This window comes from Accipiter gentilis, chromosome 10 (genome assembly GCF_929443795.1).
Source record: "Accipiter gentilis chromosome 10, bAccGen1.1, whole genome shotgun sequence".
Taxonomy (NCBI): domain Eukaryota; kingdom Metazoa; phylum Chordata; class Aves; order Accipitriformes; family Accipitridae; genus Astur; species Astur gentilis.
Genome location: NC_064889.1, coordinates 14,279,372 through 14,389,945, shown reverse-complemented (window position 1 = coordinate 14,389,945; position 110,574 = coordinate 14,279,372). Strand labels below are relative to the sequence as shown.

Sequence of the window (110,574 nt, the reverse complement as noted above, 5' to 3'; positions counted from 1 at the left end):
ACTGTTATGTGAAGCTGGAATGCAGAACACTTGCAGCGGGGAGTTAGGACTAAAGGATCTGTGTGTTGTTCCCTTCTCCCCCATGGCAGACAACTTTGTAATCCTATAAAAGAGGAGGGAAAACTTGGTTCCCTGATAGGAATTTGAAGTGGTAACTTCTCCTTATTAGCTTTCTATGATACTGGGTTGAATGCATCTGCAGCATCTGTCTAGTCTGTACCTCTTGCATCTCTGTTGGCTGTGCCATACTTGACAGTGTGTTACTGCAAGAGACCTTTTCTGTAGTAGAAAACTTTTTTTGACCTGACTTTGTCAGCAGACTGTATGAATACAACCCTTTTGCTTCAAGGACTTAAATGGTACAGGTTACCTTGTCCTGTGCATCACGGATGAGAAACTGTAGCATGTGTGTGAAAAACAAGTTTGAGGAATAGCAGTTCCTAAGAATGTTAGTTATTCACTTAGGCAGTAGAATTAATTTTATTTTGGAGGCTATTGACCACAAATAGCAAGTCCATAAAACAATTCATAAATAACCAATACCCTGAAAATTGCTTTTCATATCTATTCCGTAAATATACATTCACCAGGTTGATTTTCCCAGATACTTTCTAAATAAACCAAAACAAAATAAAAACAAAACCTCAACCTCCCCCCCTGCCCCCCTCCCCCCCCCCCCAGAAGCAAAAGGTTTTGTGAAAACCTTTTTCACGGTGAATAGGTGTATCAGCTCCAGTGCTGAAGTTACTGTGCTGAACTACATCATGGTGAGGTACAGATGTGACAGTCCCTTGACATGGCAGTCAACTGAACAAGTTGGGGTTTTTTCAATCCAATTGACTGAAAAATGCAGAATAAGAAGATATAAATGTTTAAGAAAAGTTACTGAAAAGCTTTTTTTTTAAAGAATTTTGACAAGCAGTTTTTTGCTAGTTAACCACATTTCAATAAAATTCCTCTCTGAAGATCATGCCGTTGTTTATTTGTTTCATAGCATTGTTAGACAGGAACAATACTTTGGCAGTGCCTGGTGTGAATTCTTGGTCTCTAAAAAGTCTCTGGTGAATAGTTTATCAAATTTAACATGTATTCTATAATCTTGGGTTACAGATTAGTTTTTCTGCTTGAGTAAATGGGCTGTGGCCTTCCCGATTGTTCCTGTTGGTGACTAAAACTTTTTATATCTCTTCTTCTTGATTGAGAAGCCTAGGGAAAAAAAGCCAGTTGTCTTAAAGTATCCTAAAACCTGGGGGCTTGTTACAATTCTTAGACTCTTCTATGAGGACTGTGAGGTTTTAGCAGTAATCCCCACCACCATGATTTTGATAGCCATTACTTCAACAGCAATAAGATGATATCTTTTATAGGAGTCTTTAGTTGTACACCTGTGGAAAAAAAATGTGATAATGAAAAGAAAGATCACCTTTATACACAGAAAAGTTGAAGTAAGGTTACATGAACAATATTAATTCTGGTACTTCCCTAATTCAGGGTGCTTGACTTTGCAATATTAATTTTCTTCTGATATTGGAGTAGTTGATAGTTATAATTGTTGATTTACACAGTTTGTAGTGTGAGGAGGAGGAATTTTACTTAACACTCTTTTAACCATCCCTGTAATAGTTATAGGCACTGGTATCTCAAACGTAGCAGAAGATGTCTCAAAGAATGGAACTTTGATCCAATACCAGTCTTTCAACATCCACAAATACTGCTTCTCATGCAGGTTATTGTCTGAGTACGCAAGCTTGGTAAACTTTTGCGTGAGGGCAGTGGTGGGTGTCCTCAAGTATCCCAAGGGGCCTGTTAATGTACAAACAGGTGCTGGCATGTGGAAGAGAATTGAGACCCAGCTATAAGAAGAGGGAAATTAGGAGCATTAAAAACAGTGGAAGAGAAGAAATAATGGAACAAAACTCGGGGAACTCCCAGAAAGAGGGAGAAAGATGTGAGACCTGGGAAGGAGCAGAGGAAAAGTACTGTGGTCCCAGCGTATGCAGTATGTCAGAAGAAATAGGAGCTAGAAAATAGGGAACCCCTGGAGGTAAACTTTAGTGTGCTGGGGTCATTTTAAGAAGGTGTGGGGAGAGATCAAGGAATTTCTCATATAAATCCCCTCTTCTTCTGTTTGATGCTTTTTCAAAATGTATCTAAGAGAAATAGCATCATTTGGCAAGTCAAATGTCTATTAGGCTGTACTGCATGGAATCTTTCCTTTGTAAGTTTTGTGTAAATATATTTAATATTCAATGTATTTTGGCTGTGGTAATCTGCAGTGATAGACTTGCAGGGATGGACTAATTACTGTACCACATGGTGGCAAAACTTTTTTCACACAAAAAATAAGATACTGATACCCAAAAGTGTTTGTTCATGAAAACTGAAAATAAGTTATCTCTTCTGCCTTTATATGGTGTGCTACTTCAAGCCAAATTTTGCAGGCCTGATTGTGTGGCCTCTGCTTTTCCTGCTGGAAGCGACTCTCAGCTGCAGCAAAATGATCTGGTGCAACTGGGATGGTAGTCATTAGAGTTGATGCTGAGCAGGGCCTGGTCTCTCTTCTAGCTCTTCTGAAATTAAGGTAGATAAGTGAGACAGACATTCTTTTTATTTATTAATTTATTTTTGAAAAATTTTTCTTTTTTTTCCTACCCAAGCGAAGAAATCCGTTCTTCTCCATGCTTGTCAAAGGGCACTGCCACTCTCTTCAGTGGTGTCTGGTTCCTGGCCTAGATGTAAAGGCGCAGGGGGAAAAAAAACATGGCTTCAGTAGGGCCACACTGATATCTACAGTAGAAGCTGTGGCATTGATGAGATTGGTCCTGTAATTTCCTTTGTGATTTGTGATCCCTGTTCCTTTCTGAAGGGAAATGTTGCTCTTTTCTAATGCATGTGAAGGAACAGCTGGTCTACTCTGCAAAACAGCACCATTAAGTCATACTCTGTCTTCAAGATTGCAGGTACTGGCCTGCATTTAGCACAGAAAGAGCTCCCATCAAGATTGGCATGAAGGCTTCCATTTAGTGGCTCTCTGGAGTTGAAGATAATTTTTTTGGAACCTTTGTCTCATACTTACAGGCCAGTAAACTAAAGTGGTATTCCTGTAAAACACTGAGGTTTAAATGTAAATTAGTCTTTTTTTTCCTATGAGCTTTATTTCTTGTGGATTTATGACCAAAACTGAAAATACTGATTTTTCTTTGTTTTAGTGTTGGCTGGTGCACCCAATTTTAAGATAATGGTGCACTGGAGTAATCAAAATAGGTGTCTGAAGAACTAGATTGTTTCATGTTTCTTAGGGATTTTTTTTTGTGAAAGAGGAGAGTTCTGGTTTTGAATGTTTTTCAGTTCCTACCCCACCCTTCTAAAAGATACATACGCTCTCCCTCTTCAGTTTTGAGAAACACCCCCAGGGCATCCTTTTTATTTGAATTGATTTTCTGGTTGTTTATCTTTTTCAATCTGGTCATGAAAAGCACATCTGGTTCCTATTTTAATCAGTATTCCAGTGGGAGCAACATCATATTATAGAAGGCTAACAATGCTAAAATAATAATCCATAATGATGCAACTTCTGGTAATTTAAAACTGTTTTATCCACTGTTTGTAGAAGTGTGTTAATGATGTCGGCCAACTGATCTCTTTGTAGATTAAATTCACCCCGGGTCCTAATAACAGAGAAATATCTGACATCCACATAGACGAACCCTTCAAACTGTCAGGAATTCCTGTTTTCTCTGAAGTGTCTGAGCATTTTGGTACTTATGGAAAGTGCAAAACTGACAGTTGTGGAAACGAAAGCAATCAGTTGACAAAGAGATTGGGTAAAGCAGCACCAGTAGTTTACATGTAAAGTTGTCCTGCCTTTTTTTTTTTTTTTTTTTTTTTTTGATGCACTTCTGTGTCTAGAGGTGATAGGGTTGGAGGTCTTTGTCTTGTTTTTCTTTACTTTGTTAGTTTATTCAGTACTTGGCATTTATGGTAAGACCGCCAGAAAGCGACAGTGGTTATTTTACTACAAAACTCTGTGCTAGCAGCTAAACTGAGACCTGCTGTTTCAAATAGGTTGCCAAACAACCTTCAAGTGGTAGGAGTTGTTTTCTATATTTCTTATCTTGGTTTGAGCCAGCAACAAAGAGGAGAGACTGCTATCGTTTCTCTGACTAATGCATACATACGTACTTTAGCAATTATGTAAAACTGAAACATGATATCTCTGCAATTTTCACATGAGTTTGCAATAGTCCAGCAAAGCAGCAGACTCCAATACCTTATGTGACAAGGCAAGGCTTAGTTGAAGGGTGGACCTATCTCAGTTACATTCATATTTGCATTGCTGCTTTAAAGTATATCCATTCTGATACCATCTCCAGACTAGGTTTCCACAAAATTGCAGAATAATCTGAAGAAGGTCTCCTTTAGAAATAATTTTGAGAGGTGGGGAGAACATACTCTTATTTATTGAGAAAGCTCTGATAACAGCGTACTCTATCTAAACCTTTCCTTCAGCCTTCAAATTATTTCTTGGAACTGTCACTAATATATACCTGCTTCTCCCTTGACTCTGGTTCAGCAAAGTTTCTCACTGAAGCAGGGTGTAGCATATTTTAAGTTGGAAGGTCAAATTTAATACCAGTATGATCAAATCAGGAGTGACATTCTTGGCAGGATGACAGTGTTATACATTAATTATTTTAGAGAATAAACTTCCAAATGAAAGTTGAAGTTCATGACCTCTACTTCTTTCTGCTCTAACCTGGTTTTAGGAAAAGCTAAAGCCTGAAGTAAAAAGAAAAATTAAAATTTTGCAAATTCAGTTTTTAGACAGGAGTGGTTATGCTTTAGAGCACTGTAACTGCAGTCACCATTAGTGGAATTCTCCTAAAGGTCTGTGTTCTTGGTAGTAGAGCAAGAGGGAGGTATAGAAATTAAACTCAGCAGTAGTTTTCTCTAGTTCTCTAAGCAGCACTGCTCTTAATTTGTTTTATCAGCTCACTTTCCTATCTTGAGACAACTGATTAATGGATTAATATCTTAGCACTTCCATGATTTCATTCTTTGGAGCAAAATAAGCTATTTTTTCTTGCAGTTCTAAAAGAGTGAATTATGTAAAACATCAGAGGAAAGCAACGCAAATTTTAGAGGAGCTAAGCTTTTGAAATGCTGTGTCTGAACTCCTGTAAATAATCTGTGCTGGAGGTCAGAATATCAGGTCAGGGATATCCAATGATACACATTAAAGCAGGGGAGCCACAATATCTCTCATCACTGAAGTTTTTGGTTTGCATTTTTAAATAAACCAGGAACAAGTGCAGGGTATATATAGTATCACAGCGCTATGTTGGCAGAGGAAATGTCTTGAACAGTTTCGTTCCATCATCTCAAAACACAGAGTCAGTTAAACTGGTGAAATGTTAAATTTTCAACTACCCATTTACAAGAGAGAATCTCTATAAGATAGTCAAGTGCTAGTCATAGCTCTCATTTGAACTGATGCTATGTTCCTGGTAGACACTGATGCATTTCAGCGGTAGATAAATGGAAATATTACTACCTACTACGTGCAAAAGTGCTTTGGAACCCTCATCATATTGTGGAGCTATTGTATTTCTCTGCCAAATGTTATAAAAATCTTTAAGAAATACTTTGCTTAGGGGGGGGAATTATAGAATTGAAAAGAATGGAAAGATGGAAGATTCTCTGAAATGTTACATTGGTGAACTGGATTTTATTATTTGTTTGACTTTTATTCCTGTTTTGACACTATATAATTTCAGAATTTCAGCTGTACTTTATAAACTATTCTCATCTTTAGAATGTTCCATTTTGAAATGACTTTCATGAGTCAAAAAACATTTTTGTTTCTACTGAAGAAGGGAGAATCACTCTGCTGTCTGTTTGGCACTTTTAGATTTCCCTAGTAGCCAATTTCAAGCTGTGGGTACTGCAACAAGTTTCCAACCTGGGATGCTTTTCAAGTCATAGATGGTGTGCATTGGCTAATGTTTCTGGTCTTCAGATTATACCCTGAATACAAACCAGATTTGTCTTTCCAGATCTGTGGTTTAATTTCTATATCCTTGTGGTCTAACTTCAAGTGCCTTCCTCTAGTATTTTTCTTGTATGTATCACAATTTAACTTCTACATGAGTTGCATAAATGCTTTCAGGATACTTGGGCCTAACTGTGTAAATATTAAAAAGGAAAAAAAGCTTCCCAATATGTAAATGTATGGTTTCTGAAACCTGGCAGTTTTCTTCAGAGAAAAGTTTACAAACTCCATACTAAGAGGCATAGGCCAACAGCAGTCATTCTGAGGAAATAATAACGTTCTTGTAATTTGGGATTATAGCTGGGGAAAGTGAGATATAAAGAAGAGATGTACATTTTCCACGGCTATGAAATGAGGTAGCCATAGATCATGGAGTTAAGTTCAGGTGGCCTCACTGCAGGAGCTTTCAGAATGAGACCAAACACTTAGGCTGTATCTTGGAGTGTGCATTTTACTTCTAGTTTTCACCTCTTGTCATTATATTTTTCCTTTTTTTTTTTTTTGTGCTATCTACAAAAGAATAAAGATGTTCACAGTTTTGTGTGTACATGTATTTAGGAACAGTATATATGTTGTCAAACAAAACACATTCCCAGAATGGGATAAACGCTTAGTAAATGATGAGAAGTCATGGAACTTCTGTGACTTGAGAACTACTTTTCACTGCCCCACCCCCACCCCCCAACATATTGCTCAGCTAGTTGCGGCACAAGAATGTAGTTTTTCACAACTGTCTCCTTGACTTCAGTACCAGAACAGATGCTCTTTTTGCCAAATTTTATCAGAACACTTCCCCTGCCTCTCTCCCCACTAAAGCTCATTAGCTCCACCTTCTATTTTGGAAGATGCTACTGTCTTGTTTATGGAAGCCAGTTGAATTTTCCCTTTGGCTCAAGAAACAGCTGGTTTGCTAAAAATGTTCTTTCTGTGTGCCTAATGCCCACTGGGAATTTTGCTGAATAAGTGAGTAAATAAGATGCAGGGTGGGTAGGAGAGAGGCTGATGATAGAAATATTTGACATGAACCTCACTTTCTCCAAGTAGTTAGTCAAGCAAGTTAATAAATTTTAAGAAATCTACAATAAAATGAAATATAAATTTAGATATAGCTGATGATAGAAATATTTGACGTGAAGCTCTCACTTTCTCCAAGTAGTTAGTCAAGCAAGTTAATAAATTTTAAGAAATCTACAATAGAATGAAATATAAATTTAGATATAGTTTATGAAGTAAAATTTCTCATTTTTTCAATGGGCGAAGTATTTATAAATCAGTGGCAGGCTTTTCTGTTTCGTTTTATACAGTTATGCATCATGAATTTTCTTTCACTTTCTCACTACAAGTAAGATGATACTGGGTCATATCATTCCTCTGTTCTGGAACAGAAAACCCACCTGACTTCAATGATTTTGCTTAAAAACTGATGGCGTGATAAAGTCATTCTGTTTAACATCCAATATTATAAGATAAGAATATTAAGAGCAGCTTTATTGTACAAAATGAAAGCAGATAAATTATCTCTGCTCTATCAAAGCTTTACACATTCGAGAAACAGATGCCTTTTCAAACCAATACAAAATTCCTAGATATTAACTTTTCAAACAATAACAGCTGTCAGAAATCAGTCCCTTCTGATTAACTACTCTTGGAGTAGGCCAGATTTGTTTTAAAATTAAACACTATCACAGAATGAGTTTCTACAATCAATATATTGTTTTCATGCTTGGTCCCAGGAAATTCAAGTTAATTCAGAATTCATTGTATATTTCATCCCATATTTTATAATATGGGAAATCTTTTGTAACCTATGTTAAAATGTTACTTTTGTCTTTGCTCATGGTGTAAAAACTATGCAATGCAGCTTTTCTATTTAATTTTTTCTGGTTCTTTTAATTCAGTCACAAGAGTCACAAATGAATTAGGGCTGGTATGAGTTCAGTCAAGTTATATTGCTTGCCAGGATAAATTATTCTGGCACCTTCTTGAAGAGATGAGTCAGGTCAGGAGTTTGACCTAGTCTCTTTTTCTTAATTGCAAACAGATAAATGTGTAAGTTAAATATTTGGAGATAAAGTTTCAAATTGTAGGAGAGTGCCTGATGTCATAGAGCTGGACTCCTGCTAGATCCTCTGCCACATGCCTGTGTACACATGCAATTCCCTGCCCGACTGCACCTGTTCAAGCTTTTTGCTATTCTGAGAATACATTTGTGTGTGTGGCAACTAGTCTGCTTTTTAAATGGAGATGCATTTCTAGTGCCTTCTGGGCAACAGTAACCAGTGTATTCAGAGACTCAGATAGCATGGTGCTTTCCCAGTCATGATTAAATAAAAAACCCAAAATAATAATAATAAAAATATCTCTTTCACTGCTGTTACTGCAATTTTAGACTAAAAGGTTTTGGGAATTCAGATGTTCTAATCTATAAATTGATGGTACAGTTTAGTGAGCAGTACTAGAGATAAGAAGCAAAGTTCAAATGATTTCTCATTCATACCCCTCATTTGATACATTAATTTTTATTAACCAAAACCAACTTTGTGTATTTTATGTGATTAAAAGCAAGATGCAGTTTTACATGAAAAAAAAAGGTGATCTGTCTATCTTTGGAAGGATTGTAGTTCCAAATTTCCACTCAATTTAGAAGCAGCAATAACTGCATAACTGCACTAATGAAGCTGCTAATTGTCACAGCCAGAGATACTATCATTTCCAGGAATGTAAATCTTTGCTGATTAACTTTATCACAATGCTTTTCCTCTACTTTGACACTGAAGACAAGTACAATCAATATTTTATTTAACACCTAATGCTATTTTCAAGCATGAGACCCAGTAATGTAGGTACAGAAGTACATGTTATCTTTGCTTAAATGTTGATGTCTGTATTCAAAAATTAATTACATATGAACTTAAGTTTCAGACACTCAAAATAATATGAGTGAATTTGTAGTGTTCGACTTGGATGCATCCTAAGAGTGCATATTTTTAATAAACTCTTCCTCTGATGGTGATCATCTAAAGCACTCAGATTGCTGTATAAGTGGCAATAATTAATTAATGAGGGATTAGGAATTGTAAGCTATCTTTCAAGCAGACAGGGACAAAAAAAAGAGCAGGCTTTCCATTACTGTGAAAGAGAAAATGATATATAGGACCAAATTTTCTAGATATTTATAAACACTTTCAGGCAAGAAACAGTTTAAGTATTTACACTGACTAAGAAAAATAGACCTTACAGAGTTCCACCTATGGCACCAGTTCTTTTCTGCTTCCACCTTTGAAAATCAGGGAACATATTAAAGTGCTACGAGGTCCTCATCGCCTGATAGTTGTTCATTCAAAATTACCATAATAATTAGAACCAGAACCTTAGCTCCTTCCTCTTTTGAAGCCTCAAATAGCTTCAGAGAATAGAAAGGCCTTGCAATGTTTCATCATTTATTGAAAAAATGGAAGCAGGCTGTATTCCTAAAGCCTCTTAGAAGTTGCTCTTTCAATCAAAAGTATCTTAAAATCTGCATGGCAATAATGGGGAACAGAATTTCTGTACCTGTTTTTTGGGGTGGTGTTTTTTGCATGCATGCATATTTGAATGAACAAGATACCTCTAACCATTTTCCAAGATTCATGTATAAAAAAAGTTTGCCACCACGTTAAAAATGCATCAGCTTTTTGTTGCCAATACTGTTCCTACTGCTAGTCACAGGGTTACATGTAGTATTTAATCAGAAAGAAGGAATATACATATTTTCTAGCCCTCTTATTCTTCTACCATGCAAAAATACGCAGAACACTTTATATGGATTATTTGCTGGCTAATAAAAAAAAAAAAAAAAAGAGAGCAAATTTATTTTCATTGTGGACTGAGTCCGCTTCTGTGCCTTAAAATCTGCTGCTCTAGATTGTTGAAATATTTGCTAGTATCTCCCTAGCTGAAAATAAAGAGAGTTTTTTTTCTTCCAGCATGCAAATACTGCTCAAAAAGGTTCTGGAAGCATTCATCCACCATGTAATCTCTCTGACAGTGCACATACTACTAGTGGAATTTCCTAAATATGCATGCAACAGTTATTTGCCTCATCTCACAAAATAGGGGTGGGGGTAGGACCCACCAAAATTATGTCTTACTTTTTTGACTAGGTACTTATAAATAAAGCCTCACTCTCAGTTGTTAATAGTTCTTAATTTCTTACTTTCTTTTGTGGGTATTTTATGGCATGCTATGATAGCTAATTACAGTCTAGATACTCTGGGTTTTAAATCAAAATAATCAAAAACATTTTTTAAGAGTTAAATGCGTTAATTTAAGCTGGAAAAAAACCATCAGAATAAAAGCTTATATAGTACAATTTGTGCATAATACTAGAGCAGGCTTGGAGTTAGACATTCTAAGTTTCTGCATGCTAAGCATCTACCGAAATCCATGGCAGCTGCACATGAAGAGGTATTGCAGAACCTATTCACAGCCTAATGATTACTAAAGAGTAGATATGAGATAATCTGACTCTAATTCATTTTAATTGAGAAAATTTGGATTCAGAGTTTGGGATAAAATTGTACCTGGACTTCCATATGAGTTTATAAGGTGTCAATTTACTTCTGAATATGTGTGTATAACCTGATTAGGTACTGATCTTGAGCAGTTTGCTCATGTGGCTTTTCCTCTACACACCTTCAATTTCTAAGTCTACTTTCTAAATCAGCTCTTTGTAGATATGAGATATTTTCAGCAAATTCCTCTGAAAATTTATTGTAGAAAATGTGATATTGTTTCCAGCTGTTTCTACCCAGAACTGATATTAAATACTGCAAGATAACGCAACCAGATCACTTTCTCTATCAGACTTTGACACTAGGTCATGGGAATTAATAATGTTCAAAATGTATCTCAGATTGAAGCTGGAAAAGCCAGTCAGAGATCTCAACCAGCAGCAGATGTTACAGACAAACTCTGATCCAATTATTACCTTGCACTGCAAAAGACGAAAAATATTCTGGAGGCCAGTCATGACATTTGGTCTTTCTGGGTGGCCTGCTTGTCTTTTCTTCAACTGATCTATTCTGAATATTACTCAAGACACTTTCAGATCATTCAGCTAGCAAGACAACATTTCATTCCTTCCCACTGCAAATAAAGATATTGGTGAGATAAGATGTGGGTGAGATATCAAGAAAGGCAGTATTTGAGCTAATACAATCAGATTTGTTTGAAGTTTTTACTGTTACTGCCGCATTTTGTTAGGTCATAATATAGCTGTTTGACAAGTTTCCATACTATTTCCTGTGTATGGGAGATAACACTAAAGGTGATATAAAAGTATAATAATATTGAAAGTGCAGGCACCCCCAATCGCTTGTTCACAAGAAGCAGCTAATTCAAAATACTAGATGCTAACTACAAACTTTATATGGACTTCTAGTTATTGCTGATATTTCTGGTGTGATGAAAGGATTGACAGCCACTGATATGTGGCTACTTAAACATTCATTCATGAGGTAAGGAGTATATATTGCTCATGTGATATAATTTGCTTATATGCAGCACATAATTTGCAGTGGTCTCTGAAGACTTTAGACTTAATGGAACCCTGTTCCTGAAACCACTCTCCACTTGGGAGCAGTGCAGTAGCTGTGCCACTATGATGTGGCATATCTAACATAACCTAGTGTGAAAGATTTCCCATACTTGCAGGGAGGCAGAATTTTTTTCAAGGATCAAGGGGATCACTTAACTGCAAGTCTTTTTATTAATTCATTATGTCTTGCATAGTAAAATTTGGCTTCTAAGAAACAAAGTAATCAAGAAAAAAAAAGGAAAAAGGGAATAAATCCCTCTACTGATAGCAACAATATTGGTTCTGTAGAAGCAGAAATCTGGGCAGCAGTGCTAGCAGCAAGTAGATAGTATAATGTGCTAGTTGGCTTGCACCAGAACATTCTAATGTTATTTGTTTGCTAGTTGATTTATCCTACCTGCATGCCAGGTAACACATTGATTATGTCTGTACACCTTGGGCAACAGACTAGTTTGTGACTCCATTAAGTGGCCTTTGTTTTCAGGACGATGCATTTCTGCATAATTTATTCTCTAGTTTTCCTAGACAGAATTGTGAATGTCCAACGTTTTGTTGATAGAACGTCTGCATAAAGCTAAAAATCCAAACAAAGGCATAGTTCTGCTAGGAACAGGTCTAGGTGAATGCTGAAAAATGATTGTGGTTCAGAGCTGCTCTGCTCTTCTGATCCAGTTTATTTGCTGTTTCTGCCTCTTTTCCTTCCACAAGGGCTACTGAGAAGAGTGGAATTTAAATTGCTGTATACTGACAGTGCCTCAGAGTGAATAGCTACTGAGAAAAGCTGTTTCCTTGAACCTCTAAGCTGTTTGTTTTGCTTAAGGACTGAGTTTAGTGAGGTGTGATTGCTTTATTTAAGGACGGAGATAATTGAGGTGCACTTTAACAATTGTGCACCTTGGTATCTTGGTCTGCAGACAAGCTCATTTTTACAGTGATTTATAAAAAGGTAGGCAGAACAGCTGATCTTCATCTGGCTAAATAGTGTTGTAAAATCGTCTCAGAAAAATATAGTCTAACATTAAAATATTTGACAAAACTGCCATTAAAAGTTTTTGGTTATAGTATAAGAACTTCAGAAAATACTGAATCCAGAAAAGAGAAATTCATATCCAGTAGTTTGGGGATATCACAAGAGCAGAATCAGGAAAAGGATCTCAGTTCCTTCTACCAGAGGACACTTTGGGAGAAGAGCTTCCTGTTTTCAAGTTGTCTTAATGTACAAAAGTCTTCAGCTGTCTATTGCAAGGTTTTATATGGTATGAGAAGTTCTCCGATTATTTCCTAATTTTAAAGCAAACAAGACTAGCAGAATATCAGATTAAACTAAAATAAAATAGAAATGGCTTTTCATACAATGTTGTTAAGCACCAAAGGACACAGTAGATACTAAATTTTTTAAAGTTTCAAAGATTACTGAACTAGTTAGAAAAAACTCGTACAGAGCTATTAAATAGAGTGACTACCTCTGGTTCCTGAGCCACAAAATGCTTGTGGCCAAGAGAGATTTCTGTGGAAATAATCACTATGTACTTGCCATGTTCTTAGTCTTCCTTAGGCATCTGATTTGGTCAGAACTGGAAATGGGATACTGCGCTCTATGTACCTTTGGTTTGACCAAGTACAGCTATTCTTGTATTCTTCTGTTATAACAGGAAACAATCCAGATATGTCTTATTTTTTTCTACTGAGAGAAGTCAGATTTTCAAGTATAGTAAAGCAGATGCAGCATTTAGCTCTCTGGTGACTTTTAGTCATACAAGCTTTCAACATCTTCATTTTGATTTTTAAAGTTTTCTCATCCAGTGATGAGCAGACAACCTAACCTATTGATTCTATATTTAAATAAGAAGGAACCAATAGCAAATATTCTTGATTTTTTTTAATTACCTAATTCCACTCTTACTCAGAGCCTGCACACCTTAGCTCCACAGGCTTGCTTAGAAAGCCATATTTTTTTCATTTATTTCCTCAAAATTTTGAGAAGATTCAGAGGAATTGAGTGGTATCTGATGGTTGTCAAAGTTGTTTTTTTGCATTGATGTTAGAATGATGTGTTGGCCACATTTTGAAATATCCTTCTATCATTGACCTCTTCTTGAACATACGATTTTGAATGTCCAGCCTCTCTCTGACATCTTGTTTTGTGGTTTACTTACCCGGCACTTAGTCCCTTCAGTACTGACCGTCTTTCCCTTTCATATTCCTTGGGTCACCAATCCTTATTTCGTTTAACAAATCCATTTTTTCTCCAAGGTTCGTAAGAGCAGTAATGTACGTAATTTAAAATTGGAGAAGCAGGTGACATGATGTTGCACCATGTCTAATTTTGAGTCCCTTACACAGTGAGGGAAGGAAGAGGATAAACTGTTCATCTCCCTTCGATGACAAAATAAAAGCTCGTAGATCTTAATGTGGTAAACCAGGTTCTCCTCCATTGAAACCTTACCCCATGTCTCTGGACCAGGATGGCAATAGCACTACTCCTATAAAGATCTCCTGTTTCTTTCCTTTTAAATTGAGGTCATGTTTTGAAAAGCATTTTTGTAATTCTTGTGTATCTGGAAAAGAAAACTTCAAAAGTTAGAAGTTGCAGCACGTTATACAGCAATGCTTTTGTCTGTTCAGGTAATTAGAGGCAGTGTTTCTCATTTTAATGACAAAGGTTGGTCTAGTTTTTCACGTGTTGCCATGGCTGTAAAGAATGTGTACAAATGTGAGATACTAAATTAGGTTTCTTGCAGCAGTTAACAGAATAATTATTTTTAATTATATATTTTTAAATTTCAGTATATTTATATGATATATTTAATTAGCCCACTAGTAGATACTGTTTTCAAACTATTTATTTCTATATTTGGAAAACAAGGAGTAAAAAAAAGTGCATCTCCAAGCCTATTCTGATGATAGTGCGTGGCTCACAAAATCTGTTGCCAGTCATGATCCAGAAAAACAGATTACAACTTGGTTTACAAAGCTGTCATGTAAAATAAGCCAGTGGCTTCTGAACACAAAAAGGATGCAAATACTTCATGTGACAACTATAGTTTAAAATCTCTAAAGCTACTTCTAAAGATTTCTTGAAGAAATGGTCTCTGGAGGAGTAGTGGCTGATCTCTTCACTTATCGTTGAGTCTATTAGATAATGCGCTAGCTATATTGGGTATCTGTGTGAGGCTGATTGTTGCAGCACACTTTAAAGTTGATCTGCTGTAATTTTTTGCTTTCTTTTCAGAATGGCTTTTGTCATCCTAAAGAGAATTTAGTAACATATTTCACTAACGAAGCCAACTTTTCCTTCTTTCACTCCACTTCTTTCTCCTTGTTAGTAACTGCATCCTGTTGAAGAGAAGGCACTAATTCCTTAGCAGTAAGGGAGAAATCAGTTAAAATGAAAGCCTGTGAGGCTCTTCTCTGTAGGATGACATGTTGTAAAAATACAACTGTATTCTGAAAAGTGACTGTAGAGAAGAGATGGCATCTTGGGAGTGAGCGGGGGAAGGTTATGTTTATTATCTGTTAATGACTTCCAGATCAAGTTTGTTCAGTTTGCAAGTAAAAAAAACAACCCTTTTTCAGCTGCCTTCTCTGCAGACACAATTTGGGATTTAAAAATCATGCTGTGCTAATTCTAATCCAAGTATTACTGTCAGCAATAAAAAGGTTCTTCAGGGTATATTGTGCCTTTAGTTAAACTGTCCATCAGTGGACTGTAAATGAATGTTAATTCTGCTGATGAGAAGCTTGTCAAAATCAGGATTTGTCTAGTCCTCGTTGTTTTTGATTAAGTCTTCCTTAATTAATTCTTATTAACTCTTTTTAAACTCTTATGTCTGTTTAAATGGTTTCCAGACTTACCTACTGTGGGGGAATGTAAGAAGAGGAATAAACCTCAGAGCTATTATTTTTGCATTGCTCATAAGGATCAATGGGTGAGGTTATAGGAGTTACAGAAGAAGTCATGTTGACATACTGACCATCCTGTTAAGTTTAAATTTCTCAAGGATTTGAGCATCTAGTGTTCATGTGTAACAAAAAAAATTGTGGAAAGAAGCAGTATTTTAATTAAACCAAACGATGTAATTTGGAAAACGTCAGCTTTCAGACATGCAGGTCCTTCTTTAGATCCATGTCATGGTTTAATCCCAGTCAGCAGCTAAGCACCATGCAGCTGCTCGCTCACTCCCCTCCAGTGGGATGGGGGAGAGAATCCAAAGGGTAAAAGCGAGAAAACTTGTGGGTTGAGATAAAGACAGTTTAATAGGTAAAGCAAAAGCTGCACATGCAGGCAAAGCCAAACAAGGAATTCATTTACCCCTTCCCATGGGCAGGCAGGTGTTCAGCCATCTCCAGGGAAGCAGGGCTCCATCACGTGTTAATGGTTACTTAGGAAGACAAATGCCATAACTCTGAAAGTTCCCCCCTTTCTCCTTCTTCCCCCAGCTTTATATGCTGAGCATGATGTCATATGGTCCGGGATATCCTTTTGGTTGGTTGGGGTCAGCTGTCCCAGCTGTGTCCCCTCCCAACTCCTTGTGCCCCCCCCAGCCTCCTCGCTGGTGGGGTGTGAAGCAGAAAAGACCTCAACTCTGTGCAAGCCCTGCTCAGCAGTAACGAAAACATCTCTGGGTTATCAACACTGTCCTCAGCACAAATCTAAAACATAGCCCCATACTAGCCACCATGAAGAAAATTAACTGTATCCCAGCTGAAACCAGCACAACACAGTTGTAATCACAATGTTATCAGAGACAAAGTCAGGGATTCAGGAAATGTTGAGATGCATTTAAGTATGGCCTCTAGCAGTGCCACTGAGCTCAGCCTAGGACATTGGGATCCTTTGGGGATCAAGGCAGGAGGATAAAGTGTTCGTGTTCTTTGGCATCCTTTTCTCCTTTTTTCCCTCTCTGATCACCTGGCATTGTCTTTGATGACAGTAGATTTCTTTAGCATCATCTTATTAGTTACCAATCCTGTTCCACTCTGTCCACTTTATTCTTTCCAGGGAGAACACTGCTGCATGGCAGGAGAGCACCGCAAAGGTTTGAGATCACTCCTGGTTTTAATAAGCAACGTAACTTCTGCCCTCAGTACTCCACCAGAGGAGCTCTCCATCTTCTCTGTTCCTGGTGTGAGGGTGTTTCCCCCTCAGAGGCACCCTGCACCAGTGACATCTAAATCAGTCACTTCTGTTGATCAGCCTTTCAGGCCCTTGTCTGCCTGCTTGCTGCTGCACCTTTCCATGGAGGTATTTTTTTCATGCCTGTCACTTCTGCATGCAGGGGAGGTATTCGTATAGCACACAGATGTTATTCCCAGGTAGTATGTCTCTGAACACCATGTTGTGAACAAGGTGAGATTATAATTCAGTTTGAGTCAGGACATTCCTTTATGCATTTTCTTTCCTAAATTCACATCTTAGGGCTAAAGTGTTTCTACACTCAGTGGTTTCAGAAAGTCCTGAGCTATGTCTGAAAAAAAAAAGCCTTTTCGATGATGTCTTCATTTGTTTTTATTGCCGAGGCATGCGACTACACACATCTCTGCAGAGGGAATGACCACTTAAATGATGGGCCATGGAAAGAATTGCTATGAGGCAATCAAAATTTTCTTCTTCACTGGTCATTAGACCTGCTCCAGGAAGAGTTTACTACAACAAGGATGTGGCCAAAGAAGCGTTCCACCTTACATCTCTGCAGTGCAGCTACCTGGAGCTGCAGTCATGCTTTTCTGAAGCTCTGTGCTTGAATACAATGTCTCATTCGCACTCCTTGAATCACTGCTTTGCTAAGAGAACTCTCAGACACACTTTGAAATTATTATTGAGCTTCTGGAGGGGAGTACTGCCTCCTCAGTTACAGCGCAGAAAACGACAAGTAAAAAAAGGGAAGACTACTTTCCAATAACTACAGATTTTATATATGTTGCCCAAATATATGATCACTGTCACAGATCTTTCTTTTTCTACAAGTCTCTCTTAAATGCTTCTGAAACTGTGAAGAACTGAGTATCCCTATGACTGTGCACACAGCAGTGCTTGAAAAAGGTGGATGGCTCTACTTAATCTGTGTGTACTGCTAAGGCAAAAAGAGAAGTTGTGAGATGCAAGCTCCTGGAGTAGATGTTTGCCCATGAACCAGCAGATCTCAGTATGAAGTAACCTTTCTTCCTATCTGTATTGTAACATCTTTCTAAGAATTCAGATTAACTGATCTGGAAGTGCTTGGTATCTCCTTTCCCCTTTTGCTAATTTTCAGCAGTCTGGAACATTATTCTCACACGCATTCTTCTTGTGAGTATATAAATTGTTTTGAAGCCCTATGGGATAATTGTCATTGCTGGAAAACTTTTTTTGAATGGTGTTTGTCTGCCAGCATTAGAACTTGAGGAGGTTATTTCATCCTGGCTTTCATTTCAGTTCTATTTTAGCAGTTCTTTGTCTTCAACTCCATCATCCTCTCTGTGCCCTGAGCTGCTGTGTTCAAAGACATTTTTTTGAAATAAAATTCTTCACTTTGTGGTTCTTATTCGATGATGTTATTCCTCATTTTAGGAGCTTTTGTATTTCTTTAAGGCAAATGAGGCATGTTAGTGGTTATTTCTAATTCTTTTTTGTTCAGTGGATTTCCTGTTATGCAAAAATGTAAAGCTTTTCTCGCTGTTCTTCCAAACTTTTGTTTTCCTGTCTTGATAGTTTTGTACATCTGTGTCTGCTTTATAACCTGTGGCTAAGATGTACTTGCCCAGTTAAGATCTGGCTTTGTCTTCATGGATGCCTGACAGCTTACTGTAAAACTGCAAGTTAGAACTCTCTTGCTTTTGTTTGAAGACCTTCAAGAAGTGAACAACTTTCTTTAACAGCTTTTCTGAATGGCCATGAGGGTACTGAAGATCCATCTAAAAAAATTCAGCACGTCATGCTTACATACTCCATTTGTCCAGTAATTGTTTTACTCATTTGTTACTCTAACAAAAAGTTACAGGAGGAGCTTTGTAGAACATAAGGCTTGCACTTGGACAACATGTGTGCATATGTGTGCACTGCATAACGTGTAATATTTCTGTACGGGGCACAGGCAAAATCCCACCAGCCTGCTTCCTGTTCAAACTGCACAAAGTTGAATACTCACATGCCTATGTTTTACAGCTTATTTTTCACTTCAGTAGGCAGACAGGTCGTGAACAGGTGGGCAGAAGAACATCAGTCTTGTGAGGCTGGATATTTACTCTCTACTTTCTACCACCTAGAAATCTAAGATTATTAATAGTAGTCTTCTAAAAACATCTGAGATAGATAGGCAGAGCTAAGGATCTGTGTTTTATCACTAGTATTAGTAAGATGTTGTCTAGTTTCTAGTGAATTGACAGATCAGTATATTCTCAAAAATGTAGTTCAATCTTTTAAGGTACAGAAAGTGGATTAAATAACCTTCTTAGCACCACTTTTCATTACTGATTCATTATCTGTAGTGAAATCTCCTTGCATAGCATTTTCGTCTGGAAAAAAATTGTGGAAAATGTACTAAGGGGAAATCTGGTCTATTAATGTTTCACTGAAAGTGTGGTGTATATCCTACAGTACCAAGCAAATGCTACATGATGAAAAGGGGTGTCAGAGAAATAGGAAGACAGCGATATTTATGTATTGTCAGTAAGTGAAGCTGTATGATCTTTATATTTTTGTTAGCAGAGGATATAATTTGCAAAGATCTACTTGAAGATAGGAAATACATGGCAGATGAAGAAATAAGTGAAGACTGTGAACATGTAAATGATACGCCAGAGGAATCCAAAACCGTAACAGAGGCTTGCTTTACATACTTCTGATGTTAAAAGGAGCATACTATGGGTAGCTCACAAACAAAAGCCATGTTTCTGTTAGTATTTATAAACTATGCTACTAAAATACAGAGCAAAGTTGTCTACACAGTGGCAATATAGGAATAGAGAGGATTATGGAGAGAAAACAACAATTGATGTAACTGGAGAAAATTAAACTGAAAAACAAGGGGATTTTTCTCTACTGATTTGCAGTTGCAGTAATTTTAGATGTGATTTGTTTTAAAAAAAAGTAGACAAAAAATCAGACACAAATGTGATCTTTAAGTTTGTTACATATATATTATACTGTCAGTGGTTTTGAATAGTGCTGCATTTATGTTGGACTTTTCCTTTTATAACCTGTACTTGTGCTGGGATGTTTTTACATTTTTATATGGTATTTCTTAACTCTCCTTTCTACCGTATTTTAATGCTTTCAATGTTCACAAAAAGAAAATGCTTTTAACCTTAGATAAGAATTAAGCAGTCAGATTAAGGTAAGAGTGTGATTGTAGTAAACTGCAGTTTAAAACGGGATTCACTAGGTTCTTTCTTGATAAAACTCTTATTTATCACATGCCTTGATTTTTTAAATATATTTTTTTTTAATTACTGTGCATAAAATACTGCCAGTATTCATCAATCAACTGTATTGATTTTAAGATATCTCAGACTTACTTGCAGGTGTTTATAGTCCATGCCAAGGACTTGGTCTTATGCCTATTGTAGTCTGCGTTTTTCCTGCTTGAAATGGAGAACGGTCTCCCATAATGTAAGATCATTGCCATCAGTCTTTGTCAGAAATTCTGATCCCTTCTTATACTGATACCACCATTATGTAGTATACTATGTTATGGGTTTTTTTAACTGAGATTTTTTTCACTGATACATTCTCAGCATAAATATTTTTTAATATGGATGTAGAAGTTCCTAGTCTTTTCTGTTACTATTTTCAGACAGTTAGTTTGATACTATCCTTTACTGACATTTCTCCCATTTTTACAGTCCTCTTGTATTGGTTCAGATCCAGAATGCAAGCATGTGCACTTCAGACTTCAGTGGCCAAAGTCCTTTGATGTCCTACTATTTTAAGACACATGAAATAGATAATGCTGTGTCATATTCCTTGACTTGCAGGACTAATTGTACTGAAGTTTACAAACAACCGTATCCTTTCTGACTCCCAACCTGTATTGTGTTTAAAAACCTCTCCTCAAAACTTTTTGCCAAGATGGTTTGAACCAGCTGGGGTGGGGAGGAGAAGAATGCATTACTAAAGTCTCACCCGTTTATTTTGTTTCCCTTTTTCTGCTATGATCCACAATAGCTGGGACAGTTTTCTCTTTTCTAGACTGAGACAGACCACAGTAATGCAGACAATCTCAGCAAGTGGTTTGCCTAAAAGAGAGAAACTTAGAAATACAGAAAAAAGATTTGATTGGTTCTTCATCTTGTTATCCTTTAAGCTAACCCATGATTCAAAATGTCTTAAGTGAGACTGTACTTCAGCTTGGTAACTTTATGTTATTTCTGTCAGATTTTGGGGGAATAAGGCTGAAAGAGAAATATAAATCAAACCTCACAAAATGTAATGAAACTCCCATCGTATCTGGATTCTAGCTTTATGCATTGACTTGGTTCTGTTATGGCCCGAACTATACTCTTTGGATCCAAACATCTATAAATCTTGAAGAAGTTTAGAGTCTTTCTGAATTTGGACATATTTTTGTCTGGCATATATCTTTCCAAATGGATAGAGCATTTATCTGTTGTGTAGTACAGATATTCAGAGCCCTTTGTGTTTATATCTTAAACTAAGAGGTTTCAGAAGCAAAGATTTCCTAATTAATTCTGTTCTTTTCCTGATGTATATAAAATTGTTCTAACTGGACTGGTTTTGGAAGATTTAATGAAGAATTACTTGAGTACCCCTGAAATATTTTCTGATGAGAATTCTTAGAATTTTTATCTTCTGTATATTGAAGTGTTTGTACACAACATATTAAAGAAAAACCAGTTTGCCACTGCTTTTCGGTGTAGAGTATTCAGCATAGGGAAGTCACAGCTTGCTTATAAAGAATACTGTCAAATCTCAGCAGCTTTTGTTACAACTGGGTAACTCTTATTCAGTGTTTTTAGATGTCAGATTCTGTGTTACAGTAGTTTAAATTAACTTCACTGGCTTCAACAAGTTTTTGCAACATCATATAGAAGAGTGGAAAACTCCCCCCCCCCCCCCCCCCAACATTCAGTGTGGTATTTTTATAGTTGTCATATTGTTTTTATGAACTTTACAAGGAAAAATTGTAAAACTTGTTATTAGGCTGACTAATGGGATGAAAAGAAAATTTTAGACTTCTTGTGAAACCGATTATGTTTTTCTCAGCAGATTTTAGGTGACTGTTCATATTATGAACAGAATTCTGTCTAAAAATAAGTTGTGTCCACTTTATGGGTTTATTGAGAACAGAAATTTCCACACCATTCTCCCTTTAATGTGACCACAATGGGCAGTCATAATTTGTCCATTTATATAAAAAGAATAAATTAGCAAATTAGCCACCATAAACTGTTAGTATATCCACTTTTGCTGACATGTTTATTGTAATTTGTAATATGCATGATGTTGATTTTCAAAAATGTTCCATTTTCTTTTTGAGAGTATGAATTATAAATTCACAAATCACAGAAAGCAAGGCTGTAATAAAACTTGAAAGTTGGAAACACTACGTAGCATTCATCTATGTCATCCTCAAAAAACTGGGATGTTGAAATTTTTTATAGTTTAATTAAAAGCCTAAAACCTTCTCTTCATATTGCAGCTTAGAGCAAGAGGGATGGTTTTTCATGCATTTATGTAGTGAGCAAAAGGCAGCTAATGAACACGTCAGGAAATGTCTAGAGAAAGCCTAAAAATGGGCAAATAACTAAATTTCAAGGTATCACTCACAACGTTACACAGCATAGAATCTCATAAAATAAACACATAAGTTTGTCTAAAGACTTAAAGTATTTTAAATGTGGGGTGGTTTTTTTAGTGGTATGTATTTCAAAGGAAAGGAACTTACCTCCAAAAAACACATCTAGGAATTAAAGATGGCCCTTAATGAACAGACAAAGGGAGAAAAAACGGAGAAGCCTTTGCAGCCATAAAAGTAGAGTTCAAAATATCATCCCTCTTACAAAATATTTCCTGAAAATAGGCTTGTGGAGCACAAAAGTCAATTCTGGAAACTCTAGAACTATGAAAGCAAGTCCAGTAGTCGGCACTTTCAAAAATAAATAAAACCATCAGGCAACAACTGTATGCTAATTGCATTTAAGAAATAAGAGACCACCTACATAGAAATAAAATAAATCTCATTAGTGGAGCTAAAGCAGATAGTTGAGATTCAGACTCTGTTAACTCAACCCCTTAGGCTCACTTGAAAGAGCTTACAAAGTCACTGCCATTTTCTTAGCGATGGAACAGAAGTATAAAATGTGCACCAACATCTCCAAGGCCCCTAACTCAAGTGTGCTGTAGTAGTTGATGTGCAGTTCTTGGCATAGTTGTGCCCTCACTTTCAGAGGATCCGACCAGATTTTTCTTGCTGAATGAGCACAGCTAAGACAGGGAGAAAGAAGGTCACCAAGAGTAGGTTGTGCGCAAGAGGCTGCTAGTTCAGTATCATACTAAGAAATGCCACAGATCATTACATTTTTCAGTTAATAAAATCTTAGTTGTTTAACCATTTAATTTGTTTTACCAAAAATCAGCTTTGTGAAGGCAAACCCCTGAAATCTTGTAATCAAGAAAATTAAAATTTTTATGAATTTCAGACAAGACAATAAATTCTGGAGTTTTTCAACAACAATAGCAAGAGGCCTGTAAGCCTGTCTCTTGAAGCAGCTTACACTAGCCATGCTATTCCCTCTAGAGGAAGTATTGAAAATCATTTGCAACAGTGTCCCCCTCTCTCCCCATTGGCCATCATCAGGTTATAGATCTTCAGAAACAAAAGCTGCCCAGGCCTCCTCTCACTCTCTCAAATGCTCTTCTGACAAAATAAAAAAAAATAAAAATCAAGGCTTTTGAAAGCTCATCATCTGTTCTGCTGCTGATATAGTTGGATTTGCTGCAGAAAGAACTGCACAGGAATTTAACTGGATTTATTCTTGGGGTCAAGGCCTGACCATAACTAACTTTAAAAACAGCACAATAGGTATTTTTTCCTTGATCTTTAACCCTTTGTCCCCAAATCGTTCTATTCATAGTTGCTATTTGGCTCTGATTAAGATTATGACTCAACTGTGGAGCTTTAACTTTATCTTACAGAAGTTCTATAAATCCTTGCTAGACTCTTTTGGTTATGATTTTAGCTCCTGTTTTCTGTTAGACTTTTTAATTCAGCTATGAAAGTTAGAGTTTTATGTTTCTAACATAAAATTAGGTTCAGACCTTCATAAAAAGATTATTATTCATGCAGCTGCTATTGCTGCTTAAAAGTGGCTCACTGAATTCTTTCTCAAGGATAGGGTCTTCTGGTGAAACTGTTGTCTTAATTCTTCTCTACACAGAAGCCTGGACAGGAAGGAAACAGTTAAAGGAGGTATGTTCACTGGGAGAAAGCCAACAGAAAACTCTTCAGCATGTAACCAGAAAAAATTTAATTCTGTTGATAATTGATCAATAGAAACACAACTAAAAAATCCTGCTCGAAGTCAGAACAGCTTAGCCAACAAAAATATATATAATTGTCACATGAGGGACAGATAAAAACCCAGAAAACGTAGAACAACATGAATAAACCCCTCCATTATATGAAATCTGGCAAAAAGTAAGGCCTTTAATAATCCTCGGGAACTGCTGTAAGAGCTTCATACAAACCTGCTTCAGTGTCCCTTGAAAAATTAATTTGGATTTAAAAAAAAAAAGCACACAACAACCCACACATCTGGCTTGATCATTGGCTAATAGAACATATTTTTATTCCCACCCCAAATCACACACAGCTTGTCTGGAAAGAAGACAGCTGCTTGGGCACTAGTGTGTTTCAGTTTGAAGTACATCTAATCTTTATTGAGTTATTTGAGCCTTGTGTGCCAAGTGCAGAAAGGCATGCTTTTGTGGCGAGAGGATTTTTTTTCTTCTCCTTTTAATATTAATGTGTAATTTTGGCCAACAAAGTAGTGCTTAGCAGACAATAGCAATTCTCTAAATGCATTAGACTTAAAATCCAATAAATATACCAAATGCTTTTGTGTAAATCCTCACCCAGTTTGTTACTTCTGCAGGAACCACTGCTGTTGGAAATCAATCTCAAACGTTTTATTGGTCAATTAAGTCTGAAAGCTCCTTAGTGCCTTCTCATCTGATTAGCTTCAACATTTTTTACTCCTCTGCAGATTTTCCATTCGTAAGTCTTACACATATGATGAATTTGGCGTGAGTGCCTTAACTACAAGTGAGATTTTGGGCACATCAGTTTTATGTACTAACTCTCACTAGATGTTATCCTACTGAGTGAACTGTTTGCTAGGGAGTATGGGCTGGGGTAGATCCACATTCTGCTGAACTCAGTGACCAAATCTGCAGAGTCTTCAGGGGCTCCAGAAGACGTTCATCTACAGGTTTTACTGGTAAAACAATTGTAGCTGACCTGAAGAAAAAAAGTCTGCCCAGGAAGCAGCAGTTCCCGATATATCAATTACAGTTTGGTCCTACTGCCTTAGTTAGACTGAGTACTGCAGTCCCGCCAAAGCATGAGACATGACCGAGGTTAGGTACTATCCACCATCAGCAGGTACTAGGAGATTCTGTCTCCCAGTAAACATGGTGCTGTTATCGGAGGCTGTGATGTGGTATCTTGCAGGATCTTGTAGTTAATTACTTTCGACACAAGTCCAAAAGCAGAGGGCAGAGTGTAAGAGATAAGATCAAGAACATAATTAATCTTTTGTCTCTATTTTATGGGATGTTGAATCTCAGAAGAGCATTCGATGAAAAGCTGGCTAAACTGAAGAGCTGAGGTAGTACAGAGGTGACCGCGATATTGCTTGGCAGCCTGTTCTCTGCCAATCCCATGTGCGCTGGGAGAATCTGTCAAACAAGGCTATATCACAGGGAGCAATTTTCAGGTACAGTTTTACATTCCTCATTGGACTCCTTTCTGCACTGTGAATTAGTCTCTTATCAGTACCCAGCCCTCCATCTCAAAATTAGCATTTAAGATAAAATTTAACAGGCTGCAGGATTCACAGGTTTTGTGACGTTAAGCCTTACCAGTCTGGTTTTCATGCTATTGTTACTTTGCAGTATAAATCCTTTTCTAGAGTTCGTTCTTCTTGATGAAGCATATAATGACAAGAACCAGAAAGTACTACTTCAATCCTGCCCGTAACAACTATGATTTGCAAAGCAACTTTTTTTTAGAACAAGACAGCTCTTGTGAATGTTGTTCTGGGTGTATCTTTAACTATATCTGATTGGGATTTAGCACACAAATAAACATTGTAGTTAGCTGAAAATATAAATCTTTCACTTGACTGAAACTGCAGCGCTGCAGTTGCTCCAACATATCAAGATGTTATTAAAGAGACACATGGACTCAGAGGAATTTCAGAAGGATTATACTGAGTAAGTACACAGCAGTTACTAAAATAAAAGTTGGCATTCACACCATATTGACTAGAAACCAATACTTCTGAAGATGTTATGTAAGTAATTACTATATACTAGGTTGCCATATGTACATATCTGTGCATGTATGTGTGCTGTGTCCAAGAGAGCAAATGTCAAATAAGCAGTCATGATCCCCTCCCATCAACTGAATGGTAAAATTACTCTCATTGTATTTTGGCGCGTGAGCGTGTTCCTACATACAAGATACACAGTCAGCAAATACCAGTGATGAAGATGTACATGTCAATGGGATTAAGATAATACAGAGTATTAATATGGCATCAGGCAATGTTGCTGCACTTAGATGTCTAACAGCATCTCTGTTCCAAAGCCTTTTTGGAAAGGTTTAGAACCCATTTACTGCACAGTAAGATTAAACTCATGATTGAATGAATTACAGTCAGACATCATAATACGGTAAAATCACACTCCATTGATAATCATAGCTTGTGCTAACAGGATGCATCACCTCTGCATGTATTCTGACATTTAATTTTGTTAGTTTTCCAAATATATATATATACACACACACTCTGATTAGCATTATTTTAGCTACAGAAGAGATTTTGAAAAGATAGTCAGAAAATGCTATTGAAAATACAGATCTGGAAAGACTTGCTTAGGAAATGGGCTTAGAAGTTGCTGCTTTATACACAGAAATTTTCATCCAAACCAAAATCTTCTTGCTTTATTGTTAGAAATACTACTAATACCCTTGCTGCTTACCTTACACATCATTGGTGTATCATTCTCATGCTCCAATTATCAGGGGTTTTTACCATTATGTAGAAAAAATGTCTTCAAAGGTTTAAAAAGCAAACAAAAACCCCAAAACACAGATTTATTCAATTATTTTTTAAAAAGAAACTTTTACTTCCTATTGGTAGTCACTACATAAAAATGCCTCAGTGCCATTTTTATGTATATAGTTTGAGTACTGTAGGTCTTTCATTGAAAGTTATATCCCAATTTTATTTGCAGATTTCAGCAAAAGTATGGGAAAGACATTGAAGCAATAAAAAAGGAAAAAATTAATCAGAAGTTTAGAATGTTTGGTTTTATCCTTTTATACTGTGCCAGTCTTCTGTTTTCCTTTTCTTTGTTATGAGAATATCATTTACAAAATTCATTGACAGAAAAAATTTGAAATGTACTGCAGCCCCAAAACTTGCCTGCATATTTTTGGTAAGATTGCGTGATTTTGTGTGTCATGCTTAACTTAAAGAGGAGGAGGAGGAAAAAAAACCCCACCTAATGTATCTTTATTCTGCTCATACACTGATTAGTGCTTCCATGAATCCAGCTGAACTAAAGTTCAGTACAGATATATTAATGAAAGGATTGGTATGTATTGTGTTGTACTCCATTTTTATGACAAGGTAAGAAACAGGAACTTGCTGAATTAAACTGAGGATTGTATTTAATAAGGCAGTTAGTAACAAAGCCATGGCATTATTTTCTTTAAAATCTCTAGGGTTGTCCTGGAGATTCTTGAAGATACTTACATACTGTTGTTTGATTTTTGGAGTCCTATGTTTAAAGGTTAACTTGAATGTACAGCGTATCTGCTGCACATTACAAATGGGTTACAAGATATTCAGTTTCCATAGATAATAATAGTGACTGTTTTGAGATTAAACCTTTCTATAATTCTGCCTCTTGTTCTTAACTGTCTCCCTTATCCCTTGCTTTCCCCTTCTCAAATGCAACCTTTTAACTGTCTCCCTCCAAATCCTGTCTCTTCATCTCTCCCCATCCTGCCCAGTCCCCATCCTTTTCCTCTCTTGCGTACTTGATTTGCTTCATCCACAGCACCCTCTGTTCCACTTTTCTGTTTTCTGACAACCAGGAAATCTTCTCTAGTGATAGTATTACCATTATATGTCCCCTCTGAGGTTCCTGAAAAGATCTGGCAGTTTGTGCTGGCTGTTGTTCATCTGCTCTGTTCAAATTTGGCAGAGTCCTCTCACAGAATTAGTAGCCTCTAAGAATTTGGTTTTGGCCTGAATTAACACAGGCAATGTACAGAGGATCTCTTCTGAGAGATCTCTAATTTGACGCAGACTTCTGGACGTTAACTTGTGCTTGATGTCACAAAAATGCGCACAGGGACAAATCTTGCTACGTCTTTTATGGCTCCAAGGGTTATGACACTAGCAAAACTTCTCTTGAGTTTTGAAGTGGAAGTCTGCGTGCAGTGAGAGGGAGGGCACAGGAACCTAATTTTCTGCTCAGAAGCAAGGTTAGGACATCTTTGGGGTATCTTGATGTATGGTCACCTTTCTGCAATCACAATCATTTCTCCTACTGAGGAGATGGGTTATGAATTGCGGATGCTGTAATTTCCAGTGCATTGCAGTTACAACCTTAAGATTGTTAGGAGTGTAAAGTGGGAGCGAGATAGGAGTTTGTCAATAATATATCAATGACATTTACTCTTGGTCTTACCTATTTACTTTTGCTTAGTACAACTGACTGAATTATCTCCTTAATTGTTCCTTATAGATTTTCATTGCTTTTTTACATGGTCAATGGATTATATTTAATCCTTTGTAATAGTTTTGTATAAAAATACAAATGTTCTACCTTTTAGAAGCACAGCTAGGATTCAACAATTAGAATATGGTGTTTGGATAACTCAAAACCAAACTTTACTTCACTATTTGTTCATTCACTCAGGGGAGTATGTTGTCATATTGTACAGCTCACAGAGAGCGTTCATTTTTGTTGAAGCTTTCAGAACAAGTCAACCTTACACAAAGATACATAAGAAACATAGCTAGAATGAAAGTTTTCCTGCTTAACATAATGTATTCCTAATGTTTTACTTGGCCTGCAGGTGCTCCTCCAATATTATCATTAACAGTAATAACCCTATTTGAGGAGAGTATAAAACTTCTCATGTTTAGCAAGGTCCTTCCAATTTTTTGAACGCTTCAGCTTAATCTTCCATTTTTATAGGACACTAAACAAAAGAATATTCAGCACCCAAAGAGAATAAGCACTGAACAGCCCTGCAAACATTGCAAGGTTCCTACCCTACAATGAAATACCTCATTGCTCCACCTGGTCTTACTTCTATGATAGTAAATGGACTAGAAGAGAGATCCACTTTAACAAAGTATCATCTTTATTTCAATTTCAGTTTTCCTTGTCAATAGGTTTTTGTAAAGCAATGTTTATACTGAAAGATATTTTTAGTATCGAAAAAAAAGACTTTATAATCGAAGAGTTTTCTTTTAATCGCTTCTTCAGAGATATATTTTGATAACAGCAACTGCTCATTACAATAAAAAACAGAAAAGGCATTCATTTTCTGTGGCATGGGAAGTACTGCCAGTTCTAAATGTCCTACATAGTTTCTTTAAAATTTTTACGTTCTTTAGGCCTCAACAAAAACCAAAGCTCCTCTTCCAGGTTTGGTAGCAAACAGACTATTATTCTCCAGTGCTAACCTTTGGACATCGGTTTGGTAATAAGCTTTTCTTACATTTTTTATGAAAGTGTTCAGCTTGTCAGTAGGCACCATTGACACAGTGCAGCCACCCCATCCAGCTCCAGTCAGACGCGACCCAATGGCCCCAAATTGCCTAAAATAAAATAACAGGAAAAAATCATGTAAAATAAACCAAAAAGGGGTAATTTGTCATATATAAAATTCCTATAGAAAACTAGTGAGTACTTAAAACACATGGATGTCATCTAATTTTTCTGAAGTTCACTTGGTTGTATGCGACATTACAGCAATTTTCAGTTATCATTTTGGACACACCACACCCCACACACACCCCCCCCGCTGATGCTTTAAACTGCAATATAGTAATTTCTGTCAATTCCAAAATTCACTCTCTTTCATAATGCTTCAGCATCAGCTGTTTTAAGGATCACAGCACAGCTGAGATGAAGAAAGCAGGAGGAAAGGAATTGTGTTAGCAACATTCATAAGACATCAGAAGTGAAAACAGAAATACATGACAAAAATAACAAAAGAGGGTTCATAAACTAATTGCACAGGATGTAGGCATGCAAGCCATTTTCTAATGTGGCAAAGACAAATAGCTCTATTCTTCCAGGACAGATCTAAAACATGCTGAAGATTCACAGGCTTCTGCAGGGCTGCTGAGTGTGCCAGTCAAGAAAAGGAGAGTTCGGAATCTCTTAAGAAGTCATACAGAGTCATTGCACTCAAACATCTGTTTATGCTGAATGGACAGAGTTGGGTATCTTTCTTTAGAGGAACCTCATGAATTTAACAGACTTACAGCAGTAGAGGTAAAATAAGAATTTAGTCCCAAAAGAAAAAAATGCTCTTAATAAGGAGGGTGAATAGAAAGAACAATGACAAATAAATGACATCCAAAATATAAACCATTCCCAGCTTCAAGATACTGGCCCGCTAGAAATGTCCTACAGCAAATCCCATGCTATTACCCTGCAAGATTCAGACTCCATCTTATTAGAATTGAGTAGAATTATTTTCATTAGTTTGCTTACCTGTGTTGCTGATATTTACTTAGATTCAGAAGAAGTAGGAAAATAGCATGTAATAAATTTCTTCGGGGCTTTTCTAACCTAGTCAGAACAGGATGTTTAGAAAACTCATTTGAAATCTTATTCTCATGAGAGATCTAATCTGATCTGCAAACAAATACTTTTGATATGTTTCCAATAGGCATGCATGGAGAGATTTACCAGTCCTAGTATGTGTTTGCAGGACAGACAGCATCATGTGAGTAACACTGGAAAATGACAGCTCATTCTGAGTAGGCTGTGGTAGTTTTTCATATATGCATTTTACGTTAAATGAATCTGGTGTACTGCTGGGTTAGCAGAGGTTTAGGTCATATTTCAAGCAAGTACTTACATATGTGTTTGATTCTAAACACACTTACATCTCTTCTTGAACAGAAACACTTTCTTCAGTGTGTCTGTGTGGTGCCACCCTTCATATTGACTCGATTTTATGATAATTCTTTATTTCCTGTTGGTGTTTTATTTTATTTATTCCTATTATTATTCCTGTAAGCCGCTCATTCTCTGATGCAATTTTTGTAGTTTCTGGTCCATGGAGCAGCCTCCTAAAATGAGCAGGATCCAATCCAGTCTCAATTGCAATCAATAGGGAAATTCCCATCGACTTTGTAAGGCCCAATACTTTTTTCAGTGTCTGCTAAATCAACTGTCTGTACTCATTTGGTCGGTTACCTCAGTCAGAACTTTGCATTTCAGATGGTGTCTGGCTTTTATTTTGGTACGCAACTGAAATCCCTTCAGAATTGTTCTGAACCTTTTATTGATTTCATAATTCTCTGTGGTCATGCTCATGCCTCATTTTTACTGAGTCATTTTAAAATACTTAGTTGAAATAAAGCATAATGTAGACAGAAAATATGCCTGTTTCAGAGCTGAAGTCACTGTGTTTCAAAATACTGTGGCTAACAGTTTCAAATGTGGTGATATGATTACACACTTGCGGCTTAATGCTAAGGAACTTGGTGTTTTGATGGGCAGTGCTGTAACATCTGGAAACTAGGTACCTGATATTCCACGAATTCAGAAGTGAGCACCTAATTCTGCATCTACTAGAGATGCGGTGCATGAGAGATATCTAGATCAAACACGAGAAAGTTAACTTCAGAACAGGTCTGAAACTGCCTTTTTCGAGTCCTAATCCATTCAGTCCTAAGCTAGACTCCTCTGGTAAAGTGCGATTCATAGCCAGACACTCTTCTTGTGCACTGGCACCTGAATCATGCATTTATGAAGAGGTGTATGAACAGACAATAATCTTGTGGAGGGAGCGCTCACCCACACAGTGGGCAACATGGATTCAACGTGTGCGAAAGTACCCTGTGCACCGCCTGGGCTATGCTGCAGCCACGAGGACAAGTAATAGAGGGAGAGACAGAGCACACAGGAGAGAGAACGTATCCGTAAGTCCAGTGTTTGGGGCACTTGGCTCCCAGTCCCAGGTTCTGGCCTTTGCTTCTTGAAGAGTTTATGTATCCTGTTCCAGTATTCACTCGATAAAAAGAGAATTATCTTATGAGGAAGGCTGTGTGTGTAAATGAGAATAAAAACATGAGTACTTCAGCAGAGAAAAGAAGAATAAAAATAGAAGTTTCCATAGGCTGGTGTATGGAAGCAATAGGTAAGACATTGCAGTACCTCATTTTAAAAATAATTGTGCTGTAAGAGGTGATAAAATCACAGCAATATTGTTAATTCCAAACACTCAAAATTATGAACTAGCTGCTCAGAAAGCACGGAGTTAACATGATGAGATTTAAAGATATAAATGGGGGAGGGGAAGATATTATTCTGTTTTGTAGCTTGGTGTGCATTTGAATAGCATCTTTAAACCTTTCTGGCTCTGGAGGAGCTGCAAACTTCTTTTTGTAGGGTAGTTTTCTGTTTGTTTTGTTGAATTTTCAAATTGTGCCATGACTCCAGGCTTTGCAGCCTAAAGAAAATCATCAGTGGTAAGAGTTTTGATAAAATGCAGAGTTGTCTTGGCTACCATAATGCACTTGGATGTAATGTAAAAAACATATCTTTTAAAAGTGATCAGAGAGGATTCAGCTATCTTCAACTGTAAGGGACATGGCTGGTAACACAAAAATTATCAGGTTTTATGCCATGGAAAGATGGAGAATAAGAGAATGAAAGAAAATTATTTACAACACTCAAGGATTCTGAGAGATTCTCAAAAGTACCCAATGAATTCAGGAGCTCAGATCCAATTTTTTGTTCCTTAATTGTTCAGTAAATCTTCTGTGTTACTCAATTTAAAAGGTAACTTTTAACAGGTAAAATAGCTACTAACAGCATGAGATGGGTTAGAGAAAGTACAAGTCTTCTGTCTTTGCAAAAATAAAAAAAAACCAACTGACCAGCTAGTGGTTACAGTTTTCAGCACTACAAACCACAGCAAGTATGGATCCCTTTCTTTCTTGGCAGCAGTTGTACAGTAAAACATAAAGATCTAGGCAAAACAGAAAACATCTGGATATGCAGATTATTCTTCACAGTTTAAACCTTGTAAGGAGAGAGCAGCAGTAGACTTGGGCAATTCTGTGGAATGTATTTTTGGAAAGGCTTTTTAAAGTTACAGGGCAGCTGTATATCATTGTAAGTAAAGAATGTAATTTATGTAGTTCCTGGCCATTTCTATAATCACATCAGCCAAGTTTTCCTAGAGTGACTAGTGATTTTATGTCCCTTAGTTTTTTAATGAACAACTTGAGAAGAATCAAGATGTTTTTCCAATCGTTTCCAAAAATTGATGCTGGCTTAAGCTGCATTCATCTAGAATGGCTATAAGCTTTTATAAAGCTAATCACATAATCAGAAAGACATTAAAGAATATCAAACTTCTATAGAAGACAGACACTTTTCTTAGGAAATACTCTTGATGGGACAACACTGTAAAGAATAATGAACAAATAATTTACTTGTTTCTGTGCAATGACTGAAATAAGAAAACCCAGATTAAATAATTTTAATATACCAATTAGAATCGCTTCACATGAATGACACTCCGCTATGGTGCTTAGCTATGCTCATCATACTAGTTGTGGGCTCTTCTGCTGGTAAGTTAGAAATCTGATGTAACATGGGCACACACATCACTTTTTTCCGTCACTATTTATATTTTGGTCCCTGGAACTGAAATGCTGTGATTAATTTTAATTTAATTTAGTAAAATCCTAACTGCATACTCCTTTCCTTTGGGTTCTGTGGCTGTGTCTGTGCTACTGCCTGCAAGTCAGTGTCACGATACCCAAACTAGCTCAGAGAGCAGCAGCTGTCTAGCCATGAAAGCACAGCGCTCAGCATAAATGAGAAACAGAGAATTTCCATCCCCACGCTGAGAGTCATGCTGCAATAGACTGTTGCTAGCATCCATGCTAGGTTATTTAAATGTAGCACAGGTAACTCCACGCTGTACTGCAGATCTTACCAGTTTATACCTTCTTGTTTTCCCCTACTTGAAACAGGAGAGTTTTCTCCCAGCATTTCTGAAAACAGGCCCTATCAGTATGATTCAAGCTAGACACCCTAGTGAAGACACTTAAAATGGCTAGTCACTTTTGCAAAGTTCAGTCATCAGATGCTATTGACTGAGGCATCAACACTGGGTAGTTACTGTACCTAAAAGTAAAGCAGATGTTAAGTTTTAAGGCTTTTCCTCTGTCAGTGGTGTCACAGAACAGGCAGTGCTGATACCTCGCACTGGATCAAGACCCTGTAGCCTAAGATTTTTGATAATTTAGTAGAGAATAGTTTCTGTCTTCAGCTGACTTTGGAGTCAGTTCTCCCTTGTCACACACACATCAGCAGTTCCCTTTGAGCAGCTGGGATAACCATGGTGAAATTGCCCCACTAAGTGACTGCCATAGCTTATTCTATTACGTGATCATTACGTGATACAATAAACTGAACATAGCCTGTGAGTTACGTACTGGATTGACTTCCAAGAGAAGGAACCAAAATTGTATTGCCAAATTACTATCAGACTGTCCAATGGCTCTCGGGGCTTCTCTGTGTTTTATCACAAAACAGCATGTGTATCCCATATGCAAAATAATCTGTGAATGTCCAAAAGTCTTCTGTTCAGTTTTTAAGTTTGTAGTTTTCTGGCTTAGAGGCCATTCCATCTCGTCTGCAAAAGAAATCAGACTATCCTAAATAATCATCTGTATCATACTCTATCAATTTACAAACCTGGTACATGGGTATTACAACTTACAAAATCTGGATGAGTATAGAAGTAAGAAAGCATATGGCAAATAGCATGTTTGTAAAATTTGTATTTTCATTATAAGACAAACTGATTTCCTAGCTAAAAAAAAAAAAAAAAAAAAAGCCAGTCGCTGGTAAATAAATATTTTTGTAACTTTCATTTTTAGGTGGTAAAGTATTCATTTTTTATACCTCCAAATTGAAACAGTTTCTGTTTTCTTCAAGACTGAAAGATGTAGAGAGAGGATGGGATATTTGCTTCTAAAAGAGTGAAACAACATTTCTTGACCTCAGGCCTGCAAAGACTTACGGCACCCTACATTTCCCTTCTGGCAGGGCAGTAATGCTCTGGCTTAGGGCAGAGTTTCCCAAACTAAGCACACCCTTCTCCAAGGCGAAGTAGGAACCGTAAGAGATGAGGAGAAGTATGAAGGTGGCATCACCAGGAGCCATGATGAAGTGTATGAGGGAAGCAGCTGGGAGAAGGTGGCTGGGGCAGAGACAGGGATGGAGTAGTGGTGGGAAAGCTCAGGTGGGCAGCTGTTTATTCCCCCAAGCCACTGTTAAAATGATCATCAACCACTGAATTTAGATCAATGTTAGCATAAAATGTCTGTCCCATGATTAAATGTACCAGAAAAATGGAAATTAAGAGGGACCGAAATGTGTACATCCTTTCATGTTCATCCTGTACTATGGATGAAATACTATGTAGAATGTGAGTACTAAGTATTCATTTTTACTTTCTGTATTAACACATGGTTATACCAGATCTCATCATCCACTGCAGCAGTTATGAAAATAACAGCCTGCTACACACAGCAACCTGTGATTGATTTCCAGCTCACTTCATGCCGTTTCTCAAACTCTGTTTATTCTGGCTAGAAGATATGAAACTGGGGAGGAATAAAGGGAGAAGAGAAGGGACAAAATGACACTCAGGGAATGTGTTTTGGAGTTGAGAGGTCTTGTTTTATTGCGGCCAAACTGAGTTAGGGAACCTAGCTAAAAGAATGAGGCTGGGGCAGATGGAGACTGAATAATGTGGGGAAAGCTCAGACATACAATGCAGAGAGGAGAAGCAGAGTGTTAGCCAGTTAACACACTCATCTTTTAAATGGTGAAATACTGTCCAACCTATCTGACACCCTAGACAACATATTTTTTAATTGAAAAAAATGCAATAGCATTTCACAATATACCATTATGATATCAAGGCAATCTAAGAGTGTAGAACAGCTTGTTTATGCCCTAGAACTCTCATAGCGCAGTTCTGAAATGGTTAAGAAATACACAAAAAGTAACAGAATTCAACTAGAACAACTAAGATGATGTTTTAAGAAAACCAGTTATGACTTCTTCTACAACTTAAAAAAAAGAATAGCCAACAGTCTAACGTAACACTTGTGATGATGAGTCAGTCCAAAAGCAAAGTCTGTAATAAAGCCATAAACTGCAGCTTTCATCTGAAAGTATTACACAGATGTCAGTAGGGAAACAATTGACCATGTAATGTCCCTGCAGGAGATTAATTTTGTAATAAGACACAAGAATACTTTCATTTTAAAATTGCAATAGCCAACGATGTCATATTTTCTCATCAATTCAAACAATATTCTCAACAGGCGATTACTCTTCCTTGTGGTCAAAACTTACAGGCAGATGTCTACCAGCCGATCCAGTTCAGGACAGCTGCATTCATACATTTCCCTGCAGCTGATATAGCTCTGGTTCATTAATTCTCCCAGCAGCTGGATTGCATTGGCAGGTGCTTTGTTGCATATCTTCTTAAATTCCAGCACTCTGGCAGCTTCACTATACACATGCTTTGCACGCTGGTATAACTTAAAGGTGGAAACTAAACAAAATGAAAATATTAAGTACTACAGTTGTCCATTAATATTCACTACAAAAGGAACATACAAAAATATAGTAGAATTATTTTATTTTAGTCATTCATACTTTATATTAGAACTCTGTCTGCTAAAAGTCTTCTGCAAAAGCTCGCCTACGTCTTCTTTAAAAGACCTAATAAGATTGTACTTTGACGAACTCTAAATACTATGTACTCATTTTTTCCATGTTGATAGCATCATGCACATGCTCTGGCTATTTGCTGTGTCACTGAACAGACCCAGTCTCTCCTTTTACTTTGTGGAGGCAAGCCACAAGTTCAAGAGTTAGCAGCGACATGCATTTGGGCATTAATCTAAAGCTTTCAGGTTTTCAAATACCAGCAAAACTGAGTCAGGAGAACACCAGAAAGGTACCCAGTGCCCTGCAGGCAGCCGTTGGCCAACATCTGCTGGCCCAGGGCATTGTGTGACTGCTGCAGGCCAAATCTGCATCAATTATGTAACTGTGTGGATGGACCTTTTCTTGGAAAAAACCCCACCACCAAACCACAAAAAAAAAAACCACTTCTTTTTTCTTTTTTTTTTAAACTGAGATTAACAAAAATGCTGTTATCCATGTTTCCTGGTGCATAGGTAAGGAAGCCCTCTCAAGTATTTTCACAATGATGCAGGTTTACCCTGACTGTAAATAATACTAGATTAAAGGTACAGCAAAGAGCACAGGTACTTTCAGTTTGATTTTCGGGGTTTATTTTTTGGTGTGTGTTACCAGCCAGAGTGTCAGTGCTGCCTGTGTGGGTGTGAAGAGATGTCAAGCCCAGACAAGTCCTGCTTAGTATTGACCTACTAAGATCAAGAGCTAGTGCAAGGATTTTGGCTAAAATTTTTCTATTGTGCCATGAAAAAGCAGTTCATGTGGGAAGGGGGCGTGTGTGTGCCCAAACATGCACGGCCATCCGGGTAGAGACCTCCACCAAGCCCGAACAGTGGGGCATAAAAAGGAAGGGGATGGCTGCAGTTAAAGGCTCCCCAAGCTACTCCTATTTACAGGAGGGTTTGGCTTGCAGCTAGTATCTGAGGACTGATCCTGCTGTTCCCAAGCTCATGTTGTAGTTCATTGTTTTACTCTCACAGTATAGTTCTGTTCGCTTTAATACCATGGCTGCTATTGCGGAAGTACTGTTCACCAGAAGCATGTGTGACAATTTAATTTACGATTAAATTGGTTTACTTGAGCTGTTTGGGTGGTAAATATTAGATAAGTGGAATTTATTCCCTATGTGGAGCACCTACTGCAGTATGTTTCCTTATTTCATCACAACTCAAGCACACTCTTGTTGGAGCACCTCAGAACATCAGAGCATCCCCCATTTTCTTTCTATGTGTAAATTCTCCTTTAGAGCACGGTCTCTCTCCTCATTTCACCTTCTGGTCTCTGTTGCTTTCTACAATGGCTGATGAAACACTCAAGTAGAGGTAAAAGGAGAAGAGAGACAAGCCCTGTATTCAAAACAGAACTTGCTATCTGACCCAGACACATGGAGTTCCTACTTGCCTGTTTCATGGAAACAGCCAAGTTCTGGAACCACTTCTGATGATTTCAGCAATCCACATTTGCAAGTATATGCAGAAATCTTCCTTGAAAGACTGGAAATAAAATTGTGTCCAGTATTAAATCTGTCATATGTATACTCCAGATTGCAACCCTCACAGACTAGGACTTCATCAGCACCTGTATAATCCCTTTTTATTTCTCCAGAGTAAGTGTAAATCACAACTGTAAATGCTGAAAATGCATTGCTGAGAGAGACACAAGGAGTCTAAAATGATAGGGAAACATTGAACATAGCAGTGTTCTGCTACTGGTGATACTGCTTCTGGTGATATTTATTTTGTAATTCAATACATCCTGCTACTGAGAAACCTTGTGTTGCTGTCTTTTGAACAGGCCTTCTGAATGCATTTCAAACTAGGACAGAAATGAGAAAATTGAGTGCCCCCAGAAACATCATCTTCTCCCAGAAAAAGCATATTTTGGTTTCCCATTTAGAAGTGTGTTTTACCCCACTGTATTTTGTTGCTGCTGTAGTTACTTGCACTGTGTTTTGCAGAGCGATGCCTCAGTATTTTTGAATGTTAAAAAAAGGCAGCTTGGCCTATTTTTAAGGATCGTTTCTCTTTAAATATTCTTTTCTTATAAGCCATTGTTTTAGAGCAAGGAGATTTCTAAATGTGCATTCGTTTAGGGAATATCTAAAGTTGCGTGAGAGATTGCCATAGCTCACACTCTCTTGTAAATCACCATTGAACAGTAGTAACCCAAAGAATGAACTGAAAACATGTCTGGTTTCAATTGTAAGGCAACAGACTTGCCAAAGGCTGTGATTGATTCGGAGACCACCCTTTGGTAGAGCAATGCTCTACTGGCCAGATTACCTTAGAAATCTCTGGGGTTGTGTTGTGCTCGTCATGTTATGAATTGGCAACCAGAATGGGTGCTCCAGCTACTGGCTGCCAGCCAAAAGATCTGAGCTGTGTCCTCGACAGCATTCATTTCCAGGAGAGCCACTCTGTGTAGGGGAGAACTCACTACCTTGACACTGGCTTTCTCTTGATGCAAAAGCAATCCTTTCAGGCAGTTCCCAAGTGCAAAAGAGTGGCTGTACCTTATTTTCAGGCTCCTTTGTGGACTTTTAGCCAATTAGTATCGGTTAAAGGCTGGTATCATTATGTTATCTATTGTTTGGTTACAGGCAGCATTTTATTTCAGAAAATTACGTTTGTTTTTAAAATTATTTTTTTATAGTTTGCTTTTCCTCTCTGGCAGTGTATTGCTCAGGTAAAATTATCTTCAGGACAGCAAACACCTTTGTACCCTGTAAGTCCTATTCTAAAATAATGAAATGATTCATATATTTTCGGCTTTCAATACCAACTGCCTCTGGTAATAGAGAAACCCTCCTGTATCTCTTCTTTGGATAGGTAGTCCAACTAACTGACTCTATATAATAAAAGATAGCAGAGCACACATATTTCCAAAAATTACATCTATATTGGAATCTCCTTGCTACATCACACCCTGTATATTCGCTCCACATAAATAAAATCTGAATTAATAGGAAATGCCAAAGAGCTATGGAGGCTATGATTTTAGAAGAGTGCAGAAACTGATCAGAATCTGCATGCTTCACATAGCCACATTTTTTACAATTAGAAAGGACTGATTTCCTAAGCCACACTCTGTCATGGTTAAAAGAAACTAAACCAAAGTGCACATGACTGATTAGTTTATATCTGAGCTAGGACTGGAGTGCTCTGAAAGACGAAAAACTGAAGGCCTCAAAGTAAACCTTCCAGTGTTGCACAGGACTGGGTTATATGGTCTCACCCTCTGTTGTGCTCAAAGGAGAGCAAAAAAGCAGGGTGTGGGGAACTAATGCCAGATTCTTAAAAGCATGTGGATCCTTAAATCTATTATAGTGTATGGAAATCAGGTACTTAATCTGACTGAAAATGTAAATATACTTTCCTAATCCAGTAAACTACAAAGGTCTGGTTTCTCCCACTTAAATTTAGTTCCAAATTAGGCATATAGGTACCCTCAGCTCTATCTTCTGTCAGTGAAAAGGGCAGGTTAGGGAACCGTTTATCCCACCTGAGACCCAGATTGCCCTGTGGTACCCATTTCTCTGGTGACTAGAGAGGAACCTAAAACCTCTGGTGCAATAAAACTGGCTACCATGGTGATATAAGAGTAATTGTCTAGGGGATTTCTAAAGTAATGTTTCTTCCATAAGGGGATCTGTGCAATATCCAGTTCAGGTGCTCTGCTTGTTCAAAATGACATAGCGCCATTTGGACTGATGGAGATTTGTATCGGCTGAGGATCTGTCTCTGACTAGATTCATGCTCTCAAAAACTGTTCTTTGAAAATCACTACACATTTCCTCACTGCCACGTTCTGCGTAGCTCACTGCCATGCAGGAATGAACTGTTTGATTTTAGACCTAGACACGCTCGCACAATCAGAATCTCAGGGTCTCTTTTGTCCCTTTCTGAAAAGACAGTATGGAGACTGATTTATTTTGCATGGTATCAGCTGCACACAGAAAAAGTTTCTTGTGGACTCAAGTGAGGGTGAGCGATACCTTTTATGGATTGCAACAGATACAGATCAGAAGAAATTAAAGTCAACCTGAAAAGTCAAAATGAGACCACAGAAAACTTTAAGGAGGACAAGGAATCCTGTACCCAGGTCTGCTCTTAGTGACATTTTGTCACTAAGTTTTTAACACATTTCACCTGTATTCAGCCTGCTATTGGAGCAACTAATCCACATACCAGGTCATAGCCTCACTGTGTTTCTGAAGTTTCAAAGAGGACACAGTGAATCTTCTACAAGGAACCTCCTCCACTGTAAACTGCTTTGTATTACCAGTCCTTATCTATTTTTTAGAGAATGTCAGCAACTCTTGCTTTGTAGATTTTCTGCACTCTAGCTTTGCTCCTCTCCAGAGGATTTCTGTAATGTCATCCATGAACAGGTAGATTCGATTCACTTACAAACCACCGAATGCCACTGAAAGAAATGGTGACATTTTCCAGTGCAGTAATAGTTCATACTGCAGCAAGAACCTTCCAAGTTGTTACGACACAGCAGAATAACATTCACGAAAGTTTGTCCAAAATCTATGTAAAAACTCTTAAAAACAAACAAAAATCCTGGGCTATTAGTCCCAAATAACTGTGGGTTAATTAAATATAACAGAAGGTTTACTGTGGGTTTTCAACTGTATGGTCATATTTTTAATTTTAGCTTTACAAAACTTGTGCAAACCTGTCCACTCCATTTACAGGGATTATTTTTCTTTATAATTAAACATTGTGGCTTCTCAGCAACTCATATTATTTGTTACAACTTCAACTCCAGCAGATTCCTTTGTTTAGAGGCTTCCTGTACAATTCTATCTGACCTTTAGCTAAAGACCAACCTCTTCAGGCTATATATTTTTTTCTAGTTGCTTTGGCAGCTTCTTAAGATATGTTTCACTATAGATTAATGAGCTACACATGGCTGATGGGACTGTTAGAAATTTACAACAGGAAGAACTCACCAACGCGAAATCATGTAGGGGACAGTTTCTACCACCATTACTCATGTGGAATAGTACTCTTCGCTGTTAGGCATCCTGCTGATTGAACATGATGAGGGTGAAGGTTTCTGGCTCATAATGTATATAAGAAAATGCCACCAGATGGCTTTAATTTGAGCCAGATTGTGAACCCCCTACTCAAAGTGGGGAACAGTTACTCTACTGGGACTGCTCAAGTAACTGTTTGCAATGTGGCTTTCTGAAAATAAACCAGGGGGACGAGTCACTGCTGGATTCAGTGACCCATTTAGCAGACACCTGCTTCAAGATTATGATAACTACTGGTTTAAAGTGATTTTTCCTCCAGAGGAATGCTAGCTTTAACAATGCTTTTGCAACTAACCTAAACCATTCAGTGCCTGTGCCTAACCTGTGACACACCCCAAAGGCCTGCATCCTCCAGGTAGCTGTTATGGGATCTTGCCTGGAGCGGCCACCTCTCTGGGGCTCATGCCAAGTAAACCATGTTTTTACGGAAGGGGATGGTACGTTCCCAAATTTTGCCATGACATGGATAAGACTGTCTGGAATAGGCATGTGGACCCTCAAGCTGGGAAGTGCTTTTAGGTCTACCAGTTTGGAGGTAAGTTCTGTTCATGTAAGACAGTAAGGGCAGTCTACTAATGCACACGACAAAGCTTTATGTATCCCAGAGCAGCCTGACATAATATCTGAGAGTCCAACCTTCACATGCGCCTGTCTGTGCAAATAAAGTTGAAACTGTTCTTACACTGAGATCACCATTAATACAAATTACTTGACAGTGGGAATGAAAGGCTATTCAAGCACCTCTCATTGAAGCTACAGCACAGATTTAGAATTCTCTTTCCAGGGGACAAATAGGATGGCAGTTAAACAGCCAAATCCACACAGCAAATGGATGCCTGCTCCTCCCACGGCGATTTCATTCCCAGGTTTAAATGTCAAAATTAGATTACAATTTTATACATGAAAAGGAAAAATGGGTTTAAAAATACCTCATTTAAGAAGGAAAAAAACAGTTCCTGGTTAAAGGAATACATGGTTTTACAGGAGAATATCCTTTTGTGGTGAAGCCTATAAATACTTAATGTCCCACAATCACCACACACTAAATGTTCTGTGAAGCACTCAAGTCCAAGCCAAAATTATGGCATAGTGCACCTTAGAAAGTAATAAATATTATTTTTCTAGAGATCTTCGGAAGCCACAAGTGCAACTCATGTGTAAACATTTGCAAGGGAGATTTAAACTCAGGATTTTGAGTTGGCCAAGAAACAACTGCAAGAAGTTTAGAGAGGCTTTATGCACCATCTGTACTTCTCCAAACCTGGGGAGCAAGTGGGCTGTACAGCGGGGAACTGCAAAAATCCTTGAGTACTGGCCGATAACAGGGATGCAAGTTGCTGTGTGCTTCCAGACTTGGCCTGGGACTTAACTCAAAACCTGTCCATACCATTTTTCTTTGGGATGTGGAGTTTTATCTGGTGAGCCTTATACACTTATAAAACGTTATGTAAGTATACAGTACCATCACTGGAGAAATGGAGAAGTAAAGGAGGGGAAGCTAGACTTAAGGCTAAAATAATATTTACATAGCACTTTCATATCCTTAATCATGAGATACAATGCCAGTACAAAACATTTTTAACTATCACTGAGCTTAGAATAATACAAAAAATTAAAATGACTGACAATTTATATTCAGCCACAGAGAAAACTCTGAATCCAGTAAATGATCTAAATATTAATTCTCATTCCAACCTAAATGATTCTATGATTCTATGAACTTCTGTCTACCAAGAAATGCCAGAACTTTATGGATGCTAGCAAAAGGATGAATGCATAAACTGTTGTTCACATTATTACTAAGGATGGTTTAGTACATGGTTTAGTGGGACTTGGCAGTGTTAGGTTTATGGTTGGACTTGATGATCTTAAAGGTCTTTTCCAACCTAAATGATTCTATGATTCTAAATGTTATGGTTCTTTTTTATGTTGAACAAAGAAGTTCAACAACATTCTGAAATTCCCTACAGACATTACTTATTTGTCGGTATGTTTTGTCTCACATGAAGAAGCCAGGCATTGTCATTAAAATATAGTGGGAAAGTAGAGGGGAAATAAGAAAAATATTTTTGTCAAGCAGCCTCTGGTTTTCCAAAGGAACATAAAATGTAATTTGTTTAGTGTGTAACAAAAACAAACAGTGGATTTAGATTCCTTCTTTCTGTGTCTGTCTTGTTTCTCCTTTGCATATAGTTTTACAGAAATCTGTTATTTAATTTTATATTGTACATGCAAAGAGACTTTCAGCATAACCCATTTTAATTGGCCTTATCAAATGAAATCATGGTCATGCAAGTTTAAGATATTCTGTTCAGCAAACATCTGCAAATGCTATTCAGAGCCACAATATAAAATTTCCTCTGAGTTTCTTCTACAGCTTTTATGTTTAATTTTTTTATCCAGAATTTGGTTTTTGAAAAAAAATAAAAATAACCTGTATAAACAATTAAATTCTACAGAACTGCAAAATTTTGTTTTATAAACTAGGTATAAGGAGTATGAACATCTGTAAGTTAATAGTCTTGTATTGCTTCAGGAAGGGGAGAGTAAGGGGACAGCATAAAAGATTTACAACCTTGTAGTTTCCCATGAAAATGTTGCAGAGTGCAGGTACATGGTTCAGTATATTCCTCATGTACATACAGCACAGAGTTATCATAATTCTTTCTGGAGATAAAGAGCTGGATTAAGATATCATATTCCATCCTGGTGCCTTCTGGCAGTGTAATTAGACAATAAGATAGTTTCATACTCTCTGATACCACTGGGGCGTGAAACAGGTTATAGATTCAGGACCTGGTCCTTGGTCAATATATAAGGTGTACAATCATTCCAGATAAAAAGATTATTTAAATATAAGCATCAATATACATAGATATCTTACTGATTTATATGCATCAAACATATCCGTCCCTGAAAGCAGTCTTGGGAAGGACTGGCAAGGATGTAGTTCAGCTACAAAACAGTAGAGATATTAAGGCTACAGAATGGAAACAGGGAAGTAAGTATTATTTTAAGTTCTTAAAGATTCTGATCTCAATTGGAAACCTGTTATGAATGCAAATCAATTATTTCATAAATGCTCTATTACTCAGTATTGTTAGCAACCCTACTATATGCATCCCAGATCCACTCCATGTATGCCAATGCTTATGACTGCATGGTATAATCATAAGCAATAATACACGGGAAATATTTTAATAGTAAATTGTTCACCTCCACCAACATTTTTCTAAAAGACGTAAAAATATTGATAGTGACAGAAACTTCTTTCTCAGGAGAGACCTAGATGATTTGCTGCCCAGTGCATGTTTTATGAAGTGATCATGTATTTATCAATTCAAAACCAGAAACACAAGCTCCATCTATGCTATCCTTTAACACCAGTTAAGGGAGAGCAAACAGGATTCATTTTAATGATGCTGTAACCATCCAAAACGTTTGGTTTTGTTAAGAGCTATTGCCAAAAAAGGAAGCCTAGTTTTGACTTTTCCCTAGAATAAAACGTGGGTTATTTAGAGATGACTCTCAAACAGCACAAGCTAATCTAAAATAGTAAGTGATCTGCTACTTCTACCATTTTAGAAACAGTTCAATCAAAATCAGTTTTGCTCTGTTTTAAGTTGGAAGTTAGAATGAAAATCATGGTATCAATTCTCTCACTTGCCACCTAAGATTCTGGGGAAGTATTCTGCCAAGACTTCCACTTGCACTACTTGTAGTACATAAACTTTTTATATAATACAGACATTGTACGTTAACCCCCACCATTTCATATATGCTTACCATCTTGCGTGTTTTGACTAAGGATCTGAGAGCGGAGCTCCTCGAGGCTAATTCCCAGGCATTTACAAATTTCCTCTGTGCTGTAAGGCTCAGGATGTAATACCTCCTCGACGATGGTCAGCATTTCCTCTAGGCTAACTCCTAGCTTGGTTTGTACATCATGGAGTCTCAACATTGTTTTCCAGTCCAATCCTTTTGACTTTGAGAGAAGCTAAAATGCAAAAAAATAAAATAGAAAATATTGTGCCTTCCTGTTTAAAACTACTTAATTGTCCATAAACACCTTTAAGACCCATTTGCTCTTTTCACTTCTTAATTGGGAACTATCTGAAACTACTTTCTATTCAGTACATAGCAGATAATCATTATATTTATTTATAAAAGGTCTGTGAATGATAGATATTCTTCTCTCAAATCAGATATTGTCTGTAAAAGCCCTACTGGCATTATTTGTGTAATATCAAATCAGTGATTTATCCTTTTCCATGGATGTTGTTACTTCAAGCACTTAACCTTTTACAATCACATTCAGACAATTGCTTATACAAACGCTACGATATTGTAACACTAAAAGTCCCAAAGAAGTCTGTTTCTGTACTGTTAGAATTTGCTCTAACATTTAAAACTCAGTTTGACCTTTCCAATATGCTCCTGGAGTTTCCCGATGAACATTTGAGGTTGTCATTAAAACCCCTTCTCATAATAGTCTTAAAAATACGAAAGTGGGCATAAGATTGTGTGGGAGAATTAACAGTAACTTTTCTCAATCTCTAGAGTTTAAAGTAAATTTTAAGTACATTCTTTTAACATCCAATTTAAAGGAAGTTTTGAGCCTTACAGGAAGGTTACGATGTGTTAGCGTCTAGTGTCGTGGTTTAACCCCAGCTGGCAATGAAGCACCATACACCACACTATACCAGGTACTAGGAAGAAAATTAACTCTGTCCTAGCTGAAATTAGGACAGTATGTCAGAATCTGCTCCATTTCTACATGATTCCTAACAATGCTAATTAGTTTTAGACATTATCTGTTTTTCCTACTCCAGACAACGTCATGCTTTGTGTATCTTTGTGATGTTTTGGCAATTGACAGTCGTTACTTCAACACGCCAGAAACCTAGAAGGAAGTATGTCAAAGAGGTTTTTCTCTGGAAGGTTGCTACATGTGTTGATGCTCTCATGTGCCTAATGAAAATGGTTGAGTTACAGCAGCTTTCCTCATAAGGTAGAATACTTTTAATGTTATGAATTATAGAAGAATATTAAGTGGCCATTGTGGGATCCTACTGACATACCACCTTTAATTTCAACAGATTACTACAGAGTAATACACACGTTAGCAGGTACATACTAACATTGCTTTACTGTATTCATAAGTACCTGACATACCACCATTTAAGTTGAGATTAAAGCTTCCAAGTATGCCAGATCAGGCTATATCTTTGCAGAGAGTTTAAACCAGTGCAGCAAGACCAGGGAACGAAATCCTTTTGCTATTTTCCTATTCAAATCAGCATTAAAACATCTCATCAACAGGGCCAAGATTTCATCCAGTGTGTTTTGTTATTCTTTTCAATCAATACTGGTTTTGAGTGAGATTGATTTGAAATCATTTACATCTCAATTCAGCAAAGCCATTTAACTTCCTGGGTAAAAAAACCCATGGGATTTACATATGTGTCTGAAAAGTATTTGCTTTGCTTTGTGCAAAGTTACAGCATGAAATTTGAGCAGATCTGCTGCCCAACTATCTGCTACAGATTCTCGCCCTCCTGCTCTCTTCCAACAGTGCTTTTGCAAGGGCTCTTCCAGTTTTATTACAGTATATAAAAATTAACTACTTTTGGTGCCATCTAGTGACTTACTAAGATTTATGTGAGGCTCAGTAGAGCAGAACAAACGAAATCCAATCAAAATCCTAATCATATGACTCTGTTGCCACCTAAAACACAGTTTTGTATGTGCAGTGGTAGAGAAAGAAGCAGCTCTAGTGGCTAACGCAGAAATCAGGTGAGAAAATTTTCTTGTAAAAGACTGATTAAGTCACTTCTGGCCTGCTTTTCAAAGGCTCTGACTACCTAGAACTCCCCAGCCTTTATATAATTGTATTTTAGCTTACTTATCAATAAGCTAGAATAACATTTGTTTTACTTAAATACTCAGTATCTCTTAGGTTAGTGCATGTTTGTGACGTTCTTAAATCTGCTTCAAGGTGCTAAATGAATGGAAATTTTTTTCCTCGTGCTTTAATCCTAATGTTCAGCATCCCCTAGACTTTATTACCAGAAGTTAAACAGAACTAAGAATTCACAAAAAATAATATTCTATATGGCAACAAAATTTTTTCTATTTCCATTTTTAATAAATAATCCCCTGTAGAAATATGTCATGTGTATTGTCACATCTGTTCCAATTTCTATACTTCAAGGGAGATGCTGTATTTTAGATGAGCTAACTATGCTGGGGTTTTACAGGTCAAATGTTCCAACTGGAAACTGACCCCGTCAGGCCAGTGGGTGAGCCTTTGCTGGAAAGGTCTATACTGCTTATAGCAAAGTTTCAATTCTAACAGCACTGGGAAAAATGTTATAGGCAAACAGAAATGGTTTTTGAAAACAGTCTAGCTGCAGCAGCTCAAATTATAATGGACACAGAACAGAAATGGGAAAAAATCCCATCTATTTATTGTACAAAAGTAATCCCAATACTGATCCCACAGTTGGATATTTTCTTGATGATCTCTGACTAGATGGATTAAAGATGTGGACATCATGCAGCTGGCTCTTAACTGCTAGGATATAGCATCTGTAGGCTTTATTGTCCTTTATTATTCAACACAGGCACACTGTAGAACTTTAAGTAACTGAGAGGAAAACATACTTAGTAAATGATGGGACAAATTTAAATAAAAGAAAGTCTGACTAGGAGTAAGTATAGGAATACTTAGGCCTTATATAGCAACATCACTTTCTTACACTTTACATTTCTATAATGTCATCTGAGCATCTTTCCACATTTAACAAACATTAGTTGATTAACTATACGGCATTCCAGTTGCAGACGTTCTTGGCACTACTCTATAGCTGACAGTGAAGCAAACCACACACAGTGAAGCAGAGGAGAGCACAGCATTCACTAGGGCTCGTATTCATCCTGTAGCACCTACTATGTGAGTTTTCTGAAGTATAAAGTAGAAGTTCATTTCCTTTGGAATTGCGAGTGTTCTGCAGAACATAAGTGTCTTTAAACATATAATAGAGTACAGGAAAGCACTCAGAGGCTACAACAAGAATAGAGGAAGAAAAAAAAACCAACAAGCAAAAGAACGACTGTCCAGAAGGGAAGGGAAAGGAACAGAACATGAGAAAGATAATTTTGTGAGGATGATAAGAGCTCACTTGCTGTAGGACAGACTGACATTAAAATGTCCTACGCTAATGCAAGCAGGGATATGTTGTGTTGGCATCTTTACTTACATGGAGCTTTCTGCAAACAGTATGAAATTCTAGAATGACCTAAAACAGAAAGGGGGAAAAAAGCCTATCCTAAGGCATTTAGCAATGAGAATTTCTTTTAAAGCATTATTGTGAGGCCCAGCATGTTATTTCATAGTTCCATTAGCTTAATGGTGCTTAAAAGACTTCCCTGCTTCCACTTACATACCTGCCCTCCTTCACCCTGCTGTGACCTGTTCCTAAAGACAAGTCTTTTCCTGGCTCAACGTATTTTTATGGTGTGTGCAACTTTCCATCTGGGTAGCATATGTTTAAAAATAGACAGGTGTATGTTGTTAGTCTCCTTAAAATCAAGCATCTGCTAAAGGTACCTTTTTAGAGATTGCATCATAGCTAAAAGGAATGCAAAAAAAATCATCTTTCCTTACCACCTTTTCAGTTTACTGCACAGGACCAACAATTTAAAGCAATTTAGAAAACTCTGATTCAATTCACAAAATCTGGTATATGAAACAATACTTCAAAAGGTCTTACAACTTAATGCACTTGTAGTTTGCCTTTTAGAAGAGATCATCTGTGAAGGCTCTCTGTTCCTTATGCAAAAAAAAATTTCCAAAAGAAGCTCTTCCTAAAATACAAACCTAGTCAATTAACTATCCTAAATTAGGGTTTATCAGTTATACCAGAACCAACACACAAACAGGTCCTTATCTTGATTTTCTTAATGGCATAAGAATCTTTTTATTAACTTCAGCAACAACAGCTTTAACTGTGGTCATTAGTGCTATTATTTTTACCATATCTTATATATACCTAAAATACAGCTATGCTCTTTATACTTGAGTTTAAAGCCCATTTAAAAAGTCATCTTAAGTTTAGCTTCCCTCCTTGAAAAATATCTTAACGCTCTATTTTATGTTACATTTTGTCAGTATCTGATCACCTCTTCAAGTTTGGGGGTCTTTTTAATTGCATTAACTATGGTAATTTTTCATAGAATTATGATGCCAACAGATGCTCAAAGTACTTTTGAGTACTGCTCAGGTTTTGGCAAAATGTTTTGTGGCATGGAGTTCCATGCTGCAGTTTAAAAAACTTTCATCTGGACTTTGTGACCCAAATTCTGTTCTTTCACACAGCACACTATGTTGGGTATAACTACACGGAATCATTATGCTTATTCCTCACTTAATCTAATCAAAGAAAAATCCACTGTATTCCTATAACAAACTCAAATCAAACCCTACATCTACATATTCCTAAATGTATGGTCTACAAAATCCAGAATTAAAGTGGAACTTAGCTTTTTCATGTGCAAGTTCCATACATCTTAGAGATAACTGCAAGCTGTAAACTGGCAGCACAGCCTAAATGTTGGGTCTTGATTCAAGCCTGTTTTTAAACTTTACACTGACATACATGCTGCTATTCAGCATTTCCAATATTACTTCCAGGCCTCCAGCTAGTAGCTTTGATGTCCTCTAAATCCTAGAAAATACCCATCTATTGCCATATATACATACAAACATGTGACCACACTGGTTGCTTTCCATTATTTGTCATTATTCAGCTCTAATTAGAAACAGTCTATCTTATTAACTGAGAATATTTTTTGCTGAAAAATAGACTTATTTCCTCCATTGAAATATAATACAAAATAAATTGAATAGAACTAAATCACATAATCTTCTATATAAGGGCACAGTCCTTGCACTTCCATTAAACTCGGCAGGAGTTCTGTTTCTGCAGAGGTGGAGGTGTCTGGTTCTGGAAAGTAAAACGCTACTTAAAGTAGCACCTAGCCAGGTGTTAAAGACATGATTGGTCAGAAGTGGAAAAAAGCACATACTTAGATGAAGGTTTCATTAGAGTTTGACATAAGCCATATGTTACCTTTGTAGCCAGACGACACTCCATTACCCTAATATTGTAATGAGAAGTTGCTGCTTTATTCATTTCAACACAACTGTTAGCAATAACAAACGCAGCTCCACTTGGAAGTCTAACATCAGTTGCCCTCAGAGGACTGAACTCTATCAACTTGGCCTATTGAAAGAAAAATGAATGGTTAGTTTTAATTTACTACTAGCTAACGGTGCACTTAGTTCTATAAATCAAATGCAAATTTGCATGTTTTTTCTCTTGAAAATCCAGGGACAGTTAAGCAAAGAAAACTGACATGAAACAGCGAGAAAATAGGTTTAACCTCATTGGCCAAGTTACACATACATTTCAAACTTCTCCCTTGTAGCTGGATTTTAAAATATTTCCATTAAGTCTTTCGGTTTTTTTCAGCATTTCACAGAACCCCACCCAACCTATTTTTCTTCCCTGTTTAAGACAACAGTTTTTCTTTGATCTACAGAAAAGTACCAGGCCTGGCTGAAGCTAATGTGCGTGCCACTAGGGGCTTCACATTCCCTTCCCCTTCCCCAATGTCCATCCCCCCTTAGTTTTCTCATTTTCCAGTAGATCAAGATTAGTTTACTGAGGTACAGAATAGTTTCAAAATTTTAGGACTGACTAGAGACAGTGATCATGTTACGTGCAGACAATCAAACAGAGAAATGAAGTAAAACTATATATAAAAATGTAGTTATTGTCTCCTTCCAACATAGGAGACTGCCTTGCCTCACAGATGCCTTACACAGGCTGCGCGAGATGTTCCCAACATTTTGTGACCTTTTCATGGAATAAGCTAGGCATCCATTAATTAAATAATTCAGGATGTAATGTAATCAAGAGATTAAATTCACATCTGGCTTTTCATTGGGATAAGTTGTAAATCATGTGCCCTGCTTTGGCTTCTTAGAATAGACTGTAACTCTGCAAGCAGGGACGTCTTACTGGTTTTGGCATTGCTCACCCCCAGAGAGTTCCTTGAGCAGCTAGAGTGCTAAATAAACAATGACAAATCTGCTTGTACATTATGTACAGCATGTGTGTTACGCCCTGCCATTGAGATTCTGGACCACGTCACAAAATTACTATCAAGACAGACAAGCTTGCTTACATTTAAATATACCCTTTAAGAACTGCTACATTAGATCAGAATGTACCACTAAGCTGGTCCAGTGTCCTGTTTCTGACAGTAGCCATAAATGGATATTTAGGGGGAATATAAAAATAGGACATATACAAAGCAATCTTTTTTTTGGATATATTTTTCCAGCTTTGCGTAAGCAAAGATTACAGTGGCCATACTTACACTGGAAGAAACATCAGACTATTATGTTTAATAGCTACAAATAGGCTGATACTCTATCAGTAATCCAAGAAAGTCTCTTTTTGAACCCTTTTTAAACTTGTGCTTTCCACAATGTACGGTATTTCTCAATTTAACAATGAATGTTTTGGGAAAAAACCCCAAACTTCCTTGTTTGTTTTTAACAAGCTGCTTGCTAATGTCATTGTGTTTCTATTAGTTCTTCGGTTAAGAAAAACACTGAATTCTCAATTTACCTTCTCTTATCCATTCAGGGCTTTTACAGAGCTTCAAACTACCATCTTCAAAGATACTTGTTTTCCAAGCTGGAAGCTTTAAATTTTTCAGTCAATGCTCATATAAAAAATAGCTTTGATCAACTTCAGTCCCCTTTACTGTACTTTTCTTCTTCAAGTATATTTTGAGACAGGAGGCCAGAAATGCATTCAGCTGCAAGTACACTGAAGCAACGATATTTTCTGGTTTGTTCACAATTTCTTTTCTAATCTCTTCTAACATTTTCTTTGCCTTTTTGATCACCACTTCTATATATCAGAAAAGCCTCCACTTACACGATCATCTGTGTGTATGCCAGGAAAATACGCTGCTTCCTTCAGCATTCATGTAGCTGTGTGTTTACTAGTAACACTATAAAGTGTGAAGGAAAGGTGTAGAGTAGGTACAGGTGATGTGAAATTGAAAATACACGTGTCTCACGATGGAATTAAACGTTCGGTGTAATTCTAGGAAATAGCTTCTTTTCTGTATAAGCTCATCCAAGATATGGCATTAAGAAACAGAAGCTGTAGAGGTATAATATCACAATTATAAAGAAAGTAAAGGTTGTCATGAAACACTACATTAATTTCAATAGAAGTATTTTGACAGGTTTTAAGTTTGAACAGTCACAGTCCTGTGCACCTTCTGGGACAGTGGATGAACTCCACTGTAAATTCCACTGCAAGCACCCATGCATAACTTTGCAGGTCCTGTTTATCATTGCTAGTCCACCTTCTGTCACCATGTTTAAGACAGCTAAATGCCTTCTACATCAGAATCCAGCCACAGAATTGTCTGGAATTAGCAAAACTGGGAGAAAAAAAAATAATCTCCATTGTCTTTGTAACTAGACCTGGCAAAACTTCCTAGAACTGTTTGGTTATAAGAAGTTTCAAGAAAGCATTTTTGTAATAATTATCCCATTTGCACTGAATACAAGACATACCGACCATTCAGATTTCATTATATGGGAAACATTCTAAGTTCAGTGATTAATTAGCCAAATAGCGTGGAACCTGGTGCTCTTCTACAGTACATCCTTCCCCACGTCTTTTCTTTACTCCTTCTTTCCATTTCTCATTTTCATCATCTTATTCCTTCAAACTTGTCATACTTGATTGCACACAAGTTTATAGATATAATTCCTGTTTCATTTGCATACCAGTGGTGCTTATACTGCTTACTAAGGTATTCCACTTTCTTGTCTTTCTGCTAGATATGTAGGAGGGTATTTTTTGTTTACATAAATTAGTATTACATTGTTAGTTTAGATTACAAAGATCCACATACAGTTCCTTCTTCTGCCAGAAAAGAGATCGACTGATCCATTCCTCCACCTTCTGTGCCAATATAATGTTCGCTCTTTGTGCAAATTTCTGCAAGTTCCATCTGAAAAAAACATTAACATGTGAACCTTCCGCCAAGGTTAAAGATGATACTTTTATACTGCTTACATATGAACTAGTGAGGGAAAAAAAAAGGAGATAATGATAGAGCTCTGAAACCAGTCTCTCACACACCAAGTAGTGTAAGCTGGTATTAACCAGGATGCCATGTAGCCCCTTTTTTCGTTCTGAAGCAAAAAAGAATCAACTATTCAGCCCCCACTGGACCGACCACAGCCAGATGCTTTTCAGAGTGTCCTTGTTTAGATGCTTAACTCTTGCAGCAGTCCTCCTCCCACCTTCCTCATTCACTTCACAGCCTTCCATCCCAATAGCCAATATTTTGTTCATTTATTAGTTGAATATGTGCATCTTGGTAGCTTACAGAAAAATGGCAAGTTACTTCATACTATTTTAATGCACTGAGTCCATGATCAGAAATTATGCACTGAACCTAACTCAGAAAACCTTTCTCACTGTAAATACTCTAATCAGTGGTACTTGTCATTTCTCCTTGAGATACTGTACTCTGCTTACATCGTTTATCTGAACTAATTGGTAACTGTATGTGATTTGCATTCTTTTGTGACATTTTAGGCATATCTTTGTGCATTCTGATACCTGTGGTCAGAAGATACTATGGGAGGGTGGAATATCACTATCATAACTGTCAAAAATAATAATTTACACTAAAGCTTTCAGCCACCAGGCCAAGTCAAAACAAAACACAAGAGAAGCCTTGGAGAACGGTCAAAGAACATAAACTAGTCGAAAAGAAGGTCAAAAGGAAAGCATCCATATCTACCTACTATGACCCCACCAGTTTGTTTTTCTTAGCACAAGGGAAGATGGGAATAGAACTTTATAAAAGCTGCAGTCCATTTTTCAGTCTGGTGACAAAGTCAGATTCAGATTCCACGCTAAGGATGTAGCATCGCAGGATTGAAACAAACTAACCAGCAAGGCAAGGACATTAGCCAGCACACAGCTGTAAAAGGCAGCAGATAGAGGCAGTAAATCACCATGCTAAGAGAGAGGTATGCACTCAGTGCCTGCCTGCTCACTTGCTCCATTTCTGTAATGGCACTACAGACAAAGTTGTAAAATTGGTGCTTAGATCAATGTAACCAGGATGAACTGTTTGCAAATGCACTAAGAACCAATTTACTCAGCTCACAATGCAGTTATGGCCAATAAGTCTTAGGCTGATAAGCAGAAGTTATCAAAAGAACATTAACAAAGTTACTCTGAAATTATGCAGGCTGCATCTCTTTGAATCAAAGATGGTAAATGACCAGACACAAGAAAAAGACCACTAATGAGAAAACATAGAAAGTACAATCAGCAAACATACTCCTTTTCTGCAGGGCCTTTCCTTTGTGTATTTTAAAATGAGCTGAAATAGAGATAATGCTTCTTTTATTTTTCTTGAGAAAGCATAGGAACATCACACATTTTGGTGTTCCATCTTTTTAACAAAAGACATCTCCCAGTGCCTGACTCTTCCTGAAGATCAGGTTCACCAAAATTCGGTTTTCCTTCTTTGTCCCAAGTCCACTCCAAGCAGTCCCATTTCCAGTTTGAACTTTAGACCTCTTCATCCCATCAATGAAAGTTTAACATCCAGTCACCATGTGTCCCTGCTCCACTACAAGTTGGAAATAATTCCGAATGAAATGCTAATGAATGTAATGATGCTTTTTCTTCCCTCATTTAATGCTAAAATACTTAGCAACAGCTCTGCAGAAAAGAAAGAACAAACCTCCACACACAGCAGTCTCTAGATGCTCACTCCTTTCTACATGTGAAGGCATGCCTATTAAGAAACATCTGTTGCTGGGATGTGGAAATACCGGCATGTTTCAGCCAGTTCTGCTGAACCTGCCTTTCGCCCCTCTGAGCACAGAGCAATACCACATCCCTGGTTTTTGTAGCCACTGGCAGAAGACATCAGACTGGAGTTCATGAATATTACTCACTGGCAGCAACAGAAACTTCTCCACGCTGGTTAAGAAGACCATGCGAACATACTGGTCATGCATACTTAAATACATGCAAACATACATGCAAACCTGGCCTGAAGTACAGCTCCTGAGGTACTCACAATGTATATTCCACTCTTGGGCACAGCTGCCTGACGTATTACTTCATCTGCAATTGCCAGATAAAGCTCTGCAAAGTCAGAAATTAAGCATTTCACCCTTCACTTAGTCTGGCTGCATGTCATCTCCACATACACATCAGCTACCGCTTGATTGCTTAAATCGTTTAGACTTTATGAGCCTGGGCTTATTAAATAAATATCAGGAGAAGTCTTGCAGAGGAGGAATGTTAACAATTAGGACTGTGCCACTCCCCTGTCCCTTTACATGGTCTGGTGAATTGTGCCTGGTTAAGCATTGGGCCTTGCTTCGTCCCAGCTCACCAGCTGTCCAGCTGCGTATGCTGGGCTAACAGCAATGTTCGAGCTTGAGCAACTTTTGTTTTGAAACTTAGCAAGGATTGGCAGGACCACCAAGTAGTAACTGGCAAGGGTTGAGAAGAACCCTCTCCACAAGACAGCCCAAGGCATCCCTGAAACATTATTTGGTTTCTAATTTAAACAGGCCCTTGCTGACACAGGCTGGCCTTCTAATACTAGGATGAGAAGCATGTGAATGGAGAGGAAATTGTCATCTGTATAGAAAGCAGTTTCTACTTACTATTGAGACAAATGGGCAAATGTTTGCCTTTTTGCTAAAATGAGTGAAAGGGCAAAGTTCAGAGGAACTGAATTGTAGCATTGCAAACTAATGTGAAGACTAAACTGGAGAGCCTTCTGTACATATTTTATACTTGGGAAAGGACGGTCATATGACTGAAACAGTGAACTGAATGTTTGGAGGTCTGGGCTCAATTTCTAGCTCCACATTAAGTTTCTTGTGATTCAGGGAAAGTCCCTTTAATTCATCATGGCTATATTTCCTCAGTAAAATGAGGAGTATCTTCTCCCTCTTTGTAATTAGTAATTGCTACTTAGGATTGTTAGATGATAATGCTATAAACATGTGTGACTTCATTACTAGAAACTGAAAAAACCACATTTTGCTATACAAGTTCTCTGACTTCAGGCTTCCACAGGAATAACATCTCTAAGGAAAAAAATAATATCTCTAAGGAAAAAATCTGCTAGAACCATGTAATAAAAGGAAATAACTTTTGCCTAAATTTGCTAGAACCATGTAATAAAAGGAAATAACTTTTGCCTATCTCAGAGCAATGCCTTGTTTCCATTACACTTGCAATACTCAGAAGCTCTTTATGGCAGGGACTGTTTGAATCATCAGTTATTTATATCTCTGTAGTGTATGTCTCACCTGTAAAAATACAGAGCTTCACAGATCCCAGATTTCACTGCACAATTTGCCAACATCTCAAATGTATGTCTGAACAATACCTAGGCGTGCATCACCTTCTTCCTCCTGGCTGCACTGCAGTTCCTGCAGAGAAGTAACTCAGAGCATTCTCATAGCCACATTTAGGGGCTACACCACAGCATCACCTGCCAGGCAGGTAGGTCAGCCGGGGCTAGCCACTCCTTGGTAGGGCTCAAAGTACAACTGTTATGCATATAAAATAAACAATGTTGCCCCTATTGAGTTCTGCAGGAGTCCTAAACAGGTTTTCTTGTAGAGCTGGGTGAAAGCAGACATTTTTTTTCTTCATGAAGCACCATGAGAAATACGCAGAAAGAATAAACCCCATTTGCACATAGGCTACAGTTCCGTCCCACGTTTTCTGATCCGTACGAGGTCACTTTGAGCCAACCACAAAACATAACAAGTTCTATGCACCCAAGACTTATTAGCATGTTTTTTCCATCCCTACAGCAGTATTTCAAAAACTCTAATAAATCATAATTTAAGTCTTCATAGAATTTTACATACTTCACTTTAAAAGCATTCCTATAAGGCTGCTATCTTCAATTTAGAGACAGCACAGATATTTACATGATTTGTTCAAAGTCATGTGAATCAGTCACAAAGCTGAAATGAGAATTCAAAAACCTCCCTATTTCCAGTATTGTGGCTTATTTCTCTAAAGAATATGGTCTCAGGGAAACACTTGCAGGGTGGGTTTAAAATCTTTTTTAAGATGATGGTAATGAAAAGTGGAACAAAAAGATACTAAAATCAAAGTAAAAATGGATCTGAACAGTAGCATTATGACTCTAGAAAAAAAAGACTTAAAGATTAATAAAAAATTTCCTTATCCCAGCTGTTCTGTGATACACATATGCTACTGCCCTCTGAATTTCTGTATTATTGTTCCAGGAAGTTGTTCCAACAGGACTGGCTAGACCAGGACATCATTTGTGAATAATAACTATCATGTGGACAGTAAGTCCTAAGCTGTCATCTACAGTATTAAACAAGCAAAGTGATATATTTGATTTATTTAGTAATCAAAAAAGTAAAGCTCAAACATCAGGAGTTGTTTCCTTTGATCTTGCCCCCCTGCAAAAAAACCCAAAACCCTAGCCAATAAGGGAAGTGCACATAAAGCCCATGAGTAAGTAAGGGGTTGTCAGCTAGCTAAAAATCATTAAAAGACTTAGGTTGGAATAAAAATATAGAATATATTAACATAAAAGCAGCCTTTGTGGGTCAAACCAATGCCACTCTTAGTTCTGTATCTTGCACCTGAAAGCAGGCTGTTAGTATGTACCAAAGGCCAAGTATAGACTATATTTTCCCAGAACGTTATTTTTTGATAAAGAGCTTCCTGAGCTGAATGTGAATTCTACACACTTAGTTACCAACAATGGATTTCTTATATATGAACTTGTCCAGACTCCCTTTCAACTCATTCAAAAGTTAACAAGGAGAACATCCAGTAACAAGGACCTCCACAACTTGTGTGGTGAAGAACAACCTCCTTTTGTTGATGATTAACATGCACCTGATTAGTTTCATTTAATATCTTCTGGCTCTTATAATGTGAGGGGCAATGAACAACAGGTTCCTATCCACTCTATCAATTACATTCATCATTTTATGGACCTCTATCACTTCCTCCTTGAAGTGCCTTTTTCCAAAGAGTCCTAGCTTATTTTTATGTAGGTCATTCTGGACCTTTGATCATCCATGCGGCTTTTCCCTGAATATTTTTTACTTTAGCTATCTTGGTCTGTAAGAAAGGAGAGAGGCAGACTTACAGCTTTTCTTAGACTGCCTTAGAGAAAATGTCACTGTATCTTTTGCTATTTTTATGTGGCAAATGAGCCACATAAAATGTGTGTTAATTAGTGTTGACACAGACATATGGTAATGCAACCTCAACCAGTTCAACACTACTATTCCACCTCTTTCACTGAGCTTACCGTCCTGACGCCATAGTCAACAGGATAGATTATGTGACTACATCAGCCACTCCTGTGCAAAGTCTCTTGTTTGAACCTGCTTGGCAGTGGCATGGCTGAAGCAAACTCTCCCCTTCTGCTGACTCTAGTGAGGTCTGTAAAAATCAGTGATAGTAAGCAGGGAAGCTGGGATGGAAACTTAAGTATCTAAAGTTAGTCTAGCAATACCCTGAGCTATTTTGTACAATTGGTCTGTTCAGCCTCTGAAGATGGGAGAGGAATGAGCATAACATGACAGTAGTAGTAGCTAGTAGGTGAGTTAAATCTTAAAGTCTCCCTGGTGATCTGTGAAGAAACACTAAATATTGCAGCTTTTGAATGCCAGACCCAATATGATACGTAAAAATGCAAACAGTACTTTTATAGCTGTTGGCACGTACACATGCCAGGTTGGCTGTGCTTCCATGGGAGATGTTTAGTACCCGTGAGTTACATGATATATGAAGATTTTTTTGTTGTTTACCCAACAAAAAAAAAGATACAACACATTAAATGAGAATATCTGTAATTAAAACAATACAAAGCAACACCATTAGCAGTAGAATCTCAGTGCATACAATTCACTCACTTGCCTAATAAGCAATTAAGCATTAAGAAATTTATGTGAAGTAATACATCTATTTAAGGAAGCTGCTGTCTCTCAAGGATTTCAAAACCAAACTCTTAGGTTTTAGACAACTTTAGTTGGAACATTTGGAAAAAACTAAAAGTAACAATGTACAAAATGTATTTGTTTTCAGACTGTTCCTTTTCAGAAGCATAATTCTAAAGTCTGCTCGGAACGTATCTTATTGCAGGAGGCAGCTCTTACCATTTTGTCTACCAGGCAACTGACCCCCATGTGCAGACCTAGGCTAGCCTTTGATCTAAAGCTCTACTAACTACCTCTGCTTTTTGTTTGAAACAATTTAAGGTTCTCCCTGATAAGAAGCAAGTCAATCTTGGGTTACAAAGAAAGAAATTACTACCACTTAAATCTGTTTTATCTTTGAGCCACAAGATTTCCTATCCAGCATGCAGAAAGTCTAATCTGGGAAATCATATTAGTGGAGATATAATTTAGTCTGACAAAGAAGGGTTGTGATTTTTTAATTATTAGTTGCCTTATGCCTAGTTACTCTAGATGGAGAGATTTCTTGTAATAAGAACTCATCAATAGCTCTGCATCATGTTACCTTGTTTGGGATTTTTAATGGAAAAAGTGGGTTTTCAGTAAAATGATACTTTTCACTAGTATGTCTTTTTCTCTGCTTGTTTATGTTTCAATATGAAACACCTAAAATTCAGGTTTTTATTTTCAACTGAGTATTTTTGGTCTTTCAAAAATGTTAAAGAACTGATAAAAGAATATTTTTCTGACTGTTTCCAGGCACAATCCAGCATTGTATTAGATTTGGTCATATATACTCTGATACTTCAGCAGCATGATAAATTATGAACCACATGATACAGCTCATTTGATTCTCTGTTGCCCCATCATTTATTTTAGTTTCTCTCAGTTTGATGTTATTGATAATTAGCATGAAGGCCTAAGTGTACAAAGGTATTTAGGAATCTGAGGAATAATGAAAGTGAACAGATGATCACTTACTTATAAAAAACCTAAAAATAGAAACCTAAAGAATTATCTGGGTGAGAACAGATAAGGGAGTTCCACCTTTAATAGTCCCCTTACTCACAAAGAGGCCAAGGGCCAACTGCTCTGATTTTCACTCATGCAATGGGTCTGGACAGTATGTAAACTGTGACAGAATTTGTCCCTATATAACTGTCACTGTCAATATGTTCCATACCAGTGATCAATCCCTTTCAATCTTACATAGACCTTTAAAGAAGTGAACCTGTGTAAGATTAAACTCCTTAAAAGAGTAAGACAATTAGTGAGTAGGAGACAGGGAAATATTTGTTCATAAAACAGAATTAGCGTTGCTTAGTATTTTTTTGGAACCACTCACCCTACATTACCCAGAAACTTGATATATACAAATCCAGAATGACAGCAGTAAAAATAAAGCAACCTTCTCTATAAAATGATAGTATTAAATTACATCTGCCTCAGTGGTTTTATGTGAGTTCATTTTGGTCAAAGTTAAACGTGCTAGATTTTCTATATATAACAATGCAGGAGTAGCGATAGCTAATCTTTAAAATAAAAAGACAATTTTCTTCCTGTTTTAAATTTTATTGTTCGCGAAGGGATGCCCCATGAAGAAAATACGTTTGTTAATATGAGTTATTTTTAGACTGTACTTTTCAGTGCTCCAAAAGTCTCTTCAGCATGCAAATTTAAGTAACTGGAGCATTTAAATATCTATTGAGCCAAAAGTCCTGTGCATACATTTAGTCTCTCTACAGCAATACAGTAATGGTTCCCCAATGCACATTCATTAACGTTTTGGCCAGTTTAATCTGAAAAGTCAGACTCAGTCTGCTGCTTCCCTTTACAACAAATAATGTTGGTCATTTTATAGGAAATTTAGTGTAGATTTTCTATGAAATTCTACACGGTTTAGTTCACAGCACACAGGACTGAAAATGGAGAAAAAACATTTATCGATAAAGATGAGTATTTTACAGTAAGAAGAAAATATTCTTCATCACTTAAGGCATATTTAAAGTCTAGTTAGATGGGGATTTCTTTTTTCAATCTGTGCATGGTTTATACATATCTATATCTGTACGAAAAAACTTCTGAAATTTAAGGCATTGTTTAATTCATTAAGGTATAAAATGATGCCCAAATTTTGAGGTTATTTTTACCATCAGGAATGTCCTTATTTTTAATATCTGTTCTTGACTAGGAATAGATTGCTGAAAGTTACCATCTGCTTCCAGTTTGCATACAAAATCCCAATTAGCTAAACTTCATGTATGTTTTGCAAGGTAATTATGCTTACTTTTTTCCAAAATGAGAAAATATTTGTCAGATAGTATCTGGATGTCCTCATGAGCACAGCAATCTTAGTTTGACTTCATCTGCCCTCTAACATGCTCAAATAGAAGGTTATCAATTTGGTTGATGAGAGATTACGGCCTTTGATTACCACTGCTCCAAAGTACTCTGTTTCCCCTTGATTACAAACACGCATAGTCAAACTTAAGTTAAAGAACCCTGGGTTTTAATTCCACAGGGAGAAAGGAACTTTAACATTTCTCAATATTAACAGTACTTTAAAATACAATATCTATGTACCATTTTTTGTGTAAGCAATTTGAGTTTCTCATATAAACTAGGCGTGCATCTATCAAACATTTTTGATGCAGCAATATTATAAAATAATCCTAACTGTATTATCAGCACACATTAATTTCAAAGTCACACTATCAATATGAATACTCACAGATTTTCTTGCCAGATAGCTAGATATTAAAGCCCTACTGCACATCAGAAAAATTATTAGGAAGTGGTAAAGTATTCAATTGAAGTCCTTTCCTTCTTATATACAGGCTTCAGAAACAAAGTAGAAAGGATTCTAGTTGGCCAATCTGTTCTCCCACTGAAATCAATGACATTACCAGGTACAGTAACTGTTTAAATACAGGACAATGTTGAATGTTTTTAAAATACCACACTCAAATTCATCTGAGACGTAGATTGAGAAAATTGAAGCCAATGGACACTGTGCCATTACAGGTTACATTTAGGTCCTCTATTTATCATTCTGGCTGACTTATATTTTTCTTAGTCTAGATAGAGCCAAATATAATTCAACTTCCTATGTTCAACATTTCACATTAAATTAAATAAACCCTATTTGCTTTTGATCTATTTTTCCCAATAACTATGTGCACAGCTGCCCAGCCTTGAGCAAAAGAATGTTAGGGTGGCTGAACAGAACTTAGTACCACAGGATTTAACATTTGGACAGCAACACTATCATCACATCTTTCAAGTAAATCTAGTTATTCAAAAGGACTAAGTGATTTTCTGTACTCATTAATTCCTACCATGAAACACAAAGCTGGGACAATTTAGAGCATTATTCTATTTCCTTTACAAAAAGTATCTTCTCCTGATGAAAAGTTGTACAAAAGATTGATTTTGTAACAGTAAAATAAAAATCACTTTAAAATCAAAAGCTAATACTGAGCGTTGCTGTTCTTTGAGTGATGCCAACACAGTCTTAGACTGGTATCCTGTTTGGAGGAGAAAAATGGATTCTTTTTAAAGATCACATTCTAAATTTTCCATCTTGTTATTTGAATGCTATTGCCCTGCTGCAACTGGTTAGCACTGCACATCTGGCTGAATTGTCTTGGACTGGTATTTTCCCTAAACTATTGTGTATGTGTGTGATGGGTTTTTTAAAAAAATATATTGTATGCACAGTGAAACAATGCCCTATTGCAGACTCCTACATACAATAATTAGTGACAGCATTTTTTTTGTTTGTTTTCAATGTCAAAAAAGTGCTATTTTTAAAGTAAGCCACCATGAAATTCTAGCCATGCTTTTACAATATTTTTCATTTCAGGTTTTTTTGGCTCGTAATCTCATAGGCCCAAACCTCACACTGGCAGTGTTATCTCATAAAAGCTCTAAATTTCAACAACTTTTACTCTACAGCTACTATTTTTAACTTATATTTATCAGGAAAAAGAGCATATAACTCAAATATTCTCATAAAAATAGCTTCACAGAAACAAAACAGATAAATGTTCCATTCAGTAAAAGGTCAATTTTTCATAACTTTGGCTACAGAAGCCCTACAATTCAGCCAAATTTGATTCCAAAAGTTTCTATGTCCTGCTGCTACAGTCCACCATATTAAGATTTTGCAAAGTCCATCAAACTAATGAGGGGCAAAAAGTCAATCTTCTTCCATAAAATTACCACCATGACCAAATACTGTTACTTAGAAGTACTACCATTTACAACTTTTGCAACTCTCAAGCATGTGAAAAAATAAGACAGAGGGGAGAGGTGAAGTGATACTTCTTCCTTAAAAATAAACAAACACATAAATATCCAGAGCCCTAAAAATGCAAGGTCCTGGTTTGCTTTCTAGTAGAAAGGATCTGGAAAGCCCCTATTTCTGGTCAGCTAAGAATTCCCCTGCCATGGGGGAGCTTCCAGCTGATACACAGCCAGCATTACTGGACCCTGCAGAGATACCATTTGACACCAGCACAGGATGCATTAGGAGCTGGAAAGAAGTGGCCAGAGCACGTTTTACAATTCTGAGGGCTCGCATGCCTAGATTGCTCTAATTTATACTCAGACTAGCTCTGCCTTATACAAGGCAGTTCTGCGAGGCTAAGCATAAATTCAGTGCAACAGAGAATGTGGATTTAGCTAGATATAAGAGGTCTCTAATGCTAAATCATAAATTAGCCAAGAACACTGAACTTGTTTTTACTGTCCTGTAAGATTTGGGGAAACTTAGAGCCTGGACAAAAGTAATCATTCTTCAGAGCTGTCATCCTCTGTCTTAACCACCACAACCAGGTGTGCAAGCACATAAAACCTTGGATATGTTCTTAACTGCTTCTATGTTGGCTATTGGGAATTCTCATCTGTACATTAATTGCTCATTTTTCATCACAAGTGCAAAATATTTGGCTGCAGACAGCAGGATTTCCTGACAAAAATGTGCAACTGTGTCTCTTGTGTTCATCCAACTATATTTGAGACACAAGATTAACTTCCAGCACACCTTCCAACCAGCAAGCGGAAGACATTTTGGGTTGATTGAATAGGACACATGAGGAGAAGGAAAGACATTCAGTGGAGTCTCTGTCTTCCTTCTGTTCCTCCGCCAGTTTCTATGAAAATGCCAAAAGGAGTTTTGCACCTTTCTTTACAACAGGTCTGGCATAATGCCAGCTGGTACTCCCAAGCCATGTGTAAATTCAGCTCAAGATACACACTGTATCATTTATTCTCTGAAGAAAGCTGTGCAGTATTTCTTGGAATAATGAAAACCTGGCTTCTGGTTTTCCAGATACAGATTTCTACTACCCAGTAAAATTTGGGCTTTCTGACCTCTGTCAGTTTTATGGATTTTGCAGATACCCAATTTCTGAACACATGCACTCCAGTGATTTTGATCAGTGGTTCCCAAGCTTCGCTCATTTGGTTACCACCATCAGAGATGGTGCTGACCTGTGATAAGACCACCTATGCAAAACCAGAAGCTTCTTGCCAGGCCAGGTACACATGTATAAAAAAACATGTCTATCACCTCCAACCCTCTTACTGCAAGGTCTCATTTATCAGAGTAGGATTCTCAATTCCATGTTTTCATCTACCATTGCACTACATGTCTCACCTCACAAACTAGAGCCTCTGTTAAGTGTCCAATCCCTTACTTACCTTTTGACCACAATCGCATCAACACAAAGTAGGGTGACAGTAACTGTAGCCACATCCTCCTACATAAAAAAGCCTCCCTGCCTCACCAACCCTGCTTCTTTCTGCCTTAACCCTGCTTGATACCTTCCTGAAGCAAGCACTGTGAGCTGTGCAATGTGGGATGGAACACTTACAGCTGAGCGGACTGCTGCAGCTGCAGCTACATAGAGAAGCAAGTCACAACTGATCAGCAAAAACCTTCTGTGTGGATCTGTTTACCTCATGGCTCAGATAAGTGCCTGTATACAAGCACAGTTAACAGCTGCCATTATCATGTACCACTTTAAGTTGGCTTTGTACCACGATTTGGGAATGTGCCTTAGACAATAGGCACAAATATGCATAACAGTCACATTTAGATCTGTTCTTTGCTCTTTCTGACAATGTTCTAATTTAAGATCCTAGTTTCACTTAACCAGACATTTTTACTGCAGAGAACTTCATTCCCACATGGCACCTTCAGGGACCATGACTCCTCCAGAAATTTGTATTACATGAGCCAAATTCTACTAACAGTTGTACTGCTAACAGGTCACATACTTGGGGGTTTGTTTTTAGACTAATGTTTGTTTAAAAAAGTGAGGAATACATTTTGGACTGTAAATATGTTCATTCCAAAAAAACTGTGAAGAGAATAAGGAGAAGCAGATGGAAGAATTTTACCTCTACATTGTGCTGATTATATAATTTATCAAGAAATTGTTCCACAGGCCTCCAACAGATGCTCTGCTGTTAAAGCCATGAAAAGTCATTCAGGGAGAGGGTAAAGGCCTTGGGGGTGTGGTCCACATGCTTCAGCACATACATCCTCAGTCCTGGCCTGCAGATAGCACATCTGGTCCAGGCATGGACCTCATGGTTGGCCAAAATACAGGCTTGCAATAATGCTCCTTTTTTCAGCTTTAATGTAAGCCTGCTTTCTTGCCAGATTCAAATCCTGCCAAAATTTGGCCAAAGATGTTTGCTCAGTTGTGCAATATCTTAAGTTTATATCCAACAACTCTTTGCAAAAACAATTGTATCGTGTTTTTAATGTTTACAGGCATTAACAATATTTAATTTTAAGTAGAATTTTACTGCTGACACTCTTGTGATTTACAGTAAATTACCTTAGAGAGGGTTTTTCCATTAGCTCTTAGTGTCACGAGTCCTGCACAGCACACCAAAGCACTGGAGCTAGAGAGACCAGAACTTGGAGGGATGGTTCCATCTAGCAGACAATTCATTCCAGTTGGGTTATTAAGACCAAAATGTTCCTAACAATGAAAAAATAAACAATCTCAGTTTCAAGTACAGACAGGCTCAGGCTTGCAATTATCTGATACTTAGAAAGAGAATCTTTCTGTTGAGTTGCTGGAACCAAGGACCTGCTTCTGGTATCTCCAAAATAAAGCAAAATTTTCATTCTGTTCCTCAAGAACAAATCCAATGGTAGGGCTTCAGCCAAAGGTATGTCTGCAGTTCCTGTACACAAACATACATGAGCTGACAGAACCCTACTCCAAGCAGAATTCAGTATGGGCTAAACGCCCAAGAATTTACCAAGCTTCGTGGGTGGGTTTTGCAGCAACTGGCTCTGCTCTGAGCTGCTGTAGTGACAGTATCAGAGGTTACCAAACATTTTATACCCTACTTTTGTCCTTTCCTCCACTGCTTCTCACTTAGGGCATCCCGAAGAGCTTAAGGTCCACTTTATGCTTCACTTCTAATGCTGGCACGTATTACTAGGGAGCCACATCACACTGATGGGGAACTAGTAGCCATGAAGCTGATACTCCTATCTCCTGAAGCACCCACAGGACTACCACTGAGAAAAACAATAATGGTACTTGAAGGATACCATGCTTTAGAAGGCACAAAGACATAGCTACCAGTGGTGACGGTCTCTGTCCTGCTATTTATAGAATAAAGTTTACAATATTTTTACATACATGATAGATATCATAGCAGATATTACATTTAATCCAGAAGTCATAAATCCCCACGTACATACTCTTATAATTACTTTTTATTTGTTTTGTCTTTTTATTTATAATAACTTTAATATAAATTCCTCTCTGTTGTTAGTTTGAAATAAACATGCAGTACTTATTAAAAAATCATTGAATGTATAGGGAGGTTATATGAATAGCTACATTCTGATACAGATTTATATGTCAATAAACTATGCTACAATGTCAATAATCAGAAAAAATGGCAGTGTTTTCATAAAGAAATGCCCACCATCAGAAGATTTCTACTACTTTTCCTGAAACAACTTCAACCATAAATACCAATGGTAGAGATCAGCAAACACAAAGAGCCTCCTTTAATGTCTTCTACCATCACTTCAAATTATTTTAAATTTCCCTTTCTACAAATATAAGGGAATTCATACCTCCAATACTATTGCTGCCCATGCCCCTTCATGAAGAACGCTAGACAGGCTTGTTCAAAAACAGAAAATGCTTGAGTAACCAGAAACTGATCCACAGTTTCTGGATTGTCTTGAATGTGAATCAGGCTTACAAACTTATCACGCGATGTTTAAATAGAAAACGTACTTCAGTTTCAAAAATGAAAATGGACTTTGCCAAGTTCTGCAATAGTTCTGTCCCAAAAGGATAGCATGTTCAACTTAATATAAACAGATTATCCCGCTGGACCCTCTGAGTACTTGTATTTCAGTGTTTCTTAAGTCTGTAACATTTATGCTTATTTTCTGCCAGTGCTAGAGTCTGCAAACCTGTTTTGCAAATTAACCTTCAAGTATGAAAGTTTGTCCTTAGGAAACAAATCTCAGTAGCAGACTGCAAAATAAATAAAGTCAATTGGTCATGCTAGCCTTAATATAAGAAAAGATATATTGTAAAGAAACCTAATCTACATCTCTATAGTCAATGCAATTTAAATGCCTGTGTTACTGAGCAACACAAAATTGAAAATACTCATGTTACTGCAAACGTAAGTAATTTATTGGGGTCTAAACATAGGGGCAGGGGTCTGTTTAGGAACTGTGGATTGTAATAAAGTGACTTGTGGCATTGATTATTCCAAATATTGTATTTTGAAGGCTCCGGTGGCAGGTTTGAGGCAGGCTTTGTTGGCTGCCTGCAGTCCTCATCTATTGGATTATCCTGTGGGGTGACCTAGATGGCCTATCCTGAGGAAAGCTTCATGTGCTTCAAAAAGCACATTCACCCATAATTTGGGCTGCCTGTGGCAACCTGTTCCTGACTTAGCCATCACTATTTATCCCATCTGCCCTTCCAGAAATATCACTGGATTGACATCAAGCTGAGAAGTCATCATGTTTTTTCTCAAAGGGCCATGAATCACCTGCAAACAGCAAGTGAGATTTATAGGAAGCCTCAAGTGTGAGTTCACTTGTCCTGCCTCCCAGGACAACACTGACAATCAGCACTTAGTTTCACAAGCAGTTCAGTCTTCAAGTCGGTCTGGAGACAAGCTAGCTCACAAAGGAGAAGATAAAGCTCAAATGAGCAGACAGGTAAATGTCTATCTGTTCAGTGTTCCTGCCTTTACTGTAAGTGTGCCATTTCCTGCATAGCTGCACTCAACTCAGGAAATTTTGAAAATCCCATTCAAATTCCACACACTGAAAATCTGGTTAAGTAATGGTTTTCACTGGAATATTTCTTCTGTACGCTGTTTACTTACATTTTACATTTTCTGTTGCCTACTGCATGAGTCAGCTTCACTCAGTTGTGCACAAGTTGTAGGTTTCCAACATGAATGGAAATTAATGTTTTTAAACATGTTTCCATAGGAAGAAAAGGACGAAAATATGATCTTTGTGTCCTGACAGACAAGCCTCCAAAGCTTTTTAAAAGCAGATTTTAATTAGATGATTCCATCGGAAAGCGTGATGTTTAACCTCAAAATACAGAAATGTCATCTTGATAATGAGTTTCATCATGACTTTACTAAATAAGTAATTGTTTGCTATTGTAATTTATGTAATGAAAATAGGGCTCTGCAAATATTTTAAAACAACCCACGCATATCTCCTCTTCAAATTTTAACATAAAAATACTAAACTGTATGTCAAGAAAAGCTATAGAATATAGGGAAGTATTCTGAGGGTGAATAGGTATGCTTGTTGTATTTTACTTCTACATTAATTTCATAAGTTAAATGGATTTGGCTTACCTGAATACCCTTCAGTCCACACAGGAAGTAGTTATGCCACTGAGGTTTGGTTTTGTTAATCTGAATGTTATTAACACTAGTACTGAAATCCCTGCAAAAACAGAAAAACCTTGAGGCTTTAACTTACCAGTAAACTTAGCTTGAAAAAAACATGGCTTATTACTGCCACCTGCTGATGAACAAAAACATTTCGATGTTAATTTTCTTCAGTGCAATGGTTTTTGGGGTTTTTTTGTACAGATCTTCTTTATTAATCGATTCTATAAGGATATTTTAGATTGAAGCATAAGAATTTTTGCTTAAGTTATAGAATTTATTAAATAAATTCAGAAATTAAACTGCCTTTGGCATCCTTAATTAAGGCAGCATGCCTTCCATTACGTGTGTATTTTCTCTTGATCTCTTAGAGAAGTGAAAATCTAAATAGTCACATCTGTCAAACCTAGAATAGAGATAAATACACTTCAGGTTCTCTAGTAATCCCTGCTTGGGAATTCATCTTCATTACCTTTGCTCTGAATGGCACTTCACTAAAACAAGCCTAGTGCTGCAAAATTATTTTATGTATGTTACAAGATAGAAATCAAATAATTTAGTTTAGAATAGTTTATCTATTTCCTCCAGGATAATTCTGATAGTGGTTTTCCTACTCTATCTTCATTTCAAAATAATAAAAATGTTAAGCCTGAATGCTCCTGAAGAAACTACTGCTACAGATTGGTGCTGTCAAAGTGAGCATGGAGTGATGCACAGAGACCTTAGAGGAGCATGCATTAAGAAGTGCAGATTGTTTAGAAGTCTGTACTGTTGAATGTCCAGTAACTGTATCTACCTGATGCCATTACAGCAGATGCCTAACACAGAAAGAGGAAAGGCACTGAGAATGTCAAGAAAAGCTAACAAAAAATATTCAAAAGTTGCAGGCTAAGCTGTGCTTTACAAGGTAAGGTCTACCAAACAATATGAACAGAGGCAGCTGAATTCCCTGGAAATATTTAGGTTTAATGGGAATAAAACCACTTTCAAGAAATTATACAGCAGGGGACAGTCTGCAACTCCTAAGGGGATGGAATTTTTTGTTCTTATGCTAGTCCCACTCTGTATCTGTAAACTATGTAGGTTAGTGATATGCTGGTTTTATTTTTATCCAGAATGGTATCACTAGTTAATACCTGTAATGAATACCAGTGTGAAGGTGTTTTTAATGGTAAAGTATTCTGTTACCTATGGAGAAACAGTTATACTAATATAAAGCATCTTTACAATGATATAATTGTCTTCAAATGATAGCTGAAAACTTCACTTTATTCTGGTGCAATTAAAGGCTGCAATTTTTGTGTTATGTAACCCCCAAAGCTGACAACCAGTGTACAAAAAGACCCATAATCCTGCCTTTTTACATGGTCTAATGCTAGCTATGCTGTAGTGAGCTACTCCACCTGTATTACCAGTCTACAACCTGCTCCTAGCTCAATGTTACATGACAGATCTTACACTTCAATTATCAACTTAGAATTACCATTTTGTCAGTGATACATTCAATTTCAACAGTCAGTATAGTGCAGAAATATCAGAGATTGGTGTACAGTTAACATACAAATTGCTGTCTTTCAATCTGAACTGTTCAAAATAGTGCCACTTACAGGACATCATCAACAATGCAGTATCAAAGAATTGTACAAAGTTAGTGCCAGAAATTACCGGGGTTTGTAGAGTAACACAAAAGATCTGAAAGGGAGTATTGAGATTACAGTACAAGGAAAGTTTGAGAATAGCTGTAAAATTCTTCCAATTTGAGATTCATGTGTAATCAGAACAATCTCCCAGAAAATAAAATAACATCATTTTGCTTATGGCTTTTCAATATAATAAAATAGAAAATACTTGTCAAAAGTCATGAAAATTAAAAAAATCCTGTGTTTGCTTATGCTTGTTCTCTACAATAATCCTAAATTATTGTTGTAAAAAAGCAATGTTGATGGAAATCAATGCGTAAAAGTGATTAACAGAAAGCAAATCCTAAGTCCTCTTTCCCTCAAAAAAGAGTTGTAAAGTATTTTATCTTTGTAATTCTTTTTATACAATCAGGCAAAGTAAAACTTCAATGAACAAGACATAAACTATTATTATATTTGCTGGTTCTCAAGACAAATTAAAATAATGACTTCTTAAAATGCATTTTGCTCATTTCTGCAATCTTCTTGCATAGAAAATGAAAGAAAAATTGGCATTGATTTTGGCAGGTTTCACATGAACATAATTCACAAAAACACAGAACGTGGTACTGTCAAGATGCCCAGAATCCTTAACTGTATTTTTTTGTTATCACATTCAATTTGTTGTAAAAACCAATTCCTAAATTAATAACGCCCAAGAGTTACCTTAAATCAGTAAATCTTCAGACTTGCCTTTGATCCTCCTACTGGAAGGCAGACAGTTTGATGTAAGAACTTTACAATAAAATAAAATAAAAAATTGCAAAAAACATAGCCATAAAGTAAAAATACTGATATTGTCTGTTCCAGCTTTTCTGTTTTAAAGGATTCTTGGGAAAGCTTGCCCCTCCTCCAAGCTAGATATAAGCATTCCAATTCTTCTGCATAATTAGAAGAGGAGAGTTTTTTAAGTAGTGTGAAAAACACATGTGCCTGAGGTGTTTTTTACTGTCTGAATAGTAATGAATCCTTATTTTTGGGAGACAAATTTGGCTCTTTGTCACAGAACCTCATTGTCTTGTCAATCTGTTAGTTTATCTGTTGAAGTCCTCTGTAAAAAAAAATAATCTGATTTTTTAAGAAAAAGTTTTTCAGGTTTTGCCACAAGATGGAAACCGACTGATAATTATCATCCTCTGGTATGTCTGAAGGCATTTTGCGAAGTATCATGTCAGATATTCTCTGTACACGTACTTCTCAATTACAAAGATTTTATGTGAAGGGGAGGTACCAGGAACTTCAAAAGACTGTAATTTTTGAATGCTGTTTTAGCCCAAATAACACTAAAGGCATCTGATCAGTTGGGATGATTTCTGATTAAAAACACATAGGTGGTTTTTCTTGCAACCTGTTCTTCGTCCTGTTTTCCCTGAAAGTTAACATGAACCATCAGGGTGGAAGAGGGATACAGAACTGTTACACATTTTACCAGTTCATGAAACAAGAATGAAACAGGAAATAGTGATTCTGCGGAGGCTTATGGTTAGTCCTTGTTTGCCAAAGGCCTATATATATGCATTCACCACAGGCATAAATCTACCAGTGTAACAGGCTGGGAAAAAAGATACACTGTCAACAGTTTTGTTATGTGGTGTAACATTCAAAGTGTTGAAAAATATTTCTTTGTTATGAAATTATGGGCATGTTTTAGCTTTGTTTTTAAGCAACAGTGTCTCAACAAAATAGAAATGCTTAATGCTGTATTCTGAGACCTCTTCTTGGTTAACGGTTTAAAACATACCATTTCAAACTGAAACCAGGGCAGATATAAAAATATAGTGACTGTGTATGCAATTTGAATTCAAAGGCTGTAATTCCAGATTTGGTAGGAACTGTATGTACCTTACGAGAAAGCCATTTCAATTGTGATGTAATGTGCCAAAGCTTAAAGACCAAATAAAAATGTTTACCTTTTGGTTACTGTTTTATTTAGTATCCATTATAACAACTTTTCCTAAACAAAGCTATTATAATTCTGGAACTACCGCTTCTTGCAGAATGGTTTTGCAATACAGCTTAAGCCCTGCTGGAGGCTGCTATTAAAAAAGGGAAAGGTCCCACTCAGGTCTTCCATTTCCTATCCCCCTGCTCACCACTGCATGTTCCCACTGTTTACCCCAAGTCAGCTTTAGTGCTGAGTGCAAGGCAATTCAATTCACTAAAATGACAGAAGATTAACCAGGCAAAAAAATAGGTGAATAGTGCACTTTACCTTAAAATCAAACAACTACGACACCTAGTAAAAGGCAGAGGGTGGCTCAATGTTAGAAGCAGAGACAGGGAGACTACGGGTAAAAGAAGGAAGCCATCACCTTTTGGAGGTGCCAAACTCTTAATTCAGCCCAGCTATGATGTGAAAACATACTCTACAAAGTGAATGAAAAACATTTGAGTATTTATACTTACCATGGAAGTAAAAATTCCTTTCAACTGCCTTACTTGCAGGCAGCAGCTCAGAACATATTTTTATAACAAACTGAGCTTTAAGCAGGAATATGTGTTTAAATAGTTCCCACTTTTGGCAGTATGTTCCTGTCCCTGTGCTGCCATACACTCTGCTTTCAGGGAGTAATCTACCATTGGCTTAAACCAATGGCTTAAGAAAAATGTCTTAAACTAAGCTTGTCCTGATTCTGATTTTTGCAAAATCCCCACAAAAGTTCATGTGGATAAGTGACCTGATCTGAACTGCCATGCAACCACATAAATATCAGTCTGTTACAAGGAAGAAGGCAGAAAAATGTGGCTGAAGTTGAAAAGAATGGCAGGATTATTTCCCTATGTTCAGCATTTGTGAGACCACAGCTGGAATACTGCGTTCAGTTTTGGGGTTTCCCAATACAAGAAAGACATTGGCAAACTGCAGGGAGTCCAACAGAAGGCCATCAAGATGGTTACAAGGGATCTCCAAAGGTCCCTTCCAACCTAAATTAGTCTCTGATTCTGCAAACAAGCAGCTGTGGAGGAAGTAGAAGAGAGGGAATACAGATTCTTTGAGCCAGGATTGTTGCTAAAGCCATTGTGTTGTGAAAACACAGTCCCAGGTTCTCCAGAGCAGGGTAATGTTAGCCTACTTATGCAGTAATTGATTACAAAACATTTCACTCCCTTCTCCAGGAGAAACTGAACTGCTGCCAGTTATGGGGATTATATCAAGAAAGATGAGCTACAACAAGGGAAGACAGGATTACACTTTTAGAAAGATTGAAAAATCAGAGGCCTCACAAGAGAAATCTGAACAGACAGGTGGGAAACAGAAGTAGCAAACCTATTGCTCTAAACTAATATGCACAGCATAGCATCAATGGGATTCCATCTGCTTATATCATTTTACACAATTAAACTCTATACTGCAATGGCAGTTTGTCAGATCTCTGAGAAGTTAACCTGTATTGCACTTGCATAAAGAGGTTCATAAAATTAGTGAATAAACAAAGTAATTACTTACAAGTACAAAGAATTGGTATTTGCCAGTTGCACAACTTCAGTTTTTACAGGTTCTACTGCAATCAGTATATCTTGTTCTATAGCCATAGGGAGCACAGCATAACCACAGTAGTCTATATGTTCTCCTACCAAAGAAAAGAGATAATTAAAATACTTTGGAATAATTCTTTCTAGAATAGCAGTAACAGGGCTTCTACAGGGGTTCAGTGTTGTTTACCATACAAGACAATTTCTGAGCATAGTCTCAACTCTTATTATTTAAAGTTTGGGGTGCATTTCCTCCATTTCGTATTACTGCAGAAAAATTTTCTTCTTTCTTTAGTGATTTTATCTATGGCATCTGCTTATAAATCTTCGTGTTTTAACATTGGCTTATAAAAATTAAAAAAACACTACATAGATTATTGTCCAGCAATGAGAATGGCCACATTATTTGTACACTGTTGAGACAGTACAAAAAATTAAGTCAAATCAATCACATTTAACTGATGACTGGAAGAGATAAAGGCACCATAGGGCTCCTCATTATGTGATCTCCTCTGCTCATGTGGGTGATTCATTAGCCCACCAGCAAAGGCTTGTGGTAGAAATTTTATATTTTATTTTTCATAAAATTTCTGGACTTTTTTTCCAAGAAGATAATAATTATATGTAAATAATCATTAATACAGTTACATACAACACATAAAGTAATATTCAAGTAGAAAATGTATGTAGTAAACATCCTCTCTCTTGGAAGTAATTCCCAGTTAGCATATGCCATCTATTTAATCTATATGATATGTTCACACAGCACCAAGATAAAAATTATCATTAATTGCACAATGGACTAAATATTTTTAAAGCTCTGTTTTGCAGGATCCTTTTAGTTACAATGTCTTCAAATGCGTAGGGTTACTTTATGAATATTGAAGACATTGAGCTCTAGGGAGAGCACCATCTTAATATGGGTAGAGAAATCTCAAAAATAAGGCTGCCACAGAAATACAAGTAAAACCTAAATACAAAACAATTGTGTCTCTCCAGTCTGCCAGTAAATCACAACCAACTGTTCTAAGTTCTGTGGACACCACTCTATGGAAGAGTAAAGAAGAGCAGAAGATGGTAGAATCATTTCATGCTTTATCATATGCACTGCTGTGTGGCTGGTTATATTTGGTAACAAATTATAATGGAAGAAAAAAATATACTAATTTAATTTGTGGATGCACTGTTCATCAACTACTTTAGATTAAATTTCCCAAGCCTCTCAAAAAAATGGTATCCAACCATAAGCTGGCAAGTTACTCCAATTTTCAAAACCATCACTACTATAAATGTTTTTTCCAAAACTGATATTTGAGTGTGCAGTTGTTTGTAATGAGGTGTAGTAAAAGCTAGTAAAGTATTATATTCTGTTTTCCATTTATCACAAGCAACTTCTCTGAAAAAAAATAAAATTAAGACCAACATTATTTTGATTCTATGTTTTGAACTACTCGGCTTTTATGATGGCAGATAAAATAACAGAATATTAATTTTTCTCTTTACCTATTAAGTTGACTCGCCCTGGTGCACGAACATAAAACTTGGGAGCCGATCCAAATTTTGATATAAACATCTCCTTTAGCTTCTGCAATCTGAAAGGTGGGTTAGAAACATTTAGAAGGACTATATCTGCAAAAAAGGCAGGAAGTTTCCACATTTCTTGAAGTAAGTTCGATTCAACTTTTTGAATTACGTGTTTTGTCTGTTACATCAAGAGCAACATTAAGGTGCTTATTTTTGCTCTTCATATAACATTCATTGTGACAGAGAAGACTCCATTTAGAATATTCTAATTAAGAAATGTGTATGTTCACTTGAAAAGGATAGAAATGGCCTTATTTTATTTAAGTCCTCTGTCTAGGTTGGTTCTAGACAGAAGCAGGGAAGACAGTTGCCTGGGGTACCAAAATACCACGGCCTCCAGCTACCTCTCCTATGCCACAACCATGTAAAACTGTTTGCCATTGAGGAATAATCCGGCAGTGTGGACCAATGGCTCATTTGTGGCACTGGGATTTGTCACATACACACAGAGGCACTCCCTTCAAAGTCAGATCTGACCGCATCAGGCCTGAGCAAATTCATTTTCTTCCAAGTTTTGACTTTTATCAATTTCCATATTAGATACTACCCCATTTCTGTACAAATACACATGCAGAGAACTAGAATTCCAAACCTCAGATTATCCCTGCAACTTAGTATTTACTCTACAGGTTTACAGCAACAGTTCACAGAAAGTTCTTCAGGTTTTCCATTTGGAGGTGCTAGACGTGCCACTGAAAGTTCTGATGCAAAGAAAAATTTGGCATATTGCTTTATTTCCTAAGACTGTAAAGGTATCTAGCTTCTGCTCTGTGTTTGCAAAGCTGGAATGCTTTAGTGTGTCATGTAGGAACTGGGTAAATAAAGACTGAGAAGAGATTAAGCCATTATCTTAGTGAAGCATGAGAAATTTGACAGTGATTCACTTCAAAACTACCTTAAAGCAATTTAGGTTGCACACTAACCCATTAACTTTAATTAATGTAACCAACAGACTAAAATGATGAAAAAGCAGTAAGAATACAAGAAAAATAATCTTTAAAATGGGACTTACAATATTTCACTGACATACCCTGTTGGCTTTAAAGCATGTAGCCAATTAAATTTTTTGTTGTTGTTTTTAGTCTACTAACAAAAATCTAGTAACAGGAACCCTGCTAAGGTTTCTACATTTAGTCTAAAACTAGAACTGGAAGCCTAGTTAATGCAAAGTGTAAGTAAGAAGACAGCAATGAGAAACAGATGTTACAAAATTTCACAGTCAATTATTTAGTTTATACTTTTGTAAAAGCTGTGTTACTGTCCAACTACATATATTCAAATGTTTTATAAGATTTCTTTAGATGGAAAGCTACAAAATACTATTTTTTGTGCTTTTTTTAACAGATCTTTCAGTACTTTTCCATCTTGGCACCCAGTAACAAAGCTGCATTATGTCCCTCTATAATTTCCCCTTTTTATCATCTCCCCTAGTATTGACTAGTTTATCACTCTTCCAATTAGCAGAAGCAATTTCTGCCATTTCATTGCCTTTTCTAGATCACATTAATAATATTGTAGTCCATAGGGGAATCTGTTGGCAGAATTCTAGGTGTTAACTTTATTCCTTTTTGTGTCAGTATTTAGAATGCTTCTTTGTTTCACAGATATTTTTATAGTGGTGTTGGTACCAAGAGACTAAGAACAAACAGAGCAGTCATGGGGGCATGTTTATCTAAGTGCTGATTGATCTCTTTTTTTAATGTGGGTTTTTACAAGCAGGCCCGATGAAAGGCTATTTACAGGCTTTGGCCTTGATGTTGCAACATGCATGCTGTATTTTAAGCACCTACATCAAAGATAATTGTCAGAAGTGTTAAGTGAAGGCATCCCTCACAACTTCACACATCCAAGCCTGGAAACGCCAGACTCGTCCTTTCCGCAGTGCAATCATACGCAAGCAACTAAACTTAAAAAAAGAAAAGACCCTTCTCCAGTGCTAACACAGGTAAAAAGGTTCGTTTGAACCGTTTGTGCATTCTACTTCCACACACCGAGTGCAACTCCGTGGGGAAAGAGCATGCATCGGCAGGTGCCGCAGTCATACCAACGCAGAGCCAGGCCTACCCCGTTCCAAGGAATCGCACGGGCAGTTCTTTTATAGCCAAAAGGACAAGAGGATAATCAGTACCCCCAAAATTCTGAACAAACTAAAAACGCTAGGAGGAAAGATGAATTAATTACTCCCCTCCTGCCACAGGGGCACTATGCGGGAGGCAGCAGGGACGCCTGGGCAGCAGGCGGTCGCGTTTGGCGGAGAAGGGGCAGGAGGGGCCGGTGCCCAGCGCCCGGCCCTGCGGCAGAAGGGGGCCGGCGACTACGCCCGCTTGCCGGCGGGGAAATCAAAGCACGCCCAGGCCAACGTGGCTGCGGCGAGGGTGCTACCGGGGCCACACAAAACGCAAGCGTCACGCTGTCTGTGTGGAGGCGAATCAAAGCATCGCAAGTCAAAACCCTCTCACACACACACCTCAGGCGAGAGGCTTGGAAACAGACCGTCCCACCTGTCCTCCCACCTCCCCTGCCCGCCTGCAGACCGCCCGCCCGCCCCGGGATAAATGGCGGCGGGCTTCCGCAGCTCCGTTGCGGCCGTGGCTTCTCGCTGCGGGGCCGGGGCCGGGGCCGGGGCCGAGGGCAGCGACCCACCTGGGCTGCTCCACCAGCTGAACCGGGAGGGTGCCGGGGGCGTCCGCCGCCATGGCGGCTCCCCCCGCCGGCCCCTGGCTGAGGCGAGCAGCGGCGCGGCGCGGTGCGGCGGGTCCGGCTGCACCGCGGTCACGGGACAGGCAGACACCGTCCTTCCGGGCGGTGGAGCCGGCAGCCCGGCCTCCTGCCCGCCCCGGCCCCGGTGGCAGGGCAGCCCTGAGGCGAGGGTGCTCAGCCCCCGGGCCTGTCTCGCAGGCACGTCGGTGCCCCGCAGCCCGGGCGGCGGTGGGGCGGCTCTGCCCTCAGCTCCTCGCCCGCCACAGTCCAGATGTGACAGGAAAGCTGCTGCGATGTGTGAAGGAAACGTTTTTTTCCTTCATTCCTGTCAGAATTTGGCTGTCGACAGAAAAACTCCAAAAACTGTCCCCGGCTGAGTGCACAGAGCCAGGTGTAGGCTGTTCCAGCCGGCACCATGCAGGCCTGTGGGGTTGGAGTCACCCTCGGCGCCATGCATTGGGCCAGTGCCGGTTCTCCGGCAAAATGCACATGTAATGAAAACAATACATTGGCAATGCAATTCCCTACGGCATTATTTCCCCCCTTGTTTTTTCTGGTGTGTGGTTCTGCCAGCTTTCCTCAAACAAGCAGTCTCACAGCTCCTGTTTACCCCTCAGTATTAATGGCTGCAGTTACTTTGAGGAACTGAGCTTTTCAAATGCATTTACAAGCTCACTCGCTCATTGTTATTGACTATTTTGGTGTATATTTTAAAGCTCCTAATATTCCACTGATGACACTTTAAGTGCTTGGACTGAGAGAAGCATAGTAACATTGAGATTTCATTGTGGATTTACATGGCTTTCTGAGGTAAAACTTTTCTCGCGATTAGTATGGTTGGCCTAACAGAAACACGTTTTTTAAGACTTAGCAGTAGCCATAAAAAAAAAAAAAGACTGCCAGAAATTCTAACAACATAAAATGACAAACAACGAACATCTGCGAGACCCAACAAATACCGCAAATGCGTCTACGAGTCTGTGAGAACCACGGCCTTGTGGAGACTGTGGAGGGGCAAAGCTTGTCTGTCCAGGGTCTTTGCCTCACTCAGCTGGAAGGCAGCAGCAGAAATTAGCGTGTAAAAATCTTTAGAAAGCCAGTGCTTTGCAAGGCCCGTGTTTTTTACAGTTTAGGCCTTTTTAAATTGCTGCAACAGTATTACTTGCTTGTGGCAAAGGCAGCGCACGTAAACCGTTCAGCAGCACCGAGCGAGGCAAATACACCGCACTAAGGACTAAGCGACGCTGCGACCATCAGCGAGCGGCCGGGCTTTTCGAAGACGCACAGTCGCAAGACTGAGAGCTCCGCTACGGGAGCCGGGCTCGCAGTGCCCACACCCGCACGCACGGCCACCGGCCCCGGCGCCAGCACGGCGCGCTCCGGGCTCCGGCCCGCAGGGGCGGCGGCGGAGCCGCGGCCCGGCGCCCCACCGAGGCGCGGCGCCGCCGGGGAGGCCCCGCCGGCCTCGGGGTGGGGGGGGGGTGGGGGCGAGGCGGTGCCGCAGCGCCCCGCCACAGGCGGCCGGGGCGGGCTCCGCCCGCGGGCCGCGGTTGCTAGGGGCCGGTTGCTAGCAGGGAGAGGAAGCCGGCGGGGTGGTGCAGCGCGGATTGGGCTCCGTGTGCCCCGGGCCGGGGGGCGGGAGGGGAGCGGGCGGCAGCGGGTTCCGGGCGGAGCGGAGCCACATTGGGCAGCGGCGCGCGGGGTTGTGGGAGAAGGGGCCGTTCCCGCTGCCTCCTCCCTCTCCCGGCCCCCTTCCCCTCCCCCCGCCCGTCCTCCGGCCAAGATGTCTGACATGGAGGATGATTTCATGTGCGATGATGAAGAGGACTACGACCTGGTAGGGCGCGGGGCGGCACGGGGGGTCAGCGGCGCGGGGCGGCGCGGCGCGGCGAGGGGCCTCGCGGGAGCGGTGCCGCTTCGGGCCGGCGCTGGCGCGGCGCGTCCGCCTCCCGTCGCCGCCGCCGCAGCAGCAGCAGCAGCAGCAGCCGCCCCGCCGGGTGCTGCCCCGTGAGGGAGCACTGACAGGATGAGTTTCCCTCCCGGCGAGGAGGGGTGGTGGCACCGGGCAGCGGCTGCGAGGGGCGGGTGCTGCTTTCGGAGCAGGCCCCGCCGGGCGCCCTGCCACCTCTCCGCGGAAAAACAGGCCAACTTCGGCCCCGAGAAGTTAGCTAGGCCCCGGGCTGGCCCCCTCGGGCCCAGCGAGCCTGGGCCCCCGCTTGTCTTCCACTGGGGTCAGGGTGAGGGGAGGGCTGCGGCGCGCTGCCTCCCTCCCTCCTCCTGCCTCTGGCCGAAGGGTCGGGCACGAAGTGAAGTCATAAAGTTGTCTGCCCTCCTCCCCAGGCGCGGCTGCGAGAGGTCCTTGGGGTAGATGTCATTCATGTGCTTGCCTGAGCGTCAAACTGAGGAAAAAGTGGGGGGAAGAGAAAGGGGAGTGAGGAGAAATGGCCCCTTTCTGATGCAACACACCAAGAGTGTACTCGTTTTTAACTTTTTGCCTTTATAGTCTTAGTGAGATTTTTTGCCCCCCCTCCCCTTTTTTTTTTTTTAATTGCAGGGCTTGGGATTTTTCGTGTTGTGTCTAGTTACATTTTGACATCACATTTTGTTCTGAGCTTTTACAGTTAAAAAAAAGCTGCTTGCAGTTAGCAACAGACCAATTTTTTTGGGGGGGGGGGGAATTGGGAATATAATGGGATTGTTTTGATGTAATGAGTCTCCTTTAAATTATTAAAACCAAAATTTTTACAGTGAGTAAAACCTGTTGGGGCAGGTTAGTAAACCAAATAACTGTCCGTATTTGAAACAAAAAATGTTTTCTGTGCTGTCTGATTAGTTGTGATTCTATTGCCATTATCTTACATTGGAGCTTCAGGTGTGGTTGGTTGGTTTTTCTGCTTTTCTGAAATTTGCATAGATCTTTAGAACAGAGACATTTTTTAAAAAAGCTGTGTATGGTTGAGGGTCATTCATTTCCACTAAACCTGTATTTATAGTACTGCAGTTTCACTGAAAAACCCCAGACACTTGCTTTCTAATTATTTGATAATCATTGCTACTTATGAATTCACTTAAAGGACTTGTCTGATTTTATTTCAAATAGTTTCTAGGCAGTTTTTGTTATGAGCTGCTCGGAATGGCTCGATGAAATTGGATATAGAATAAAGGCATCTGGTTTTAGTTTTGAAGTTTTTAAGTTCACATATGAGTGCTCGTTTGACATGCGTTGTCATCTTAACCTTAAGAGCTGCTTGTGTCAGTATTCCAAAAACTGTTAGTGTTCCACTTAAGCCCATGAATGAATTCACAAACTTTTAGAAACAAGGTTTCTGAAGGAAATACACTGAGACTATTAAAAAGATTTTGTTGGTCCAGTTTGTTCCAAAATCAATTTCCATTCATTTTCACTAACACTGAAATTCATGTCCTGATTTAAAATACTGTGTTTATTTTTCCATGTGATACAATCAAAGGAATACTAAACACAGCAGAATTCATGTTGAATATCCATAACGTGAGAACTGGACGTGTAGAGAAACCATTGGAATTGCTTTTTCCAATCTTCAAATGCAGCTGTCTACATATAAATTTGAGTAAGAGTGCAGCATTAAGTCAGTTTTCACCAAGAATAATTGCTGTCTAATGCTTTTTCCTGTGTTTCTTTTTTCTGGACTACTTTTCTTCCTAGTTGGAAAAATCTTCCTGAAACTTCTTGCTTGTAGCAAATTTCAGCCCCTGACTGTTTTTACTTTTTCTGGAATATTTTCGTGGTCATTAATTACCACTAGCCCAGACGTTTCAAAAATTTAAAAATACTGCTTGTAATAATTAGGAGCATGTTAAATTTTTCTTTTCATTATGTAACTCCCATGTAAAGTGTCAAATAATACTTTAGCTGCATCTTTAAATAAAACAGATTTTTTAAATTTAATTCAGATTTATAACTGATGGGACCCCCCCCAACCCCCTGCCCCAGAATTTAAGAATAAAAATATTCCAGCTAGACGAGTTTCAGCATTCTAGGAGTAACAAACTATGTTTGGATGTTGTTTTCAAATGTGCTTGAGACTGTAATTGCAGTGTTCCACAAAATTGTTCTGGAAAATAGTTAAGGGCTCTGAAGACAGGGCCTGATTTCTTCCTTTCATGTTGATATAAGTCTAGGTAAGTTAAGACTATAAGGGGATGCATGGTTCTCAAGTTCAGTGTAAAGGCTGCTGCAGAAGGGTTTGAAACAAAAAAAATTAGTACAAGACAAAATAATAAGTAGAGAATTGAAAATAAAAGAGCACATGTGAGTGTTGGTGAATGTTTTTTTTTAAGCAATAGGAGGAGAGGCAGGAATTACAGAAACAGTTAATGAAAGAAAAAATAGCTGTTTTGTCAAAATACAGTATGGTGAAACTAGATTCAGCTTTCCCAGAGTAGCTACTGGCATAAAAATAGTAGTGAAAGAAAACTCTCAAGAAAGTTTTCATTTTGTCAGCTTTTATTAGAAGTGATTATGGCTGTTCCTCTTTAAATGTGCTCTTGACCTGCTGATTATGTAGAGCCAGTCAGTTAAATTTCCTTAAGTATGTAAATGTTTCACACTTGAACTGAAATGCGAACAGATATTCTGAAGGCCCAACTCTTTCCCAGCTTCATCATGGATTTTTGTATAATTAGAGTAATTACTCCACTATCAAACAATTGAAGACTACCCACTTTACATATCATACTTGACCGTTTCTGCTTAGTTTTTCATTGGGTTAAAAATCAAGGTTTCGCGTGTAAATGACCTCAGTCACTCCTATAGGAGTTAACTTTACCTGTTGGAGGTCTTGATATCAGGAAAAAAATCCATTTATATTTATGGGTGGATGGACCTAGATTCACAATTTGCTAGTAATGTACAGTGACAGCCTTGATTACAACATGGATTATTCCACTTTATGCTTCAATGAACAGAATAATGTTTACTGGTCATTACAAAAACCACTTAATTTTAATTTCTAGTTTGGTGCTGTTAGGTGCCTTATATGATTTCAGTCCAGGTTCTTTTTACTGGTTTCAGCTTGAGGGTGGAAGAGAAAGAGGGAAGGACCATTGTAAATTCCATTTTTGTTTTCAGTCTCAGACAAAAAGCTGTGTTTAGAATTTACTTTGAGACTAAACTCAGCTGTTCTCCAGAAACTGATTCTTCCAGGCACAATGACAACACATTGACAGTTGTAATACATCTACTTGATTTTTTTTGTTTTGCTTTAAATAAATAATTTATCTGTGGTGTTCTTAAGGAGACATCCTATTGTGTTCTGAAATTCAACTTTAATCTGCAGAAAGGATAGACAAATCTGTTTGCTGAGCAACTTGCCTTTCTATGTTATGGAGTTGTATTATTTCAGTGACTTCAGTAGAAGAGCTGTATACAGTTACAGTGAACAGCCAGGAGTTTGCACCCAGGTGAGATGGCTACAGGTTCACGAGGATTGGCATGGCTCAAATATGGGAAGCATGCCTTCAGATTATGGAAGATTTCCCTTTTCAGGCTGTGTTTATATTAGGAAATAGGCAGTCTTTTTATTTAAAGCTATCAGAATGGCAGTTTAGTAAACGTGAATTGGTTCACTCTTTCTTTCCAACAGGGAGAAATACATACTCCATTTCAAAAGGAATGTCTATATGTTACCAAACATGATAAGCAATCTCATCAGTAGACAGGAAAATTTTCCTAGCTCATACTGATGCATTTTTAATAGATACAGTTGCAATTTCATGCAGATATTGTCACCTCTTCCCAAGTCTTTATGTTTCATCATTTTAAAAAATACATATGTAAATTGCAAACAAGAAAGTGATAATGCTGCAAAAAACAAGCATTCAGAACTAGGGAAAAACTGAATCAAGCAGATCCACTTTACCCTCTTCTCTCTCTTTGTTATGTTTGATTACATTAGTATGTGATTTAAGAAAAACTAAATCAGTGAGCTTCACAGAGGACACAGGATATACTCTGACTTAATTACTGTTTCATATTTTATATGGATTCAGTGTGTGTCATGATACTTATTTTATGTATTTTCTTCAGACTCATCTTTAAACACAGAATTAATATATTTGGTGTTTATTTCTCTCACTTCCTTCTGAGACACTGGGGTAATATTGAGACAAAAATCATGAGAACAACTAGTCAGTAAATTCTTTCCATCTGAACATTGGCAAGTGTCAGTAAGTTCTGGGGTTTTGTTGGTGTTTTTTTTGGTTTTCGTTTTTGGTTTATTTTAGAGTTATTTAGCACTCTGTTCAGAACAGAGCTCCCCACGATCTGATGTGCAGTTGGGTGTTAAAAGGAAGTAAATTAGATTGAAGTTATGCTAAAACCTGGACTTTTAGAAAAGGATGCACATAACTATGGGAGAGCTGTGTGATAGAGGTAGAAAGAAAAGGCACTTCTTTTCAGTGCTCTTACATGTCATAATACCAGTTTCTTCTTTCTGCAGTCACCTGTCTCGTTTCTGTGCATCTTTCAACTTCTGCTTAAAAAAAATAAAGGCAGAGCACTGTCTTTCCATGGAACTGTACTGACCCCATTGCAAATTGCTGGCTTCACAGACTTTATTCCTGGTGTCAGCCCTGGTGTGAGCCAGCAGGCACTAGATGACTTGCAGAGTTAGTGAGTAGGAGCAGAAGAGCAGAGACACCTGGAATGGGGAAAAGAAAACCAGGACTCCCAATGCATGGTTGAGTGGTTGCAGACTTGCACAGATCAGACACTTGTTTTTACTCTCACAGTTTGTTTCTGTTCTTTTCCTCCTTACCGTTTTGCATTCCAGTCTGATGGCTTGCTTTATATTCATGTGCCCAGACACCTGTGGCACATGCACATAGAAGCTCCAACTTGCTTTTTGTCCTTCTGCCTGGAGGCCAGGGGTCCAGGAAGAGCAAATGCAAGAAAAGTTGTACTTAGTGCCAGGATGGTGGTTGGTTTGTCACTTTTGCAGCCAGTGTGTATGTGCTATGTCAAAATACTGCATGTTCATTGTAGATGAAATGTTAGCTGGCAAGCTAATACATTCATATATTGAGGAGTTCTCCCCCCCCCCCCCCCCCCCCCCCGGCCCTATTTGAGCATTTTTGTGTTGTTTTTTTAAAAAAAGGAAACAAACAAACTGTGCCCCGCCCCCCCCCCCCCCCCCCCCCAACTCACATCACTAGTGCTCTTGCAAAATATCAGGTCTTCGCTCCAAATCCTAGAGTTAGCAAACCTCCTAAATGCCATGGTTATGAAACAAAGTTAGCTGAAGTAAAATCAAATTTGTACCAGACTTATTCTCAGAAACAATTGCACTTCATAAAAAAAGAATGGTTTGAGTCAGCCCAATGGTTGAAATTTGGTAAAATTACCAGCAATTGAAAATTGACAGTAATAAGTATAGTTAACAATGTCATTGAAGGATAAATTTCAACAAAAATAGAACTCTTTCTATTGTCCTTTTTGTCTGGAAAGTTATCCTCTGTATAGCTACTTTCCCTTTTTTTTAAAAAAGGTTTGCAATGTAGGAGTTTGGTCCCTATACAGCTAGTGAATGATACACAGAGAAGCAAAAGTTTAGATTATTGCTCTGCTTTCCATGCAGAGATTAGGGAAGTGCTTTAGGCAAGAGAGGAGACAAGAAAATTAGTAATTAAACAAAGGTTTTCAGAAAATATTTATATCTTTGGTTTTGTACATGTTTAACTTTACCAGGTTGATGTGCCATTCTAATCTGCTAGAATACCACAAATATAGTGTTAAATGTCACTGATAGTGTTACAGTCTCCAAGTTCATGTATCTTATTCTGTCTCTGAGGAGAGGTGCTGTGCTTCAAAGCTCTACATAATCTCTCGAGACCACATTGACTAAGGCTCCTGCTACAGTTTTCTGAAACCACAGCTGGGTTTCTTACCCTCCCTGGTCACCTGCTCCTCAGCCATAGCTCACCAGCCTGAGGACTGCGTCTGCCTAAGCACTGGCGGGCCTATTCTGTCAAGGCAAGCAGGATCAGCCATCATGAAGGACTCATACAGCATAAAATGTTGAATCACTGCAGTGAAGGGGAGGGGGGATGCTAGGACCAGAAATGAACAGGGGGGATTGGGGAGTGCTGGATGCTCTTAACCTGCTTTTGCTGCTGGAGAAACTGCAAATGGATCCATGTCCTAAAAAGGATGATTAAAGCTGACTCAGGTGAATTGTCTTCTGTGTGCGTTCATTTTAGAAGCTGATGTTTTAAAGCTGTTTACTATATGAAATGAATTTTATGAAAACTTAATATGTAATGTAATAAAGACTTGTAAATTAAATTGGTTCCTTGGTACTAATTTAACTTTTATTAAAATTATTTGAAAGAACTATGTTCCAGGCATAGTAAGCTACATCAGAGGTTTTACCTCCATTATTACAGTTGAGCCCATGCAGTAATTTTTCTTCCATCTAAAAAGTGATGTGATGGGATTGGATTGTTAATAACTGACTACATTTAGAATATGCAGGTTTTCAATGGAGTAATGCTTAAATAATGTCTTAACTTTTTTTTTTTTAACTACTTTTTTTTTAAAGCTGTATCATGGCTTTCTAATTTCATGAGTAATAATAAAAAAACCCCACTTTTTGGTTTGATCCTCTCAGGAAGGGAGAACTGAGTGGGTTTCAAAGATCAGCTCTACATACTCAAGACTTCTGTTGTTTTCATTTGTACTGATAGTGTTGATGTCCATTTAAAAAATCTTAAAAAAAATTTCTTAGGCCTGTTACTTTTTTTATGTCAGCTGGAGCTAAGTATATCACACAGGTGCTTTTATATCTTGAAGTTATAATTAAGGGTCTTCTTCACTATGCAGAATATTAGGTCTAGATGGTATAGTAGAGATTTTTAGAGTTCTATAGAAATCCTTTTTGTAAACCTGATAGTTTTGTGCACTTTTATTTTGGTACTGCATTGTTTGATACAACAAACTTTCTACCTGAAAGGGTTGAGTTGGGGAAGTTGTTCAGGCAGGAGTGTTAAAAATGAGGGTGAGGAAAGGTTAGGCGTTTGATATCTGAGTTTATTGTTAAAAGAACTCTTCTGCTTCCAGTACTGGGAAGGAAACGCATCTTTTTCTTAGTTTGAACTTTGAGGATACAGATTCACACTTTTCCTTTCCTCCTTTCCTTTTGCTTTTGGCAAAAGCCAGATGTTCTCACATTTGTATCATACTGCACTAAGTCATCTCTGCATCAGAAGAAGATAGAGTGCTGGTCCTTCTGAATTGATTGACACTGGTATAATTAGCACTGATGCTTAAATTAAGATGTAGTATCTACATGGTCAATCTTTTTTTTTTTTTTAATTGTCTACAGATTCACAGCATTATCTCATACTTAGTTCATGGTTTTAAAGTTTTCTTCACAGCCATTAAGTCTAGATATGTCTTTTAAAGTAAGCACCTTACGTTACCTTTTCCAGAAGTGGGAAAGCCCTCTCTCCCTTTGAGCCTTGAGTCCATATCAATATCCTAAATTCGATGTGAGGCAAATAGGCATCAAGTGAAGGAAAAATATAGCTGTGACAACATAAAAACCCTCCTTTGCATTTCAAAGTGTTTCCATTAGAAAAAAATTATCTCTAGACTTAACACTTATTCTTTATTATGTGTTAATATTAGGAAAACAGCTTTATGGGATATTTAAGGAGCATTGAGAAAAATAATCTGAAAAAAGGCTACCTGCCTGAGTCCACAGCCAGAATCACTGCCAGAGCAAAGATGAGAATTCACATGTTTCTGGCTTTAGGCTAACAGAGCATATTGCTTCCTAAAAGGAATTAATTTAGTTTGCTTTCCTTTTATCTTTACAAATAGATACTTCTGCCAACTATATTCCCCATTGTTCAAGTTTAGTATAAACAAGACATCAGCTGATTACAGGTATCTTAAATGCTATGTTTTTTAAACTTTGGCAGCCTATATCTTCATAAGGTGCCTGATACGCTTACAGCTGTTGACATCATACACATGTTCTTGTAGCTGCTCCATCAATGCTGGATCAATAGGGTAAAGAATTTACAAAAGCAAGCTAACCAAAATGAAAGTCTACCCAATGAAATAAGACACTTGCTTCCTGTTTTCTTTGCAGTTTTCAGTATTAAGTTTTATAGTTCTCTAGGAATTCAGAAGACAGGTTTGTGGAATTCATTAGGCTTTTAAGTCCATTCTTACTAAATACTAGTACTTCATGTGAGTATAAGTAAATACATACGTGAGCAACTTGCCTACATGTAACAAGTAGAAACATTAGCAGGTTGAAGGATAAATGTCTCAAGGACCGTGTTCAATAAAAATTTGGGCCAACTGTGAGCTCCCATGATTAATTTTTCCATTAGAAGTTCAGAAGACTTAAACTTTGAAAGATTTACTTGCACTGTAGGGAAGAGAGCTAATTTAAAATTTCTCTTTTGCCTCACCCTTTTTTCATACCTTCCCTTGGTTTTGAAGGAGTCCATTAATATTAGCAATATATGAATGAACAAATGAACAAATCTGCCTGATGAAGTACAGTAAAAGAAGAAACTCTAATTTAAAGAAGGGCACCTGACTATGCATTGTTTATATTGTTACAAGGGAAGGATACTCTGACAACACTAACTTTGAGATTTAAACAGATTCTGTTAAACAGTTCATCTCCTAATAGCTAAGCACTCTGTTGAGGGAAGTTGGCTTGGAAATGCAGAGGTGTGAAATATTTTTGACTCGTCTAAACCGCAAATGAAATTATTATTTGAGTTTTGTTAGTGTTTTGTAGTTCAGACACACAACATTGTCCTTCAGCAAAAGAAGATAAAATACTTAGGGTTTTTTCATCAGAAAAAGCCTCAGTACTTTTTTTTTTTTTAATGAAGTAGTAATTGGTAGAAGTAAATTCTTCAATTTGTTTGGCACTAGTGTACATGATGGGTAATTATTTGATTAAATTATCGTGCCTGTGCCCCACCCTACCTTCTTCCACAGTATCTTTAGCGTTTTCTCAATCATCTGCTGCTCAGCACAGAAGCAGCTGGTGTTATTGTCATTATTCTTTTTTTTTTAATTTCCCTAGACAAGTATGAATCGTTATGGCATAAAAAGGCAGATTAGAGAGAGATTCATGGAAGCATTTTATATTCTCTATTGCTGAATCATTACTTGTGTGGCAGCTCAGTTAGAGTCTTTTCTGTGGATAGCAAAGGTCATGTAATAGAGTGCATTTTAGACTAGTGGCCAGCATGTTCTCTCCCCCATACAGAAATGACATATGCTATTAGGCATCTGTCCTTAAACACCAAAATTGGCAGAATTTTAATAATACAGTCTGTACTTGTCATAAAGGCAAAGTGGGTAGAGCTATGAGTTCATTAGTCCAGAAAGAAATCTGTTGACAGGCTAGTGTTGGTGGATGGTGAGGCTGGCCTAGTAATGGGAGAGAGATGAAATCATCGTAAGAATCCATACCTGTTACATACTCTAAAACTGAAGGTTTTCTTTTAATATACAAGCATTCTGTGTCAGTTTGAGCAATACTATATTTTGTCCATTTTCAGAAGAATATTAGATGTTCCGAACCTTTCCTTTTTTCTCTGCTTTTTATTTGGTTGGTTTTTTTCTTTTTTCCTTAAAATATAGGAATATTCTGAGGACAGCAATTCTGAACCAAATGTGGATCTGGAAAATCAATACTACAATTCCAAAGCTTTGAAGGAAGATGATCCCAAAGCGGCATTAAGCAGTTTTCAGAAGGTTTTCTGTCTTTGTATTCTATCTCTTATTTTTATATTAATTCACATTTAAAAATATTTGCTTACCATTTGAGTTATTTTCTGGAATTTTAAGAGTAATGTTTATATTTTAACTTACTAATGAGCTAAGTTTATCATTGGACAACTTAGACTCCTGGCTGACTGCCTTTCGGGATCATTCTTAGAGAGCATAAATAGGACATGGAATAGTCCTATTCTATCACAGAACTGAGTTTTTAATCTTAAGGATTTACGAAGTTAATTAAACAGTCCTAAGTGTGTTTTTATGTAAAAACATGTTTTTCAACTGGAGAAGCCAGAGCCATTAATTTTTTAAAATGAAATGGTGTTTTCCCCAGTGTCTTATGTAATGTATTATGTTTGGTTTGGTATCTGATTCCAAAGCTTTAAATGTATGAATACAAAGTGACACAGAGTTTCTTTCCTTCATGTCAGTTTTAAGTTTTTCATGTTTGCACACTGCCACCAGAAAGCAATATGTTAGATGTAACTTTTCAAAGAAAAGATAGATTTTTGCATCTCTTGGCTTATTTATAGTACAGAACAGTATTATATACATGACTTAAAAAAAAAAAAACTTTCTAAAATTTTTACTTACAAAACATTCCCTTAACTATCTTACATTAAAGCCTAGAAGCCTTTCTGATATGTGAAGAAACTAGTAATTCAGAAGTGTAAATTTTTGACTAATTTAGTCAAGGGGTGGATTGAGTCAGTTTTGCAGGGGGTGTCACAACTTTCTTGTGTATATCTATTTATGGAGTGGCAGTAAAGTTTAGTGTTTGGTGTTAGACAACAAAACCAAAAAATCTATAAATAACAATTTACACTACCTGCATCAGCCAGGATGCGAAAACTAATAAGATACGTACTCCTCACTAACTTTCTCAATAATATCAGGGAAGAGTAAAATTGAAGAACAGAGTGAAACATTACTTTGTAAGGAACAAAGCAGGGGGGGGGGGGGGGAAGGCATGTATGGGATATGTACATTTTAAACAAGGTGCAAATTAATTTAAGTTTGAATAAAGCTTTTATAAATATTGTTTAAAAAAATTCTTCTATTTCAGGTTTTGGAGCTCGAAGGTGAGAAAGGAGAATGGGGATTCAAAGCTCTGAAACAGATGATTAAAATAAACTTTAAATTGGTAAGAATTACAGCTATCACTTGAGAGTAAATGGTATACATATGCATTTGATCCAGACAATCTTAAGTTGTTATTCTAATTTATGCCTATGACAACTAAATCTGCCAGAAGTTGTCTTTTGCGGCCTTTGATGGCTACTACAGACATGGCAGGGAAGCAGTGTGGTGGTTGCAAGTCAAAGGCAAAATCGATGCAAAATGGATGCAAAATAGTTGCTGCAGTCAGCTGATACTCTCTGAAAGTTTGAGGCTCAGTCGTTGCTATCCTGAGGTATCATACCGTTGAAACCGGTGATGTTTCTATATATGTGTACTTCACCAGAACAAATCAGTGAAAAATTCATGTGCTACATATGCAACCATTCCAAACAGTTGTATAGCCAACCCTCTTTTCTTAGTTGAGATAAATATTTTAACTGTCTTTTCCATGCAGTCTTGCTGAAGTTACTCCCAATTCTGCTGCTCATGAATGAAGTGGTGATGTATAAGTTCCTAATAGCAACCACTACTGCATAGTCTTTCTGTTATGCTTTCTTTTCTTTACGTGTATTTGCAAGATAGAATTCAGTTTTTAATCATTAAAACAAAAACTACAATGTAATTTTGTTTGTCTTTCAGACTAACTTTCCTGAAATGATGAACAGATATAAACAGCTATTGACCTACATACGGAGTGCAGTTACAAGGAATTACTCTGAAAAATCCATCAATTCTATTCTTGATTATATCTCTACTTCCAAGCAGGTTAGATCATAAGTTCTTTCATCTTCATGTTTTGCCTTTTTGCATTTTTAACTATGGACTTTTTTGTGTATGGTAGTCTGTTAGCTTTGGGGTTTTTGTTCTTAATAGAGAACATTTGCAGTATTAATTCATTGTTGTCCGTTAAAATTTATTTCCCACATTTAATAGATTCTATCAACACAGATAACTTCTCATAAATTTGTCTGGATTTCTATGCTAATAGTAAATAGGTTTTTGGGGTTTTTTTTCCTAGCATAGTAGCTACACTAAGTGCCTTCTCAAATATAACTTGTAATTAAACAATACCTTTTTTTTATTATTATTTTGGGGGAGAGGGGAACCTTTGAAATACTTTGCAATAACGTGTTGGTGTTAAATACTACCTGTCTTTGGGTGTACTGTGCAAGCTAGGTACATGTTCATAGATACACAGCCCAGCTCCTTTTCTTTTGTGGTGTTGTAGAAGCTTTACAGAGTAGAAAGCTCCACTGACTACGTGGAAGTAGCACTTACATGTGGAGGATCACTGGTCCTTAGTGATTACTCCTCCGTCATCAGAGTCCTTCCTGTCCTGCCACTCATAGGAGATGAAAGTTTAATAGTTCAGTGATGGTTTACTCTTAAGGTCTAAAGGATGTCTTAGACTCTACCTTGTTGGCAGAAGTCAGTGTGTTTGGTCTAACTGCAGTTGGAGCCAGATTTGGAGGGGACAATCTGGAAATCTTAACTTGATATGTATAGCCGCAGATCTGTTATCCCCAAAAGAAAAATGGCCATAAACAATACTAATGCATTCTCTGTAGAACCTTTGTTAAAGGTCACACTCAGCACTTGGATTTCCATTTTGGATGTTGTGTTTTCAAGTTTTATGCAAAGAATCAGTTTGATGGCTCCAGAGCTTTCTTTCATGCAGCGTTAGCAGTATAGAAAAGGAGAAAGCATCTTTTCCTTTGACCATTTCTCTCTTTGTAAATCGTACTTTCTTTTTGATATGTAAATTATTTTTGTTTTTCTCTTTTTAAGTAGGAGCAATGTTGCCTGTGTTTGTCTTTTGTTGCACAACATAAGAATTTTATTACTTGGTTATATAAGATGGGCTTGTATAAGGTGGCTTTCATTTTTCACTTGCGTAGATGGTTGCAAATCTTAAAATGTGAATACTTTTAAATTTATCTTGTATAAGAAAAGGAAGTGTACTTAGTTTTGTTAGTTTAGAAGCTCTTTACAATTTAAAAGCAGACATTCAATCAGATGCAGATATCTTATTTTGAAGTTCAAGCATGCACTTTTAGTTTGTTCAGATTGACTTTATTAACAGGTACAAATTTGCTGTTTACAATTATAGAATTCTGATTTTTTATGTCAGATGGATTTGCTTCAGGAATTCTATGAAACAACACTTGAAGCTCTGAAAGATGCTAAGAATGATAGATTGTGGTTTAAGACAAACACAAAGGTAAAATATGTAACTTACTGTTTTTTGCTTTTGTTTGTGACGCCTTCAGCTAACTCTTAAAAACAATAATTGTGAAATCTTAATAGACCTTAGTACTTCAGCTTTTTTTTCATTACAGCTTGGCAAATTATATTTAGAACGAGAAGAATATGGAAAGTTACAGAAGATTTTGCGTCAGCTGCATCAGTCATGCCAGGTACCTTTATATTCTAAATCTCTGTAGCTTAGTAAACAACACTGAGATTTTTTTTTTTTATTTTTTTTTTAACATCTGTTGTTGGCCTTTGAGGCATGTTGCTGAGCTTTAGTATAGAGGGAAGAAATATTGTGTCTGCTTTGATTTGTTACCTGTTTGATCACATGAACAAAAAGTGGTTTATTCCTTGCTTAAAGATGATTTTTAAAAAATTATTCACAACTGCTGATTAAGTTTCCTTTTAGTCAGGTGCAAGGATGAGAAACACATATGAATAATCCACAGTGCATAGACAATCATTTTAAAATATAGTGAAGATTCGAAGTGAGCTTTACTCATAACTGAAAGTACAGTTGTTACTTTCACATTTAGGGTTGGGGGGAGGGGTGTGGAAATTAGCCACCCAGCCTGCTGTGCTTGTTTGTGTCCCCTTTTCTTCCTCCAGCATGGAAAATGGGTTACAAATATTGGGAAATGGTTCTGTTATAGGCAGCAGAAGAGTCGTATGTATTATCTCGCTATATATGAACGTATGTATGTCAGTCACTGCATTTATATACTGAGAGTGTGGTTTAAGGAAGGTGGAAAAGAATAAAGGGCAAAGTTCTGAGGAAAACATTTAATTAAACAAAAATACTGACTTTTTAAATGAATGGCTTCAGAACTTGGCCTGTGATAAGTTCTTTGAGTATTATATTTTGTGTTACTAGTTATATCAAAATTTTAAATTTTTAGGAATATCCTTACTTCTGACAGGAAATTACTGAGAGTATTTGGTAATCAGTTTTTTACTAGTATAAAACTGAAATCACTGTTCTCTTAAAATTTCACAGTATTTATTACTTAATCTATCCTAGACTGATGATGGGGAAGATGATCTAAAAAAAGGTACTCAACTACTGGAAATCTATGCTTTGGAAATTCAAATGTATACAGCACAGAAAAATAACAAAAAACTTAAAGCACTATATGAACAGTCATTGCACATCAAGTCAGCCATTCCTCATCCACTGATCATGGGAGTTATCAGAGGCAAGTTAATCTTGAATTTTTCATTTAACTTCTGTTGCATAAATTAGTTTTATGAAAATCTGGTAATTAATGTTTTTTCCAGTTCCCACTATAAAGACAGAGGATCCTGTAGATTCAGAGGCAGACAAACTGTATGTGAATAAAGAACTACAAATGCAGTGGCTACAGTCTCATCATTTAATGTTTGCCTCCTGTAGGACTTCAGCTCTGCTCTTCTGGTGCCTAAGCACCAGATGCACTGGTCAGGAGGGCAGGACAGTTGGCTACATACAGTGTAGGAGAGAAGCAGTAGAAGAACAAGAGGAAGACTTGAGCTGTTTGACACCATGGCAGGCAACAAAGGATAAATGCAAAGGCATTTGCAAAGGATAAAAACAAAGTCTTGACAGGACTGCTAGCAGAAGGGACTGCTATTTCTGCAATCCCCTTTTGTAAATTTGTGCTTGATGTCTCACCTCACTAAAATTCATCAGGGCATTAAGATGTGTTTGAAAATATTACTTATTATCCGTAATGATGAATTATAGTGGAAACATGCCGTGTGTCTTGAAAAAACTTTCTCCAGAATACTATTGTGCCTTCCTTCTTCCCCTGCTGTAGGTACTTGCACGGACAATCAGGCAGCAGTGGGTACTTCAGAAATAAAAGGAGATACAGAGCATTTCTCAATTTTTCTGTATGGTTTTGCTCAACAGATCAGGAAAATTCCATAAACTCAGGAAGTCTGTTATGGAAATAAATTCTATTTCAGTTTTTACAGTATTTTAACATAAGGTTAAAATAATTATTGGCTGTGAGGATCAGTGTTCTTTTAGATTTATGGTGTGGGTTGAGTTTTGGTTTTTTTCTTCTTTGGAATGAGTTTACTAAAATGGCAGTGCCGTATGTGAAGGCCCTAATGCTTCCCCCCCCCCCCCCCCAGTGATTTTAGAGATGAAAAGACTCCTGAAAATATTTCATTAATCTATTTAGAAGTAGCATGGAACTTCTGAGTACAATTATTGTAGTCAGCAACAAGCACAAAGTGTTCCTTTTCTCTTCATCTGTGTTTTCTTTTCAGAATGTGGAGGCAAAATGCACTTAAGAGAAGGAGAGTTTGAAAAGGCACATACTGATTTTTTTGAAGCATTCAAGAATTATGATGAATCAGGGAGCCCAAGAAGAACCACTTGCTTAAAATACTTGGTCTTAGCAAACATGCTCATGAAATCTGGAATAAATCCATTTGACTCTCAGGAGGTACATTTTTTTTCTTTTTTCCTTCTCCCCCACGCTTTTCTGAATTGATGGGGAAATTACCCAGAAGATGAAAACGGAAAAAAAATAATTTAAAATCTAAACATGCATATTATGCTTTCTGTTCTGTGTAGGCTAAACCATACAAAAATGATCCAGAGATTCTAGCAATGACGAATTTAGTAAGGTAAGATTTTAATTTTTCTGGAGAAGAGAATGAAAAATAAAAAGATGTAGTGTCCAAACCAGAAACGGAATGTTTTTAAAGATGGCTTTTCTCTGCACAGCTAACACAGCTATGTCATAAATATTGGGCAAATATTTGTAGACTGTTTGTTTTTCTTAAGAAACTTTTATTTACTATGACATACCAAAGTATCTATACTATACCAGGTAGGGGTACAGAAACATGCTATTATGTTCTGCTATGCTGAATTTCTTACGCAGTGGCAAAACCCTCATTTCTTCCCTTAAATAAAGTTGTCCCACCTTGTACTGCAACTGTTCTTCAGGGTTTGGCTGATTATATATGAGAAACGGAGATGACTGACATGTCATACCAAAGGCAAGAGAATAATTGGATGCATGGTTAGGTCGTGATTATTAAAGGAGTTTCATAATTAACTGAACTCTCAAGTGATCTCCCCTATCCTTCAAACATATGTGAAAATCAAAAGAAGGCATTACCTCTTAGAGGCAACTGTATGTGACAATTTTTAGTGTATTAAGATCATCAGGCAAAATAAATTGAACTCGGGCATTTTTTGTATACTGTGCTTTGAAGCTAACCTATTCCATCCACTCTACCCCACCTTTGCTTTATCAAGTAAAAGAAATCAACAATGCAAAGGAAAACTTTTCCCACCTTTTAATTATGTAAGAAGTAATGCCTGCTCACCTTTTGTAGTACACAGTTGATCTCGTGTTGGAAGAAACCTTGCTCTGATACTGCTATGGTGCTGTACCATTGTATGCATACAAATTGTTTCTGAAAGTGAGGGTGTTCATCCGTTATTGACATAATGATGAATAAATGACTTGGCAGTTTATTAAGGGACTATTTCCAATAATTCCACTTTAGACATGTCTTTCCTACTTCACTGTCATAGTTTCATGTGAATTTGAGGCAGAAGGAACTCCAGATGGCCTTACCAATCTGATTTTACTCATATTCCTAATTTATATCTTTTATCTTGACATTTGAGTATAACTGCTTCTTTAAAATTAATAATGCAATTAAAGCAGTATAGGTAAGAAGTATGCAGAAGATAAAATCAATTCCAAAGATTACAATTATGTTTTTAATTCTTCCTGTACTCTACATTGGGAACTTGAATGTTTTACAAATGATAAAAAGAGGCTTCTGGAATAAACAATAAAATATACGTAACTGAAATTCCTTTTATTTATGAAGTAAAATTTACTGGGTTTGTGTGATACAGTCCATTCTACTCCTATAACTCCATTTATAAACTCCTCAAGTTCCCCCTTGAATGTAACAGGTCTTTTTCTTGCCAATTTTACTGACAATAAAGGATGACTTTTTTTGACAAGTTTAAAAACAAACTGAAAATCTACAGAGACTATGAAAGAAAAATAAATGTTGGTTTTAAAATCTTTGTTGTTAGTATTAAACAGAAGTTGAAAGCGTGTGTGTATTGAACACTGTGTCTTTTGGGTTAAATATTGATAGCCTGTAGCTTAATATAAATTACTATGTAAGTTTGATTAGTTAGTAGATAGTCCCTATTACAGCTGACTCTTTCTGTAAGAAAAGATGATAGATTTGAAATGTAAAACCATTATATTTCAAGAAAAAGATCTTGTTTCAGTGGTTACAGCACTTACCTTTAAATGATGCCGTGGTGCCACTGCTGAACAATAGGTGTCTAAACCTACCTTCTTTTTGTAATCCTTTCTCAGATAACAAGATTGACTAGTTAAACGATACATATACTAAAAATAAACTATAAATAAAAATCTAAAATAATATTATGCCAGAATTACTGATGGTTAATCATGGAAGTCAGGATTTCTTCCATCTTCCAGTATTTTTAGAATTCAGCTTAAAACGGACATTCTAGAAACAGCAACAGCCCTCTAGACTCTTTTTAGATCTTACTTGTTCCACAAAGTATGGCTTTATGAAGCCAAAATTCAAGTAATGATACTTTTCAAAATTGGCCATTTTTATGGTCTAGGCTTTTTTAAAGAATAAGTTCTTAAAGTACAAAAGTTTTTAAAGTAGAGTGCACTTGTGGAATATCTGAATGTTGACACTAAACTTTTATAAATGCTATTAAAATTGAAATAGGAGAAAGGCAATTTCTGTTGCATCTAATCTTGAAATAGTTTTTCCTCATAAAGGTTCTGAATATAATTATTTGCCACTAACACTTAATACAGGATTTTCTTAGAAGATGTAGAACACAGTCTTATGAGTCTTTTTAACTTTTAAAAATAATAATTCAGTCTCTTGTTTTTTCTGAAGTGCCTATCAGAATAATGACATCACTGAATTTGAGAAGATTCTGAAAACAAATCACAGCAACATCATGGACGATCCCTTCATAAGGGAGCACATTGAAGGTATATTTGCAGGCTGTTTTAATCTTTTTTGGTTTCACTACTTGGTAAGCTTCTTCCCCCCCCTGTTTTTTTTTCCTCTTCTTGGGAAAATGAGAGTTCTTCATAATTACTTGTGGACAATTCCTTTACTGTTTTAAAGTTCTTTAGAAGTTGGTCAAGGCCAACGTGCATCCAGGCATGTAGAATGACTGTGAAGAATTGCAGGAATGATGGAAAAAGTTCTAGGGAGAGTGGATATTCTAGGATAGTATCTACGTTGGTGTTAGGCGCTGAATATTTTGAGTGGTGGGTTTTTTTCCATTGTAGGGATTAAATGAGGGCAGCCATTACTTGTAAAGGTTGTTTGTGTCAGTCTCAACAGTTAGATGTTTGCTAGTTTATAAGGTTAATTTTTGGCTTCAGATTAAAGACAAAATGTGTAGACAATGTAATGAAGGTTGCATTAATAAATGTGTAGTAGTAACGTATATAACAAGATACATAATTCTAATGTTCATGTTGAAAACAATGTTTGGATTTACAGTACCTATACTTAATAAAACAGAAGAACATGCTAACACATGCCCTTCTGTCCCATTAAAATGACAAAGTTACCCCCTGCATTTGTCATGTATCTGAGAATTTAGAAGTCTCTTCACTTGAATATAGTGTCCAGTTTTTCAGATAACTACTGTTTTCATCAAGAGGGGGCTTACTGTGGCATTGCAAGATCATTTAGCTGGATCGTTACATGAAAAGAAGACAGTTAAATCCAGAGACCTGTTTTTCTTACACTTCTCATTTGTAAAAGAGAACATGGCAAACAGCAGGGGAAACTAAATATAACCCCTCTATTGCGGTTACATGTCGACTACTGGTAAGCTTCAAAGTCTTGTAGGGAGACTGTAAGATTAGAGAGATGGATGCTTATGGAAGAAAGTATGACAGAACTCGAAAGCAAGAGGAGGAGAGTTGAATCAAAGGATGGAAGAGAATTTGAATTTCACCCCTTATGTGATAATAGTTTGATAGTGATATCCAGGGGAAAAAAAGACATTCACATCTTTTTCACTCTGTAGTGATACAGAATGTGTCTTCGTGGTTATGTTTACATACCTTGCTTCATTGTTTTAATGTCCTTAGTTTTATTGACATACATAATCTGGTCTTCAGTATTATTTTTCATTATATAAAGAGTCCTTGTGTAACTAGTTAGGTAAAAAGGGATCTAGTTCTTTTTTCATTAATTTACAATTGTAACTTATGCTTTCATTTTATCCAAATTTTCTTTAATAATGTAAAAATTTCTAAAACAATGGCTGCACTAAGCAGAATCAGCCACTTCATGCAGACTCCGTTTTATACTTCTTCAGTTCCTGATGATAATTATACCATTAGGCCCTGATCTTTTAACTTAAAATGTGAATATTCCCCATGAAGTTAAATGCACGCAGACCTACGTTTCAGAGTCTTAAGAATACCTCTTTTCACTTTTGTACAAGGCGAGTATTCTAGCCATAAATTAGAGGGGCAGACATACCATGCAATAATATGTATGATTTATCCAGTTAGTTTGAATAATTTAAATTTTTACCAGGGAATATGTTGCTTCATGTTTAAACAGCATTCAATTCTATCTGTCTATCTTCAGAGTTACATATTGCTTGGATCCCTGGAAAAAGAGGGTCCCTTTATTTTGCTGTGCTTCCTGACCTCACTGAATTACTACCTTAAAAGATCATGGTATTTAGGATATCTTTGTATATGGAGCTGTATTGCATCTTTATTTCAGTACTGTTGTTTTTACAGTATTTATTTTTTCTTCTCTTACAGAGCTTTTGCGAAACATCAGAACACAAGTGCTTATAAAATTAATTAAGCCTTACACAAGAATACATATTCCTTTTATTTCTAAGGTATGTGTCAGTGCAGCCTTGCATTTGCTTAAGTAAATAATTAATTGTGAATAAAAGCTCTTAAATAAATACAGTGCTTGTGGAAATAGAACACCTAAAATACAATCTGAACTGTAAAGTAGTATTGATGCACTGCTGGCAGCTTTGCAGTGCGAAAATGTAAATTTCAAGTGTCGTCCCGATGCTTTTTATATTATGTACTATGATATACTTCTAAAATACTGAGTTAACCATATTCTACTTGGTGTAGAAAAGCACTTTTCTGAAGAGAAATATAAAAAGTTAAATTTGTATAATTCAAAATGTAATTATGAATGTAGATTTTATGAACATAAAAATTCCAATTTTAATTCCTTTTGTTCAAAAGATATTTTCAGATGTCTGTGTCATACAAGTTATGGAACTGTGGTAATAGAACAAACCAACTATTATACTAGAATTACTGATTTAATTCCCTAATCTGGAAAGAACAAAATCAAAACCCATTGATAATACATGACAGTTTCCTTTAAGTCTGTGATTTTTCTTGCAAAAATTCACAGCATTCCAAAATATATCATGAAGTATTAGAGAAGCCTATTTTTTGTGCCTAAATTCTCTTTAGAACTCTGTATGCTTTTTTTTTTAAGCTAGCCTTAACATTTGTAGAACTTGCTTGAGCCAGAAGATGCAATTAGCCTTCTATATGGTTTTGATTACAGACCCATTCTTTTCTGATAATTATTGTTTTATTTTATTTCCTGGGGGTTTTTTTATGTTTTGGAGTTTGTTTTTATTCTTTTCAGTAAGTCAGCAAAGGAACTCATTTCTGGAGCTTCCAAAAATTAGGTTTAGCCTCTTTAGCCTTTTCTGAGAGGTTGTTGATCTCTTGATCATTGGTCATATATACTTAAGTTGGAGTTCTTTTGCTTGATAGATTGTTACTGAATTGATACTCTTGAACAGTAAGAAACTGAAATAAAACCAAATTTTGTATATGAAAATAAAGATTGGAAGGATTTAATGTTGCAAAACAGAGTAGCAGCATGAGTTTTTTCTTTTTCTTTTAGGAGTTAAACATAGATGTAGCCGATGTGGAAAGCTTGCTTGTGCAGTGCATATTGGATAAGTATGTGTTTTATCCTTGATTACTGATCTTTGGTTACTTTAAAATAATCAAAGTATACAAGAAGCAACAAAATAATATTTTTGTGCTTTGTGACCGTACTGGTTGATTCTAGATCCTAAAGGTAATGATGCTGACTTTGTTTGGATTTGCTTGGCTTGTGAGCAGTAAAGTATATTTGCAAGATGTGAGCCAAGAAAATTATACAGAGAGATTGAGTGGCATGTTTTTACTTTAATTTTGAATTGTGTAATAAATTACTTGAACTGTTATGAAATTATGAAAATTATTATCCTTAGTAATTGCTGCTTATACCGATGTATATTTTTGAGTACACTGTCAAGTCAACAAATGAGTAGTCTGCTCTCTGACTGGAAAAACTTCGCTACAGTTTGTAATTTTTTTTTATTTTTTTTTTGGAGGGTAACTTGTTATATCTACTAGGAAAATATAATCCATACATGGGTTTATATTTTAATTTCTTTTTATATAAAATCTCCTTTTTTCATGATTCCTTGACTTTAAAGAACTGTTTACCTCATATTGTGTCAGAGTTTATATGTGGGTCATAACTACACAGATAAAATATGCATTGCCCAATGAATTAGTTCATTTGATTTCCAGTCATGATGACAAATAAATAGGCAGTACTACCCAGGACAATATATTATAAAAGTGCCGAATTCTGAAATGGACTTTGTGTCTCTTGTGTAAGAAGGCCTCTTATTTTAACTCTTGATTTATTGTTAGCTCCTATTTCCATGTGCATTAGCAATTTATAGTTATTTATTTATTTACTTCTAGCACTATACATGGCCGAATTGATCAAGTCAACCAGCTCCTAGAACTGGATCATCAGAAGAGAGGTGGTGCACGGTATACTGCATTAGATAAATGGACCAACCAACTAAATTCTCTCAACCAGGCTGTAGTCAGCAAGCTGGCTTAACAGAAAACAAGCTTTTACAAACATACTTAAGGCAACAGTGCAGTGATGTAAACCTTAAAAGAACTGGGAATGGCAAAACTACTGTCGGTTGGTGTGCCCTGAAATTATTGGAGTTATGGCAGAAGTGCTTTTTTGATCAGCTGGTTTGTGTTTTGCTGCTGCATTTATCCCAAGAAAAAAACAGCTTTAATCTCCAGAAGAAAACCAAAATGCCACGGGATTTATGCTGTATTGACACCTTGCCCTAAACATACAACATCCTAATAATTTGTCAAAGGGCAGTTAATGACCAGAGAGAAGATTTTTGTCATGATTTTAAATACACTGACACGTTACTGTTGGTTAAATTTAAACATGTTTTACCTGCAGAAATTCTCTCACAGAAATAACCTGCAATAACTTGAAATGCATACCCTTTTGAACACTTCCTTTTCTCATGTATAAATTGAAATGTTTGCTGCATTTTGCAAAATGTCAATTCTCCAAAAATGTGTCCGTATATTTCTGTACCTGCAGTGTAGTAAAGGTTTAGAAGAAACCCCATAATTATAGTGGCATACTGTCACTTAGGTTTCAAGCAGCAAAATAAACAGTGCAGTTCAGAAATTGTACAGTTTGTTTCTTGATGTGCTTTCATTACACTTGATTTTTACTTTTGTTATTTTTAAAAGAAAATAGGTATTACTTCATCCTCACCTCACTTATGAAGGACAATATGGAGATTTTAAGTCTAAATCTTGGTATATGTGCTGTCTGTGCTGTTGATTTTTCTTTTTTCCTTTTTTTCCCCGTTGAAATAGTTAAATGTAAATACTAAAGACTTTAAAAGCTGACATTTAGCAGTCTTGCTAACTGACTTTTATCTTGCAAGATACCAAACTATTATCAGTCCTGTCTAGTTGATGTTGGTGGGTATTTGGCATTTCTCAGGAATATGCTAGTTTTTTATTTTGGTACTTCAAGAATACACGTTTGCCAAGCAGTACCCTGGGAATAGAAATGCAGACCCTGATTGTTACCTCTTTGCCTAATCTGTGTTCTTTTTGACCGAATTCAGTGTATATAAAATGACACTGTGTGTATAGAGTGGGGACCAAGTACAGTGACCTCAGTAATAATGGAATCTGTTCTGTCTCAAATGTTTGATTGTACTGTATTCCCCTCAGAGCTGCTATTCAAGTCCTGAAGTCCTACCACACAGTAGGCACATGCCTTTCACGTCCTAAGGTTTTGGGATCATCAGATCCATTTAAAAATATAGAGCTGCAGCGTTGACCACAGCAATTTTTCTTCCTGTAGGAGCTTGTCTGGAGGTGACAGAAAAATTACCTTGCAGGTCTCAGGAATGTAGAAGAAATTCTGTAGGGTCACTTCTTCCATAACTGCAAGTACTCCATTTTAAAGCTGAGGGTATGGTGTAATGGTGTACAAAGCAGTGCCACACACAGTCATTGTTACAGTAGAAGGAAAAATGTGTATGTAGAGCAATTAACACCACCCCAAAAATAATGAAAAATAAATGACACATGTCCATTATATACATGCAAGACAGCATGGTAAACTCAATGTCCTAGGGCAGGATTTAAATTGGTAACAATGTATAATTAAATGGGGTAAAATTAACTTTCATCTGAAGGATAGTTATGTCCCTTAGAAAATTATTTTGCTCTGCAGTTGTTAAAGCAAGTGATTATTTTTTTTCCTAGAGTTTACACAGGAAAACTTCATGTGTCGCATGAGTAGCATGATGCTGAATCTTGGGCGAGCATTTCTTCTTCACTGATGCATATTTTTACCAACAGGTGTTTCTAATTTATCCACTTACTTAAAATTATAGTAAATATGACTGTAAATCAAACTTAGTCTTTAAGCAAAGGCAAAGTTTTTTCCTTCATAAAATCTGTAGATAACATTTACTAAAGTACATTGTTCATATTTTGTTTCCTTACAGTGCTGTGATGTATAACATAGTTTTTACTTTGAAAATTCCACTAAGGTCTGGTGATGTGAAATTGAACTTAATAATACCGCACAGTGATTAGGACCCTTATCTACAGATCCAGAGACTTTTAATTTGGATAGCCAATCTTGCAAGGTTGTTCTTCCCATGGGGACAGGGGACAGTGACAGCTATTCCAGCAGGTTTCCCTTCTCTGCCATTTCCTGCCACCCTTGCTGTGGGAAGGAACAACTATGCTCTTCTAAAGGAGGGAAAAAAAGAACTGTGCGTAAACTTAGTATTGCTTAAAAAAAAAAAGTCTTCTTGACTTGTCTGTTGTAACTGATGTAACCTTTCCCACCCCAGCTATGTCTGTTGGGGAGGCATGTTTGGCTTTTTCTAAGAAGGAAATGGGAATACTGCAGTAAATCTTGTCCTATCCGTCTAGTTCCCTTGTTTTATCTTTTTGTTGTGAAGGTCTAATTATAGTAGGACTAGTCCAACTAGCGAAGGACTATTAGTTTGAATAATGAGGGCTAGCAATGTGTTTTTAGAACGAAAAAGTGTCAGTCTACCTCTAACAAATTGTTGTGTGTTTTGGCAGACTTCAGTTCTTGCTCATGCATGCAGTGCCTTAGCATCTGTGCTTTAGGCACATAATGAAGATTTATATAATCCCTAAGGGATTCTACCCCTTTTCTGAGTTCTTGTAATTCTTAACCTGGAAGATGAGAGTTTTCTGCAGGGAAATGTGGAGGAGCTGTGTTGTCATACAACTGCAGCAGAAATTGCTAGTAGTCGCTATAGTCCACTTAGTCCCTGCTAGATCTGGCTCTGGTGTCATTTCTACCTCCTCAGGAAAAGTGAAAAAGCAGTTGAAGGAAGGGGGTGAATGAATTTTTTTTTTCAAATAACATTATTGCACTGCAGGTTGTTCAAGAAATGCTAAGCAGCCTCGCTGCATTCTCCAGTCTCAGTCCCAATCATTAAATTTCTGCAATTGTCATCAATTGTTGGAGCCATGCTTTTCATATGCTTTTGGATGTTTTTATACACCTTTTGTTGCTGTTGGTACAAGACAAACTGGCATCTTAGCTAGTACCAGTAACCCTGTTTGCAAAAGAACATTTTAATGGCTGTTGTAATCTTATGTAAGATTACAATAGTGATTAAGCTGTGTATATATATAAACCCCTCTTTTAAGTTGCTGGCAGCTTATGCATTAAAACTAAATATCATGCAAATGAAATCTGGGAGGTTGTGGGTGCTATGTCTGCATGCATTTTAGATTTTTTTTATTATTATTTATCAAACATACTTTGGAGGAATGCATTCTTTTCTCATCTCAAAGTCCTTCTCTAATGGATTGGATCTGAAACCATGATGTAGTGAGGATTTTATTTTCCTTGCATTTTAAATAGGCTTAGAAGTATAACAAACAAACAAAAAAAAGAGAACAGAAAAAAGGCAAGGCAGCTGAAATGCACCTGCCAGAATAATACAATGAAGGTATTTGAATTGTAGTCTGTAAATAAACACTGATTTTTGTAATTACTCAGAAGTTGTCAGCTGTAAAACATGTCTGTATTTGAAGATTGTATTTTCACATTTACTTTTTTTTTTTGCAAGGTGGTGAATTAATTTACTTGAGCAACACCTGTGTATGTGTGGATTAAGAGTAAAATGACATCACTCTGGACAGTACCCCTTGCTTTCTCAAAAATACAGCAGTTATTTGAACTAAATTTCCGTATAGAGATGTTAATACTGACTTTAAAAATAAAGGTTTAGCTGTCACTTTATTATTTTCAAAGTGCTAAAAATATGTTTTAGAACCAGCTTAGAGAACTAGGTAAAATATTACATCACACCTATTCATTGTTAAGTGTTAATTAAGGTATTGACAGAAAGTATTACTGCCACTTTAAATGCTTCTAAATCTGTGGAAAGGTAGATTGCAAACTGCATCTGCGTTATAATAATTGCATATTTAGCAATTTTAGATGTAAATTTTCACATCTAGATGTGAATTAGTTCTAAATTTTAGATGTAATAACTCTAAGCATTACAGCAAGAGTAAAGGCTAATCTCTCCCTGGCCTTATTACAAAGAGTTGCAAGGCGGGATCCGTCCTCGCTGGCTCTTTGACTGCCTCTTTGCAGCTGCTCTCAGTGGGAGTGCTGGGCTCACTCTGCCTGCTGCCAGGTAGTAATTGCATGTTGCTATCAGAATTGTGATTCTCAGATTCGTGGACTTGTTCGCAGCTCACCTTCCCACTTCGTTGCAGTATGTTGCCTGGTGCGTCTGCCCTTAGCTGCCTGTGCAGGATGCTACATGTCATGTCATCAGATACAGATGTTTATATTTGCCAATATATATACTTTGCTTTCTGTACTTGTCTTTTTCTATAATTATGCTGAAGATTTTAGTCCCGGTCCAGTAGAACTGTCATTGTGGAGTCAGCTTCGTTCCTGCTGCCTCTTCCACTTGCTCACTGTGGCAGCCTCCAAACCTGTTAGAGCTGTTGCAGTTCACATTCAGGTGGTGCTGCCAGGGAGCTCAGTCTCAGCCTGCTTAGACCTCAGGGGTGTTACTGAGCAACCCTTATTTCATACTTCCATGCCAGTGTGGTTAAGCTTCTACGTATGTTCAGCTTCAGTACGAGAAGCTGTCTTGATTTCAGTGAGATGTGCGTAATCACATCCTTAACATGTTTTGTAGGACTTCATACCCACTACATGTAAATAGAGCCTAAGTAAGCGGAGAGTGTGAGTAGCCTCAGGTATGCTGTTAAGTTTGCTTGTAATCCTGTGGTTTTAATTCTGAATACGGTCATTACCAAGTGCCTTTCTGTACGGCTGAGATATTTTGGTTTCAACTCCCACTTTTTGTGTCGACCTAGATTTTCTTCATTTGGTCGGTGTCCTCCATTGTATTCAGGAAGGGTATCTCCGCTATCCAGCAGATGTAGCAATAAACCCAACAATTTATTAGCAAAATTGCAGTCAGCGCCCGCTAGGTTCGGGCATCATTTTTGCTTCCAAATATTCACTTATTTACTCCATGTTGCAATAAAAAAGTAGCAATAATTGTTTACAAACTGCCAGATTTGAGAACTGGACCCTTAGGACTGAATATTCAAACCCAGCTACTGCAATTACCAGTGTGTTTAAATTGAACAGGCTTTTAAAAATCTTTTTTTATGGGTTCCTTAAGGACCGTAACACTGTTGAGTTCTCTTACACAACACTCGATCAGGATGACGATGGTGTAACCAGATACCCTGGCATAGTTGTGATAGCTGTGGATAGAAGATCTAACATAACTGGTTCCAAATGCTTCGGTATGTTTTGCTTTTTGGTGGTAACACAGAGTTAAATTTTATGGGAGACTTGAGTTCTTTTCACCCGAGTGGCCACTCAGGTCACCCAGAATGACTTTCTGTATTATGTATATTGTATAGATTTATGTAGATCTGATGTCTATTTAATCACTGCCCAACTTAGATCTTAGAAGTTCTTGTTATTGTTGTTTAAGTATGCATAACAGCCCTTTCAAGTGTGACCTTTCTGTTGGTATGTATCTTGGGAACAAAAGAAGGATTTCATAATGAACAGCCTTGCCATAATGAGTCATTATTTTTTAAAAATACAGCAACTATCTTAAGCAAATGTCATAATATATATTCAGTGGTCAGCACCAATTTGGACAAATTAAGCTGCATTCCACACTAAAATGCTGGTGTGCTAATACAAGACGACAATTGTTCTAGTTATTTCAGTGGGATTTTTTCACTGTTTTCTGTCTAGTCAGGCAAGTTCTCCCACATTACTTGGGAGATGAAAAGTGACTAGGTTTTAAATAAGTCAACCTAATTTTGCACAAGTAAGCAAAACATTCAACTATTGGGAATAAAATACATTTCACTCAGTAGAGATTTGTTGTCTGATTTACGGAGATTAAGTTTAGGTGGCTTATTTTATGTTTCACAATTATTTATCTGTAGATTTACATCTCATATTTCAGTTCATCAATGCCTGATGAAATGCTGTTCCATTGCATCAGCTGAAGCCTCTTAATATAACCATCTTAATCCCCAGTTTTACTTTTGTGAGTTCTTACGTTGAAATAGCCGATGTCGTTGTGTAAAAGCCACTGGGAACATAACATCATAACCTCACATTAATATGTGTTACTACCTTGAAATGGCTTCCTAGGGTTATGAACACTTGTGTTACTTCTGCTGACCATTTAATCTTATCAAGAAAAGTGCTGGGATACAGCAGTGCATATAAAGTGTGCAAGTGCTGCAGCTTCTCCAGTTAAGATGAAGTTTCTGTTACCAATTAAGGTGCTGCAGCAGCCCTCCTGTTTGCTTCATTTGTAGTAAAACACTGTCCTCATTGAAGTTAATAAAAATCATATAGTTACATTTAATTGGGATTACAACTTCACCCTCTCCCTTTCCCAGATGATCCATGGGACCTATGATTTTGTTGGCTGCAACCCCATGAAGACTTAAGTTACGGACCGAAAGTAACGTTGCAGGCATGTAGGCAAAAGTGACACTTACGTGGTGATCCCGCTGATGTGGATGAATAGCGCAGAAGGCAGTGATAGTCTGCACAAGCTCTCTGTTTGTGTCATCTGTTTGCAAGATGAGATCTTACTGTGCAATGTAATAGCCATCTTCATAATACCATTTGTTACATAAGAAGTTTTAATGGTGTAGAGCAACTCTTGAGAAAACACAAAGGGCTTATGTTGATTAATCCAAGAAATAAAATTTTTATAAAGTAGAATAAATTGTTACATAGCATAATGAACATAAATCTGGAAAGATTAAATAATTGTAAAGGTTAAATCTCTAGCGAGATAGCTCTGTCGAGACGTTTTTGGTAGTTTTATCTCTGTGAAATTCAGATACAGGCTCTCTTACTTTTTCCCTTAGCTGGGCCATTTATTCCTCACAAGAACCTCTATCAAGCAGGAACCCGCTTCTTGTATTAATACATTTTACAAATGTATTTTACCTGGAAGCGCTCAAGAGTGTGCTCCAGAATATCCTTCGGGTACTTCTTTTACAAA

At 37.4% G+C, this 110,574-nt stretch overlaps 2 protein-coding genes across 5 annotated transcripts; one reads left to right on the top strand and one right to left on the bottom strand.

Moving 5' to 3' along the window:
* Positions 1-29,210: 29,210 nt before the first annotated feature.
* On the bottom strand, positions 29,211-79,505 carry GALK2 (galactokinase 2). Of its 2 annotated transcripts, none has more exons than XM_049812494.1 (10): positions 79,349-79,505; positions 76,625-76,713; positions 75,096-75,219; positions 69,933-70,041; positions 66,890-67,036; positions 53,930-54,028; positions 51,049-51,201; positions 45,701-45,911; positions 36,514-36,715; positions 29,211-29,702 (listed from the first exon to the last, which is right to left on the bottom strand). In XM_049812494.1, exons 1-10 carry the CDS (start codon positions 79,399-79,401, stop codon positions 29,495-29,497), a joined length of 1,395 nt encoding a protein of 464 aa, XP_049668451.1. In that variant the 5' UTR covers positions 79,402-79,505; the 3' UTR covers positions 29,211-29,494. The 2 variants fall into 2 exon arrangements, with proteins under 2 accessions (XP_049668451.1, XP_049668452.1); XM_049812495.1 differs by having other exon boundaries at positions 29,212-29,702; positions 69,933-70,023; positions 79,349-79,503.
* Positions 79,506-81,066: 1,561 nt separating this feature from the next.
* COPS2 (COP9 signalosome subunit 2) lies at positions 81,067-104,158 on the top strand. 3 transcript variants are annotated; one of them, XM_049812497.1, is made up of 13 exons: positions 81,067-81,242; positions 91,065-91,178; positions 92,269-92,346; positions 92,964-93,089; positions 94,435-94,545; positions 94,664-94,741; positions 95,599-95,773; positions 96,834-97,012; positions 97,144-97,196; positions 99,501-99,598; positions 101,411-101,493; positions 102,543-102,601; positions 103,403-104,158. In XM_049812497.1, exons 1-13 carry the CDS (start codon positions 81,189-81,191, stop codon positions 103,545-103,547), a joined length of 1,353 nt encoding a protein of 450 aa, XP_049668454.1. In that variant the 5' UTR covers positions 81,067-81,188; the 3' UTR covers positions 103,548-104,158. The 3 variants fall into 3 exon arrangements, with proteins under 3 accessions (XP_049668454.1, XP_049668456.1, XP_049668455.1); XM_049812498.1 differs by having other exon boundaries at positions 81,071-81,242; positions 94,456-94,545; XM_049812499.1 differs by lacking the exon at positions 94,435-94,545 and having other exon boundaries at positions 81,068-81,242.
* The last annotated feature ends 6,416 nt before the right edge of the window (positions 104,159-110,574 follow it).

Bases quoted from the DNA above. Each gene is read 5' to 3' on its own strand.
- GALK2 (XM_049812494.1), bottom strand. From the start codon at position 79,401: ATGGCGGCGGACGCCCCCGGCACCCTCCCGGTTCAGCTGGTGGAGCAG. The intron at 70,042-75,095 runs GTAAGTAATTAC...TAAAGCCTCAAG, and splicing joins AATACCAATTCTTTGTACTT to GTTTTTCTGTTTTTGCAGGG. The intron at 36,716-45,700 runs GTAAGCATATAT...CATTTTGTTTAG, and splicing joins TAGTCAAAACACGCAAGATG to TTTCCACCTTTAAGTTATAC.
- COPS2 (XM_049812497.1), top strand. From the start codon at position 81,189: ATGTCTGACATGGAGGATGATTTCATGTGCGATGATGAAGAGGACTAC. The intron at 94,742-95,598 runs GTACCTTTATAT...AATCTATCCTAG, and splicing joins AGCTGCATCAGTCATGCCAG to ACTGATGATGGGGAAGATGA. The intron at 102,602-103,402 runs GTATGTGTTTTA...ATTTACTTCTAG, and splicing joins GTGCAGTGCATATTGGATAA to CACTATACATGGCCGAATTG.